We start from the raw sequence: 142,086 nt of genomic DNA, 5'->3' as shown, positions 1-142,086 counted from the left end.
CATACTGCTTGTAACTTACTAACAATTTTTTTTGTTCAGAAGCAATTCAGTCTTTATACTAAGTAGTTTAGCAGTGTAAAATCTGTAGTTTATCACAGTTTAGGAAAAACACGAAAGTAGCAAAAAATATTTTCTTACGCAGTTATCTGTTCCTTTACAGCCAGTTGAAGATGCGTACATACCAGTTGTCAAGTTTGAGTTTGGCTTTGAGGAAAGCGTTTTGCTTTTTTTTTTAAGTGAGAAATATTTTTTTTTCTTCCTTTGGAATAGGAGAATTTCTCCAGGGACCTGTGACCATGCTATTTTACAAGGTTATTGGTACTTTATTTAGGAAACTGTAATTAAACGGCCTGACCACAGCCTATCCCAGGAGAAGACGCTGCAGTAAAATGGGAGCTTACAGGAAAATAAGCCCCCAGGCAGCCTGGCAGGCATGGGAACGTCAGGGACACCCCTTTCTAAACCTGTGCTGTGGAGCAGGGTAGCCTGCTGGAACAGCACTTATCTCACAAGGACTGTGCAGAGGGGCAGTAAAGGCAGTGCCCTTGCTGACTCCTCCCAGCTCTGACCAGCTGGCTTTCTACAGAGGGATGGGTATGGGGTAGTTCACGGTGTGAATCATGTCAGCAGACTAAATGCCTTGTTGCAAACCAAAAATGAAGTGGGCATGAGACAAGCAATCTGGAAAATGGCAAGTAAAAGTACTCATGTGACTCCTGCCTGGGGTTGTCAGCTGCAGGAATCCTTGTATCTGAACACATCTTGTACAGTGACTGCAGACCTGCGTGCTGTAGTACCTAAGCAACTCACTGCTTGGTACCACTCTCATGAAGTCATTTGTTCCGTGACCTTCTTGTGGCCTTTGTCTGGTGCAGACATTCACAGAATAACTTTCTTGCCTCAGACTGTGCTATGAACCAGACACTTCAGGATCAAAAGGGCTTACTGCATAGAGAAAGTGCTCTCTCCTTTGCTGAAGTGTAGCTGAGGTGGCTGAACTTACGTCTTAATTTTATGATTAATTTTAAGCTCCCTTTTAATGGAAATTCTAAGTTTAAAGTACTCTTTTTCAACATAAAAAACCCTTCCTTTCCCTAGCTTAAAAAAAGGGGGGGGATACAATGAAGGGTTTTGTAAATAAAATATCGAACTTCTAGCAATTTTCTTGAGTTTTTTGGCAAATAAATCTCTTGGGACATTTATCTATAGTCACATAGTTCTAAATACAAATGTTAACCACTCTTTTTAGACTTGACTAATTGTCCCCCACTACTGTGCTGTTCACAAACAGTGCAGCATTCTAACTCACCGTTGGCACTTTTTTTCCTCTTAAGATTGATCTGGTGTTTGCAAGACCATCAGTACAAACTGTTTCTGATTATCTTGATCTCGGAGATGACTGGCAGCTGAGAAGCCTGGATAGGAGATGTATACTGAGCTTAAATGAGTAATATTTACACATCTTTAAAAAGAAAGTGTTACTGAAGTTGGTCTAGAAAGCACATGACACAACTCCAGTTTCTGTACAAGGTGTATAAACTTATCTCCTGTGTACTTGAGATCTGAGGAGGTGGCGAGTGGGCTTAAATTTAGATGTTTCAAGGAGCTGTGTGTTTAGATAGACCTGTATTTCATGTTTCTTGGATCAGGGTGTGTGCATTGTTCCAGTTTGCCACAGAGACTGCTTCAGGTGAATAGGCAGAGCACTTGATAGGGAAGACTGTGTGGTAGTTCATAAAAAAATAAAGATGTTTAAAATACCCAAAGCCTAAATTGCTCACTGTTTAACAGTGACTGGTTTAATTGTTCCTGGCTGTCAAAAGAAACCTGGCTGTCAGAATCCTCTAGAAAGGCCTTATTAAAAATGGTTGGCGATAGTCTATAAACTGTGACAAAGCTGTTGAGGGCACCAGTTACCTGGAGGGATACGGAATGTTATGTGTAATCTGTAATTTTAACGTACTACAAAGCGAGTAATCCAAACTTGTTTTCATAGATTTGAACGATAAACTGTAAGCTATTGATCCAGCGTAGCATAAAACAGACCTGTACCTGTTACTAGGAACTTCTGTCCTTCAACTTTTTCCTTAGAGTTACCGATGAAATGCTACATCTAGTGCCAAGTGAGGAGAACTTCTGGCTCAGCTCCGTGTGTGGGCAAAACGTGAGTAAGGTGGTTGTTTGTAATCTTTAAGCTTTCCAGAGGCACCTCATGCTGAAGAGATAAGACCATTAGAAGTACTTCAGCCATGGATAGCCATTTCAATGACAGTTTTCAAACAAAACCTGTTTTTTAGTTTAGATTCAAGGTCTGTCCATGGGATAGAGTGGGTGTGTTTTTTAATGGGAGTAGAGTGAGGAGAGGAGGGGAGTGCCTGCAAGACAAGGTGCTTTACTGCTTATCAGGAACCTGACTACAGATGGTAAAAAAGCCAAGTCAAGTATAAAAGCTTGATCCATGAGGAATAAGAAAGTATTGTTTGTGCATGTGGCTAGAGCAAGTGCTAGAAGAATGGCAGAATGTTTTTCTTAAGGGAAGTTGGAGTGAAGCAGTAGCTGTAGCAGTGCAGGCAAATTTCAGAGTAGCAGTATTTTGGGAAGTGGTGTGGTAATGATCCTTTTTCTCATCACTGTTAAGGACCAACAGTTTTGGCCTCATCGCACTGCAATAACAACTGACTTTGAGGCTGAAGTGTACTGAGTATTTTATAGTTTGTGAAGTTGATGCTGCAAATTTGAAGGAATATCCTTGGGTATTGAAAGACTGCAGGCTAACTGCAGTGTATCCGCTCTAGGACATGGCATTTACTCCAACCTGCTGGGATTTCTTGGTGGGGTTTGCTGGGCAATGCTGGTAGCAAGAACATGTCCACTCTGTCCAAATGTTTTGGCTTCTGCTCTTGTGAACAAGTTCTTCTTTTTTTTTTTTTTTTTTTTTTCAAAATTATAAGAGCTATTGTTTCTTTTAATTTGCAGAAAGAAGTAACACTTCTGGAGGTAGTTCTTCATATAAGATTTACGTCAACAACATTCAGTCCTACCCTGAATTACATGGCAGAGTTTTAGATGGACAGTTACTGGCTTTTCTTGTATAGGGAATGGCCAAATCCTGCACTGCTGAAACAACCCAAAGACAGCAATCTTGATTTACCACTGTAGGACCCTAGGGTGTGTAAACATTGAATTCAGAAGCCTTTAAACTTTTTTCTAACCTAAGTTGATGCTAAGCACAATTGTTTTAACATCCCAGGTGAACCCCTCAGACCAGTACCATGTAATGGGGATCCTCGCCCCAGGCTCTCCACAGCAGAACTCTGCACACAAGGGATCTGCATCAACGTCAGCGGTAACGGGAGAGGAGTTCAAACATGGTAAAGTCCTTCCCGTGCTTGTTAACTGGTTAAAAAGTGTAATTCTTGCTATATGAAACCACATTATCTGAGTTGGTACCTAAGCACAACTCACAAGTGAAACGATCCTGTCAGCAGAGCGCTTTTTGCCATCAAAATACTTGATCAGCAACAGTTCAGTGTTTCAAACAAGAGGACATCAGAGCAATTAAAAAGTGAAGAGGGAACAGGTATCTTGAAAGGCAATGCCTGCAGAGGCAGTTAATTTGGAGGAAGGAGAGATTGGAAGAGATCTCCAGGCCCATCAGAAGGTGACTGAACCCCATAGTAAGCAATAAGGGGTTGGCTGGTTGCTTCCTCCTTTCTTTCTTTCCCTTGGAAGGCTCTTGCAGAACCCAAATCTTCTAAGCACTGAAGTTTTCTTCCAGTTTGCAGCTTAAAGTTACTCCGGGCCAGGCAGCACACACTTTTTCTGGTGCCCACACCCTTCAGTCTTAGTAACTGTTCTCCCTAAGTGTTATTTCCCTCTTCTGCATTTACAGCAGTCACCCCACTCTTCTCCCACTTGCTTACCTAGCCCAAGCAAATCCCGCACTCCTGACGTCAGCACGCGTGTCCATCTCCCATGTCCCAGCGATCCCCGCAGCTCTCCTCGCCAGTTCTTCCAGGGGCAGTTCATCTTTCGGTACGTGAAGGACCAGCAGGGCCACCACGTCAGACGAGCTGTGCTCTCGTCAGTGGCATTAACTCTCCTCTTGCATTTTAACTGTATGCACTGTAAGCAGTAAAGTTCAAGTAAGGGATATCCAGCACTTGACCAATGAGAATTATGCTCTTACTACTTCTCCTGTGTATCTGCAACAGAGAGACCACAATAAAACAAAATTCGTCTGTGAAAGAAATTTCTTCATGGTGTGAAGGCAGTGACAGACTACAGTCCAAGAGACTTCACAGAACAGCAAACTTCAAACCAGGTTGAAGGAGATGTGCATAGTAAAGATATCGCCATACCTATCAATCACATCACACTTCACAAGTATGATCAGCTGCAAACAGAAACACACATAGTCCTTTTCTTTTCCCCCCTGAAAAAAGTAAATGTGATTTCAGCTAATGAGACCTGTGTGAGGACAGTATCCATTCAGTAACCCAGCCTAAGTTCAGTTTTACAGAAAAGGGCTGCACACTTAAAATATAAATATGCATTGAAAAATAAAGGGAGAACAGCTCTAACTATGATCTATTTCGTACTTTATATTCACTTTTCACAGTTAGGTTACACAGCTGCCTACTGTCCTTTTGGGCATGCAGCAGCAGAAGGGTTCACTTCTGCAACTAGTGATGAAACTAGCTGGAGAAATGGATGGAGGAACCTCCAACTGCATGGAAGACGGAATTCACAGGAGGAAAGCAAAACAATCCCCTTTAAATCTGAGTAAAGATTGTTTATTTAAGAGGACTTAAATGGTTAAAAATGTCCCAGTTAAGCAGTTGTATCGCTTAAACTAAACAGAATAAACGTTACTAACCATTATTTATAGCTGCTTGCCTTTCCAACTGAATTCATTCTACGGAAGCATTTCTTGTGACCTTTAGCCACTGTCTTAACACCTCTCATTGCAATTGGCAGAGCAATTTTCTGGTTGCTACTGTGTAAGCTAGACAAAGCGCTAGCCTGGAGCACTTTCTGACCTTGAACTGCCATATTAATATCTATAATTGGAATTGAAAGGCCATTTAGGCTGAGTATCACCCCAACAAAGCAATCTGAACAATTAGGATTATCTCATTAAAGCCACGGACCACATAACTCCCTTGAGAAAGGGGACAAGAGAAAGGGGTCTGAAGATTAGTTCCATTAAGCTGTTTTTCCCAACTTTACTTTGGCAGTTCTAACAAAGACAACTATCCCAATTGCTGTTGTTTGAAAAACTGAATTAAGGAATGTATGAACTAAATGTCTCATTCAAGTGATTTCTAAGTTCATGCCTCAGAATTCCAATGATCAGTGTCTGTAATAAATTAGATTATTCAGAATCATGAACCATTGAACTCAATTTTCAAACCTGTAACACCAAAGTCTGTTACAGCAGCACAGCCTTGTTGCACTGACATTTTGTTTTAAGAAGTTTCATCTGGGATATGTAGTAAAACCACCTCCTACTCTGTAAGGACATGAAAGAACCTCGGAAAAAAGAAAATATTTCAGAACTTTCTGAGCTGCCAAATGCTTGTCTGAGTCCTGTGCCTCCCTTAATACATCCTATGTTTGAATACAGCAGCTTTATCTATAATACACCGCCATAGCAACGCTGGTGACACTGGTTTTGCTACCTCAGAAGCATGAGTTACACCTGTGCCAGACGAAAGTGCTTGATCTCTCAGAAGAAATAAAGATGGTCAGCTGCTTATCAGTAATTACAGACTACACTTGACCACTGTGTTCCCTGCACTTAGCCATTTTCTTTATATGTATACACGGATGAGAGAATATTACTCTTTTTTAAAAATATATAGTTCTGTACTGCACATAGCTTTTATTTTTATTTTGGTTCTCTAGGTGTGCTTTATCTAGGCTCCTTGTACTTTTCAGCTAGATGGGATGGACTTTGGACAAAGTCTCCCATGCTGAAACAACTCCAAGAAACCTTCTGAGAGGGGCTATAGCACCTGAGCTTGAGTTCACTGCCTTGGCTCTCAGAAGGTTCACACGCTAATTGAGCAAGTGGACATGCAAGCACAGCTGTCCACAGCTCTTAGGTAACTGCTTTGTGCCTCCATGTTTTCCATATGCTTTTGGAAAGTGTCCAGTACATAGCACGATTTGTGGCTTGTGAGGTCTTAATAACCTACACAGCTTCAGGCACTTGCTGTTACGAAGATTCACTTCTCCTGAAGAGGTCTGCTGTCTTCAAGCCTACCTACAGCAGCACACTTGCTCTTCTTCCGCTCATATACTGCATGAGCACTGGAGGAATGGGAGTCAGAGCAGACCATCCAGCTTTTTACAGAATCACAGAGTTTTACAGGATTCTTTACTATATCCGAACCACATATCCACTTCCACTGAGTGGACTATTAAGATACTTTTTTTTTTTTTCTTCCCTTTTGGTCTGTGAACTACCATTCACTTCTTCTAGCATGTTGTCATTCTGCAGATTTGACAGAAATCTCAGGAAGAGATTAACATGCAGGAACAGAGCTGACTCCATTTACAACTACAGCTGCCTCAGATCACATCATATGATGTTCCCTCCAGCACTGCTGACATTTTTAAAGCTCCCTAGGAGGTAAGAAGTATAAGATTGGATTCAGATAAAACAGGTCACCAGGGACATCACACAGTATCATCTAACATATCCACTACTCCCTGTTCTGGGAAGTCATCAAAGAGGTATGGATACGCACTTGTTCTACCCAAAGGTTATTTCCTTGGTGTTCAGGCTTGGGGCAAGGCAGCTCCATTGTTTAAAGATTAGATCCAAAAGAAAGGGAGCAGAAAGCAAGAAAACAGGCAGGAGCTGGGAAGGAGTAAGGGCAGGGACCAATGCAGGCACAGGACCCAGCACAGGAGACGGAATAGAGAGGTGGAATAAACACTAATACTAGAGCAGAAGCATGAACGAAGTCAGGTGTGGGGACTACCGTAGGCAGCTGTCAGCAGCAGGGAAGACACGCTCAAGATAAAAGCTAGAGAGTCAGATCTAAATGGAGGGAATAAAATCAAACCAAAACCAAACTACCAGCATAAGCCACGGTTAAGTTTTTAATAGTAGTGTGCTGCAGCCCAGACTCTGGTTAAATACCCTCAGGAGTTTCCACCAATTCCCCTGTCAGTATCTGTCCAGTGTGATTGCCGTAGTAACACGCTGCTGAGAGTTCAACTGCGGTTCATACCCTGTGAGATTTAACTTCAGAAAAATCTGGTGCTTTTACAGTCTTGAAGAAAACAGGAAAGAAAAAAAAAGAACAAATCCCATGTTTCTTCATGTCCTTGCAAGCACATTATACCAAGACTTAAACTGATCTCAAATAGCTCGGAGGAGTTCCTGTGTCTAGTTATCACATGCAGGGCTTTGTTAGTAAACTTGGGCTTCTTGTAGTGGTTTCGTCATAGATTCATCTTTAGCAGCACTCTTAATTTTCAGAAGCGCGAAAGGAATTATGTATGTTGTACAATAAAATAATTTCTAGCTCTTAATGGCAGTGTGATTAATTCAGCCAGAGGAGGTGCTACAAGTCGCCATTATTATTTTAAAGTGTAGATTACCAAGTTACAAGCAAAGTCCAAGGTTATTGCAGGTTCAAGGCTGAATAGGCATTGAAATTCAAACAAATCCTGAAACTGCTGTGAGCCTGGCAGCATGTAACCCTGTTTTAGCAGTGCAGAACCACTTCACTTACATGGGTTTGGACTGCAGCCGGAGAGCTGGCTGACAGGATTGTAAGTGAGAAAGTGAGTGGAACATCTCTGAATTGACTAAGAGTGATGTCTTACAGACTTGCAGTAATTGGGTCTTTCCAGAGTGTTTGGATTGTTTCCATGTCTGAAACTAGCTGCATAGCCACACCCACAGTGAATTTTCGATCAGAGGAAATCCTTTTGCAGTCATCACAGCTAAACACCTCCCATTAGATCTATCGCGTTGCTCATGAGGCCAGCGGGAAAGGAGTGGAAGCTTTAATTCTGATTAGTAACTTGAAAACTTATATGGTAACCAATAAAGACTGATGCAGCTCTTAAATCTCTAAATCTTAAAGAAAAACCAAAATGCAGAAGACAAAGCTTATACGGGATGATGAATCTCTGCCTTTCTCTCAGGATGATAACACAACTTTATAGGCAGCTGCTCTCTTAACTAGAGGTTTCAACAATTTTGATGTTAATGTTGGCACGAGACAATTTTTGGATTTTCACTTCCACAAGTGTTTATGAAAACGGAATTTTATTTCTATCAGCCTCCAAACTAGGAAATACACTTCATAACTGGATACATAGTTTTAAAAGAAAGTATATTCACACAAACCCAAACAGTTTTCATGCTAGAAAGACTTTTTGCCCGTCACAAGCTTGAGACTTCATCTTGCTGTGCCTAGCCTGAAACCCCCTGGATGATCAATGTACATCACTACTATGACTGTTTTAGACAGTAATCAGAACAGTTTGCGACCAATCAAGCAGTTTCTCTCTCTTTCCAGTGTCATTAATATCAACTGAGAAATGAGACAGCAATAAATTTAAGTATGAAAAAATATGCTGAATTTACCATTTGCTTTACACACTCTCTAAAGTCAATAGATTTACACCAGAGGGGAATTTGGGTCACCTCATATTTCAGAAATCACTTTTGGTGAAAGAAGACAACATTAAATGTGTTTAATTCCTCTCTTTTTCCAGACATCTTGGTGGGACTTTCCTTTTTTAACATAAACATAGGTAACTTTATACACCAAATCAAACTCTTTTTTCGCAGTGCAAAATTTTATCTCTAAAGCAAAAATGTGCCTAATGTTGACCGCACTGAACTTGTTCTTTTCCCCCTTCTTAGTTCCATGCCCTGAATTTATGGCAAAAATTTCCCAACTCAAGAGCACACTAAAGTTCGTTTTCATGATATTTAATATTCGTGGGTGGTATCACTTTAAACACCATTAAGTAATAGATCAGAGAGAATAAAAACATTTTCCATCCCCCTCAAGCTTTTAACCTTTAGGGCTTCCTTGAGGGGAAAATGATTCAAATGCCAAAGTCACAATTCTGCCTTCACTACGCAGAAAAGATGGCCAGGCGTTTACACACAGAAACTATGCAATACATTAAAGTTACATTAAGGTCCTTCGTTTTCCGGTTCACTAATTTCCCTTCTTATAGCTCCCACAGACACACTCACAGCCTTTCCCAGGCTCAGCAATCACATTATCTTCCCCAAAGGCACGTTCATCAGCAGACTAAGCTTCCAAGCCGTCAGTAATGTGGTTGCCCTATAGCTTCAGCGTGGAAAGTAGGGAGAAGATTGATAAGTGATCAACAAGTACAGAACAACGCAGGGTTAGTAGTCAGCTCTCCACCAAGGCAGAGGTTAGAATGTACTCTGCCTTATGATTCAAAGAGGATTTATTTTTTCTGTTTTTAAAGGAGGAGGTGATAGAAAGTCTTACTGGTAAGAAAAATGATCCACTGCATGGAAAGCTTAAACAAGACGGGGGGGGGGGGGGTGGGGTGGGGGGGGCAGGGTGTGTGTCAGCAACAGTCTGCTGAAAAAAAGTTTCCATTTCTCTACTAAATGCAGAGGAAAGGCTTTTCTTTGAGCCCCCCTTGAGGGGTCAGGCTCCCCTTTGGTTTTAGCTGCTACAGCAAGAGCTCTTTATCCCGTTTTACCTTAACCCACACACCAGCTATTTGAACACGTATACCCTTTGACAGATAAATGCATGTGGAAAAAATAGAATGAAACATCACTGACCTAGACAGAATTCTTTACCATTGCATTAAAAACCTGCATTGAGTCATTGTGCAGGGAATGAGCATAACTTAAATGTTCACACTGAAAACCTCACATCAGAGGATACAAAAAAGTGGTTGGAATACAGTTGGATTTATTGCCAAGTACCATTTTTGACTTAACAGAGTAAATGAAAAATTTTCTCCAGTACTGCTTATGCCATTGAGAACTCTGCCCTTAACTACTGGTTCCTTTTTCTCTCCAGCAGTTACTATTTTGCAATTAATAACTTCAAGGCAATATGGATCTTTATTACCCTGAGTAAATATCAAGGACTTTATTGTCAGGAAGAAAGAATATGAAACCATTCAAGCCACACTACTGTGTCTTCCTGTCTTCAAAGCAGCAGGTAACTCAAGGGGTTTAATCTAGCATTTGTTCATATTTTTCTTTCTTACCTACTTACAAAGACTAAGCTCTCATATTCTATGACACTAAGAAGTAGGCAGATTTAAAAATACCATATAAAAAGAGTAATATTTTAAGATTATTTTATTACCAAGAGTGAAAAACTTGATATATTAATCTTTACCCCAGACAAGTCATTCACCCCCACACAAGTGAATGAGTTGATTAATTGTAAAACAAGTATCATTTCCCTGCAGGAAGGTTATACCATAAAAGAGGTTTCATCTGCATCTGAATTACTAGTGCATCACTTAGCACCTCTCTAGTGTCTGGACCAGGTGGCTTCAACTGACAGCTGATGAAACCAGTAATTGTCCTCTTGCATTAGTCATTGGTTCTGTTGTTGCTCAGATTCTTGATGGCAGAAGGAGAAACAACCTCCCTATAATGGCCTTGATAATGCATGCTAAAATTAAGCAGAAGAGAAAACCCCCTCCTAGCTGTTATTACAGCTGGCCTAGAGATAGGAAAGCACACGTTGACGTGGCTGCTAAAACTGAACTGCAGTCCAAAATTATTATTCACTTTTTATGAAAAATGGAATCACATTTATTCATGCAAATGTCTGGGAAAATTTTATGTCAGGTGGATTTATACAAGGAATTCTCACTCTCTGTCAACAGAAGAGATACCTGTGCTAATTAACTAATGGCATATAATGAACATTGAATTATTAACTGTCGTCATGAATAACAGAGCTCAGACACAGCCAAAACTAAGAAACCATAATATCTGGGGTTTTATAGTCTCTGGCTTGAGAACTTCCTGCCACCCAACACACATATTTTACAAACAGCAAACTGAGGTACCAAGATTCAACTAGTATTACCATAAGTAATACAGAACTTCTGCAAATTAACTCTTTGAAAAATAAGGCATCAAACCTATGAACTGTAAAGCCACAGTCCAGGGCCCCTCTGTGTAAATAACCCATGTATGTATTTAATAGATTTACTGTGAACGTTCCAAAATAGGTAGGCAGAGTCTGTCTAAGCAACTCTAAATTCTATTCCTGAATTACCCATCAATACCAAAGATGTGACTAAATCCTATACAGTAATCAAGTTCCAGTTTACTAATCCAGCACCAATTCATTTTAACAGAAAGAAAACAAATCTTGTATATTTACACATTTGTAAAGATGAAGTATTTTTAAATAGCTGCTTCTCTATTTGTTAAAAAAAAGCACTCAGTTCAAGTCAGTTCAACTCAAAGCTGGCTTTTTTTTTAATGTATGCTGCTTTACAGAGGCCTAAATTCCCCATTTTTCCCTTAGAACAGGTTCCTGATGAGCCTACAACTGTTGTATGTACACCCTCCTTTAGGATGAAAGGGGATTGCTCTGTTATGGGAGACACAGCCTCACAAAGAAGCTAAGATAAAAATAGACCTGAATAGACATCGTAACAGAAAACTCAGTTTACTGTGAAACTGCTTAACTGATGCAGACCAGATACATTGAGCCTACTTCCTCCAACATCTGGAAGTGGCAGTATAAAGAATATGAAATTGAGGGAGTAGAGTATCTTGCTTCTAAACCGCCCTTCTTACTTCCCTTTCTCAGTCCAGTTACCTACTAAATACAGTAGTTTCAGGATTTCCTCACATGGAGGTTGCAGCCCCATCATTATCATTACTGAAAGTCATAACAGAATCTGACTAGCCTATATAAATTTAGATTTGTTATATAAATTTGGATTTGTATTGTACCTTTCTTAATCTATTAAACTTTCAGCTTGCATAGTTTCATGTGGCTAGGAGTTTCTCATTGCACTGATAGATTGAAAAAACCCTGCTCAAAATACTCTGCTGTCTCCTCTGACAGAAAGAGTGCTAAGTTTTGTAGACTTCTCACAGAAAGAAAAACATACATTTTCTAAAAACTATAGTAGAGTCTTTATAAATATTCTAAAGAAAAGTTCACAGACATTTCTACACGGAAGTTACTTTCCAAAAAAAAAAAAAAAAAAAAGAAACACAAATATTTGAAAGCATTTCATGACTTTGCTACTGGGATCATTGAACTTCACCTTCAGATTTGGACACCTTGTTCTGTTCCTTGCAGGAAACTCATAAAAAACCCAAACCCACGCTTTCTACAAATCCTCTCTACAGGACACCACTATACCTACGTGATGCACTACCCTGTAGACAAGACGGGATAGCTGCAAGCTGCTAGGGCCTATCTGTAGCGAAGCAAGCCTTAAGAGGTGATGGACTTATGGTTTTCTCTAAAAAAATACAACCTCAGCTGCTCAAAGCTGGTCACAAGAGCATTCTAGCAAACATAACAGGATTGTGCAGCCTGTCTGACCCGATTGTATACAACCAATTTAAGTCAGTTTGTAAAGAAGAGCTTTTAAGATAGGTCTTCACCAAGTGATCCACGGGTAAATTGCAGGTTTTTTAATGCTGATTACTGCATTAGCCAGACCAAACACTCGGGGGCCTAAAAAAATAGCTCAGCCTCCGAAGACCTTTCAAATGTGCATCTGTGGCCACATTTTCTAACAAGTTTTTTTTACTAGCAGTAATTTACAGTCATTGAATTTATGACACAGACCTCTTTGCTCAAACTGGTGTGAGACCACCTGCTACTTTCACATTTGTCACAATTCAAAATAGCCAAACACCCTTTGGAAGTGCATTTTAGCAAAAAACATCTTTCAAGACAGTCCTGCACGTTTCCTTCCATGTCATGAGTACTTAAACATTCAGGAGCAAGATACAAAAATAATGAGTACATCAACTATCAGATTAACAGGTTCCTTGTATTCTGCCAGTCATGTATTGTGTGATCTGTGTTCCCTGCTGATACCCTGATTTTAGCAAGTTATAGTTGAACCTTTCCACATGTGAGTATAAGCAAATTCTCCTGCACTGTCTACCTTGCATAGTTTGACAAGATCATCCTCTTAATTTCTGTTATTCTTCTGCTGCTTCTTTGCTCCCCTTTCTTTTTTTGCACAGCTTTCTAAAACACTCTTCTGAATGTCTCAGGTAGGAGAAGCATGTCAGGTTCTGCAGGGAAGGAGCATTTCTGTCTTCTGTCAAATGGCATTTTCTAATGGTCAATCACTGGACATCTCCCTGGGGGCTCAATGATGCTGCAACCAGTAAAAACTAACCTGTTCTGCCCCTTATAACATGCATGTTGCATATATCTACACCACCACAGTAGGACAGGACAGCTACTAAGCATTGTCACTTCAGCTTTTACTTTCTAAATGGAGCATGTTATAAATTGAGACCACAATGGACTATAATTCACTCTTTATTAATTATAGCAAGTAGAATATGAGCAAAGACAGCGCTGGACGGCAGGGGAGTCTGCGCTCCGCCAACTGCCGTGCTGAGTAGTTCAAACAGTCCCCTTTTTATACATCTTTACTTCCCTGCTCATGAGGTAGTGGAGGTACTCCGCGCATGCTTCAGTTGTTGTTAGGGGGGTCGTTTCCTGCCTCCTGGTATTTGTTGAGGCTGAAGTAAGAAGTCTTCCCTCTTTGTCTCATAGTTGATCTTTCACTCATATATCCTTATATGGGCTGTCTTGTCCTGTTTCTTGTCGCTTTCCTGGAAATCTGGTGTTTATCTTGCATGAGCAGTATCTGGTTCAGTTTGTGTGAGCGATTACAGTTATCTTATCTCACACAGGCGGCGTCCAGTGGTTGTTTGCATGAGTGGTTTCTGTCGTCTAACTTTACCTTGAGCTTAACATAAATCTTAATAAACAATACCTTAGTCCATAGTTTCTCACAATCCCCCCTTTTTCTTTTTATCCTATTGTTTATTAGGTGCTACTTTCATCTTCATTCTTGTAAACAATTTCTTTTTCACAATTTTGACATTTATTATAGCACTCACAATAATGATTTTCGCGTGGCATAATACATTCACAATAATTTTCATCTTCATTATTAGATACACTTTCATATTCTACTCTCGAGGTTAAAATAAGCAATTTAGCTGTGTCAAACCGTTCTTTAATAAAATGAAAAATATAGCGTAATATACAAGGCCCAAATATAAGTCCCAGGATCAACATAATAAGCAGTCCTGCTAAAGCCGACAACAAAGTGGTTAGCCAAGGTGAAACATTAAACCAGTTTTCATACCATGACCTGCCCGCTTCACGATCCTTTCTACGTTGGTCTAACCTTTTCCGAAGTTCGGACATGGTGTCTTGGACAACTCCCGTATGGTCAGCAAAAGAACAACATTCTTCATTGAGAGCTACACATAACCCTCCTTCCTTCAAAAATAATAGGTCTAATCCTCTTCTATTTTGTAGTACTACTTCTGATAAAGACTTTACTGAAGTGGCTAAATTTTGGATAGATTGTTCTATTTTCGCTAAATCCTCATCTACAGCCATTTGCAAACCTTGTAATTCCTGACCTTGTACTAGAGAGGCTATACCTGTGCCTGCTCCAACTCCACCCGCTATCAGTAGTGTAGCTAGGGTTACCGCTGTAATTGGTTCTCGTTTTTGTCTATTCCGGTCTCCCTCAAAGTGATGCAATATTTCTTCCGAGGTGTGATAGATTAGACGAGGAACAATAATTACCTGCACGCAAAACTGAGATTGATCAAACACATTTAGAGATAGACAAGGCGTTATTCCGATGTCTGAACAAACCCATTTAGCTCCTGGTGTCGGGATAGCCCATTTGTCCTTTTGATTTTTGTGTTTCTCTATATTGGTATTAGTGACTGTTCGGTTGCATAAAGGCTGATACTTTTCGGGCACTGTACCTATACATTTTCCTTGACCCGTTACTAATTGAATAGTAATTCCTTGCGTATGATTCCTCCGGCCATCCCATGGACATTCTCGTGGGTTTGAACCGTTAGACCATCGAATCCTTCCTGGTTTTCCAATTGCCTCAAAATATGGTGGTCTAATATTATAACATAACCAGCATTCTTCAGTTAAATTTGGTTTGCTTTCATTAAGGGTACGATAAGAGGCTTGCATTAGATTCCATAAAGGATCTTTGGATTCTAACAACTTTAAATCCCTGGATAAGGAGAATTCAGTCATGGTACCATTAGCTGTTTTCAAGAAGGAGTCTGGGGAAGGGGTTGCGATGTTCACGGGGACAACTTTTTTTTAGAGAAAGTGGGTGGATTCAGGACCGGATTTGGTCCTACTGGTAAAGGATCGTGGGGTATCCTTTCTTTTATTATTTTGAAAAAGCTTCCTCTATCTGCTCCAGGTTCCCAATATCTAATTCCCCAGGTACGGCCAATTAACCATGTGTCATCTTCTGGTTGTTTAACTTCAATTTCTATTCTGTCGCATTCTGATGGAGATGATTTCACCCCCCTTACAGATCCCCAGACCCCGGAGCCGTCAGATCCATGTTGTGGTGGAATGCAACCTGGAGGTCCCCAAGTGATACTTATATATTTGTCTCCTTTTGTTGGCCAGTCTGAGGCTATTGTCTCGCAACCCCAATAACCGCAATAAAAATGGCCTGGATAGTTGCAATAACTCTTTCCAGGATTGGAAGCTGGACACACATAGAAGGCTTTGGAGTTGGCTTCCGTCGCCTCCCAGCCTCTCTGGATATCGACCGGAATCATTGAGACTAATTGGACAGTAAAATTCCAATTTCCCGGAGAGGTCTGATTTTGTATTAGTCTAGATTCCTGTAAGTTATATAGTTTCCAGAGCATTGGTTCATGGGGGTTTCCATTTGCTTGGGTTATTATCAGTAACAAAACTAGCGGTATACCAGAAAAAAAGGTGTCTGTCAATTTTGCCAATTTAAGTATATTTTTATCATCCCTGGGGAAGTTTGGCCATTGTTGCTTTTGTGTCCCATTGTTCTGATTCTTTTCTCCACAGTTTGTTCCTCCTCTGCCTCGCCCGTCGACTCGGTTGCTTCGAGCCACGGGGTGTACCATCTTCTCGGCAGCAAGGGAATTCTTCAGGAGAACAGCTGTTTTGGGCTTTCTGCCTGTTTATATAGGCTCCCCACTTTACAGCTTTAACTAATGGGATGAGGCAAGGCACAGTTGGTACTTCCCTTCTTACACTTTATAGCCAAGATTTCAGTTACAAAGGGGATTGGTTCATTGGAATAGTAACAATAATATTGGGGGTTTATTCCTTTGGTAAAAATTTCCCACCACTCATGGGATTCTTAAATAATTTCTTGTTTAGATTCTGATTGCTTTGATTTTCACTCAGTGAGAGTTCTTTGGATTTTCCAACACTGTGTGCAAACCCCTATTGAAGGGTATCCACATTCACAGTGAGTCCACCATTTATCCTGGCATACCATACACTTGGAACAAGCAAACGGATAACAATTGCGGTTCAAATTATTATACTTAATTCGTATATCTAGAGTGTTTATATCAACATATTTTCTATATTCAATATTGTGTGGTTGCATGAGTTTAACAATTTCCTTTAGTACATTTTGTATGCTTCCATATATAATATACGAAGAGAGAAATAATTATTGCGAATATAAACAACAATACACACTTTATACCAAAAGGTAATGCGACAAAATAATCAAGCAAAGTTTTTATCATTACTTTATCTTTTCAGGGTTATCTTGGTGTCACCTGGAGTACTGATTACTTTCCAGTGGGGTCTTGTCACTGGGCCTTTAACGCGACTGGCATGAGTCCATCCACGCTCAGCAGTCCGGACAGCTGTTTCTGTTGTAAGCAAAATAAGATAAGGTCCCTCCCAATTGGGTTTTAGGGTTTCTTCTTTCCATGTTTTAACTAATATCCAGTCCCCCGGTTTGAAAGTGTGAATTTTTAAGTCCAATGGAGGTCGTTGCACAATCAGCCCATGTTCCCAAAGTTTGTTACGATGCTCTGCTAATTGTGAAACATATTCATTAATTACATGATCTCGAATTAAAACATTTGTTTGTGGACTTTCAATTCTATAGGACATTCCATATACCATCTCAAACGCTGATATTCCTATATCTGCTCGGGGTCTGGTTCTGAGTATTAATAGTGCCATGGGTAGGCACTTGATCCATGATAGTTTGGTTTCTATCATTAATTTAGTCAAAATAGTTTTGATTTCTCCATTCATCCTTTCAACTTTTCCCGAACTTTGTGGATGCCATGGCGTATGGTATTCCCACTTAATTCCCAGGTTTTCTGCTAGATCTCTAACAATTTTTGACACAAAATGTGTTCCTCTGTCTGAGTCGATTACATCAGGTACTCCATATCTAGGTATAATGTGTTCAAGTAATACCTTAGTAACCTGGTTAGCAGTTGCCTTGGAGGTAGGAAAAGCCTCAACATAATGTGTTAAATGATCCACCATTACTAATAAATATTTGTAACGCCCTACTCTGGGTAGTTCAGTAAAATCCACTTGTATGTGTGAGAAAGGTCTGTATGCTGGGGAACGTCCTCCAAGAGGTTTTTGTCTCGTGTTGTTTCGATTAACCTTTTGACAGGTCTCGCAGGCTGCTGTGACTGTCTTTGCTATATTATATACGCCTATACAGGCAAACTGTTGATTGAAATGATCAACTAACGCCTGGGTTCCCCAGTGGGTTTTACTGTGTATTTTTGAAAATATTTCGAGTGCTATGCCCTTCGGCAAGACTTCTCTCCCATCTGGTAATATGTACTTACTATCCCGTTCCTTAGCTCCCATTTGTTCTAGTTTTTCCTTTTCTGCAGACTCAAAACTCAAATTTTTACTAACAGGTACTGGTTGTATAGTCAAAATCGTATTATAATTGCCTGCCACTCGTTTTGCTTCTATATCAGCTGCGTTATTTCCCCTGACTTGATAATTTGTACCTCGCTGGTGTCCCTTTATATGTACAACTGCTATTTTATTCGGCACTTTCAATGCCCCCAGAACTCGCCGAATTAATTCCGGGTGTATCAATTCTTTTCCTTGTGAGTTAATAAATCCTCTTTCCTCCCATATTTTTCCAAAGGTATGTACCACTCCAAACGCATAGCGTGAGTCTGTATATATAGTTCCATCCTTTCCCTTCAGTGACACTAATGCTTTCCACAATGCATACAGCTCACAGGCTTGAGCTGACCAGCTGGCACTCAGGGGGCCTGATTCTATTGTCTTAAATTCTCCTTTTTCCAACTTAACGATGGCATATCCGGACAATCGTTTACCTTCCACTATTCGTGATGACCCATCTATAAATAATACTTCCCCACATTGTAGTTCTTCTTCTTCTAAGTCTGGCCTAATGCGTGTCTGTTGTTCAATTGTTTGAAAACAATTGTGTAATAGTTCATTACCTTCTCCTGGGTACAAAAATTCAGCGGGGTTAACTGCTCCAATAGTTTTTAAAGAAAATTTAGGGGATTCTATGAGTATTCCTTCATACTTCAATAGTCGGTTATCTGTAAGCCATTTTTCCGCTTTTTGTTGTAACACTCCCCTGATGTTATGAGGTGCATATAAGACAACTTCTCCATTAAAGGTAATGCGATTCGTTTCCTCAAGTAATAAGGCAGCAGCGACAATGATTTGTAAACAACTTGGCCAACCCCTGCTCACAGGATCCAACAGCTTCGATAAGTATGCCACCGGCTTCTTTTGTCCGGCCCATTCCTGAGTTAATACTCCGAATGCCGTTCCTTCATGTATGTTAACGAATAAGTGGAATGGCCGCTTTAAATCTGGGAGGCTTAAAACCGGTGCTTGACTTAGCTCCCTTTTGAGATTAGCAAACTGCTCTTGATCCCGAGGGGTCCACTTGAGTATTTTGTCTTTAGACAATTGTTCGTATAAAAATTTAACTTTAAAGCTGTAGTTCTCTATCCATTGTCTACAATACCCAAATAGCCCTAATGCCTGCCGAATTTGCCTCTTAGTGACAGGCATAGGTAATTCTAGAATTCCTTTAATGCGCTCTGGGTCCAATATTTTTTTGCCATTAAACAAATAATGTCCCAAATATTTCACTTTTTCCTCCACAAATTGTAACTTTTCTTGTGATACCCGTAGTCCCTTTTGTGCAAGAAAGTTTAGGAGTCGAATGCTTTCTTTTCTTACATCCTCCTTATTGTTCCCTGCTATGAGCAGATCATCTACATACTGTAACAGCACGTTTCCCGTTTGTACCTGGTATTCTTTTAAGAGTTCTTCCAGGGCCTGTCCAAACAGATTAGGGGACTCAGTGAACCCTTGGGGGAGCACGGTCCATCTCAATTGCTGTCTTCGGCCTGTCTCTATGTCTTCCCATTCAAAGGCAAAATAATCACGGCATTCTTCTGCCAATGGACAGGCCCAAAAAGCATCTTTTAAATCAGCCACACTATACCAGGAGTTATGGGGTCCTAGCTTGCTTAACAGTGTGTATGGATTTGCTACTACAGGGAACCGGGTGATAGTTCTTTTGTTTATTTCCCTTAAGTCATGTACAAGCCGATATTTTCCATTTGGCTTCCTTACAGGCAAAATAGGAGTGTTAAAGGGTGACATACAAGGTTCTAAGATTCCTTGTGTTAACAATCGATCAATTTCTGGTTTTAATCCCCTCCGTCCTTCTAAGGATATAGGATATTGCTTTACCCTTACAGGTATGTGGGGTTCGGAAATTTGAATTTTAATCGGTGGGATTTTTAATTTACTTATTGTATCCGGAGAGTACCAGACATCGGGGTTGATTTGGTTTTGATCATCCATGGTCAAGGGATAAGCAGACACCGTTAGCTCTTGATTTTCTACTTTGATTTCTAATTGTAGTTCAACAATTAAATCCCGTCCCAACAGATTAAATTCTGCTTCAGGGACGAGCAAGAGTTCACCCATTCCAAATTTATTTTCAGTTTCGAATATCACATTTTTGATTTTGCTTACTTTAAAGGGTTCTCCTTTTGCCCCTATTACTTGTACTTTTTCAGGGGAAGCTTTACATCCCTCAGGTATTTGCCTAATAGTCGATTTCTCAGCCCCTGTGTCTACTAAAAAGGTGAACTCTTGTTTATGGGGACCTATTTTTAACTTTATCAAGGGCTCATGATGACTCCGGTCCCCTAAAATATAGAGCCCCTGACTCTCCTATTCTGCTTTCAATATTTCCTCATCTCTGATCCTTTCTCTGCAATTCTTCTTTATGTGTCCCTTCTTTCCACAGTAAAAACAACATCTCTGTTCCTTCTTTACTACTGCGTTCCCTTGTTTTATTCCAGCAGATCTGTGTTCACCAGTCCGCCCGTTGCGATCCTCTCTGACAGCTGCTACCATCATTTTTACTTGTCGCTTGCTGCTCTCTTCTTCCCGCCTTACGTAGACTTTCTGAGCTTCCCTCAATAATTCATCCAACCCTCTATTTTGCCAGTCTTCTAGTTTTTCAATCTTTTTTCTGATATCTTCCCATGATTTTGCTACAAACTGAGTTTTTAGGAGCGCTTGCCCTAAAGGGTCGTCTGGATTTACCCCAGAGTACAGTTGAAGGACTTTCCTCAGTCGTTCCAGCCACTCAGTAGGGCTCTCATCTTTCTTTTGCATTTCATTAAATGCTTTATTGATATTCTGGCCACGGGGTACTGCTTCTCTAATCCCCTGAATTACTATAGTTCTCAGATCTTGCATATGAGTTCTATGCACCGGATCCTGATTATCCCAGTTAGGTCTTTGGAGTGGCCATTTGATATCTGCTTGGGGTCCCTGGGCATGCTGAACATCCCACAGTCTCATTCCTGCTCGTCTAATCATATCTCTTTCCTCGGTAGTAAATAATTGACCAAGGATAGATTGCATCTCATCCCAAGTATAAAGGTTTGGTCCCAAAAATTGATCTAATCTTTCTGCCACTCCAAGTGGGTCCTCAATCAAGTTTCCCATCTCGGTTCTTTTAAAATCTCGTAGGTCAGCCGAGTTTAGGGGTACAGAAATATATCCAATCATAGGCTGAGGTCCCCCCATGGGCATTTCCCTTAGAGGATACATCTGAGCTGCCCCTTTTTGACTTCTAGTCATGCGTCTAGGAGGAGGGGAAGACCCTTGTTCCGACTCCGGTGGGGGAGTGGGAGCTCTGGGGACCTCGGGAGGGGCTACGGGAGCAGGAGGAGGAATGTAAGGAGGGGGGGTTAGAAGGGTTTCGTCTAACTCTTCCTGCTTTTTCTTTTGTTTAGTTTTTACTTCATTCAGTGGGTAAAGTTTAGCTCCCGGTCTTTTTATCCATACTTCCGCATACTGACTCTCCTCCGGGTTAAGGGGTTTTTTATTATTGACCCAGAGGTTTAATTGCTGTCTTACCCAATCTTCTTCTGACCCATAGACTGGCCAAAAGGTATTTTTAGAAATCTTCTTCCCTCCCCATATCTTAGTACAGTATTCTATCATTTTCTGCTTATCTTTCCCTAGGGTTCCAGGGAAATACCTCCAATTGTCTAAGACATATGCCAAAGGGGTATTTTTAGGTACAGTGTGTACCCTTCCCATGGGAGTCGAAGGCTTGCTGCCCTTCGCCCCCATCTTCTGGAATATCCACAAACATACACTCACTCACTCCCCTTGTTCCTGGCCCAATCCCTCGCGGGAGATGGGAAACGCAGTACTTAAGAGTCCACACTCGCTTGGTTCAGTATATCGAACCTCTCATTCGTTATATTCCAGGAAACCCAGTCCCGCCCGAACGGCAAACCTGCGAGCAAATTCGCAATATACTTACGCGTCCTGCGTCTTCGTCCGGACTCCCGTGCACAGAATTTTTATGGGATTTTACCGGTTTTCTCCTTTGCTCACTATTCTAGAATTTAGGTTCGTCGGTAAGGTTGAGGTAGGCTGTCAGTCGCGGGGCCGCGGATTGCCGCGGGGCGCCTCCCCGGAGGACAGAAGCCCACCGTTCCTTATCCGAGTCACGGCACCAGGAATTGTTATAAATTGAGACCACAATGGACTATAATTCACTCTTTATTAATTATAGCAAGTAGAATATGAGCAAAGACAGCGCTGGACGGCAGGGGAGTCTGCGCTCCGCCAACTGCCGTGCTGAGTAGTTCAAACAGTCCCCTTTTTATACATCTTTACTTCCCTGCTCATGAGGTAGTGGAGGTACTCCGCGCATGCTTCAGTTGTTGTTAGGGGGGTCGTTTCCTGCCTCCTGGTATTTGTTGAGGCTGAAGTAAGAAGTCTTCCCTCTTTGTCTCATAGTTGATCTTTCACTCATATATCCTTATATGGGCTGTCTTGTCCTGTTTCTTGTCGCTTTCCTGGAAATCTGGTGTTTATCTTGCATGAGCAGTATCTGGTTCAGTTTGTGTGAGCGATTACAGTTATCTTATCTCACACAGGCGGCGTCCAGTGGTTGTTTGCATGAGTGGTTTCTGTCATCTAACTTTACCTTGAGCTTAACATAAATCTTAATAAACAATACCTTAGTCCATAGTTTCTCACAGAGCACATTCCTCCTTTCGACATCAACAGTATTACTGGAAGTCACAGTTTGTTTTGCATACTTTTGGAAAAAAAGTAATCTTTTCATTTATTTGCATTAACTATAAGCACTGTCATACATACATTAGGTCCATACAAAGCTGTGTTCTCTCTTTCAAACTCATCTACTTTGTTGACAAAAATGTAGCAGTGTAACAGTGATCAAATATCATCCAAAATTTAAAGCTGCTTACAGATCCCAAATAATCTATTCCTTGGGTATTCTCAGACTCATAATTATTGCCTGTTGTTCTCTTCAGTAAACTCTGACTGCTTTTCATTTCTTTTGGCTAACAGACAGCAGTTTGAAACTTAGATTATTATCCTCAACACCATCAATTAGGTTCTTAAATAAATTCTAAGCCAGAGTCTTTATTGCATAGATGACCAAAAAAGGAGGCTTGATCAAAACTTGTCTGAATTTTGGAAGCTTTCAAATGAGACCTCAAACACTGCAGTTAAGGTAAATCTATTCCTGTGTAATCCTGTCCTTTGTTCCCATTTCCAGATCACTAAGCCCTACATTGACTTTCTAACAAGTCCCATCTATGATGCAGCTCATTTCCACTCTGCGTTGGCAATTCTTACTACATTTGTACATGTAAGACAATATAAATCTGTTAACATAACTATATGCTATAGAAAGATGGAAAATGGCCTCTGCTGGAATAGTTTGGCCTGGTTAGGAACAGTCCTGCATAACTGTATTTTTTATAACATTGAAAGGGCTCAAACCAATGAATTTCTGATTAAGACTAAACTGGGATGCATGAAAGTTTTGCTTGTGTTTGTTTCCCAAGGACTCCTCAACTGTTTTCCCGAGGCCTCTTTGTCTGTCCAGACAAAAGTAAAACGCTCCCTGTATAACTCACTGATAGCAGACTCAAAGCCTTCAATGGGCTCTTAGGCAAACCAAGATATGGGGAACTCGAACAAAAGGACACAGAGATACCATCTAGGGAGGATGATTCTGCTGATTTAGGGAGAAGGCACCTGGACTTTACTTCACAGCCACGCTCTGGAAAGAAAGTCAGCTAGCGAACACTGTGAAGAAGACCACTTACTTCTTCCCTCGACCACCGAAGACCCTCACCCTATTTTTACTACGCATGCTGGGACTATGTAAATGAATTCCGGGAACTCATTATAAGACACCCCTTTCTAGGCAATCTAATGAATAGATATAATTTGTGTGTATGTAAGCTGATGTCCCTTGCTAGTTCGGGGGAGCCCTTATGGTGGAGAATCCCCGGAGCAACCCCAACGCTGCTAATAAAGAATTCCTGCTGAACAGTTATATTGGATTCTGACTGTTGAGTGAATCTCTTTGTTTCAACATCAACAGATACCTTCCTTCTTAGCACCACTCCACTGAATACAATTTGTCTGGAATAGTTTGTCCTCATCTATGTTATACCATAACCTCTTGTTTTCGTTTTGTATTTTTGCATTGCAGACAAGTCATTCACTCCAAGGATCTCTGAATGCCAGATTAACAAAACCTGTAACTTCTCCTAACTCTACTGTCTTGTACAAAAAAATAACAGGAACCATATGGAATTCATAAATACCCACAATAGATTATTTTGTTCTTCCCTTTTAAATGAAAGTATATTACTTATTTTCTAAGTTTCATTAACTAGGGCACATATATTCTCTGCACATATAGTACTGAGAAAGAAAAAGCCACAATACATAGAATTGAGCAAGTTGGGTCTATGGTTCTACTCAGAACTTCACTGTGGAGTCTGGGTGGGCAGAGATAGGAAATTTATTCATAATATTTCCATATTTTCCTGTCCCACTGATCAATTAAACTAGTTTATAACCTCAGACTGTGGTTTTCTTCTGTAAATAATTTGTTTACTTTTATTAACTATGCTCTGTAGGGAACATTTCATAGAAGTGTTTTCATTTCATTAAGAAATTCTTAATTTTATAAGAAAGATGGCAAAATTAACTTCTGAAATTATAAATTATGACATTGTGTCTTTTGCTTCTTCTAGAGATATTTCAAAAATAAGTAAAAAGCTATGAACAATGAGGGATTTTTTTCAGTTTAAAAGATCATGTGAAACTTAGAAAAATGGTTCCAATTTTATGTACAGTTTACTAAGGAAGCAGAAGGGCTTAGGAAAAGAACATTCCTACAGTATTCCCTACCACTAGCATTTCTCAACAGGAGAGATGAGAAGGAATGTTTTGTTCTTTAGTGAGAGTGACAGAAGTTTTTGTATTTTCTTTTAACTTCCATATTTACTATCTCATAAGTGACTGACAATTTGCAAAGTGGATGACGGGAAGATAAGCACCTAGACCCAACAAATGATTGCACATACAATTTCAGGACTCCATTCAGTCTTCTGTGCATTTAATTATTTGGTCTTTTGGGTGGAATCTAAAATCTAGTGTTCAATGACAAACACTATTCAAACAGCCATCTTGAAAATTTTTTCATGTGCCAGGACTGGATCTAAACCATCCTTTGCCTGAGAAGGAGCCTCTAGACTGCTAGCCTAGTCGCTGGAGGCAGCTATAGAGGAGGCTGGGGGGAGACCCTGCCCCTACCCACACAGCCTACACAGCTCTGAGTCAGAGACACAAAAGCCCTTTTAATACTCTGTAAATGGAGGTAATTATATCACTTTCTTTAAAACCCAGAGTCCAATTCAGTCTTACCTCAAAATGATGCTAGAAGTAAAAGCAGAAGATCCAGATCACTTATTTGAAAAGCTGACCATATTCCTAAATACCAAGAATCATGTTTAGCCATCAGGCTATGAGACTTTCTGGTTGAATAGGACGATGCACAATCCCTTCTCTTCCAGGAATAAAATGTTCTGTGTTGCGATGTTTTATATTAGTTCTGTGTGTTACATTGACTAGCAATGAAATACCTACGTAAGGAGATCAGGATGTTCTCCTCCCCAGACAAGGACCACTGAATTTGAATCATCTAGTTTTACATTGTATCAAGATGTAGATATAAGCAATTTTTTTTTTTCCACAGAGGAAAATCAGTTTGCAACAGGTAAAAAATTAATCTGTTCAAATGCTACAGCAGCTTGCACTAAAGATAAGATAAAGGAAAGGTATCTGAGATAAGGGGCTTAGTGAGCAAGCATAGAGTTATGCAATATGCTATAAACATGTCATTATGCTTACCTGTTTGTTGTAAGTAAGAAGTGAGGTACCTGCTAATAAGGGAATAATTCGAAAAGGTGGTTAAAAAGCTGGTTAAAACTAGCTTTGCGGTTTGAGCCACAGCCTGAAACCTACTGAGACTGCACAGAAGACAAAGGTAAAAAGTTCAGAAGCGAGGAAGAAGAGGTGCTTCATCCCCAAGACCCCATCTGAGACCACCAGACAGCACTGCGCAGACTCAAATAGGAGGAGTTAAAGGAGGAGTGTATGGAAATGATTTCTTGGGACTTATTATAATAGAACCTGCCTTTTCTTGGAAAAATTATGAATATGTAACACTTTACTGTATAAAGCTTCGGGAAATTCCACCCTGCGGCGCGCATGTTTGGAGGAATGATCCCCCATGCGCCCCAGCACTGAATAAACATACCTACTCCAAAACCTTTTAGGCTTTGGAGTTTTGATTCCGCGAGTCACCCCCACCTGCCAGGCTCCCTGGGGGCTTATTTTCCTATAAGCTTCCATTTTACTGCAGCGTCTTCTCCTGGGATAGGCTGTGGTCGGGCCGTTTAATTACAGCTTCCTAAATACACTCTAAGGTACAAATAACCTTGTAAAACTGCATGGTCACAACTCCCTGGAGGAGTTCTCCTGTTCCAAAGGAAGAACAAAAGCAAAACGCTTACCTCAAAGCCATCGAACTCAAACGTGACAACTGGTACGTACGCATCTTCAACTGCCTGTAAAGGAGCGGATGACTGTAAGAAAATATTTTTTGCTACTTTCATGTTCTTCCTAAACTGTGATAAACTACAGATTTTACACTGCTAAACTACTTAGTATAAAGACTGAATTGCTTCTGAACAAAAAAAATTGTTAGTAAGTTACAAGCAGTATGGCACTAATACGGTCTAATATTGGCTTTAAAGAGTTCCTTAGCCAAGAGATTCAGAGGCTGATCCTGTGCTGTAATGAACCAGCGGTGCACAACGAGCCATCAGTGCTGGTAAGGCATTTCCCTTGGCCGTGAGGAAGAAAAGTAAGAGATTTCTGTCGCTATCTTACCACTGGTTAACATCCAGAGAAATCGAAAAAGTTCTGTCCACATCTGAGAGCGGGCACTACCCTTCCTTATTTTGATTTTCTACCGTGCCTGAGGGGCTGTCAGATACCTTATGGGACACTTCAGTGCTGCAGACCCCTTGTCAGAACGGTGCCGCAGCCCACTGAGAGTCTGGTCTCAGGTGACAGTCATTTCAGCAAAGGCTCATTCGCTGTGCACATGAAGTCTGTGCAAATGTCTGCACGAGGAAGACCAGGCTAAGAGGAACACTTCTCAGGAGCTTAGTTTCACACACGAGGTGCACAATAGATGCACCTGGGGGTGATTTTACAAAGCAGTCTGCACGTTCACAGCGCAGCCCCTACTCACTTGATGTCAAGCTGACAGCGTGCGTCCCTTCCGCAACGTCTGGGGCTGAGTGGCCAGAGAGGAACAGGACCAGGGCAGAATGAACTAGAGGTTCTAAAGCACATCCAGAGGGACACCACGGCAAAGGCGCTGACAGAAGCCTTTCCACATCCCCTTCAACTGCCTTAGCTTTCAGGCTGCCCCTTCCTCTTCCTGCCCCTTACCAGACCTAAGATTAAGGCAAGGCTCCTAGGGACAACCTTGCTTTCTGATACAGCTGACTCATTCTCAAACCACGGGCAGGGGAGAAGTGTACTGATACAAGGAAATGATCACCTGCTTTGCACCTTATTTACTTATAGCAACTTATAATGATTTCTGAATATTGCTTAATAATCCTGCTTGCCTGACTGTTCTGTGGAAACCTAGCAAGAACTACAATGTTGAGCAAAACTAAGAGACATGTCCTTGCAAAGCAGATGTGTTCTAATAAGTTTAGTCTTTGTAGTGGATAGATAGCCATGTATGGATGGTAGAAACTAATATACTGGTGCTTTTAGATATGATAGAGGTGATAAACCAGCGGGAACCACTCTTGTTGTTCAAGAAATTGGCTAAGAGAATCTGCACATGCTCCGAGGAAAAGTACAAGGTGAGGACTATGAGCCTTCCTCCAACAGCCCCCCAGAGACGCCCCCCAGGAGGCAATGGGCAGGTGCAAAGAGAACATAAACTGCTGACACCAGCCTCTAGAGCTAACCCAGCCTCACTTATGCATATGGATATTTGTGTTATGCAATCCAATGAATATGTATATCCACACTCGATAAGTTTCTGGTAAAATGTGCTGTTGGGGTGAAAGCTTTGTGGAGAAATCCCCTTGCACCCTGGCGCCAGACTGGTGCTTTATAAATCTCTGCGAGTTGTAGAGTCTGTTTCCGCGAATCAGGTCAAACAGAAATTCTGGGGTAAAACTGGGGGATTTGGTGGTCAAACATCGATCTGGGGACCAAGGGCCATTTTGGGGTGAAAAGGGGGGGTTTGGGATCGGGGGGACTCACCCCGCAGCACCCAGGTGAGGGTGGCCCCGGTGATGGTGGAGGCGCCGTCCCCCACCCCCACGGCGTCCCAGCACTGGTACATGGGCATTTGAAGGTGGAGATGAAAATGTGATGGATCAGGAGAGGCAGCAGGACCACTGGCAGTGAAAGAGTTGTCAGGTGTTCAGTGTCACAGGAGAAGCAGCTGAGAGGATTCAGAATGGTGATCTGTTTGAAGAGGGGTCACACAGGGTCACCAGGACATCTTGAAGTTTCATTTTGTGTTATAAAGAGATATTCCAGTCTAAACCTCAGGCCAGTAGCAGTTATTTCTTGGTATTTTAAAAGCAGTTAGAATTTCCTCTACTACTTCTGTCATTCCCAGGTGTTGAATTGGCACCTGACAACCCCAGTGGTCTCGCTTCTGTCTCACCATCTTCCACCTCACACCAGCTGTTCCTGTGTGGTTCGGCCGTGTGCATTGCTGAAGTGCCTGCACACATCCCTCTCTATCCCATTGTTTCCCACGGGCAAAATGGAATTGGGAACAGTTGCGCTTTGGGGATTCCATCCTGGGCAGGCAATGGGATGTGCCTGAAACTGTAGTTTGACTGTGTAGGGAATTATTGCAGAACCAGAGTGTAGGGTTGGGAAGTCAAAATGTTTCAGCAGCAATGAAGAGAGAAGTATGGGAAGGTTTCAGCTGCCAGCCTGCACACACTGGGTGTGCATGTACTCGAATGCACGGCTGCATTGCCCCAGGCTGCAGAGGTCATTGTGTAGAAAAGCCCTTGGTTACTGGAATAATTCTCTGTTGGAATAAATCTGCCTCTGGGCAGTGGAATGGGATATTTACCTTGTGACACAGAGGTACCTCTAAGGCAAAGCCAAATACTAAGAGATTTTTTTTATGAATGTTCATTTTCGTTCTGATTTCATGCTGCCTGAACTGTTTTGTCCAATCCTGACTGTTCTCCCCAGCTGTCCATCACCCACTCTCATGTTTTGATGGCTCTTGTCACAGACAGCCTGGTAAAAAGATCTTGGTTATTTTCTCTTTCCTTTTTTTCCCCTTTGAGAAGTCTCCTGAACTTTTTGCAGCTGTCCTGACTCTCCTCCCCTGTCCTCCCTGGCAGCAGTGTGGCAGTTAGAGCTGCCCCCCCCGGGAGGAGGTGTGCTCTGCTGGCTGTTAAAGAGTTGGCAGCGCTGTGCTCTGTGCTCATCTCCAAAGCTTCTCTGTTCCCCCTGGGCAGTGGATTTTAGTGTTCTGCCATTCCGAGTACAGTAACATCTGTACAGATACAGAACCTCTAGTTCATGGATTGGGTTCACGAAGCCCTGATTCTTTTAATCTCCTTGGGAAGCTCTATTGCCCCACATTTTCTCTCTCCCCTCTTCTCTGTCAGACTGTTTCACAGCTGGCCTTCTTCCCCAGGCCTTGCCTCGTCCCCTGGTCAGACTCGAGCTGTTCAGTTCCTGCAGGCCCAGCGGCTGTTGGGGGATCTGAGCTGCTCAGAGACAGCAGGGCCTGATCTCTAAAGGAAGCAGATTTTGTGGTCTGACTCTGATCTTGCTGAAGCTGCTTTTGTCACCCTTTCAGAAACCAACCGAAGGCTGAATCAGAGCTGGCGGTTTGCTGAAGGTACCAAAGAATAGGGGGGTTAGAAGCCAATGCCTAATCCTGTGGACAACCTTAATGCTGTTTGTTTGGTAACTTGTCAGAGGTATTTTATTGTGGGTTTTGTGTAAGGTGCTATAAAGCAATCCCATGCAGCTGGAAGCCAGAGGCTTTGAAGATCTCTACTCCTGGGACAGCTGTCTCGCTGCTGCAGTGTTGGGTTTTATTTTGCTTTGGAAAAACTGAACAAAAATTTTCATTCCATTTCCTTTTCCCTGAGGTGGGAGAATTCCTGGAAGTCTCCAAATTGAGTTAAGGGGTGTCTTCATCTTTTTTCCCTGCGCTGGGCTGAGTGCAGCTCCCAGAAGGCCGGGGTTTGGAAGGCTGGGAGCGCTGACCCGACCAGTCCGAGAGGATCCTGACAAGCAGGGCTGGGCTGCAGGTGTGGCTGCAGGTACTGCGGGGAGATGCTGGGTGTCTGGGTGGGCTGACCTGGCTGGTTTGGTGGTTTTGAGGGCGCTGTACTCTCTGCACCAGCTGCTAATAAGGTGTTTTCTGTGGGCAGGGCTGGTGGCCCATCAGTCTGTGTTCTCAGAGATGAGCCCACAGGAGTCCCTCGCTGGGGCTTGGCTGCAGAGAGCTCTGTGGTGTCTTGACAGTGTTTGACATTTCCCAGACACTGCTTAAACCTGCCAGTTGATGCTGTTTAACACTCTCCTCTGTAAGAGCCTTCCAGCGGGGATGCCTATCAACTCTGGCTTTCCTTTCAAAGAACTGTTCCCAAAAGCTGCTGTATCTTTGTCACTTGCCAAATGCCACCAATGAATCTCTACTTTTGTTGCTTTGGGCTTTTACATGTTGCCTTTAATTAGGATGTGTGCTCGTCTGTCCAGGGGCTGATGGGCAGCTCTCTGGTGACCCTACCAGGTGGGCAGCTCTCTGGTGACCAAATCCCAGAGAAAAGAAGGGGGTTTACTGTATTACCTCTTGTACTTGAAGGAACAATCGTTTAGCCCAGGTGTCTTTGAACGTGTCTTTTGGGAGGGGGATACCAGGCCTCCAAACCCAGCAGTTTGTCAGTTTATTCTTTGTCCTGTTTCTGTTTCGCTTCTGGCCCTTAATCTGCAGCGGCAGATTGGGGCTGCGTGATGCACAGAGGTTCAGGGCAGGGTCACCTGTTCCTCCAGGACAGGATCTGCTGATTCAGCTCAGTATTTTAAGCAAGATGGAGCCGAATGAATCCCACTTCTAGCAAGAGCTGGTAGCCAGGATGGATGAGCAGTTCATTCACAGTTACTGAAACACTGAAGGAAATTCGATTTGTACATTTAAAATGGCTTTCTTAACCAGTGTTTAGCATCTTGGGGTCTCAAGGGTTAAAATACCTCTGGCAACTTGGATCAATCTATGGGGATTTAAAAGTGCTCTAGATTAAGCAGGGAAATGAGTTAAACTGCATTTAGCTGATTCCCTGGCTGTGAATAATCCAGCCAACCCTGTGCTGAAGACATCTGGGGCTCATCTGCTGTTTGCAGTGGAGGTTTCGGACCCTTTCTCAAAGATGTCACCGGTCTGTAAGTTATGGCTTTACCGACCAGAAGGTAGGAGGCACTTTGGGAGACGCTCCTTGTGATGGAGACTGGAGACCTCTGCTCTTCTGTCCTGGATGTCAGGCAGTGGCTTTCACAAGTGGTCCCATCTCTCAGCTCAGCTCTGCTTTCTGTCATTAGGATACAGCTTTGATTTGCCGGGGCTGAGTGAACTGGGACATCCCCTACTGCAGATCTGCATGAGACATACCCCTCTAGCAAGGTATAGGACAACCTTACAGATACAGAAAGCTAAACCTCTCACTAATTACGCAATGGGAATGCAGCAGGCAGAGCTTTTTGTCTAGATTGCATCCGTGCTGCTGTTAGCTTCAGGAACCCAGTGCTTCCAGCCCTGCATCTTCCTCCCCTTCTCCCCATGCCCTGGGCAGATCTCTGTTTCAGGGCTGGCCCTGTGTTTTCATGAGCTGTGCCCTCTAGGCGTGGTTATCAAGTGTGAGGACAGACTTTGGGTTTTGCGCTGTGTTATTGCAGTGGTTGTGTCAGTCAGATGTGGACAAGTCCTAAGTGCAGATGTGTGGTGTAGCACCAAAAATGAAACTCTTCCTCCCGAGAGCCAGTTCAGCCAGAATCACTGACATGCTGCCCTCTCCTCTTCTGGCTGGCACAAGTCTGGCAGCCTGTGTCTCCAAGGGCTTCTTACTGAAAGGGCCCCGGGGCAGACGTTAGCACTTTAAAGTACTTGGAGCAGACACAAGTCTGCACCAATTCGTTGCAATCACCCATATTTAAAGGCAAGTGGTACCTTTTATTTCCATGGGATTATTGGTCCATGGCACATCTGGCACTCCTGTACACAAGGTCGATGACCCCCCTGCCTTTCTGCTGTACGCTGGCTTTGGCTTTTATCTTTGGTAGGAGGCAACTGGCATTTTGGTCTCAGCAGATGGCTGCTTAAAAAACCACCCAAACCAGGAGACTTTCTCTTCTTTTCCAGGAGCCAAGGACTTTGAAGGCACGTGCTGAGGTTGACGTCCAGAACGAAGGCTGCAGGGTCACAACACACAGTATCTCTTGGAGCCTGTGCTGTAGCTGAGGACAAACGTCTGGTAACTTAAAAGGCAGGTAAAAGTTTATTGTGATCCAGAGAGGTGGGGAATCTCCATCCTGGGAGATATTTCACACTGCTGGATGCATCCCTGCACAATCTGTTTGAACTTTGAAATTGTCTGTTTTGTGCAGAGGGGTTGGACCAGAGACATGCAAAGTCTCTTCCTCCTAAATTTTTCCATGTTTCTGTGCCTGATCCTGCTGATGACCCATGCAGTCTGCTTTATGAGGAGTGAAGGGAAGAGAAAAAAGCATTAGAAAACATGAAGAAATGTATCAGTATTGCTGTCTGCTGCAAGCTCTGCCAGGGAGCAGACGCTAGCTGCCTTTTCTCTTCTAGATGAATTTATTTGACTGGAAAGACAGCTGCTGTTGCTGTGAAGTTGCCAGATGAACCTGTACATAGACCTGGGGCAAGTGGGAATGTCGAGGGGAGAATTTGTGAGGGCAGGGAGCCCATGCTGGCAGCAGCCCCTGCCCTGCCCGGGGACCAAGCAGGGCTCTGGGAGCGATGTGCTGGGGAGGAGCTCCTTGTACTGCTTCTTTCCTCAAGAGCAGCTGTTTCAGGCTTACCTGCATTATGACCATAATGAGAGAGGGTTTCTTGTTGGGCGTACATCCCCAGGAGGGGTTGCACTTGATATCTGACCTTTGTTTTCATTTCATACCAGGTGTTTCTAGGCCTCGAAATTTTTCTGTGGGCTCAAGGGGACAGTTAAGTCAAGGAGGAGGAGCGTAGGGAGACAGGCTGTGTGCAAGGGTTGTGCTTTTGTGTCGTAGCTTTTGTGGGAGACAGACAAGCTTTGTGGGCCAAGAACAGCAGGACTGATGATGGGCATTTCTAGAGGTTTGTGTGCCTTCAGAGCTCTCGGCAAACGTCAGCCAGTTTGTCTGCTGCCCTGCAAATGCCGCTCGCTGGGAAGGAGAAATCCGACTGTCCCAAGTGAATGCTTCTCCCCAGCTGCTTTTCAGCTCGCTTTGCCAGAGAGACTAAAAAAAGGACTGACCTTATGTGCAGGGACTGTGGCTTGCACAGAGATACAGCCCAGCAAGCTTGAAAGCGTGGAGGGGCCAGTCCGACCTCCCCAGGGCCCTCTCCCGAGTTCAGGGCAGGGAGGGACCAGTGTGTCCAACAAGGCAGAAAAGCCCTCTGAGCTGTGGAGAGGAAGGAAGCTAAGCCCAGGGATGGAAGCTGCCATTATAGACTCGGATGTCCCGTCTGAAGGGAGGTTGGCTACCTCTTCTGCTGCCTCTGCCTGGGGAGGGGGGGCTTGCAAACCAGCGGAGGAGGGAGCTGTGTTGTGCCAGCAGCTGGAGCCTCCCAGAGTCAGCCTGCAAAGCTGTCACTGCTCTTGCTCATGGAGAAGAAGTGTTACTCACAAGGAGGCTTCCTGAGCAGTCTCCTTGCTGGGCTGGTTACCCAGATCTGCTCCATAAGGAGGTTCATCAGCTCCCCTGCAGCCCAGCTATTCCTTGGGAAGGTTTGATGTAGCTGGCTTGGTTAATACCAGATGTATTTTTATGAGATATCATTTGTAAAAGGAGTTCCCAGTGCTGGTGAGACCAGACAGGGAAAAAAAAAGTTTCCAAACAGGTTTGGAAACCTCTGTCTTCTAGTCATAGGAAAATTAAACAGAAGCCATCTTTCTGTGTTCAGCCCAGCGAGGTACTGTGAACCTGTCTGGGAGAAATCAGCATCCAGTTCCTGATTAAAAAGGTGGGAGCAGCAGCCAAGGAGGGTTAAAAGAAGGTATGTGCCTTGAGGCTGTGCTAAAGGGAAACCCTAGATAATTTTTTTAATGTGGCTACTGTCTTGTCTTCTAAAATCCCAGCTGTTTAAAATGATATCAGTGGCTTGGCAGATTCATTCTTTCAGGCCTTTGGTGCTCCCTGCACAGACCGATCAGTGTTTCTGATCATCCGCTCTGATTTCACAAGTGGCTCCACTCCTGCTTTGTGTTTTGAAGGGTTTTCCCCTCTTCTTTTGAGGCTGTGTACTTATTACAAAGCTGTTTTTTCACGAGTGGGAAGGTTTCTCTCAAGGCGAATCTACAGGAGATGTTTGAGGTTGGTTTTGTTGCTGGCTCTTTGATTCATGGTAGTTCCTGGGATGTGTGAAGGATGGGAAGAGGTTCAAAGGAAGAACCCGAGGAGCTGGTTTAACAGTTCAGCTTGGACAATCTCTGTGTGGAAAATGAAAACCTGCCCTTCTGCTCCCACTACCAAAATGTGATGTGCTGGGAGTCAGCGTGGAGACCTCGATCACGTCAAAGCTGTGGAGTCTGACAGTACTTCCACGGCAGAGGGCAGAGGCTCTTTGAAGGGATGCACTAGGTGCCCTGTTTAAAAATCATAAAGCCCTGGCTCAGGTTCCAGCCCAGGACGGCCTCTGTGTGGCTGTTCTTTAACAAAACGCCCAGTTTTTTTGGCAAAAGACTTTCGGATACAAATGCAGCCAAATATTTGACTAATCCAGCAATTGCTTTGGGATTTTGCTTGAGTTCAAACTCAGCAATTGTGGCTGTTGTGTGGTTGTATTAAGCCTGTGAAGGCAACTGCCCAGAGTAGGTAAAGCCACATTCCACTTTGCCTTTTTTCTTGATGCCATTTCACATTGTAACTTCCTCGCCCAGCAGAGCTGGTGCCTTCAGGCTGCCCCAGCACCTCTTGGCACAGCCCGTGTGCTGCAGGGAGCTGCACCCGCTGGCCTGGCAGTGGCGAGGAGACCAGCTTGTCCCTTCAGTGCTTCACAAGGCATAAATGAAGCAAGCTGCGCAGCTTTCCCAGCACTGCTTCTGAGCACGCTGTGGTGCTTTGTAGCTGCCGTGACTGTGCCTGGGGCTCCTGTGGGCTGAGGCTGGAATGCATGTCACGGGCTGGGTTTGTCCCTTCCCTGTGTCCCATTTACAGCTCTTGTTTTTTCTAATCTTCCTCTCCTTTGCTTCAAATCACAGACCCAGATGTTGGTGTTTGAAAGTGCCCTGCAGGAGAGGTACTGGACCTGCTGGGGCTTTAGATGACCGATTTGCTGTGAAGCCAGGAGCCAAGGAGACCCGTCCCACTGCAAAAGGAGCTGCCAAGTGATGCCAGAAGCGGCAAATGCCAACCAAGCTGTTGTGGACCAGGTAAAGCACATGAGGTTCTTTTTTTCTTGGCCTGAAGAAGTTGGAGGGAAGGACCACTTGTGGCATTTAGCGTGGTCCTTGGAGCTGACCATGGGAGGATCTTGCTGGGCTGTGGGTGCTCAGGTATTGCCATGGTTTTAAATGTGTGAGATGCCCAGAAGTAGAGAGCTGCCATGTGCTTGGGCTCTGAAGGAGGCTCTGTGCCCTCCTTGGGTGGAGGAGAGGAGGGCCTGGTGCTCCCCAGCCTGTGGTGCCCCATGGCACTGGGTGGGATGGAGAGTGCCCTGGCAGGACCCTGCCAGCTGAGGAGAAGAGCTGGGTGTGGAGGAGGAGAGACTGACCCCTGCTCTGCCTCTGTGACTGTGAAAGGCCACTAAGCCCTGCTCCTACAGTGCGCTGGTACTGCAGCGTGTTTCTGCCCTCAATATGGTGGGGACTTAGGTGGTTTTTAGCTTCCAGAGGAAACACAAGGCCAGGAGAGTTAGGATTAAGGTAGAGTGAGCCCCAGAACTATCGAAGCATCCTGTAACTGTGTAGGTGATCGGTGCCCTTGAAAACTGTCCACTTTCTTGTTTAGGCTGAGATGCCTAAGGGCAGTACCCTGCTGGGTCAGGCCTGAACCTCCATCCAGAATGGACCCATCTTCCAGTCACAGCCTCACAGTTACTGCCTTGCTAACCTCCATGTCAGAGATTCCCTTTGAGCTGTGATTAACTTCTTGAGGCTTGTAAATTTTCTTCTGCATTTACACAAAGACAGCTGGCTGGATTGAATGGTTTCATAGTACTACAGAAAAAGAAAACCTAGGAGGCATTACATTTGTTGGGGCCAAGGACTTTGCTTTGTTTCAAAAAGCAGTGGTGAAAAAACAATTTACTCTTTTTGGATTTCATGGCTGCACCACTAATGTCAGGGTGTGCAAAATGTAGGCATTTGAGATACTGTCTTGATTTAGAAAAGGAGTAGAGAACCAGCTCAGGGTTTGGAAGTGGGATGTAAAATAAACAGGAAGTGAGGAAAAAAATTGATTCCGAACATGGGAATAAAAAAGGAGAAAGCAAACCCAGGGCTGTGTGTTGAGGTGTGTGCTACCAAAAAAAATCAATGTTCTCCCCTGCGATGTGGGATTGCACTGCTCAGAGGAAGGCAGGGGAAACATGGCTGAAAGGAGCCAACTTTATTTCCCTTCTTTCTCAGAAGAAAACAAGTACAAGCCCTGCTTGGATTAGAGAGGATTATGGGCTGCCCATTTGGGAATTCATGATTGGGACTTCATGATGATGCAGTTGGGTAAGTGATCTCACTGCAGTTATTTGGTAGGAAACCTTTTGATAGCATCTAAAAGGGTTTGAGTGTCGCAGTCAGTCCCTTCGTTGAGCGCTGGAGTTCTTCCTTCATGGGTTAAAAGAGGGGAAGGGAATGCTCCCATGGATGGTGTAAGCTGTCTGTGCCAGCACTGCCCTCCTCTCCCTGGGCCCTCACTGTCCCTGGGGCAGCCCTTGTCTTTGTCTTTGCTGCAGCTCCGTGTCCTCTGCAAGACACCAGCTGTGCCCAGTTATTCTGTGGATTTGATCTGGTGAGTGCAGCACTGATGCCAGGAAAGATGTTTCTGATGGGCCTGTGTCACCCCCCAGGGGCTCTGGTCCTGGTGTCCAGAGCTGGGCAGTGCCTGTGCTGGGGCTTTGTCTCGGAGCCTGCAGCAGGGCTGCGGGGGGATGCAGGCTGATGGTGCCCTGTGTCCTTCTGGCACTGCAGCAAGAGGGAGGTTAATAATGCCACACGCCTGCTGCTGCTCGTGTGTTTCTGCAGGAGGATGAGAGCTGTCAGCAGCATTTCCCAGGGCATGGATTTTCAGCCCTGTAGAGCGGTTCCCTGTATGAACCAACAGTTCCCTGTGCCTCTGAAGAGAGCAGGGCCAGCAGCCTGTTTCGGTCAGACCCTGCTAGGATGGAGGAGGGTGGCTTGTCTGAAGTGCTGAGGGGGCTGGCTTGCTTCTGTGCTGGGCTGTGTGCCAGTGTGATCCCCTCTCCACGCCCTGGGCTGCTCCACATGTGTCCTCTTGGAGTCAGAAACGCAGGCAGCCAGCTGAGAGCCAAGTGTGAGTTGGGAATGATGGCTCCAAGCTGAGCTTACTGGTGACAGCTGGATATTGTGCAGGAAAACAGAGGGGACCTCATGGGACAGAGAGAGTGTTGGCAAGGGAAGAGGGGCTTGTTGGTCCCTGAGGGAGCAGAGGTGGGTATGTCCAACCCCAGGAATGGAGAGGGGGCAGCGACATAAACCCCGTACCTCCTCTGACTCCATGGTCCTGAGCATCCATGGTGCTGTGAATTTCAGCTTCTGGGCTCTCTTTGTGAAAGCGTGGGTCTCCCCTGGGGACAGATGGCTGATGCTTCCTTTTGTGGCTGGCCTGCAAGCCTTCTTGGAACCGATAAGCCCGGTCATTGGGAAGAAGCCTGGAAGAGACTTGGTCCTCCCTCCACTTCCCTGTCTCAGCTGCACCCGGGTACCTGGGCAGGGAGCTCTGTGAGAGGGGGGGTCTGTCTGAGGAATTTTCCATCTCCAGGCATGGTGAGGGCCAGGACTGGGTCAGAGAGCGGAACGGGGTCAGCAAGGGACTGTCTGTAGCCGCTGCCCCGTGCCGGGGTAATGCACCCGGGGCTGTGGCTGTGCTGGAGCCGGGCGGGTGTGCTGGAGGCGGTTTCAGGCCCTGCTGGCTGTGCTCACTGGGGGCTTTGGGCACTGAGCATCCCTGTCCCCTCTGACCCCGTGTCCCGGAGCTGCTCCCCCCCCCCCCCCCGCCGCCACATCCCCGCCGTTGCCATGGCAGTGTTGGGGCTGGCCGGGATGCCCAGTTGCCCTGGCAATGGGGGAAACAGCCCGTCTGGCATCGGGGATCCTCCCGTGAGTGTGTCCGCACGGCCCGTGCAGAGAGGGAGAGGTGGGGGATGCTGGGGGGTAGTGTCTGCGTCCCCTCCCCGGCTGAAAGCCGGAGGGCAGCTCTGGCTGCCGGTGCTGCCAGGCGGCTCAGCCGCGGGCAGGGGGGGCTTGGGAGCGGGGCAGAGCAGGGACCGGGGCTGCGGGGGAGCTCGGGGGGGACAGTGGCACCCCCTGCCCCATGCCGCGGGGCTGGGGACATCCCTTGTGCGAGAGGGGGGTGCCTGGGGCAGGGGGGTGCCTGGGGCAGGGGGGCCTCGGTCCTGCCCAACCTCTGCTGGCCGCGGGCTGCGCTCGCCCTCCTGTGGGATCTGTGTCCCTGCACGGCAGCCGCTGGTCTGGGGAGGGTCTGAGGGGGGAGGTTGCCCCGGAGCACAGGGCGGGGGTCTCTTGTGCAGGGCGAGAGGCACCTGGAGGCTGCAGCACTTTCCTGTCCGGGGGCTGGGAGCTGGAGCCCCTTCTCCCCCCGAGCAGAGCCGGGCAGGGAGCAAGCTTTGCTGCCGGAGAGGGGACGTGCCGGCCTGTCTCCCTTTCTTCCCCGGGGGTGCGGCTGTGAGTGCACCCGGGCTGGGGGTGAAACGTGGAGGGGACGGGGGCTGCCTGCCTCGCTGCTGCTGGCCTTGCCCGCCTTGGTTTGCACAGGGCCTTTGGGCTGTTTTGGCCTGGAATCTCTTTTGCACGGTGTGTACCTGAGGGCTTAGCTTCTTCTTGCTCTGTCTATACAATGCTGTGGAGGCTGAGGATGAAAAATGCAGCAGGTGGCCTAGCTGGGAGGGACTGCAAAGCCAACTCCCCCTCCCTGTCCTTTCCCTGCATTTGAAATCCGTAGGTGATTTTCTGAGCAGCAGTTCCTGCGTACATCCAGGGAAAGGAGTGGTGGGCTTGGCAGTGCTAGGACTACAGCTGCACTCGATGATCTTAAAGGTCTTTTCCAGCCTAAACGATTCTATGAGATATGGTCCAGATGCCAGAAAAAGGGTAAATAAAAAGGGAGATGCAAAGTTGCCAATCCAGGATAGCAGAGATCGGATGCTGGGAAGGGGAAAATGGTGCTGTAAATACTTAAGGCAGGAGCCACAGCTGAATCTCCAGCAGACCCTTGAAGGGACCCTTGGTGCATCTCACTGTCAGCTGAGAGATGAAGTTCATTAAAAGAAATAGTTGTGGCTCTTTTACTGTACCCACAGCAAAAGGCTGTTTTGGCTCAGGGAATATTTTTACGGAGTTTTACTTCTATGAATCTTAACTCTGCCACTTAAATATGGTCTAATGATGAAACAGTGTGGGGCGGCCTTATGTTCTCCACTTAGGAAGGGTGCCACAGCCTGGAGACACAGGTGTATCCTTTGGGTCTGCTGTGAATGGGATTCTAGATTTTCAAAGTGTCACTGTTACACCTTCCAGGTTTGCCTAGTCATGGCCACTGGGAAGATTCATCGGTCCATGGGGTCCTCCAAAATGGCTGATGGACTCCAGAGTAAGGTGGCAGTACGTCGTTATCCGAAGCTGGTCAGAGAGGCAGAGCAGCGTGTGCCTGTAAGTACCTGCTGGGGGCCGGGTAGGAGCTGGGTTAAGGCTGGCAGCTGCCCCTGTCCCTCCTCTGCCTTCCCCTCCTGTTGTCAGGGTGCTGTGGAGCCAGGCACCACCTCCCCACCTCTTTGCTGCCATGCTTCTGTTGGAGGGGGCTGTCATGGTGCAGTGGGGGGTGGACTGTGTTGCTTCAGGGAAAGTCCAGGGTCTTTCCTGAACGTGCCAGTGGAGCCGAGATAAGGGAATGTACTGGGCATTGCACGGGAACAGCTGAAGCACAAACGTGCTTCCTTCCGTCCTCTTTGCTGTGTGGGCAGTAACATCTTCTGTCCCGTGGGCATACCTGCCAGTGCTGCTCTGGCCACACCGCTGGGCAGCTGGGCATGTGGTGGGCTGCTCAAACCGCCTGGAGTCTTGACAGGACACGGCTGTCCCAGATAGAACAGCTTCCAAAAGAGTTGTTTCATGGTGTCTCGTGTCCTGTGTGGAGCACAGATGCAGCCCTGCAAACAGCAGTGGATTCAGGGCGATTCCTCCTTCCCACCCACAACTGTCCCCTTTGCTGGCTGGAGCTCCCTTCACTGGAGGTGACCCAGTGCTGAGGCTCTGTCAAGGAGACATCTCTGTATCCTTCTGTGGAGGGGTCTGTGAGGCCAGAACAGAGGGAAGAGGAGTGCTAATGGAAAAGAAATAACGAAAACTTGGACCCATTCCTCTCCACCTCAGCCTTGGCACAACACTGCTTTTCTGCTTTCCTCTGACTCACCCAGCAGTGCCATCTCCACCTGCGTGTTGGTTGTGAGCACTGTGCAAGGGTGGAGTTAGGGGATCTCTGATAACTCCTCCCCGCTCTCTTCAAAGGTCTCTGGCTCAATCCAGCAAAACGCAAGAGGGAACAAATACCCGAAGAGCAGAAATCCCCCAACATGTCGCATCACCTCATGAAGGAGAAGCTAATGGGACAGAGCCACTTGCTTAGAGCGTGTGTATTCCGCTCTATATCATTAATTTACCGATGTTAAATATTTCAGCAGGTAATTTACGGGACTTCCAGGACTATCCTAGTGGCTGTGATCACAGATTACTCATCAGTGGCACTTGAACGAGAAAAGTCTTTCTGCAGAAAGGCATTTCTGTAGCTCTTGCTGGTGTTTTGCATTTCAGCTGACTCCCTCTGCCTTCCTGAAGGAGATGTCTCTTACCACCAAGCAGAGGCTGGCCAGCACCCGGGAGATGAGGCGGCCCCGGATTACGCAGCTTCTAGACATGGGTGAAACCTCCCATCACAAGGTAGCCTTTTCCTGCCCTTTTCCTTGCTGCTTGATGTGACATTTGAAGAGGGTGTGTGTTTGTGACAGGCGTGCCTCGGGCTCATCTGAATACCTCAGTGGCTAGGGCCTGTTGTCTTTTCAAACTGCTGGTGGTGGTGGAGTTCCTTCTGCTGGGAAAGGTAGAATGCTTTTCCCTGGTGAGAGGTTGGAAGTGCTGGTCTGCACTACGTCAATATAAATAACCTCTGCTGAAGTTGGTGGGTTTTGCTGGAGTTTAGCTGATACTGGGGAAGGCTGGGGCAGGCCACAAGGGCTCGAGCTTGCCATTTTCCATCCTCCTGGTGAAATAGCCACCTCGTGCTTTGGTGTAGTCACTGTCAAATGCTTGGGGTCATGGGACTCCCTCAACGGTGGCAGCATTGCCCCTTGAAGGCTGAGGGCCTATAGAAATTACTCAAGATTTAACAAAACCAGGTGCATTAATGTTTTGGGTTGGAACGATGTGTGGGACCTTTACAGGGTGTTAGATTTTGCAGGCTGCCAGATACACAGGGGAATCGCCCTGGGCGGAGGGGAGTGGAAGTGCGTTCTCTGGATCACTTAGATGTATGTTTAAGCTGCCTTTCTCACAGGACTGCTCACTGTAGCACACAGTCCAAACGGGTGGATCGCTGAGGTAGGCTGTGAGTGGAAAATTGCCAGCAAGAGACCTGTAACCAATTGGTTAAGGATTGCCCTAGGCAGCACAGGAGGCTGGGAACGCATCAGATGAGCGCACACGTAACTGGCAGCGTGCTGCAGGCACGAGCTGCCGTGTGAGCGTGGCTCCTGTGGAGCAGCAGGAGGCCTGCCTGGGTCTTTTGAGTGGGAACAGTGCAGCTGGGAGAGGGGAGACAAAGCAGGGAGGAATTTTCTCAAGTATTGCCTCTGCTCTGTGAACATTGGCTGTTTGTGTATAGTTTCAGACATGCTTCTGCAGTGGTATTAAATGAAATGGCAATAATGGAATACAATAAAGCATCTATTTAAAGCCTGTGGAAAAAGGAGATACCAAGTCCACTCTTACTGAAGTTGCCCAGTAATGCTGAGAAAAGAGCTAAACCTTACCACTCTCCAGCATTCACCTCCTTTGTCTTTTTCCCAACTACTGTATTACTTTCTTTTTAGCCTTACCTCCTCTGGTAGTGTTGTCTTCTAACTGGTTTCTAGGCTCTCTATCAAAAAAGATATTTAGGGATGTGTGGGACTCGGTCTCTCTGTCTCAGAGTAAAGATCATCCCAAAATTGTTTCCCGTGGAGTCTCGTGTAAATTCTTGGGTTTCGCTTGCTCCATGAGTGCTCGTGGCTCTTCCAGGAAGTGCTCTGGAGCTGTGTGACCACATCAGCACAGGGCTCTGCTGGCAGTAAGCGCTGCCTTGCATTCTGGAGAAGGAAACCTGGAGGAACACCCGCCAAAAGAGCTTCTTAGCTTGAGCCTTCTCAGTGTGGTCCAGAAACTTTTGATCAGCTCAGAACACAGGTGGGGGGCTGTTTCCTTGCGTGAGCCACGCGGACGTACTCACCAAGAGACTGTACTCCACTGGAGATCGGTGTAGGATTCTTTCATGAATCTTTCTCCCAGCAGCTGACCCTCCTCTCACCGCTCTGTCTTGCCTCTCCAGTTCTCAGCAGTTGACCTGGAACAGAGCTTGTTTCAGCCTTTTCCTTCAGAGGTGGTATTCCAGAACTACGTCCCCTTCGAGGCCTACGAAGTGCCACTGATTCTGAGGAACACTGACAAGGTAAGTGCTGGGATGCGGAGGTTTAACACTGTGCTGGAAGAGGAGAGCAGTGTAATTCCTGTGGTTTACAGCATAACAAGTTATCTGCTGCAGCACAGCACACCCAGAATAAAATGTCTCACCACCTTTATTCTGCAAGACGGTGGAAATCTTCCCCCCCTGATTTTGGCCACGCATTGGTGGTATCTAACGCAAAGGAGCTTTTCTAGTCGGCGTCCTTCCCCTTGAAAGCCCTGGATTGATGGGAACGTTGAGGGTTGTACAGTTCTTACCTGCTCTCCTGCTTTACCTCGAGTGTGCACCATGTGCTGGTGGCTCCCTGGTTAATCTCGGTTTCTGGCAGGGCACCTCTGCCTCTCACAGCCTGTTTAGCTGCCTCTGTGCAGCTCACTGTCAAGGCCCAGGGCTTGAGCCTTCTCCACTTCATGCTGGAGGGAGTTATGGTTAGTGGCATTAGCACTCCAGGAAGGGTGTTTTGAAACAGCAGGGGAAACGGACTGACTTAGCAGAAGCAGTGGGAGGCCTTTAGGTGCCACTTTAGGCTCCTGCTAAACTTAATGCAGTTCTGCTCAGGTTTTTCTAAGCAAGGTGGCTCTCTGCTTTCCCTTCGGAGAACCACAGCACATCCAGAGTAATGTTCTCTTGAAGGTCTCCACCTTTACTTGAAAAAATTGTGATCGTTTTGAGATTTCCCAGGAAAGTTGAGAAGGGAGAAGCTGAAAAATGCCAGCAATGTTGTTGCATTGTAAAGAGGAAAATTGAGACCTTTTGGATTTTGGCAGGGGAAACGTTTGCTTGAATGAGTCATGTGCCAAGAGCAGCTGGTGGGAAAAGGCAGGAGGGAGGAAAGGAGCTGAGTGGGAAAGTGCTCTGGGAGAGAACATTGTACGTGCAAGGGTTTCTCTTGACACGTAAGAGTAAGTGTGCTGGAAGCAGAGAATGTTCAGAAAAAGAATGGTGTAATTAAAGATACTGTTCTGTAATGAAGAGTAAGATGTGCACGTGAGAGGAGGGCAGGACGGGCAGAGGGAAGTGTCCGTGAGAGCACGTGAATTAACCCCCCCTCCAAATCTACCAGTCTTGTTGGAAAACAAACAAGCGGACAAAAAAAGCTGTCAGGGCATGTTGCAGGTGGGGGAAGAGCAAGAGAAGTCAGAGTATATTCTGAGGGAACAGGTTTTGACAGGGACATGGTTGAAAATGGAAGACCCTTTGGCAAAGACAGTTGCAGGGTGGTCCCTCATGTTTATAGACTATCTTGCCAAAATGATGCAAGTTAGGACAAATTAAATTTCAACTATTTATTTTAGCAAGCGGCAATAAGCAAAACAGCGCTGGGCGGCCGGGGAGTCCCTGCTCCACCAACGGCGCGCACTCACTTCCCGAGGGTCCGTCTTTTTTATATCCTCCGCCTTCCGTTATTGGGTCTCTCTGAGAGGTGTATCCTGCGTCTGCGCACTTTGCAGCTAGGGGGTCGCTCCATCCGGGTCTTCCTCACGTCACCAACTCCTCGTATTTCCTGCTTTCCTGAGAGTGGGTCACAAAGCTTTTGTTTATATCTTACAGAGTACAGACACTACCCCTTCTACCCCTTTGTCCTTCTCCCCTTTGTCTTTCTCCCCTTTGTCCTTTTCCCCTTCTCCCTCTTTTCAGTCTTTTGCACAATAGGAGTCCCTGCTTCAGCATTTCAACTTAGATAAGCACTTGCAGTCAGTCGTTACACAATGTAATAGTTAAGACTAAGCTTAGGCTTACATAGTTCATGGAATAACATGTCACGAGCTCCCGGTATCTTTAATGGAATTTGATGAACAAACAGTTTACTGTCTATCACAATTCCCCGTTTTTCTTTTTATCATTTTGTTCATCAAATCATTGCAATTCTTGTTGACTTAACAGGAGAGTTTTTTTCAATTTAAAGTCGTCATCTAATTGGTCGTTTTTGGCTTTAATGAGTATTGGACGGGTGACAGACATCAGATATGTTACCCGCTGCATCATTCTCCAAGTTATGACATATAATATTATTGACAAAGTCAAACTGATCAAAATTAATATCAAGAGAACCACGATGGGGTGACACAACTTATTCAAGATGCCTGTAGCAGTAGGTGACCATCCAAAAGGGTGTCCCACCAGTTATGTTCTGCATTCTTTTTTGCTCTTTCCAAGACTCGGTGTATTTCCTCCACATTGTGATGAACAGTTATTAGAGTTTTCTGTCCGTTTTCTCTAACTTTCTCTAAAATCTCAACTAAGTCGTTGTGTTGAAGTAACTGCTTAACCAAAGTGAGATTCATTCCAATGGGTGTAGGTTGTAAATTATGTATTAACCTATAATTGGATTGCAGGAGTTGGTGAGACATGACCGGGGCTAAATAGGAAAAGTCACATCTGATTATCTTTGTGAAATTGCAAACACAGAGATTTGAATAATTTTTAGTCTCTGCTATGACCTTGTCTACGGTTAAGAATTCACAAACCGTCCTCAAACATACACAACCTTTGCCGATATATATAAGTACTGTTTTAGGACTTTCATTGGGATGGACCTCAAAGTGGTAAATATTTTGTTCGGTATCTAAACAAATATCTTGTGCCTCAATTGCATTGCCTTCACAAATGAATCCTTGTTGTTCCCGTACAATGCAAGACTCCAGATTGACAGTTTGCCATTTTTCGTTTACCTTTCGGGCCCATAGTCTATGCTCAGAAGGATAGAGTATGGTCCCGTTGTGATTCAGCCCTAATGCAATGACAGGGTAAATTTGGTATACGGTGGCATTGTAAATAGTGAGTATAAAGGTAGTAGCTGTGTTTGTGATGGGGTCATAGGTAAAGTTTACCAGGTTCCACCAGGATTGGAGTCTCCTTTCAAAATCAGTGGCACTGTCCCAAATTATTCTCTGAATTTCAGTAGGAAGAATACCTTCTTCACCTTCTCTTATAATTGAGGCAACTATCGACTGCATCCATATTTGAGCCTGGATACAGCTGAGAGCCAAAGAGAGGTTATTTTGGAGCACACTGAGTGCATCTGTAATCAATTCATGATCCTTTATATTTACCTTTTCCCCTTTTGGTAATATATTTGACAACAGCCACTGGTTAGCCCCCAAAGCCAATAAGGAAGATCGCAAAGGCCATTGTATATTAGTTAAATCGCTAATTGAGGTAGCCAACTTGTTCATTATCACCTCCGAATCAATACTATTGAAAACTCCCAATCCTGTTCCCAAAGCACCGGTTAGGTCTCTCTGCATTCTTTTTGTGTGAGGAGTTCGTTTTTGCAGCCAGGTTGTCCATCCCTCGTAAGAAGTCTTTAGGAAAGGTGAACAGGCTGGCTGAATGTTTGAAACATTATTTTGCATCAGCAATTCAACTTGTTTGAGAGACCACGCTGGGTTAAACAGCATTTGTTGCTGACCTGTATTTCTAATTGCATATGGTCCAATTCCAAAGATTCTTGGGCTAAGCACGACCGTTGGTTGTGTTGGAACAGTATGAGCAGGAGTAGTTGTAGTTTCCTCCTGTATGTTCAATGGGAATCGGAAAGATATAGCTTGATCCCCTGACCTGGTCCCTCCCAAACAAACTATGGACACCGGTTGGGTTGCAGTAAATGCATACCAACAGGCCTCCGACTCACAATGGGTTTGAGCTATTTTAGATTCTGTCTTGTCTCTGATAACGATTTGAGTCAAAGGGGGTTGACTGACGGTTTGAATCAAAGGGTACCGACTTGTTATCACACTTACATTGAATACTCTGCAGCCTATCTGTATCTCATCTCCTTTTTTAGCTGTCCAGGTATGGGATGAATTCTCCCATTTATATGTTTGTAGTGTTAGGTTATTGCTTAGTATGGCGGTTGCTAACTCTGTCCCATACAAATCTGCACCCATACGTCCTGTATGTCCATAATAAGCGTCTGCCCAAGGCCATATAATTTGGTTAGTTAGGGTATGTTCAAAAGGTTGGTGGGATTGGTTAGTCGTTCTAGCCCACCCTGGTGGTGTATTCATTGTGGCTAATACACCTAGCCAGACTATCCAATAGCTCCAACAGAAGGCTGGCGGGATTCTATAGATTTGTGCGTAGTTTTTCTTAGTCTCTTTTGTATCAGGGTGTTTGGCACTCTCGTCTGGCCCTTCTCCCTCAGGGGCCCTTTTCTCCTCAGAGTAGGGCAGTAAAGTTTTTCCCACTTGGGTACGTCTCTGCCTCCTCTGCCTACTCTGTTGCTTAGAGCAGCAGGGTGTTCCATCTTCTCGGCAGCAGCCGTATTCTTCAGGGGTACGTTTGTCTCTACTCCGGGACACATAGGTCTCCCAGTTTTTAGCTTTGACCTCGAGTCCATGACAGGGGACCCAGGGGATCTGCTTTCTACAGATCACCCTTAGGATCTGTGGGTGATATTCAGTAGGCCAATTAGGGTGAGTGCACTCTATTTCGGGATTTATCCCTTTAGTAAATATTTTCCACCAAGTTTTAGAATCTTCAATTATTTTCCCGTTTTTACTCCAATTTTTAGGGACTGATTAGTTAATCTCCGTTCTCATTGATAACACTGATTACAACTAGACTGGAGATTTATTCCATGTGCATTATGAATCCCCCAGCCTTCTTTACATACATTACACTTTACACTTTATGCATATAAAAGGAAAACAAATACAAGTTTCAATTGGACAAAATATCAGGGTCTCACTCATCGAGTCCTTCGTAGGTTCTTATCTCACAATGTGTAGAGAGGTCTTTCAGGTTTTCCGAAGGGTGACTCGTAGATCCCCAGGAGGGTTGGTCACTTTCCAGGCCGAATCCTGTATAGGTCCCTTTACCCGGCTTGCGCGTGTCCACCCCTTCTCAGCAGTCCGAACAGCAGTTTCTGTAGTGACAAGAGCAACATAGGGTCCTTCCCAACGGGGGGTCAAAGAAGATTCTTTCCATGATTTGATCAGTACTTTATCTCCTGGTTGGATTTGATGCATGGCCACATCCAATGGAGGCCTTTGCACTACCATCCCCCGGGCCTGCAGTTGTTTTCCTCTTGCCATTAGCTGTATCAGGTAGGATTTTATCTTTAATTCTTCAAGTTGGGGGTGATCCGGTGGCATTTCTAAATCATAGGGCATCCCATATAGCATTTCAAAGGGAGAAATGCCTACATCGGTTCAGGGCTGAGTTCTGATATTTAACAATGCTAAAGGGAGACACTTTACCCATGACATTTTGGTTTCTAACATTAATTTGGTAAGTTGTTTTTTTTATTTCTCCGTTCATGTGTTCAACTTTCCCTGAGCTCTGCGGGTGCCACGGAGTGTGGTACTGCCACTGTGTACCCAGCGCAGCCAAAGTCTCTCTGGCTACTCTGGATACAAAGTGTGGACCTCTATCTGAGTCTATTGCTTCTATTGCTCCATACCGAGGTATAATTTCTTCAAGTAATATCCTTGTTACTGTGTGAGCTGTGGCCCGGGCTGTGGGAAAGGCTTCTACGAATTGGGTTAAATGATCTATAATTACTAATAAGTATTTATACCTCCCCACCTTTGGTAATTCGGTGAGGTCTATTTGTATTCTTGCGAAAGGTCTATGAGCCAATTCTCGCCCCCCCATATATTTGTTTTCTTATTTGGTGTTTATTTACTTTTTACAAACCATTCCCCTATCACTCGTTTGGCTATATCATATATCCCAATGCACATGTATTTAGTTGTAAATTGATCCACTAATGCCTGAGTTCCCCAATGAGTGTTTTTATGGAATTGCTGCATTATCTTGGTAGCTATGGGTTTTGGGAGAACTTCTCGGCCGTCCGGGAGTTCCCATGTTCCACTAGCTTTCTGTTTAATCCCCATTTGATTTAATTTTACTTGTTCTTGAACTGTAAAGCTTAAAATTTCATAGGGTTTTCCATGAAAAACAAACAAACAAACAAACCACCACTTAAACCCTGGTCTTTCACATATACATCCTATGCCGTCTACCCCGAAATCGTCCCAGCAAGCATAACAGGGGAGGTAATTATCTCCACAATTAACACACCGCTGTCTGTCCTCTATCGGATCATCCAAGTGCAGTGCTGATAGCGCTGCTCTTTTTGCCTCTTGATCAGCAAGGTTATTCCCCCGTACTAAAGGATTTAGCCCCCTCTGGTGTCCTTTTACGTGTACTACCGCAATTTCGCTGGGCCCCCGTATAGCTTGCAAAATTTGTGATATTAACTCCTGATGTACTAGGGCCTTCCCCCGAGAATTGATTAAGCCTCTCTCTTCCCATATTTTCCCAAAGGTATGTACTGCTCCGAAGGCATATCTAGAATCGGTGTATATAGTTCCCACTTTTCCTTTTAGTAATTGCAAAGCCTTTAATACTGCATATCATTCGCATGCCTGTGCTCACCAGCTGGGATTCAAGGGTCCTGATTCTATCACCTTAAAAGTTTTTCCATCAATTATGGCATACCCTGTTTTTCTTTTTCCTTCTACCACTCGAGAGGATCCATCTACAAATAATTTTTCTCCTTTCCCTAATTCCTCTTCTTCCAAATCTGGTCTTATCTTAGTCTGCTCCTCGATGTTACGGAGGCAATCATGAAAAAGATTTTGACTAGGTTCTCCATACAAAAATTGGGCTGGATTTTGTAACGATGTTGTTTCAAGGGTCAGGTGGGGGGACGTAATGAGGATTGCCTCATATTTTACCAGTCTAGCATCGGTTATCCTTTTTTCTGCTTTTTGCTGTAACACACCCCTGATATTATGGGGTGATAATACTCTCAATTCACTTCCAAAGGTTATTTTGTGTGTTTCCTCAATCAATAGAGCTGCTGCCACCACAACTTGTAGGCACGTAGGTCACCTCTGATTTGTTTTCCTCCCCAAACCTCCATACAATAATAAAGCATTTTTACTTTGTTTTTACCCCACCTAGAGGGGTAATCTTCCCAATGACTTATCATCAAGCCTAAAGGAATATCTGGTGGTATTTGGGGGTACCTCACCTTGGGTCCCACACCACCCATGGGATCAGAAGGCTTGCTCTTCTTCTGTCCCATCTTCCGGAGCGCCTTCACACACTCACACACTCCTTTTCCCCCTTTTCGTGACCCAGTCCCTCGCGGGATATGGGAACTGCACTACCGAGGGGTCCGCACTCGCTTCGCCCTGCTGGGCGTCTCACACACCACGCTCCGGGAAACCCAACCCCAACCGAACGGTAACCGGCCTATACTCACGCAACCCTGCGTCTTCGTCCGGGGCTTCGTGCACAAAGATTATGGGGTTACCGGTGTTCTTTTGCTTGTTGCCGAGTTTTGGAGTTCGTCGGTAGAGGGTGTGATGTGATAACACCCAGCCAGGGCCGCTGAATTCAGCGGGGCCGTGCCTCCCCGTATGGGGCTTCCCACCAGATTGCCTCTATCCGAGTCACGGCACCAATTTGTTATAGGTTAATTCCCAAATTGCCCAATATGGGAGTCAGAGCCAATCAAAATTTTAATTATTTATTTAGCAAGCGGCGACAAGCAAAACAGCGCTGGGCGGCCGCGGAGTGTAACTCCACCAACGGCGCGCGCCTACTTCCTGAAAGCTTTCCCTTTTATATCTTCCGTCTTCCGGTGTCTTTGTCTCTCTGAGGGGTGTGTTCTGCGTTTGTGCGCCTTGTGGTTTCTTCGTCCGGATGGGCTCTGGTAGGATTGTCAGGGCACGAGCTTTTTCCTATTGGGTCTTTTGAAAGTCTCATGATTTCATCTTTCGGCGGGCTTTTTATCAGCTCTAGGTGGGGTTGCTGAGAAGCGGTTACATCGTTCCAAGCAAACAGCACACTTTATAGTTTATCCGTATATATTCAAACATTCATTAATATTATTATAATATAGGTTATAGTGATCCAAATCATTTTGGATGCACACAGGGTATCATATTCTATTTTTCCAGTATTTCAGACAGCAAGATCTTATGGAATGACATCTCTATGAGATACTTCTATGCCTTATAGGGTGAGATTAAAGTTTAATAGATAGACAACGACTTTGTAATTTTACTTCCTCATACACCAAGGTTGATGAACAAACATGCTCCTCCTATTTATTACAAAGAATGAACCTCCATTTTTCCCAAGCCTCACGTGGGTTTGTTGTTTATCAGCGAAGCTGCCTGTCAGTCAAAATTGCCTGTTTTAGACTTTCTGAGATGAGTTTTGGTGCTCAGGGGTTGATATCAGTGTGCTAGAAAACACCTATTTGCTGTGTCTGTGCTTGTGGTATCCCAGAGGGCAGAAACTTGCAGCAAGGTGCCTGCCTGGACTCCTGGGTGTGGGGAGGAATGCCCAGAAATCTGCCTTGCCTGCACTGGCAGCTGCCTGGCTACAGACACCAGACAGCAAGAGCCTCCAGAGAGCCGAGAGTGGCTTTTAATAATGAAACCACACTGTGAGTCAGTGCTGGTCATGTATCTCAAGGCAGAAAATGCCTCTTAAGGCCATAATTGATAGGCCCAGCCTGGGGGGTTGTCTGGCTTTCCATCATTTTGGCAAGTTGACTGCTCTCATCTTCTGCATCAGCCTTTCCTTGTAGTGTATTGGGCTTCTCCCTTGCTTCTCTACAGCCCCCTTTAAATTCCCTTAGCCATCTCCTTGTTTCTTGTCTCTTTCCTATGTTCCTCCTTTTGCTCTTCAGGTTTCCTTTTATTCCCAGTAAGGCCACAGTGTCTGTGGTCTCCTTCTCTTGCTGCTCTGCCTGCATGACTGTAGCACTGCAGCTTGACTGCCCCACTCAAACCCAGTATGTTAGTAGTGAATTTCTTCCTCCCCCCAGTATAACAGGTACTGTTTTGCCTTCAGGTATTTCATCCCCCTCCAGAGTCATGACTGCTTGGGGGTGTGCAGGCAGAAGCCCGCAGGTTCTTTGGGCTGGTTGATGTGTGGATGACTTGATTCAGGTATTATCTCAGGCACTGCTGGTGTCTCACCTGCTCGGTGATTCCTTCACAGCAGGGCGGTGCCCTACTGCCTCTGGCCTAGGGCTATTTTGCCCTGGCAGAATGGATTCCATCCTGGTGTATTAGGTGCATGTACCTCTGTAAGGAACTGAAGGAATTGATGCCTCAAACATTCATCGACAGAGAAAACCTGCAGGACAAGCTGTGGCCTTTGTGATTAGTCTAAGGAATGTCACCCGAGGGAGCAGGAGTGTATGGAAGGCTGCACCCCCCACTCCCTTGCAGTTGTATTGACAAACTCCTTATGTGGGCCTCAGAGGGGGGAAACTGAGTGGAACCGACAGTTTCCCCTCAAGCACAAAGACCGCTAATCCCTGGCTGCACTGGGTAAGCCCGGTACTGTGTGGCTCTGTTGTGTAAGCCAGACACCATGCTTGCCTTGCTAACGACTTCGTGCCTTCACCGTTGAAGAGGTGACAAGGCCTGACCAGAGGTGAGCATTTCTGCCCCAGAAGCAGAAGTATGTTAATCAGCTGATAAGATGAACTGAAACTTTGCTGTGTGTGCACCCACCGCCCAAGATGGTTGGACCTGAGACAACGCTGGATCCAGGGGTGCTGATCCGGATTTCTTTGACTCTCTTTCTCACCTTTCTATTTCTTTCCTTTCTTTTCCTTTCTTTTCTTTTCTTTTCTTTTCTTTTCTTTTCTTTTCTTTTCTTTTCTTTTCTTTTCTTTTCTTTTCTTTTCTTTTCTTTTCTTTTCTTTTCTTTTCTTTTCTTTTCTTTTCTTTTCTTTTCTTTTCTTTTCTTTTCTTTTCTTTTCTTTTCTTTTCTTTTCTTTTCTTTTCTTTTCCCTTTCCCTTTCCCTTTCCCTTTCCCTTTCCCTTTCCCTTTCCCTTTCCCTTTCCCTTTCCCTTTCCCTTTCCCTTTCCCTTTCCCTTTCCCTTTCCCTTTCCCTTTCCCTTTCCCTTTCCCTTTCCTTTCCTACAGATTTATAAGAGATCACATTGCTTATTATCCTTCTCCAAGTTTAAATTGTTTTCTACCGCAAGTAAAACATTTTAACCGATCATTTGGTGTCGTTTCACCTTAATTTAACCCGAGGGGATCACCCTTGCGACTCTCTGGGCTTCCAGCCCAGGTTGTGACAACCTCAAGAGTTAGAAGTGCTTTGGAAAGGTGGTTAAGGCGGGATGTCCCCAGGGCATGGCCAGGTATTTTCTCCTCATGTTTCCATATGAGTGGCAAAATCATAGTTTCCTGTCTTTCCTGCAGGTTCCTCGGCTGGTGAAGGTTGTCTTGGAGACATCGCCTTACTTCAAGTTGACCAGCCCTGGTGGTGTGTGCTGTAAGGTAGCACCTGGCATGTGTTCAACTTTCCAAATCCAGTTCACCCCTGAGGAGAACAAGGTGAGACTGGAGGTCCGGAGAGGTTGGTGCCTTCAGTGGAAGCTGAACCTGCAGGGCTGGATTCATCTGGTGTGGGTTTTGAGGACTGTCCTGGTTCCAGTGGGGTTGCCCTGGATCTAGAACCGGGGGAAACTCTTTCCCCATGGTGAAGATTATGCTCTCATAGGCTGGAGTCTCTTATGTGTTTCAGACTATTTTTATCCTTCAGTGATGGAACATTTGATGTCGTGTCTGCTGGTTTCAGAGATAAGAGAGTCTGCCGTCTGTGGTGGGACGGCCTCCCAAGGTGTTGGTTTCTGGTATCAGTCCAGTGCTGTGTGATTATGGGTTTGCTCCACTCACGGTAGATACAGAGGCCTGTTTAAAAGTGACCTGTTATTTGGAAGACCCGCAGTGAGCCTGATCAGAGTGGGGACCGCCACCCTTGGAAACTGGAGTCACCTTAATGCCTAGCGTGTTGGACACAGTAGCGAGACAGCGGAACATTATGTCTGAAGTCATCGCGGTTTTTGCGCACTGGTTATAGCCCACAGCCTGCTGTGGGGTCTGCTCCAGGCTGTGGTCGGGCAGTCTGCAGCTGGTCCCCTCTTGGCACTGCAGGATGCTGTTAGCTGCTGCAGCAGGGACTGACGGGCTGTGCTTTCCCTCCCTGCGCTTCCTTGAGCGTTCGCGAGGGAAGATGCACGTGGAACAGTAGGAAAATGGCAGGGTGGGGTGTTGATAAGATGATTAGTCATCTCTCTACCCAATGGTAGGGGTTTAATTATTATGGAAAATACTAGAGGAACAAATAGATCCAGAGAGATTTTCTGTTTCCCATCGGGCAGCCACTTCCCTGCCTCACCCTGGACTGGAGCAAAGATGGTGCTTTTCCATGCCCTCTGTTTTCAAGCCTTGCAGCTGTGCTGTCCCTGAGGACACTTGTCTGTCTGCGATGCAGCTGCGAGGCTGGGGCAGAGGGAGGGCTGTGCAGGTGGCAGGGAGCCAGCCTGGCACAGGCACACTGAGCTCTAGATGTCCCTAACTCGGCAGGAGGTTGTTGGGCTGCAGGTGGCTTTGAGACATCTGCCCGAACGAGCACGTACGGGAATAAACGGGCAGGTACAAGCTGCGGGCAGACACGTTACCCAGAGCCTGCGGGGTAGCTGTGTCGTCATGCGTGTTACTGTCAGCTGGCACCTCTTCTCTTGAGAGAACCCTCAAGAACAGGATGTCCAATACTTTGTCCCTTGTCTTGCCCTTGAACTGGCGAGTGTATGGAGCAGGGAGCTCTGCCAGCGAGAGGTCCTCTGCACAGCTTCAGTGACACTCCGGTGGTTTCTGCTGCACTGGGGGTTGTGCAGGGCATGGGCAGAGGGATGCGTGCTGCTCAGCGAGGAGCACGTGGGGATTTATACAGCAGAGTCAGAATTTTGTACAAATCAAACATTTTGTCTCGTACTTGATGGAGTGTGGGCCAGCGAAGCACCAGAGTGCTGTAGCTCAGCTGGAAATGTGTCAATAGCGCAGTCAGGAGGTGCACGGCACCTTGAAAACCCCTTAGCAAAGAGGCTTTGGGAAACGGTTCTGTAGAGCCACCTGCGTTGGGCTTGCAGTGCCCTGCATGCAGAGTACCTGTGTGTTAGTTGTGGAAGGCTTACGAGTGCTGCCTTTGAACAGCCTCTGCCCCTCTGCTGCTCCATCATCTGCAGGGATGGTGGATCACCCAGTGAGCTGGGACGCAGGTACAAGCCCCTCTGCCAGGGCTGGGCAGTCCTCCTGCTGTGGAGTTGGTTTGAATCTGTTCTTGCCCGGGGTCAGTCTGACTTCAGCGAAGTCACTCCTGATTCAAGGGAGTAACATTGCGGCTAAGCCCTAAATCAAAGGACCGTGTGAGTTGTTAGCGGCTGAAATGCCATGTGCCATGGAGCGCTTGCTTGAAAAATGAGCAGTTTCCTATTGTCTTGCAGTCATTTGGGAATGTGCCACAGGATTGGACTGTCAGAAAGTAAATAAATAGCTGACGTGTCTCTGTTTATTGGCACTTGCCTTAGAAATAAGAAATGCCAATTTTTCTGTTGGGCAACGTTTCCAACTAGTTGCTCTTGCTGCTTCTGATGTACACATTTCTGTGTTAGGGTTTCAGCTGCACGGTGTGGGTGTTCTCGTGCCACCCTGTGTTCGGGTGTCCTTGCGTTATGGTCTGACAGTCTCTGCCTAATTGAAAACCATTGTGGAACTGACTGGCAATGGACAGGAATACATACCTTTGTGTGTGTCCTTTGGCTTATTAATAGATTATCTTAAAGGAAGAAGGAAGCAAGGAGCATATAAATACATAGCACAGCTTATTCTGTTTTGTCCTCTCGCTCTTTTCGCTGTAGCAATACGATATATTCAAGCAATACAAGTTCAGTCTGTAAGGTTTGCCAAATCCATTACTGATGCTCAGTGGAGACTGAATTAATGCTCATTAACATGAAATATGACAGGCCGGTGAGCTATTGCATTACTGAAATTAAAATTCAGTCGGGCACTGTTAGATGTTTGGTAGCACACAGAAGCTATTCCAAGTACACTTTTAAGATGACTTTTGCGGGGAGGAAAGGGGCAGAAAATCAAGGCAGATGGCCCTGTGCAAAATGAACCTGGAGCAAAGTGACCGATTTCAAAGCCTCCTGTGAGTTGGTGGCTGAGGAAGGCAGGAGAAGGGCCACCCCTTCTCATGGAAGCTGTCTTCACCCTCCAGTCTCTCCTCTCTTTTCATGGCCCTTATTTGCCAGCCTTTATGATACCCTGGTTCCAGCAGGGAGCTTTCCCTGCTTGACTTGCTACGTTACCTCATGCTACAAGGATCTCTTCTTCGCAGTTGTCTGCTGCAAGGAGTTCAGTGAAGTACTTAGGATTGGTTACGCAGCAAACCGACACCTCGTTTGCTGGTGTACTGGGCAGTTAGGGTTGCTGTCACTGTGACAGTAATTAATGTTAGCCTGAGTTTGCAGAGCCTGAAATGACACCTCTGAGACACAAGCAGTTCTTTAATTTCATTGGGTGTGAATTCAAATGCCAGTGGTGATACTTTGCAGGCCAGAGCTTGTAACTTATTGCTTCTGGAAGGTGAATAAGAGAAGAGGAACCATTGTACAGTGAGAGGTGTTTCCTTGAAACTGGGAGAGGAGTTGTAGGAAGGATGAAGTTGTATTTTCATGAAAATCTGTAGGCTGAACCTGGTGGGTCTAAAAAGAATCTTTAAAGCATGGAAGTGATGCAACCCCTCTCTCACCCAGGCATGCTTATTTAGAAACCTGGTTTGAAACCGTCTAAGGGTTTGCAGTTGCAGAGTAAAACAAGGCTGTAAACTGGTTCCGGCTGTAAACTGGTTCCAGCTGTACCCGCAGACTGTAAGCAAGTGCCTAGCAGAGCTGGTAACGCAGGGCAGTGCTGCAGTGGAGAACTGCAGCCTGTATCTCCTCCCGAGGGAGGTGATTCAGCTTGCAAAAGCTCACGGGACTGTGGGTTCACAGCAGCCTGAGCAGCCAGCTTCTGCCTGGCACCCCTCTTCCCTTGGCTTTCCCCCCGTTTGGCCCGAGGCTGCGTTCAGCTTGGTGCAAGGTTCCATTCTGGTGGGTCACAGAGTGTGGCTGGAGGGTCAGGGCACTCTGAAGAGCTGAGTCCAGCCTTGTACAGGATGCAGCGTCCCAGGGTGTCCCTGGAGAGGGGGCTCGGCACGCAACGTGCGTGTGCATGAATGGCGAGAGGCAACTTGCTCTCTCAAGGTCGTGGTTGTCTCTGTGGCCAAATCCTGGTTGCTTTAGCCTTGCCCTTGTGTACCTGGAGAAGTCCCTTTCCCGGGGCAGGCAGTCCCAGTGCCCCTCCCCGGCCCCAGAGCTGGGAAGGTGGCATGTGCTTGCTTCTGGGGGGGTTACACCTGGGGGAGGCATTTATTCCTTGGGCTCTTCTGTACATGGCTGTGGATCCACTTGGTCCTTAGCAATGACAGTGACTTGAAAATGGTTTCCTATTATTTCCCTTAAATAATTCCAACTGTTGAAGTTTCTTTTTTCTTTATCTCCCTGCTGATCTGAACTCCTCGCATCATCCTCTGTCAACCTGGCATCTGGGAGAGAGAAGTAAATATGGCATGCCAAGATTTAACAAGGCAGGCAGCTTTCAAGTGGATTTACAGTGCCTTTGTTACAGTAGTGTGGCCACAGTAACAACAACAACAAAGTAAATAGGATTCTTCATTTGCTAATGCAGTTTCTGAGGATCTAAACAGTCCAGGATGTGAAGTACCCAGATAGTAGGTGCTTTAAGTTCACATGGGCTGCCCGTACCTTTTATTTTAGATGGCTTAGGCTGCAGGATTGAGTACAAAATTGCTAATTCAGAAAGGCTTGCTGAAGATGAAGCGCTCTCCTGAAATGTGATATTCAGTTCTGTAGGTCGTTTGCTGCAGTTTCCTTCCTGGTATTTTACTTTCCAAATACGAGAAGCAAAAGCCCTTCTGCAAGGTCCAGTGTGAATATTTGATATGTCTAGAGAGAAAGATCTTTCTTTATTCTTTTTCACATCTTGGCTGTGACAGCATCTGTTACAGCAACCTTAAACCCCAGCTGGTGGGTAGCGCTGGGTGTTAGTTGTTGTGTTAAAGCAGTAGCTCTGTGTCTGTGCCTCCTCTGGCTGCCTTAGGGCCCTTCCAGGCTTGGAGGGGGCGGGTGTGGGAGAGCAAGAAATCCCAAGCACAGAGGAATCTGGATCTGTTCTGGTTAAGAGAGTTTGTTGTGTGCAATTCCTAAATCAAATTATCTGCTTGCTGCTTCAACAATGATAAAAATATCAGACGGCTTCAAAGCACCGAGGAAAAAAGATCAGGACAGCGAGTGATAAGATGCAGAGCTTCCATCAACTCATGGCTAAGAGAGCTGCTGGAGGTAATGGCTCCTGGGCCTGCTGCAACAGTTCTACCGGTGCTTTCAGCGGGGGCACGGGGATACTTGCAGCCCTGCGATGCCACACCGTCCATCTGGAGATGGATCTGCTCCTCCCTACAGTAAAATGATTTTGGTGATTTGATTTGCCTTCCTACTGCTGAAGGCCAGACAGCTGGGGGGACTGTCTGTCTCTTTTGTGAAGAAGCCAGTGCCGGGGAATAGCACAGCTGAGTTTGCTCTGGCAGGGCTGTCCCAGTGTCTCCCATCTGCAGCTCCTGCTACCACCTGCCTCAGGTAGGCATGCTAACAAGGCATCAGCCCTGCAGCAGAGAGGAAGCAAAGCTATTTCCCACGTCCCCTGAGGCTAGGTGAGCTGGAAAGGGAAACTGAGATTAGACACAGGAAGAACTCAGGTCTAGGGTAGAGCTGGAATAGGCTGCTGAGGGCAGGGGTGGAATTGTTAGTGCTTTTAAGTACTTGTCAGACATCTTGCAAGAAGAGTTTGGGTGTAGAGCTGAGCCAGTTCTGGGGTGGGGAGATAGATCAGATAGCTTTTCAAGGGTGTGTGTCCCCAGCCTTGTCCCTATAATGCTCTGGGAAGGGGTGGGAAATACACACTTACCCTGCACTCACCTGACATTAAAACAATTCCCGTGTCCAGCTTGTTAAATCTTTCACCGAAGAGTGAGTGTTGGTCGTGCATGTGTCAAAGTCCTTTTGAAAATGCACCTGAGCGTCCCCTGGCCAGCGTCAGTGAGGTCGCTGCGTTGCTGGGATTGGAGTTAGTGCTGTGGCACAACTGGGTGCTTAGTGGAGCCTTTGATCATCTGCGGTGGTGATCGAAGCGGGTTCTTGTTACTGCTGTAATCCCTTACATGAAATTGCTCTATTTTGGTGCCTCCAAATCAAAGTATCAGATAATTTTGTCTGGTTCTGCCAGCTTGCTGTGAAAGCAGGTGAATCAGTGGGATTGTTTCTTCTTTGCAAGTTAACAGCCCTGTTCAAGTCACGCTGCAGGAATGAAAGGTCACTAAGGTAAAAAGTCCTTTGACATTGCTGGATGCTACTGTTAGAGTCACAGAAAACAGCAGTTTTTCTTCTGCCATGGGATGGTACTGAATGCACTGTGCTGAGATTGTTTCTTTCCCTGCAGGATTATTTCTACCAGCTCACCTGCATCACAGAAAGGGAAAAGTTTATTGTGCCAATCCGAGCTATCGGTGCCCGAGCTATCCTGGACTTCCCTGACCAGCTGAACTTCTCCGTCTGTCCAGTCAAGTACAGCTCCCAGAAAACTCTGCTGGTTCGTAACATCGGGAACCGGGAGGCTCGCTACCGCATCAGCACTGAGAGGTAAAGGAGCTCGTCTTCTTTGTGCAAAACACTGTTGCATGATAACAGGGTTGGTAACAACACGGAACCAGAGCATCTGAGCTGCTGTATTGCAGCCGTAGCTGGAAACGGGCAGGACACGTGGGGTTTGCTGTTGCTTGTAGTGTTTAAGCGTGACGCAACCTTTGATAAAACTCTGCGTGCTGCAGTGAGGTTTTGTACTGCAGGGGTGTCTCCAACAGAGCGTCTCGCAAGACTGATTCTGTTAGATTGAAACGAAGGAAGGCAACCTGGCTGCCCGTGGGCTGTGTAAGATGCTGCGTGGCAGGCGACAGCTCTTAGGAGCTCGGTTCCTGTAGACCAAACGGGGTGTTAAGAAATGGGCAAGCTGTGAGCTGGTGAGAGAGACATTTAAGAATTTACCAGCAGCTGTGTCTTTATTTGCAAGTGCCTTTAGAGATCGTAGATCAAAGCAATTGGTATTGAGGCCCTGACAAGAACACTGTGTGGTCCAGGAACTTTGTTTTCCAGTAGGTTTGGTCTGGTCCCTGGGACCAAATATTAAGTAGAATGAGCTTTTAGGTGGAGCTGAGCAGACACTGGCTTCAAAACTGCACCACAGCCCCAAAGCAGCATGCTAATAAGGGCACAGGCAAAAGATGCAGCAAGTGTCTGGTGCATGGGTTGGGGGCCTTTTCTTCTAGAGCTTTATCTCTCCCAGATTTCCTGGAGAGTGCTCGAATCTGTAGGGATCCAGCTTGCAACCTCCTGATCCTGAGTATCTTCTGAAACGGTTACATACCAGCGTCGGCCAAAGACACCCACTGCACGTGAGAGGAGGAGGAGGATGATTAGTGGAGTAGAAGGGAGTGAGAGATCTGTCTAAGCTTAGATCCATCAGGTGACCTCTGTATCCTTTATTCTCTATCTAAACAATTTAAACTTCTGTTTTCTGGCCTGAGCATATTCAGGCTCTTGCCCATTCACAAGTCAGCTGCAGATGCCACCATTTCCTAGTCCATCGTGCTGCTCATATCATGTTTCCTTGCGGCTTTTCTCTGGATTTCCTTCTCTGTGGCACCAAGCATAACCTGTTTGCCTTCACCTTCAGTGCATTTCTCAGCCCATCTCCAATCCTAACCTTTCCCCTCAGTACTGAGAGCGCAGCTCTTGCATCTGGTCACTTCCTGATGACGTTCCCTGCCTGTTACTCATTTCTCTAAAGGCTTTGATGTTTTCTGTTGTGCATTTCCCTCCAGGGAAGAGCTCTTAAGTGAAGCCATGGGGCCAATTCAGCATCCTTCTGCTGTTCCTGTTCGGAGCTCTCCCTTGCCATGGTTTCTACCAGAAGCATGGCTGCATTTTGACCACTTTTTCTTGAAGGGAGAAAACCACCAAAGCCCTCCCCATTATGCAGTCTGGCTTTGTGCCTCTCCTCCCTCTGCATGTCCATACCCAGCTCTTAACTGCATAGCATGGTAATAAAAAATAATGACAGTAGAAATAGAGAAAGTCTCTTCCTGTTGTCGCATTGTTAAGGCAGGATAATGAGTTTCTGCTCCATGACATTCACAGAGATAAATGTCATTCCAGTACATTCCAGTTGAAAATGGTGTCTGGAAGCAGATCTCAGTGCAGCACTGCCTTTTCCTGACATTGCTGACGACGTGCTATGCCATGCTATGGGGCTAGAGGGGATCAGTCCGAGATAAGATCCATTTAGGAATGTCCCCACCAAGCTCTGAAAGCTCAGGAAATTATCCTGCGAGGCACAGTGCCTCGAGCCCCCTTGCATCCCTCCCTGTAGTCCCCATACGCTACCTGGAGGCGTGAGATTGGCCAGTTACCATAGGACGTGCAAAGACCATCCAAGGACGTGAAAATAGAGCCTAGGTGCAGTGAAAGAGGGAAATACAGAGCTTGCGAGATGCTGATCCACACAGGATTTCTCAGCACAGAGATGGAGTCTTGGATGCTTTGACTGTAGCAGGCTGCAAGGTGCCATTGGGAGATCTGGACTTGTGAAAGTTTAGATGTCGTACAACAAAGCAAACCTACAAATGGACATAGTTAAAAAGCACGTCAGAAGAAAACGAGCTATTAAAAAAACCTCCAAACCTTATCTTTTGTGTCTTTCAGGAGCAGTAGTGATTCATTAAAAGGGTAGATCTAACAGGATGAGAATTATCCTAAAGAGCAGCTCACACTTAATGGATAAAAAGCCAACGTCTATCCCGCTAGCGTCATCTCTCGGCAGTGGTTTTCATTTGGCTATGACAATGTGTCAGGGATGTCTCCTTAGCATCTCTTCTTATCTGTAGGCTGCAGACAACAGCTTAGTGACGGTGACTGAACTTCAGGGGAGTTCAGTTTAACCATGGAGCTTGCATCTTTGGGTCTTGGAGAACCAGGTCCATGTGAGGGATAACGAGCTCCTGCTACAGCAGTAAGAGAGTTGTCTTGTGGGTACAGCATGGGGTGGGATGTAGGACATGCAGTGTCTGATTTGTGCTCCATTTCTCAGTCCTGAGAACTGAGTCCTGAACTTGGTTGGATCCTCTTCTTCTGATAATTTGAAGAGATGAAGATATCTTCAGGAGTGTTATTCCCATCCCATCCCATCCCATCCATCTGAGGGCAGGAGTGTGTAGACATGGGGAAGGAGTAGGAAGGTGATGGGATGGGAGGTAGTGCTGAAGTGTTGCCCGGGATCCCCCTTAACTGGCAGCTTTTCTGTTCTGGCAACATTTCTGAAAAAAAAAAAAAGGGAAAAACCCCAAATCTCTGCCTTTCCCACACCAGGCAATGATCCCACCCAAGCCCTGGCAGAGACCTGCAGCAGTCCTGGCATAACCATCAGTGCGGATGCAGGGCCGTGTAGAACAGCCCAGTTCTGAGGCTGGTGGTGCCTTGTCTTCCCTCCTCTCTCTCCAGAGTCTCAGGTCCAGCACACAAACGTTGCAGGCCCCGTGCTTCGGTGGCAATGCTCTCGCTGGTTGTAATGGGAGCAGGTCAGGCCCCTAATTGCAGCGATATCTCCTTAATGAGCAGAAACTGCAGCAATTTCATCAGCTGTCACTACTCACATGAACAAAGTTCAGCTTGCGCATGGCTCCAGTTGTTCTCGGTATTTTTGTGTGTGTTGCGTTCTCTAATCATGGTAAAACTCTCCAGAACATGTTTTTAAGGTGACAAATTGACCACCAGCAAAGCACTAAAACCAATAACTTTTGTTTTCTAAGTGGGGCTGTAGAAGAGCCACGAAGCCCAGCTGCAGAAGCATGTTTCACCTGACTTGTCCCTTTGCATTAAAGCACTGAGTTTTGTGTCTGTCAGCCAAGAGCCATTTACCCGGTGACAAATCATAATTGCTCATATTAAATCCAAAGTACCCCAACACATTTTCATAATTATTTCCAGTGCATTGCACAGAATTTGCCTGGTGGGCCAAGCAAACAGTTATTGAGCTTGGATTACAACCCAGAGTCCCAGATTGCAGTGCTTGTGAGTACCCAGAAAACCTCCTGTTAAACTCGCCTTGACGTGCTCCTGGTAATGGCACTTCATGTAGCCGGGGGTTTAATGGTTCAGGCTGTGCATGGGATCCTCCTCCCGTGTCTTGTTTCCATGTTGTTGTATCGCTCTAATCTGCCTTTGCACTTATTGAGCTTTTTCTGATTGTTCCTTTTCTTAGAGCAGCTTTCATTGTACTGCCGATGAAACGTGCCCTTTCTTAGGCTAAACTAGGATGTTTTCAAGGTAAAAAAATGAATTCTGCACTTTAAACCATAATTATTCTGTGGTCTTCCAGAAAGACACTTATCCTCCCTGTCTGATTCCTAGGCTGGTGTCACTGGGACAGGTAATGCCCTGACATTTGCATCTCTTGAGGTGGAGTTTATAGGTGGCAGGGAAAGACAGATTCCTGAGGAAGTCAGTGTCAAGTTGTGCAGGCAGATAGCTCTCACCCTCTCTGTGCTCCTCAAAACCATCCTCTGGCTGTATTGCTAGCGGTCGGACTCCTGAGCCTCCCTGCAGAGAAGGGGATGCAGAGTATGGGGGAGCTGAGGTCGTTTGACACCACAGGATGTTCGGAGAGCTGGATCTCTTCAGAAGTGAGAGTCAGTAGAGCCATTTCTGACCCTCTATGTTCTGTTTTTTTCTGCTGACTGTGGCTTGTTTGCTTCTTGCTTGCACAAGTGAGCTGAAGTGGAGTAGACTGCAAAAGGAGTATAGTCCCCGAATCGCCCACAGTAGCCCTGACGTGTCTCTGTCTCTGCGTTGCAGCCCCTTCTCTGTGGATCCCTCCATCGGGACTCTTGGGATCGGTGATGCCATGCAAGTAACAGTGGAGTTTCACCCGCTGAAGACCGGGGATCATTCCAGTTCCCTGGTAGTTCGCTATGACACAGGTAAGCGCTGGGCACTGCGTGGTGCACGCTCTCTGCGTCCTTCAGAGCAGAGCCCTTTCTAAGCAGAATAATGTTAAACTTGCTTTGCAAACTACTTCTAAAAGCTTTTCTTTCAAAACCTCTGCACGTTTCAGTGCTTAGAAGGGAGCAGATAAGGGGCAAAGGCTGAGTCTGTTCTGTGTGTCCTGTGTGGCTGTGTGCTGGTCCATCCCTGGTGTCAGCACGGTGTTCTCCACCCAGCACGCCCCCGTGACAGTCATCTACCATCATTTCCCATTGCCGCAGCCACCTTAATTCCCTCTCCAGGTGTGCCTCCCCTGTCCTTTACCTCAGGGAAAAAGTGACTAATAGTTGGTGTTTAGGGGGTTGTTAAAGTGGATCCCCTCAAGCAGGAATGAGATTTTTGGCAGGCTGTTTTGCTGGGAGTTGCTGAGTGGAGGAAGGAGGAACCTTGCTTCTCCATTGCAGTGTGCACATGCAGGTGTGAAGTTTTATTCCTAGACAATGCTCTGTTTGAAGTGTAACGTGGGGAATGCATGTCTCTGTCGGACTCTCTCTAAATGCCCCTGGCTCTTACACACCTCTGTCCCCTGGACTGCTTCTCCGTTGTCTTGCCACAGACCCTTTTTTTATGTTGCCCTCTACCCACCTACATCCCACACTTCACAGCATCAGGACTGAAGCAGCCAGGACTTGAGGGCTCTTGGGGTTTGGCAGGGAGTGCTCGCTGCCTCCTGAGATAGGTATAAAATTTATACTAGGGTACGAGAAGCCAAGCTCAGGCCACAGAAATGCTGTCAGCTTTATAAGTGACTTTAAGAGTAAGTGGGAAAAACTCAAGAAAAAGGTGTGATGTTAAAATGCTTCTGTCTGCCTTGGTTCAGCAGAGGTATCTTGTGATGCTGGTCGAGACACTTCCTCAGTTGCCTGAATGCATTTGGTGTGCCTTTTCTCTTGCCTGAAAGAGAGGTTTGTTTTGTCCCTGTTCCTGAACTTCGGTCCTGGGAAGTGTGATGTCCTCACCTGGGTGCTGCTGTGATGCTTTAGCCCAGCAACGAGCATTTTATTGTCTTGAGTTTGTCGAAGTTCTAGAAATGCTCCTGTATCTTCCAAATGCTCTTTGTAGGCTTCTGAGTTATCACAGCTTTGTTTAATATTTTCCAGTCAATGACACATTCACAGAGAATGGTTTATGCTCACTCAGAAGCTCATTGGTTTGGGTAACACTTTCTTGACAGAACTACTGAAATTTCAGAGAACGACAAAAGGTGCCTCGTTTGTATGCATATAGGGAACCTATAGGATAAACTTCAGAGGGATAGATCTTTTTCTGGGTTAGATCAGGGCTAGAGGTTAGGGCTGTGGGGGTTTATACCATGTGAAATGAACAGTCCAAGTGAAGAATCCAGGGCCAGGATCTTCACAGCTTGCTTTGAAAACCTGAGTCTTGTTCTTACTGAAGCACCTGATTCCTCCATGGTTAATCTTTGCAAAAGTGATTTTCATGGATAGGCCACAGGGACCAAACTACCTGCTGGCTCTGGGATAGGCAACCTCCCCGGAACATGGTGCAGCCACCTGGGAGATGAAGCCAGGATTCGTTCCTGCCTGTCAGTACAGCGCTGCAGTTGTTTTTCAATAAACCACAGACTGAGGAGAACAAGGAATAATTAAGGGATTGTCTCTCAAACTTTGAAGCATACAAATAAGTAAAAGGCTGCTGAGATTAATTGCTGAAGTGAAACCGAAACATTTAACCAGTCTTAAAAGCTGCTTGTTGCAGGTGTAGTGCAGAGCAGCAGACAATGTTACCCAACCCGGCGGGGCGAGCCCTGGCTGATTTGTCCTGCACTAAGTCAGACTCCCTGTGACTCGTGTACAAAAAGCAGCTGGGTTGCTCTTTCAGAGCCACCAACAGACTGTCTCTTATGAAACAGAGGCACTAAGAGCAAAATATCAGTGTAGGGTGTTGGGAGGCATTTTCCTTGCTTTACTGTGTGTCTGTATTGACTTGCTCACAAGTGGCAGTAGTTCTCAGTGAATCACACTGTTGTTAGTGTGACTGACGCAGGATCAGGTGCATGTTGCGTGAGTTTAGTTTTTGCTGAACTTGAGTCAAATCTGTCCCTAGCATTGCTTAAGCAAACATGGAGCTCTTCCCTTTGCCTGCTATTTGGTTGATTAGAATTGTGTGTCCTTTAGACTGTCCTGGTTAGGAGCACAGGTGTTGTCCCCTGGATAGACTGTCTATGTGGTGGTAGTCGTGTTGCTACAAACTTTACAGGTGAGTGTGAAGAAAATGTCTTTGCTGCTAAGAGCATAATGATTTACAATGAAAATTTGACCTTCACTGCTTTACATGTCCAAACTCCTCCATTTCACCCATGCACATGGGTCTGGGTGTGAAAAACCCCAGCTCATACTCCAGCTGGGAATGCAAACGTGTCGGGATGCTGAATCCCTTTCTTCGGGTAAAATTGGTGCTGGGTTTGGCTGAACCGGCTTACTTTGGTAAATGAGGCCACCCATGCAAGGGCTTGGCGGTGTGTTAGTGGTCACTGTACACATGCAGGAAACTCATGAAATCCCAGCCCTGGTTGTTTACTGCTGTTTGGGGTTGAATAAGTAACTGTAGCGTGGACGTGCCAGCACCTCTGAACATCTCAGCTACCCAGAAGGATAAAGCATCCGAGAACAGCACTGCCTTGCTGTGATAGTCATCTGTGGTTCTGTGTAGGCTTTGGAGAAAACCACCACCTTTGTAGAGCTCTGTTCTCTTTCCTTTAAGAACCCCCTTTCGACCAAGGGTCTTGTCATCTGTCTTGCAAGGCTGGCATTGCAATCAGTGGCTTACAGGAACTTGTTTGAAAATGAAATGAAAATCCTATTGATGTAGTCTCTGGATCAAGCCTTTTCCTTTCTCTTTTTTCTCCTTTGTAAATCCACTGAGGCATGTGGACAGGCAGCAGGGTTTAACTGAGGTTTAGCCCTTGTTGTGCTACATTTTCCATTCCTGAGATCACTCCAACAAGTTGCTGAGTGTTCTCAGTTTGCACTGACTTCAGCCAGAACGGAGGAGGCTCAGTACTTGTCTGAGCAAACTCCCTACCTCGTTACATACTTGAGTCGTCTCTGTATTGTGCAGGATACCAGGGTGGGAATACCGAAAACATTTTCTCGTTTTAATCTTAGTCTTGTGCCAGTGTTTACAGGGGCTCTGATGTTGCCGTGAGCAGCGTTAAGTTACTGTTGAGCTAAATTCATGGCAACAGACCGTGAGCTTCTGACGGCCACCGCTGTGTGCCACTGCCACTCCAGTCCGCAGTTGTTCATCTTCATGCACTTCTCCATTCCTTCCACACCAGGCAGATTTATAGTAGCTGCTTACAAGTGCCAAGAGGTGGGGAAATCTTCCACTTCCTAAGCAGCAGCCCCTTTTGAATCCAAAGCTTCCCTGCAGTGCACTAACCGATGTAATTCTTTTTTATTTGTGTTTAGTGCTGGCAGATGGTTAGAAACTTACATTGTTCTGTGAGTTTTTAAAGAAGATCTTGTTTCCCGTGTTATCCCAAGGTGTAAGCCAGACTGGTGCTGTACAAGAGGCTTCTCTAGGTTTGCCTTGGGCTATCAGGCATTTAAAAACTTTACAAAGGGATTTTTCTTTCTACCTGTCGTAGGTGGTGAGTGTGCATGTTGTGCTTTTTTCCCTTCGCTTGTGAGAATTCCCGGCAGTGGGGCTGGTTTCTGTCAGACTTTTATGTTCATGCACATCTGCTTCAAAGTGAGTGGAGGGAGTCATATATTGTAGGCAAAAGAATTGTAAATAGGAGTTCGTGCTATTATATGTTGTCTTTGCATCTTAATAGTAGCAGCACTGCAACAGACCGAGGACTGGTAACTAATACTTTATACAACTGATTGGTTATATGCTTTCATAGTTCAAATCACTTAGATTGATGGGTGAGTCTAGTTGGTCTCCAAAGTGTTCGTTTCTGTCAAAACAGCTAATAGGTAACAACTGTTTCCTGTCTTTGTTCCCCTCTTCTAGAACTGCTTGTAATAATGAATTTTTCTTACACTGTTTTTGATAAGGCCGTTCTGCTCCTTGCAGAGTATGGCCCCTCTCCAGGGCCTTGTGTTTCAAGAGAGATGATCTGTCACTTTGAGGGTAGATGAAGGGAATTAAGTTTGTGCTTCATTTGCTTGAGGTTTCTTTGCACAGCTTTGTAGCTCCACAACTCCATAACACCCCTCCGATCAAAAACCCTGCTCAGCAACCCATGGAGTTGGCTGTGTGAGCACAGACTGGGGTGTATGTACTAGGAGGGTCACTTGGAAGTTGAAAATCTCCTTCTGGCTGTTTTGTTCATCCTCAGGCATTCACAGAAACAGACTTCTGCATGACGCTGCATACCCCATTTTTAGCACATGAAAGATTTCTGGAAGAATGTGGTTTTCATCTCTTTGCAGGTCACCCTTGACCGCAGCTTGTCTGCTCTCTCATCAGTGGAAATCACTGACATGTCCTGAAGTGTCATTACCGGGGGATGTGTTTCAGGGCAGAACTGACCATTCATTAGCCTCCTTTCCTTGTGGATCGATCAGCAACTGCTGAGAAGCAGAAGAGCAGCTTGAAGGGTCACTGATTTATTAGGTGGTCTATTGGGCATGTCTTTGCCAGGCAATCGGAATGGAAGTTCCTGCACTATTTTCCCCATGGCCAAAAGCAATGTTTCAGCCAGTCAGGTACCCCAGCGTATCGTTACTGTAGTAGCAATAAGGATTAAAAATAGCCCGCGGCATCCTGGGTATGTGGCAGTGGTCTTTCATCATCCAACGGTTTCATCGTCCTTTTCGATACATTCTGCGAAGCTCCTTCATGCTGGGCAGGACAAAGCCTCCGTGCTGGCTCCCAGATATTCCTGTGCCGGAGTATTTCATCCTGGAACGAGGCAAACAGTTCTTCCTAAGCACAGTGCAGAGGGGTGATGGGGAATGCTGTGGGTGCTCGGTCACAGAAGGATGCATGGCGAGAGCCTGACTGCAAGGAGATGACTTAACGTGCAGGAGAGCTGTCTGGAGAGCCTGCAGCCTGTCCTGTGGAGCACTGCTGGCTGGTCACTGCTTTCCACCTCCCTTTTCATCCCCATCTGTTGTCTTACGGCTCCTTGCAGGGCCTCTGGGGTAGAGACCCTCTTCTTGCACTGTGCTGCGTGGGCTCAGTGGGTGCTTTGCCGAGGCCGGGGCCACGCTGGGGACTCTGACCGTTACAGCAATACCTGTGGCCACAGTAATGACGAGGATGCTCTGAGCTTTGTTGTAGCCTGGGAATGGTTCTTCAGAAACACCTGTGTTAGCAGCAGCAGTGATTTAGTGGTGAGGTTTATAAACGAGGTCTGGAGTAAATAACGTGATGGTTTAATGATGTCTGAAGGCAGCTCCTGAACACCACCTCGGAGGAGCACTTACAAATGACTGTCGCTGCTCTGCGTTTTGCTCTAGGGCTGGAAATACAAGCGTGGGGACGGACAGACGGCCTTTCTCAGGCTGGCAGAGACTCGGTGCATCTTGTAGGTGAAGCCATTAGCTTCCCAACAGCGAAACAGCTCAGAGCAGTGCTCCTGACTCTGATCTAGTGGTAGCTCTGCGGGCGACGCAGCAAAAAGCACATGGTGGGGGGGCTGGATCAGGCTGTAGGTGACTTCTCCAGCTTTCCAGAGATCGCTTAGCCTGGTGAAGTGACTCGCTTCTCCGGCGGTGAAGTGGTAACAGAGACCTCTGCATGCTGTTTGAAAAACAAGGATATGCCAGCAGTGGAGGCAGCTGGGTATGATGGTAGCAGGAGCAAAAGAATCCCTTATCATAGGTCGATATGGGGGTACAGTAACATCCTTTTGAGTGAAGAGCTCTGCTTTCATTGCTTACTTGTATTTTCAGTGAAAAAGCGGCAGGACCTGTCTCTCTCCAGCTGCGTTCATAGAAGAGATGAGAGCAAGGCACTGTCTCCTGACAGACTGGGCAAATGAAATTACACTTGCTTTCCATGCTACCTAAATATTCCAAATTTGACTGTCATTCACTCCTAAAAAGATTTAAAATGCAAATTCAGCAGAGAGGGAGACACAGGGATAGAGGAAGAATATGTCTTGGTGAAGACAAAATGCATCAGGGTGCTGTTTTGTTTCTGTTCAGTCTAATCAATCTGGCTACCAGCTTCCTAATGTTAGAGCAGTAATCAATGAAGGAAAGTACCAGCTGTGAATACTAGGAAAGTGCTCTTCATAAAACCTGAGATTTGTTTTGAAATCTCGTGCAAAGGTTTGCTCATCCATTCATTGAGCTATACTTTCAGGCTAAACAAAATCTGTCTTTCTGTTTAAGAACAGTTTGTACCACTCTGAAAATTATTTCCCCTTGCACCAGGATGATCATGTAGTATTAGATGAATTCAGAAAGATGTTTTAGCTGTTCTGTAAATTCTTTCTTTGTCTGTTTCCCTGCACACCAGGAGCCCCACAGAGGATGACCCAATGCTAGATTTCTCACTTCAAGATAGTGAAAAGTTACCATGGCGTGCTCAGATACCTGTGTCCGTAGTCACGCAGATGGATGCTGGGATAAAACACAGGGGTGTTTCTGCTGTGTCAGAGAGCATCGCTCAGGAGTGCACAACCCAAAGCGTCTGCTCTACTGCTCTATAAAAAGTCTAGCTTTTAATTTCAAGTTCAGGCATTGCTTTGTTCAGGTTGCAGAGAAAAAGCTGTGTCCTGCCACCTGTAGGAAATGTATCAAAAACATGTAAGAATGAGAGAGTTGACAGCCTGTAATAAGCTCATGTTGTGTAAATAACGATAGGGCTGACACATCTAGATTCAGTGAATGTGCTTTCATGGCAGCCAGGCATCCCAAACCACACGCCATGGACATTACCCTGTCAAGTGAAATACCTAGTGCTACGTCACTGTTACAGTACAGAGGGGTTTTTTAAAAAACTTATCTATTAAACAGCCAAGAGTCTTAAATGAAATGTCACATCTAATTTGACACCAAGACACGCAGCCTGCAGCCGCCCGTGGCCGACCCTGGCAGGTCCGCTCTCTGTGTCAGCTCATCGGCCTGGCAGACAGATCCGTGGCTTCCTCCTGCCTCGCTGGCAGCTGTGCCCGCTCTCCTGGACCCAGAGATTTGTGGGTTTATGTATTCAGCACGATGCCGAATGCTCTCTGTGGTAGAAGGTGCTCCGGCAAACCCTCCAGCCTTCAGAAGAGTCCTGGGTGCCTGCAGCCAGGAACGCAGGGGTGGCTGCGTCCCCAGCTCCTCCCCGGGAGAGCAGCAATAGGGGATGTTTAGCCAATTGTGTGGAAACAGGCAGTGCATATGCTTTCTCCCTCGTGGGCTCTAGAGTTAGCATTTCTCTGTGCTGGGGGCTTTATTCTCATCGCTGCTTAATAGCTTCTGATGGTTTTATCTTCAAAGAATTTGTCCAGTTGCTCCCTGGATTTACAGCTGTTAGCCTCTACAGCCTCCTGTGGCAGTGTGTTCCAAAGGAAGGAATACTCCCTGGAAAAGTACTACCACTTTTGTGTAACTTCTGACTAATAACAGTATTTCAGGCCCTCAGGTTCCTGTTTTATGACAAATAGTGACCAATTTTTCCTTATTCACGTTTCCCAGGCCATTCATGCTTTTACAAGCCTCTCCCGTCTACCTCCCATATGATTTCTAGGATGAGGAGTCCTATTCAATCTTCTTATAAAAGCTGCTTCATACTTTCAATTGTTCCTTCTGCCCTTCTCTATTTAGCTTCAAATGCTTCAGCTTGTTTTTTGAGATCAGAACTATACCCAGTATTTCAGGACGCATGTGGCCATGGGTTTAGACAGTGAGACGATGATAGTTTTCGTGGTGTTTATTTTGCAGTAGTTTGTCATCTTGATCGTTGTAGAGCGCTGGCTCATGTTTCCATAAACCTGAGCTCGAAGCACTGTGCGTGTCTCCCATTTCTTGGCTCCTGGCTCCTTTGCTTGCCAATATATGCCAAGGACTCAGTGGAGGGAGAGGCAATGCTTATAAAGCATACCCGCCTCTGTAACCCTCCTGAACATCAGTTATTTCTGTATGCCAAGTTGTCCATTATAGAAAGCAGATTGTCCAGTCACTGTAAACATTGCTGCTGTCCTCGCAACGTAACTCGTCTCTGGCCACAAATCCCTACCACTCCAGACTCCCTTAAGAGCAGAGAAATCGAGGCTATACAGGCATGAAGGCTGGATTCTCCGTGTGTGGAGATGAGTGAATGACTCGAGAGATCTACTGTTTTAAGGGTGAGTCTTGCTTCATTCCCCAGTGCCCCCCCAAAAGAGGGGGCTCCTTTTTTTTTTTTTTCCCCTGGAATGAATGCGATTCTGCTGTGTCGTGTCTGGCTTAGGATTTCAGGAGTCCACCCAGCGCACATCCAGCTCTCTCCCTGTGTTGTTGCACGGTAGCCGTTTAAAGGCAGGTCCATTCTCTGGCTGCCTTGCTGTGACCTGTGCAGTGAGGAGGAGGCTCTGCCTTTGCAGAGGGATGCTCTCCAGGCTATGGTCGGGTTGCTGCACTTGTCCGTTGGGGCTGGCTCTGAGGCTTTAAGCACCACTCCACAGAAATGCCGTTTCTAGAGAGCATGTCTGATGTTTGCTGTTTGCATCTCACCTGGGAAACACTTGCCTGCAAGAGGAAGAGTGGGCTTGGTACTGAAGTTTGAGCTCATTTGACTCCCAGGAGTTACTTGGCTGGGAAGAAGGAAGGTTTGAAAGCTCTGGAGATGAGGGAGCCTGTGGTGGGAGTCTGTTTGGGAGGGTGACGTGCTGGCAGGTACTCCAGCAAGGCTCCAGTCGTTAGTCAGTTGATGTGCACAGCCCGGGACACTCCCCTCTTCAGCTGGGTCTGAGGTGGAAAGCAAAGATGCCCTCGCTCTGGTCGTTGGATGGCTTGGGAAGACGCAGCGTAGACTTGCAGACTCAGGCATAAGCAACAGGGTCCCGGCTGAGGAAATGGGCTTGCAGGACTGTAATGGGCAGGTTGGGGTGGGCCGTGCCCCACCAGTCTGGTTTTGACATGTCTTCACAAACCCACAGCAAGTGAGGGTGCTGCTTCTGCAGCACGGTGAAGCTCTCTTCTGTGTCCCATCCTGCCCTGGGCTGTCACTTGTTCCTCTGAACCTCCCTTTCCTGCCCACGTGCCCCCAGGCATCTGTGCTTGTCAGCAACAAGGGATCAGGAGAGACACAACACTGGGCAAGCCCTGACTGAGGTGGGACTCCTCAGAGTCACCCGAATGACTTGGATGCAGAATTCCCTGTGACTTGATTGGGATGGCAACCCAAAGGCCACCTGAGCACATCTGAAAAATCTCACTGTAAATACTGTGACCTTGGGGATAAATCTCTACAAACACACCCAGAAATAAGGTGCTGACGGTGGTGCCCAGGACATCCTCATTCTGTACACGGGCAGCTGTCAGGATGTGATAAATGTGCTGATCTGTGGAACTGCTAATACAGGTAAAAGCTGTAACAATTTCTTCTGTTACTGGTGGCTTGCTTTGTTCCTCGTACTTCCATCAGCAAGTGAGATGAGCAAAGACTCCCCTCTACTTTTTTCCAGGTGAAGATATTCACACAAGCCTTTATGGAGCAGCTGTAGATGTCAACATCGGGCTGGCCAGGAGCTCCCTGACAGTTGAGAAGACTTACCTCACGCTGTCAAACCACAGATCTGTGGTCATCCACAATCGGAGTGAAATCATAGTCCACTTCCAGTGGAAGGCTTTTGTTACTCAGGAAGAGGAAGATTATCAGAAGCTGAGGTTTGTTTGAAAGATTCATTTCAGTAAGATACACTGCCCAAGGGTAAAACTAACGTATGGCCTCAAGGGGTGTTGGTGCATTGAATGGTTTAGGACAAGTAAACCATCTACAGCATCAGGTTACGTGTCCCTAGAGCTCAGTGCCTCCCATTCCAGCTCCATCCGTACTCCAGCTGAGGATGGTGTTTTGGGGAGGAAAGGCTGATTGCAATGACTGGATTTCCTCAGAGAGCAAATTTGCTTTGTGGGAGCACCAAACCACTGAGGTCCAGAGACCCCTGGCTATGGAGGGTCCATGAGGCTGAGGAGAGTGTCAGCACTCGTTCCCTGGGACTGCACTGAGTAGCAGCACTTAACATAGCTGCAGGTAGCATAACTGTTACGATATTCACTGCAGCTTCTTCCACTCCAGCTTTGATAAGGTGGCAGGCTCCTTCTCCAGTAATGTGCAGGTCAAGTGCTTTGTTGGCCCAGCAAGTTGAGGCCATCCTGCTGTAGGATGTTGAATTGCCTTGCACTGTCCCGGGTTCCAGCACAACGAGGTATTTCTACCCTTCCTCAGAGACTGGGGAGAATTCGGAGGTGAAGCGTTCTGCAGGGAAGGTAGGGCAGCACAGGACAGAGTGCATTTGGGCTGCAGCAGCCTGTGTCTTCATGGTGCTGAGAGGTGGGGCAGGTTCTTCAAAGGGTGTCTGTGGTGAAGCTTTGAAACTCCCGTTTCAGGCAGCAGAGAAACACTTATAGCCCGGGGGGATGAACTGGAAATGACACTTAAAAGTTTGGGTGATTAAGGGAATCCTTGTGGGACTTTTCAGACTTGCATGGATGTAGGTGTATAGGAGTTAGCTCATAGCTGATCAGGAAACTGCCTTAAACTGGAGCACTTTTTAAGGGCTTCTGAGCCAATAAAGATCAACATAATTAGGTCAAAAATGCCTTGAAGGCCAAAACTAGTTTTCTACTGTTCCCTAATTTTAATTACACAGTGTGTGACTTCTGTGCAAGCTCGGTGTGTTAAAAGAAAATCTCATTACCTTCTCTGGGCACTTGCCTGGACCATTCCTTTACCGCTCTCCTCTCGCCTGCCTGTCTCAGATTGGACCCTCTTTCCCCTCAGAAGCAACCAGGTTTCCCCACAGTTCACTTCAACCTGATTCTTTTCCAATTACATTTGATCTCATGCCAGATTATGTCCTAGAGTCTGATCAGGATGTTTTTTTCCTCCTACTTGCAGTCTCAGGGATGGTCATAGCTCCAAGGCCACTGTCCTGCTGTCAGAGAAGCTTCTGAGATCTCAGAGCAGAGAGGACTTTTTCCATGAGAGGAGGCAGTGCAGGACCCTGCTCTGGGCTGTGACCCCAGAGGACCTGGATCATTAGAAGGTCTATCCAGGGGTTTGCTCTGTCTCCCTCCTGCAGGACTTTCTGGGATGTAATGGTGGAATTATTGTCTGTTGATGGAGGTTGAGTTGAGGGTTGCTCATCGGTGGCTGGAAGCCCTCCTCACGCGCAGCGCTGTAGGTCAGCCATGGAGAAACATTTCCCACTGCACTCCAGGGGGAGCGAACCAAAGCAAGTGGTTTTGGCGCTGGTGCCAGCCTTGGCCCGAGGCTCTGGCTGTGTACAGCTGGTAACGTCCATGACCGTATTTCCTTTTGAACTGTATTTGAATTCAGCTGGGTGATGATTGCTATCCTGTTTATACTACATTGCCTCGATCTGCTGGATGGAGCCTTCCACTCATCCCCCCAGAGTTGTCACCTGCTGGTTCTTCATGGCCAGGGACTGGAGCGTGCAGAGGGGACAGCGATATGCCAGCTAGGAAGCAACTGCTCTGTAGCCGTGCTCCCTTATCTCTTGGTTGTGATCTTTAAACACTAGAATAATTTCTGCTACAGCTACCAAGTAAGGGAGAGATTAACTGCGTCAAAGCCCTACAGAGATGGCCAAAAAGAGGAAAAAGATAAGGTGGTTCAAGGGGTTTGGATTCAGAGATGCTGGTCCAGACTTCTTTAGTGGGTGATGCGAGGCAAAGTCCCTTCCCCTCTCAGGGCCTCTGTTTCCATGCATATAAAGCCATTGGTTTCACCAAAGGGATGCGGTGCCTGAATTCATTGGTTTGCTTTTACAGTGCTCTGGGATCCTCTGGTGGAAGGCGGTACAGGGCACAGAGAGCACATTTAGCTTGCTTATCCCTGCAGGTCCAAAGGGGAAGAAAATTGAGTGATGCCAGTAGCCTGCAGCTGAAACCCAGCTGCGTCTCCCCTTGCCAGTGAAGCCCTGCAGTGAGTGCTCCTTCATCTCAATCTGCCTCCCCCAAGCAGCTCTGTGGTAGGAAAAGCCAGTTGGGGTTGTTGGTGGATTCTCCATCAGCTGTGGCAGAGACTTTGAGCCGGGAGGCTCTCGAGGGCTGCTGGCTTTCAGAAACCTCTTCTGAGCTTGTAAGTGTGGAGTAAAACTACGTGCTGTGCCAGCGAACAGCAAGTGATAATCTGATCTGTGTGGACCCCGCGGCTTGGGGTCAGCCCCTTGCTGAGCTGCTGCTGTTCCTCCCCGAGCGCTTTGCTGCCCCTGTGCTCACACGAGTCTCTGCAAATATGTTGCTCATTAAATGATCTGTTTGGTTTGTCTCTCCCCGTGGCTGCAGGCTGCAGAGGCAGAAAGGGGACGAGATGGATCGTTGTCTGAGGGAGTGCAAGGTGGACCCCACTCTCCGAGAACGCCGTTCCCTTCTCTCCCGCCCCTCCCAGGACCAGCGGGCAAAGGCGCAAGGAGACTCCATGCTTTTCTCCGACGATGTGTTCACCCTTGAGCCGCTGGTAAGTGATAGCTGAGAACCTCCCTTCCTTCTCCTCCCTGGCTGAGGTCACTTGGCAGGTCCCTGCATCAGCTGGCTTGATGTGCCGAGAGAAAACACCAGGTTTCTAGTGAGGCTGCAGGTTTGTTGCAAAAAGTATTTCTGTGGGCTCCTGACAGAGCAAGAGGCTGCCTAAAGCTGAGCTCTGCTGCAAGGGCTATAAATTAAGGGCACTTCGTGAGTGTCCTTACACTGCTGAGAGCTATCGATAATTATGAGTAAGGGCACAGCTTACACGTAGCGTATGGGGATTAACAAAGGATATCAGAGCACTCTCAGTTCACATATTGACCTGAGAAATGAAATGGTCCTCTGTGGAAAGGAGGACAAATTCAACCCAAGTTTGATCACAGACATACCAATCTCTTCATATAACCTGGATGGATACCACGGCTGAATCTCCCTTCCAGTGTCATCTGTGAGCCTGGACACAAGGCTGGCAGGTTTAAACGGACTTTTTGAGTTTCATTGCACATAGGTACAGAAATTTTTTTGTTTTTTCTGTTTATGCAAGCAAAACCCCATATCCTTCAATCAGCCAGAGCCCTGGTTCTGAGTATTTGCATGGTCTGAGATGAAGAACGCCCACTGTCCAAGCAATGCAAAATCCCTTTTCATCTTGGAGTAAATCCTAGGATAATCTCAACATCTTCTTCCTTTTAAAATAGGTGAAACTATTTTTTTTTTTCAAGGAAGGGGATCATCTTGTCAGTTACTCCTATATCCCATATAAGGCTGAGAGCTACCAATGTTGGCACAGCTGCAGTTTCACACCACTATAGCTGACAGCAGCATGATGTGACCAAGAGGTTGTGTCAGAGTGGTGGGAATATTGTAGAGAGTGGGAGCTGATCAGCTGAGCATTAAGAGCACCCTGTGGTGTGTCAGAGCTGGTTTTGGAGTGTGTCCCAGGGCTCCTGCTGCTTTACAGTCGGACTGTGTCTCCACAACTAGCTTAGCCTGCTCTTGAGCTCCTGAAGTGTGTTAAGGTGAGGTCCAGAAGTCCGGCTGCCCACAGCGCCGAGTCCTGGTGCTCCATGTAGTGACATACGGACATAAAGTGTAGCCTGGCCTCAACTCTTGAGTGGAAACCTTTCCTGAATGGCTGTGTTAATGTTACAGAGTTTGCTCTAGGACTGAATATAAGTGGGCTACTGCGTGAGTCTCTCCCCTTCTGTATTGTCCAGCATTATCAACCTTTTGATTTCCATTAGTTCCATTATTTATGGAACAATCAGGTTCACATTCAGTTTTACTCGTGCCTGTCTTTCCCCCTGGCATATGGGTGTCTTTACATCAAATGGTAGTAAGTATTTTCTCCTCTTTATCAAATGTAGAATCTAAAACTCCACTGCTGCTGGCTTCCACAGCCTTCTCTCCGGTGACAGCCCTGTAACTTCTAGCTTGGGCAGACACCCTTCTTGCACTGCCATGTAAATCTGCTGGAGAGGCCCCCCAGAGATGGGACCTTGCTGCCTCAGACCTTCTGGCCAAAAGTGGCTGCTCTCTTCTTCCCACCTCTCACCCGTGATGTGTGGGAGCTCCCCACAGAAATAATGAAACCCTTGTAACAGGTGACTGGAGGAATAATTGCTTCCAGAGGTTAAGAAGCTGGTGGAGGGAGAGTAATCTTGGAAACGCTTTCTGGGTGGGATGGCTTTGCAGGGTTTGTGCAGAAGCTTTGCTGTGCCAGTGGACCATTAGCTGCCAGTATTTTCAGGTGCTGCAATCTGTAGAAGCTGCAGCAGGTCACTTCAGTCTGTATAGGGTTAACTTGCTGATGAAAATAATAACAAAAAAGAGGAGGCATGATTTTGGAATTACCATGTGACCGAGAACATTTTGAGCAGTCGTCCAAGCCTGTGGGAAACAAGCTGAAACACAGCTCTGACTTTCTGAGCACATCTCAAATTTGGTTTATTTTTGCATCTACACATGGTACGTCAGCAGAGGCAGCTGTGATAGAGGCCCTGGTGGCTGCCAAAGGACAAAGTCCTTGCTGTTTGCTGCATCCTCCCCGCCACAGCTCGGCTGTAAGTCACATTGCAGACCCGTGGGAGCTGACTCCTTGGAAATGGCAACCAGAGGAGAGGGAGGACGAGGACTTGTTACTGTTACACTGACCTTGACAAGTCATCGCTGTCCTGTCCTTGCCTGGTAGTGACTCCTCAGTGTCACGTGTGAACTCTGAGCTGATGGAGGTGGTCTTCAAGATGTCCAGGTTATGAAGGTGCTACTGTTGTTGATCCAGAGGTTGGGCCAGGAGGTAACAGTGTTGTTTGTTGCTGCAAATCTGCACCTCAGCTGGGGAACCAAGCTGTTCCCCATCCAGATGAGAGGCTACTGCAGAGCACTTTGGTTTTTGGCGGAAGGCACCATCTCCAGTGGGAGCCGTGGTCCATCGCACAGCTCCCTGTGCGTTCAGTTATTTATGGAAAGAGGCAGATGTTGGCTTTGGCACTGCCTTTCTCCTAAGTGCCCTGAGCTGACAGGGTGCACTTTGAGTGTCATTTTAGTACTTCTTTTTCCAGCTCTGCCTTTTGTTTCTTTGACTGCTTTGAGCAGTGATTTCCTTCCATTGCCTTCCCCCTCTGCAAAGCAAAGCGGGTGATTTGGCCAGCAGTTGGTGGTGCCCAGCTTTTCAAGACCAGCTTTTTCTTACTCAGACTGGTGGAGATGTAGCAGATTCTCATTATTCAGGGGCTGAGGGAGAAATAGGATCTGCATGTATTTACGGTTGGGCTCTTACAGAGAGACCACTTGTGTAGCTGTGAGTCACGGTGTGCCATCCCCTCCCGTATCACCTTGCTTTATGCTGTAGCAAAGCCAGGGTACGACAGCTGGAGTGGTTGTGCTGTACCATCATACATCCACCATCTGTATTTTATGCCACCTGCCAGTTGCAGCCTGTCTGAGGCCAGAAGTGTTTCAGCCAGAAGTGTTGCAATACCATGTTCACAGCACTGCATAGTTTTACATCTGTCCTGGTTACCATCCGTGGTGGTTCTCCATGCTCTGACTCAACTGCCATCCTATAGAGAACACGTAGCCCAGGCAGACCGCTGGCTCCTGAGGTGCTACTGGAGTGTGAGCCAGTTCGGTTGCTTCATTATAGCCCTAATTTAACAAAACGCCTCTACCAGATGCCAGTAAAGGTAAGAGACTTAGAAAGTTTTTTCGCAGCTCCTTCCAAACTCCCATAAGTTTTGTTGATAAGTGTTGCTTGTTCCCCGCTCTTCATTGATGCTCTAAACGAAGGCTACAGGGCTGTGGTTGAAAACAAGAAATGTGGCGTTTGAAGATAAATGGTTTGCTGTCTCCTTCTGTTTCAGGAGGGAGATATCTGGCCAAATTCCTCAGCTGAAATTAATGTGATCTTTAGACCCCGAGAAGCCAGAGTCTATCAACAAACAGTCTACTGCGACATCTCAGGTACGGCTCCTTTCTCCTGCTTCTGTTGCCCACAGTGGAGGCGCAAGTAGTCTTGCAGCCCACTCGGTTCTCGTGTAGTTGGTAGGAAGGGTCGGTGGTCAGCAGGGTGCTGGCACGCGCCCACTGTCCCTGCGGTTTCCAGGTGGTCTCCTGTCCAAGGCCAGCCCTCAGGATGTGTGGCTACAAGCCTGGATCACCGATCCCAGAACAGCCAAGGCAGTGAAGGGATAAGTTTTCATGCCGTGGGTTTGCCAGCATTTGCTCTGCTGCCAGGTGCCTGTAGAGGCCAAAGAGCTACAGTGGCCAGGATTCAGGCACTTGAGGCTGCTCCAGTGGGTCAGAGCATCCTTCAGACAAAGATCCCACACTGTCAGCTTAGCAGGCTTACGGAAGAAAATGAGCATCTTAGAGTTTAGCTGTAAGCCTTGCAGTCTCAGTTCCTTTGCAGCAAGGAGTGTGTGTATTAGCAGTATGTTTATGGCTTCTCTGACCTCAGCATTGAGGTTTTCCATAACTGTTCAGCGTGCTTCAGGTAAGGTGTCTTTACAAAGCTGAGCTCTCGGTATCATGGCGGGCACAGGTGAGAGCTTCTCTCTGGAGATCCCAAAGCCCTGTCTTATTTAGGTGCCGCTGCAGGAGGGGAGCCCCGGAGCCCCGGGCACGGAGCTGTGTGTCAGGCACGGGCAGTGGCTGAGCTGCTCTGCCTGCTGGAGGCAGCTCTCAGACGTGCATACCGCCGTTAGCAGGGAGCTTCGCCTTGCCTGGGCTCGTACTTCTCTGCTCCTGTGCTCTTGTCTCCGATTGCATCAGTATAGATGGCGTATTTTTATCTTCAGTTCTGTTTCATGAGCTTTGTGCCTTCACTGAATGGATTTCAGAGCTCATCTAAGCACATGGGAAGAAATTCAGAGATTGTGTTTTAAACTCAGCATCGCTTTTTCAGGGTGCAAACTGATGGCTAAATGAGAAACCAGCCTGAGGGGTTGGTTAGAAATTAGAAGCCAGCCCCAAGGCACGTCTCCTGAGGGAAGGGAAGAGTCCTGTATCTCCTCCTGGAGCACCTAGAGCTGGTCCCATCCAGCCCCGAGTCAGGGATTAGCACTGAGGCAGCCTGGACAGTCCAGGACAACAGAGGGAATTACTGTACTGAAGTGGAAATCTCTCCCCAGGCCGCGAGACCAGGCTGCCCCTGCGCATCAAAGGGGAAGGCATAGGGCCTCGGCTCCGCTTCAGCTTTGAGCAGCTGGACATCGGGAAGGTTTTTGTTGGATTAGAGCACAGCTATGAGGTGAGCAGTCAGGATTCTGAGGGGCTGGGGGGGATCCTGATGGCTCCCAGGGCAGCAGTGAGCCTCGTGGACCTGTGGGATTTCTGGCAACTCGGGTCGTTGTGAGCAGGGAGTATTTGACATACTAGTCAAATTCGGGGGCTTTCCCAGAATCTGGATACTTTTGACGGGATCTGAAAGGTGCATATGTTGTTTGTGAAGTCTTAATCCCTGCTTTTTGGCAACCTTCCTTGGAGATCAGCTGGGAGGCTTCATGTGAAAAAATACCCCCTTGACACATGAAAGCAACACTGGGACAAAAAGATAAATATTCAGAGGCTTTTGTTTCAGCCCTGGATGCAATGCACCTTTGTACCCGGGCTGTTAAAAAGCAGCTGGAACAAATTTACTGTGTTTGAACTCCAGTCCACTGCAGCCAGGTTTCGGTTAAGTGCGTGCTGCCGGTTCCTGGGAGTTGGAGGAAAGCTGTGCAAGCCTCTGGCTCAGAGCTGTGTCCTGCAACGGGACCGGGAGTGCTTTCCCTTGCTGACCGGTCTCTCGCCACTTTTCAGATTTGCTGCATCTCTATGAAGAGCAAAGCATTTCTGGAAATGAAGCAAAGGAATTTTCTACACATTTGCCTCCCCCTGCCAATGGTGTCAAGTCTTCTGCAAAAAAATAAGATAGGGCAACTGAAAGAGGTAGAAAATGAGGCAATACTTTCAAAAGCTTGACTGTGGCAGGGGAGGACACATTAGGGTGTTTTCTTACCAAATATTGTGCTCTCTATGCATCTGTAATGGTGATACTTTATTGATTATCGTTTTATTATTTTCATGACTTGAGAAAATGTGACTAAGTAGATGATACTGTTAGTGCTGTACTAAGCAGCTAGACTGGAGGTAAACCTCAGCTCAGCGTTGGAATTTGTAACTGAGGTGTAAAAGGTGTAAAAGACAAGAGAGGAGAGAGTAGTTTTCAGGTTACCCTTGCAGAGCTTGAATACGTGAATAAGTTTAACAGCAGCTGCAAAATTAAAAAATAAGGGACATCTCTCTGCTTCTGTCTCAGTTTTTCTACCAAGTTTTACAAGGACAAAAATTAGGGAAAAGAAATCCAAAGCAGATAGTTAAGTCCATGGAAATGGCAGGATTTCACCCTGCAGCAATCAGAACCTTTACCGCTTTGCTTCGGGGGGGTTGTTGGTGCCTGACAGCGTGCTGGTACTCGCAGCAGCTGTGGGCATTTCTCGCCCAACATGAGAAGAGCTGACTCTCAACAAGTGCTGCGGGATTGTGTCACTTGATTGAGGCAGTAGATCTCTCAAGTGTTCAACAAAATACGGCTTAGTTCTAAATTTGCAGTTTATTCTGATAATGGTAAAGTCTCAGATGGTGGCTGTGAATATTTAGGAAAGAGAAATTCTTTGGAATAGATGGAGCTGCTGTGCACCGCACGCTCATCCTTTCCTGACACGTCTGTTTGAGCAAAGACTAAGAAAGTATCCCATTAAAGAAAAATTAAGAAAACTAAATTACATACCATAGCAGAGTTGGGGAGTGCTTCTGAAGTTGGTTATAGTGCTGCCCTGAGGTTTCTTCTACATGCAGTAAACTTGTTGGCTGCAGCGTGTTCTGCCCTCGGCAGGATCGGACTCGTCGGGAGCAGAATCAGTTGTGTGATGATTCACTAGTAATGCTGCAACTGCCCTTCCTTGCTCTTAGGGACAGGTCTGCATCGACTTGGTGATGCTGAGCAGCTCCTCTGCACTGCAAGTGGAAGTGGGCTGCTCTGTGTCAGTGGAATAAACCCCGAGTGACTGTTTCTATGAAGCTGTCACTGCTTTGTATGAAAAACCCAAAGGCAGAACTTGTCCTGTTGCATTTTCTTTGGCTTCTGCCAAGCAGCAGCACACAGCATCTTCTGCTTTTTACAGACGTTAATTGCTTAATCAGAAGACAAATCAGCCTTCTGTAAGAAAGGAAGATTCCTTATGTATTTCCATTTTGCTTTCTTGCTGCTGCAGGTGGTCCTGTTTAACAAAGGAGCCATCGACGCTGTCTTCAACTTGGTCCCTCCAGCTACAGCTCTGGGCTCCTGCTTCACCTTCCTCCCCCAGGAGGGCATCATTTTGCCGGACGGGCTGCAAGTCATCCGGATCTCCTTCAGTTCCACCATCCTGGGGGAGTTCACAGAAGAATTCAGGTTCAGTGTGAATGGATCCCCTGAGCCTGTGACCTTGACTATCAGGTGAGGAGGGTTATAGGAGCTTGGTGGGCACATCTGTAGCTGTCTCTGGGTAATCATCTCCCACCTACCTCATTTTAGGATGGAACAGAGAAAAAAAGGTGTTGTCTAAGGTCTTAGTCTTGGCTCAGATCCTAGCATCCCCACATAAGAGCCAGGGCTTTTTAATCTTGACTTCAGTTTGAACCTTGCAGTTGCAGCAGCAAACGAAGTGTAATTGTCTGCGAGAGGAAATCATAGAATTGTAGAATAGTTTGTGTTGGAAGGGACCTTTAAAGGTCATTTAGCCCAACCCCTCTGCAATGCGCAGGGACGTCATCGACTCGATCAAGTTGTTCAGAGCCCCGTCCAACCTGGCCTTGGATGTTTCCAGGGATGGGGCATCTACCACTGCTCTGGGCAACCTGTGCCAGTGTCTTACCACCCTCACTGTAAAATATTTTTTCCTTTATAACTAGTCTGAATCTTCCCTCTTTAAGTTTAAAACCATTACCCCTTGTCTTATTATGACAGGTCCTACTAAAAATCCAGTTTAAATCTTTCTTATAAGCCCCCCTGAAGTGTTGAAAGGCCACAGTAAGGTCTCCCCGGAGCCTTCTCTTCTCCAGGCTGAAGAACCCCAACTCTCTCAGCCTGTCCTCACAGGAAAGGTGTTCCATCCCTCTGATCATTCTTGTGGCCTCCTCTGGACCCACTCCAACAGGTCCATGTCTTTCGTGTGCTGAGGACCCCAGAGCTAGACACAGCACTGCAGGGGGGGTCTCACCAGAGTGGAGTAGAGGGGCAGGATCAGCTCCCTCGACCTGCTGCCACCTGTGACCATGCCTCCTGTGCTCTCGATACCCAGTTTAACTTTCAAAGTCTTGGGTTCCTCTGGGAAGCAGCTTTGCCTTCATGGTTGAGGCGGGTGGCTCTGTGACTTTCCAGGACGCTGTTTGCACAGAATTTGGCAGCAGTAGGTTCTCACACGTCTCTGTGTGAGGGCCCCGGGACTTTAAGTGACTACCCATGCTGGAAAACAGTTTGACTGGAGGCGGTACAGGAAAGGTGTGGAGATGCCTGCTGCCCAGTCCGGGTACCCAGGAGCTGGAGTGACTCCTTCCTACAGGTAGCTCATTCCCCCTTGGGCCACGGCAGGCAGTGGGTTGGCATCAGCTTTGGGCGGTAGATGGCCTGGGCCACCCCCCCTGAACACACAGCAAGGCCAGCAGGGCTTTGGGGATGGGCCAGCCTGGGTGACTGCAGAGAGGCAGTGTTTTTAAAATCCTCTGTTAATAATCCATCCCAAATGGGTAGCAGCAGCCTCAGCATCACCTCTCATGCTCATGGGTTGGGACAAGCTGTCCTCTTGTGCAGCCAGCGCTGTGGTACCTCCTCTCTGCAGCCAGAGCAGTGCTGACGCGGGAGACGGGGAGCTCTGCGGCAGGTGCTGTCACACGGACTCGGGCATCATCCCGTGGGCTGGTGCCACGGCAAAAGATAATCCTCACCAAGCAAAGGGGAGAAGGAGAAAAAAAGCTGATGACAGGAGAGGCAAAGCTCACTTCTCAGGACTGCAGCAGCATGCAAACTTGTCCCAGCTGGTCTTTAACGACGGGCTGGTGGGATGACGTGGTGTAGGCAGGAAGGCTGGTGCTGGGTGCTCTGGAGCTGTGGGGCTGGCTGTGCCTCCTCAGCAACCAGCTTCCTGGGCTGCTGCTGCTGGGAGGCACTAGACAAAGGCAGTAAAGCAATGGGAGGAATCTGCGGTTGACTTTACCAATAAGGTGAGGGAAATGGATAAAAAAGAACAAAAAGGGTATTACTTTGCAAGAGAAGAGTGGTGAGTAGGTCTGTTGACCTCAGTAGAGAAACAATTACGTTGGCTTTGTGTTTGGAGGGAAAGTGCTGCTTTTTTTGGAAATCAAGAGGGAACATTTCACAATCAAATAATTTATTCTCCTCTGTCCCTCCCCCAAATTGGTCACGGGGTGTTATTGCATGAGCAGCTTTCTCCTTGAGCAAGGGCAGGTTTTGCTGGTAAGGCTGCACTTATCACAGGTAGAATACAGCACTGTTTGGACAGTGCCTGCTGCCTCTGCCCTGCAGTGCCCTTGCTCCTGGGGAAGGAAGGAAGGAGCTGTCGGAGGGATGGTTGTGTTTTGGCTTCCCCACAGCCAAATGAAGTGGTCCTTTTTTCCCCAGTGATGCCCTGGCTCCCAGTGCCCAGCACGCCCTCCCCTTCTCTGTGGCCACTCTCTGCCCTGTTTAGCCAGCACCCCCCTGGGCTCAGTGCAGACCTTCTGTCTCAGTGAAAGAGGATTGCTGGTCCTTTTTTATTTATTTCTTCCCCATCCTTGTACTCCTCCTCCCTGGATGGTGGCTCCTATGCAGCCCATCTGATGGCACCCCAGCACACCTGCTGCTCCCATGCAGCTGTCCCTCAGCAGCAATTCCCATTGCAGTCCTCTCCTCCCTGAGATGGCATCTGCCTCCTTGAGCTCTGTCTTGCCTTTTTCAAGGATCCCTCTCCAGCCCTTCTGTCATTCTCCAGCCCGACAGCTCAAGCTGTTTGTTTTCAAATGCCCTTGAGATGTCCACCCACCAGCTCCAGCTGAGCCTCCCTCTTCGGAAGCTTTTGTGCACTGGATTTCGTCCTCCATGGAGAAAAGCTTCTGGCTCTTTTGAACGGAGGCGAGCTGGCTGGTGGGACACTGGGCTGCAAAGGAAGGAACGGGGATAAGAGTTCAAGCCGTTCCTCTCCCGCCTTGTGTTGTCCTTCCTACTCTGCCAGGACCTTGATCTCCCTTCACGCATGCATTACTTAATGCTACTGTAAAACACAGTTGTTGCCAAAACCACTGCCTTTTCCCCTATTCTCTTGCAAGCTGTACTGTTATCAGCTCTGGGTTGGCTCCTTGGCTGAGCCTTCTGGGCAGTCATTCCAGTTTAACTTCCTAGAGCACAGATTCGGTGCACTCAGCAGAAATGGCAGTCATTTCCCCACTTGCCTGGCAAGGCTCAGCCTTGGCAGTTTCCTGGTGTCATCCCCAGTCGTGGCTGGTTTGGAGGTAGTTTTCCATCGTCTCCTGGCAAATGCTGTGACAGAAAGTGTGTCTGCTCCCTTTGCTCCGTCTAGAGTAAGCTGTTAGGGCTTGGGAGGTCAAGTCTGGTTATGTGAGGTCCCTGGAGAAGGAACTTCACCATCAGCAGGGATTTGGTACCTGGCTCATTCTTAGGAGCTGATTCAGCTGCAAGAATTGAGAAGTAGTGTTGGATTGAAACTCCTGAAAGTCAGTTGTTGAGTGCTCTTTGACTGTGCAGTCGGAAGGTGCCAAGACCATAGGTGATTATTCGTTACTTGGAAACCAACCTTACGAGGTGCTGGATGCTTGTTTCTTTGGTGTTTGGAAAGGGATGCTGGAAATGGGACAGCACGGATGGACGCAGGTCCCTCCTGCGGGATGCTGGGGTCTGTTCATGTGCAGAACATGTGGACAATGACAGTGGCAGTCCTGTGAATAAAATGAGAAGGCACTGTTCACTGCGGCCCTTGATTTTTAACTGAGGCAGAGCTGACATTGATTGTCATCAACCATGAAGTCAATTAATGAATGTTGCGCAGCTTCAAGTCCTGATTTCAGTGGATGTGAGTGAGTTTTGGAGTTTGGAGCCTGTCTGCTGAGTTTAAGGATGGGCGAGGTGGTGTGGTGGGTTCAGGACACCCGTGTTCGGCGGTTTAAGACTGTTGCTCTTGGATGTGTCAGCTGGTGCACTGGTGACAAGCTGATACTTCCCTCAGATTCAACTGTCCGCTGTGTAGAACTGTTGCTGCTCTTCTCAATGGATGTTTGGGGCTCCCCTGGATTCATGCCTCAAAGTCCTGCATGTGTAATGATTGTGTGGATCAGGTCTTCTGAGAAAGGTGTTCATATACGCCATGGAAACACCAGTTCCAGCTAAGAAATACCAAAGCAGGGAACCTGTGGCTGGGAAGGCTACTTACAATGAGTCCCCTTTTGTGTGGAACCCTCTGTCCATCACATTACGGGTGGGGAAACTGAGGCACAGAGCCATCACTTGTTCAGGGACCTTCATGGGGCCAGCAGCAGCGTGGGGGCACACCCTGACGTGGTGCCCTGAGCCTCAGCAGCAGCTGTTGGCTGCTGACCACTTTGCTTTGGCTGCCTGCTGTCCACATGGGTGCTGTGCCGAGCACAGGAGTGGCAGGTTGATTTGAAACCCACCGTGGTTCCGAGAGCAGCTTTTACCCACCCGAGCGGTAAGGAAAGCTGAACGCTTTGCCATTCTCTCTAACCGAGCCAACGCCTCCTCTGCCTGTCTTTGTCCTTGCAGGGGCTGTGTCATTGGACCGACTTTTCATTTCGACGTCCCTGCCCTCCACTTCGGTGATGTCTCCTTTGGTGAGTGTGCCCTGGGCTTGGGCCATGGGTTGAGAGCTCTGTGAATTACCAAAATGGAGCACTTTAACATAAGATCATCTGTCACTTGTGTTCCTCCATAGCAGCCTTCAGGGTGTTAAAGCCAGGGCTGCTGGTTGCTTAGGCGGTCTTGTGCCATCGTGAGATCAAATAGGACCGAAGGAATAGAAAGTCAGTAATTTCTGGTGTCCTCATAGTCTGTTCAGCCCCAATCTCCCAATCCTTGGCAGCAGAATGACTGTGAAAGTCCTTGTCCCAGAAGGGCCCAGGGGACGGGACTGCAGCAGAAGGGAGTTTAAGCCACATACTGGCCTGTAGCCGCTCTGGGTAAATGTTCCTGTTGCAAGGCAAGGATACCATTTACCTGCCTGACCTTTAGTGTGAGATGTTAATTAACGCTGTGGGGGCCCCTCGTCGTCACCCACCAGGTCACATGCCCAAGCAGTAGCTCTGAATCAGGCACTGATGTCCTCGGACCATGGGCTCCTCCTTCCCCACCACAAGCCCAGCTCTGCTGACAGAGCCGGGGGCTGAGCATCCAGAGCGTCTCCGTTGAATCGCAGATTCTGGTTCTCCATCTCAGTCTCACAAAAGGCTTTTTACTGAGATGATCTGCAGTTTAAATGTGAAATCAATTGTGGATTGATTGAAGGGCCATTATCATTCTGTGCCCAGGATGCCTCTGTGTTTTCAAGCTGTTCATGGACTTTTTAAGAAGACTCATTACCTTTCCTGAGCTGCTTCTCCCCTCCCTCCATCACCACTCTGCCACTTCTTTTTTTCTTTTGAATAAAACAACAAGAAACACACCAGGCAGAAATGTGGTTATGTAATAGGAGATTCATCCTCCTTAATCTCATTTCATTAATAAGACCTTTTCAGCTGAAGGCAGCTATTGTATTTTTGCTTCTTTTAACTGTGCTGCTGACTGTTGACCTGCATCTGGCGACTTTGGTCTCGTTTGGGACTGTGAACTCTGTGTTTGTCCTTTTTGTGCCCCTCCTGCCTCCCTGCTGGAGTAACTGCTGGAGGTGGGCAGTGGGCACTGGTGTTGGACATGGAGAAACTCCCTGCTGTGGCTGCAGTTGGTTTTCCTCCCCATCTGTATTCAAACGACGCTTGGTAAGCAGGCCACAGGAGATGTCTCCTTCTCACAGAGCTGGCCAGCCAAGCCAGATGTCCACGCCAGAGCAGGTCTCTGCAGAACACCCCACCAGGTGTGGTTGTGTCGCTGGTTTTCCATGAGGGAAGGCGAGTATCACAGCTAAAGTGATGTCGAGCTTTGCGGGCCAGTGTGCAGTGTGGAAGCCATGTCCCGTTCGTTAGGGAAGGTGGAACATGGCTCCTGCTGATTTCTGAGCAAGCATCAGGTTTGCCTCCAGTGCGGTGGGCTGGGAGTTGTCATGTGCTCAGGCTGGTAGCCCCAGACAGGAGATGCCTTAAGGATCCTGCCTAGAGAAACTGCGTTAGAGTGCTTTGCATCACGCTGTCGTTCCCAATTTCATCCTTCCTTTCTTTTACTGTAGCTTCTCCTCGATGACTTTATATACTGAAAACTGTAGGAGTGTTTGCAGAGTTCACAGGGCATTTTACGGGTTGAATTTTTAGAAGAAATGGTCTGTCTGGATGGACACTTGTAAGTGAGAACTAATTGGTGCTGATTTGGGGGCGGGTGAGAGAGCTCCTCACAGTTAGAGAGAGAGAAACTTGTGGTGTTCAGCATCACTAAGAGTGGGCGTTTCCAAGGAAGCAATCTCTGTCATCAGCGTAAAAGGGAACTTAAGTGAGAAGCTACGCAAGGAATTAATTGTCAGTTAGCTGTACTTCAGATTGAAAAGAGCTAAACTCCAAACCCAGTTTTATCATAACAGGCTATTCACACCAGGAATCACAGGACAGTTGGTGCATAAATTCATATTTGTGTCATTTTCCCAGGCTTTCCTCACACCTTGTCGTGTCGCCTCACTAACACCTCCTTGGTGCCCCTGACCTTCAGCCTTCGCATTCCTGGGGACGGCTTGGGAGAGCCCAGTGTCAGCAGTTCTGTTCAGATGTCAGACAACACTCGCCTACTCCGGAGAAAGGGAGCCCAACCTCGCCTTAGGCCAACCGAATTTACCATAAAGCCCCGCAGAGGGACCATCTGCCCCCTGGGATTCCTGGATATCCAGGTATGGGAAGAGTCCGGCCATACGTGCTCGGCAGGTGGAGCTGGAGCTTCTCTGAGGGATGAGAGGGCTTTAGCACCGCTAGCGTTGAGCATAACGCGGGTAAGATACCTGCACTAGTGTTAGGCTTTTGTTAGCTGCGTTACCCCGGGGCTTTTCTGAAGGACCACTGCTTTGTTTCCAAAATTGTAAGCTGAAGATCATGTATCATATGGTCAAGGACAGAAGCCATTCATATGTTTTTGAGAGCTGCTTTGAGCAGTTTCTTTGATTTAAAGTGGGCAGAGGAAGGATGAGGACAGAAGGTGGCTGTTAAAAAGAGAGATGTCATTGTATAAAGCAGTTCGCTTTTCTTCCCGGTCTTATTTCTCCTCTCCTGGTGAGCAGAATGAGTTGTATTCACTGCGGTGATCTCCAGTGGGGACTGGAGAAGCTCTGGCAGCCATGAACTGCACAGCACCTGCTGGGCTGCATTTTGCCCTCAGCTTCCCAGTGTAAAGCTGAATGTTGAAGTCAACAGATTGCCTCTGGATTTGTGCTGTTGTAGTTGAGATTAAAAATTAGTCCCTTAATTTTAATACAGTGGTGAGTAGAGCATTAATCTAATCGTGTTTACGTATGCCCTGGTAAGTGCAAGGTGTATTTAACAAAGCAGATTTGTCAGAAGACTTTTGTTACTCCCAGCAACTGTGCTCTGTACATGGACCAGCAGAAGAGTTAGGGCAAAATCCTCCCTTTCCTGCCCGTGGAACGAGAACCGGAGGACAGCACACGTGGACGATGGCTTTTGGGAGTGATGAAGTGTTTGATGCTCTTCTCTTCCCCCAGGTCACCCTGTGTTCCAACACTGTGAAGAGCTACAAGCTGGCACTGGTGGTGGACGTGTGCGGTGTTGGCAAGGCGGTGTCGGCGCTGCTCCTCACAGCCAGGTATCGGCGCTTTCCTTGCAGCTCGTCGTCTCTCCTCGTGCATCCAGCACCACGCTGCCTTGCACGTGGTTTGCTGGCTGCATCTCCAAATGACAAGTGTTGCTTAATGAGCTAGTTCTGCCCAGCTAGGTGTGAGACCGGCAGTGTTCTGAAAGCAGCACCTGTGCTCCACGGACAGGCATGGCCCTGAGCCTTTTTCTAAGGGGAACAGTAATTATATTCATTATGGGCCTGTTTTTTGGTGCTTGAGGTGTAATAAATTTCCAAAGGGCCATCATTCCTCCTTCCTGCAAGTGGTGGACTTGTGCTGGATTGCAACCAAACTACAACATTCATTTGGGCCGCAGTGAGCAGCCTGCTGAGAGCTGGTGTCTGGGTCAGTTAACGAAGGTGCATGCGAATGGGAAAGGGGCTTATGGCAGGACTGGTGAGGGAAAGCTCAAAGCACGATCTTATGAAGGGGAAAATAGTCCTTGATGTGGAAGGTGAGCTCAGGTTTCTCTGCTTCCCTCTGGTTCTTTTGAGCATTAATGTTCTCAGACTGAAGCCAAAAGTTGTTCTTGCTGCAGCCAGGTTCAATGCTGTTGTGCTGCAGTGGGTGTCGGTTTGATTACAAGAGGGGTGAGTTCACTGTGCTGTTCCCTCTCCCAGGCAGAGTCACCCAGTCAGTGCCTGGGCTGCAGTTTTGTAAAACAAGTGCAAGTGGGGATAGACAGTGCATGGAGCCGTGGGGGTGCAGGAACTGGGAGAGGGTGATCCCCCACTGCCTAAGGCAGGGGGTGGCTTGTGCCCTCCATCGCTGGGGCAAAGGGCTGAGTTCTCAGGCAGGGCAACAGCGGTGTGGGAGAGGAGGGAGTCGTTTTCACTGAGACACTGGATGGAGTCTTGTGCTCTTTGAGCTTTGGTGAGCGCTGGTCCTCGGTGGGAAGGCTCCCCCAGAGCTCACGCCTTGTTGGGACTGTTGGGAGGGTCCTTGCCAGCCTCCTGGGGCAAAGAGCGGGCAGAGCTGATCAGGCAGCTCTGGGACAGGGCACTGTGTGTTACCTGGGCACTTGGCGAGGCTGAGTCCCAGGGCTTTGCCCCACCTTTACAGGAGGTGGTTGAGTCAGAAGAAGTTAAAGGCGATTTATCGCTGTAGGGGTATTAAGTGTCTATTTGACAAATGTGTTATGCTCTATTTCACACTACTTGGGGAGTAAACGACCTCTACATTCTCTCAGTATCTCTAATTCCCTTTTGGTCATCTCTTCGCCTAGATGCATGGTTCCTCCGCTGCGAGTGCTCAACCCCGTCGTGATGTTTGGACGGTGCTTTCTAAAATTCCCTTATCAGCAGATGCTGACCCTTGTGAACGACAGCGATCTTCCAGGCTGCTACAGAGTTCTCCCTCAGGTTTGGCATTGCATCCGCCTCCTGTCCTCAGATGTTATCAAGGGGTTTATCAGGGAAAAAAAGGGTTTTGGATAAGACCTTGCTGGTTTATATTCAAACCTAAAGGTTGCTGAGAAGAGGAAGCTACCTGAATATAAACTTCAGGAAGCAGTTTAAACTCTTTAGGAAGCAGTTTATATTCTAGTCTTTGGGATGCTTTCATGCAGGAGAACGTAGAGGGTTGTGAAAAGCTGCTGCAAGGAGGCTGCCAGCACAGGAGTGGGTGTTTGTGGGTGCAGCAGCTTTTGGCCCCCCTGAGGACGCTAAGCCCATACAAGTCTTGCATCTTGCTTTGTACCTTTCTGCTTTCTCCTGGGGATTTTTGAAAATGTGTGTGAATTGCCATTGTGTAGATGTTGAGGAGTTCAAAGTTTCCTCAAAGGTCACTCCTGTGTGTTGCATTTGACTCTGTCCCTTACAGGAACACAAGGAGGACGCTGCTGTGTGGTACTCCAGCCCTGTGCCGTGGGGGATTGTCCAGCCTCGCGGCTCGGTGGAGGTCCCATTGACCCTGGAGGCCCAGGTGACGGGAGAGCAGGACACTGTTGCTCATGTTGCAGTGTTTGGGAGTGAAGGATCCCCTCTGGTGAGTTCCAGGGGACATGGGCCTTTGTGCGACTCATCTTGGTGAGGTGTGAAGCGTAAGGCAGGGTTGCTAATTCCGGGGATCCTTCCCGGGAAAACAAGAACTTGTAACATATGCTGGTGTGGACAAGGAAAGAAGGGGTTTGTGACATACGCAACAGCTAATGCCGGCGAAACAAAGGGCTTCACTCCACAGTCAGAACTGAGTATAACTGCTCAGCAGGGATTCTTTATTCGCAGCGCTGGGGATCGCTCCACCATGAGTGCCACGCTTACTAACAAAACTCTCTGACTAATATACACAAAAAGCATACATATGCATCAGGTTTCCTAGAAAAGACAGTCTTACGCTAATGGGTTCTCAGAATTCATTTACATAGTCTGAGCGTGCGTAGTAAAAATAGAGTGAGGGTCTTCTCCCCGCCTTGGTGGTCCACATTGTCTTCCTCACACTGTCTGCTAGCTGAACTTCAGGTTTCCCATGTCCGTACATGGTCATGGAGTGACCTCATCCCTCCTTCGGCTCCCGTTTGTTTTGAGGGGGTTGGTTTAAACCGGCTTCCAGTCGCTTTTCTTGACACTGGCGTCTTCTCAGGCGCTTGTCTTGCATTTTTAGGTCCCTGTTATCAGGGATGTACTCAGGGAGTTTGCCAGACTGTGCAAGGCCTGTTTTATCTCCACTAGGCAAGGAGTTACAGGTTTCAAGATGTTTTACAAGTGGGTAAGATGTCAGAGGGTAGGTAGGAAAAGAGTATAAATGAAATTATATACATTGCAGTAAAATATGGGAAAAATAAAAGCTAGTGAAACACAATCGATGGTTAATGTTAAAACTAAACGTCCTACTTTACTGGTTTCTATACATTAACAAGGTCAGGAGGTCTTGTAATTTCAAGTATACTTGCAGCCACTTCCCTTCACCTAGAGAAGAGGAAGGATGTATCATCCCAGGTGGTAATCTAAGTGTCTGACACAGCATTTAATTACGGTAGGTCAGACGGGATAAGAAGGCCAGTCTGAAGCCCAGAAGAACCCCTGGGTCTCGTACTCTGCTGTGCTATTAGATGAACAGCACTGGTGCTTCATTAGGCCTTTTGTTCAGAGCACGCAGGGACGTCCCTGAATCCTGCTAAAGCAAGCGCTGTGTGAGAGGCCATGCTGAAAGTCAGGCCCATCACGTCTGAGAAACATCCATCATATCTCTTTGCCAAGAGCCCCAGCCAAAGACTCGTGAGTCTCCACACCGCTTGCACCTGGAGCACAGAGACTTTTTTTTCTACTAAGTTTGGAAATGGATGAGGCAAAGCATTCCTGGACTAAAGCCTTCTGAAAGATGATGTTCACATTCAGGCATACACAACAGCAGCAATGACAACAAAATGTAGGCAAGAGAATGTTGTCTGTAGTGTCCTGGCTTCATCTAGCTGAAATCGAGAACAAATATAGTTAATTAAACTTTAATTTAAAATGATATCAACTTTTGAAGCAGCTGTTTTAAAACGTCTTCTCGTCTCTCTGGGCATGAAAGAGGATGTCAGAGGGTTCCTGGGAACCTTAAGCTTTCTGTAACAGAAAGAAAGGCTGACATTTTGAAAGTTGTTACAGGGATTTAAACTTTTAATAAAACAAGTGGAAATGATGCTGCTAGATCTCCTGAATGCCTCCTGAATGTTTTTAATGATGTGAGGAGGTGGTTTAGCCAAGGGATCCACATTCCTCCTCCAATAGTCTGTGCCAGTTCTGCAAGAACAGAATTTTTGGGTCTCAGACTGTCAAAAGAAAACAATACTGCTTGAATGATGTAATTAATAATTAATGCCCATTATCCACATAATACCAGGAATACACGTCTGTGCAAATCAGAGGCAACTGACTTGTGTGATCTCTACTCTAAAGGGCCTGCTTTGCTTCTGACTTGTGCTGGCTTTCACAGGTGTAGCTTTGGGACTAAAGTCACTGTCCAAGTGTGCTGTGCAGCAGCAGAAGTCAGGGAGGGTGGTCTGGGGCAAGACTGAGCAGTAAAAGGAGTGGGAGCAGGCACAAGGTAGAGGAGGGAGAGTTAACAGTGTGGAGGAGGTGTGAAAAAGCAAGCACGGGAAACAGGGTTTCTTTATCCCCTGATAACGGGAGCTTGTGGCTTTCAGATGGGATCAGTCCAGATCCCACACTTGCTCCAGGCCTTCTGTTTCGGTTTTACAACACTGAAAAAACTTCAAAGAGCCATAATTATCCCCCAGCCTAGGAGTACCCTTAAGAGCTGTCTAATCATTTTAAACTTTCTCTGTTGGTTTTTTTGATCTTTCCTACCCTCTTTCTGGAGCAGAAAATCCATTTAGTGAGCACTGGAGAAGGACCAGTTGTCTACGTGCATCCAAGTAAGATAAATTTTGGCAGTATCCAAGTTATACAAGATGCTTCCCGAACTCTCCACCTCTCCAATCAGAGTGTCATCCCTGCATCCTTCAGGGCAAAGATGGTAAGTATCTGTGGGGCTATTTTCTAACAAAAATGACTGACAAGCAACCTGTGACTTGATTTTTATACGCAACATTTGCATATCACTGTATGATTGAGAAAGCAACGTATTCCATCCCAGTGCAGCAAGAGGAGCCTGGCTCTGGGGGCAGTTTTAGCTGGGGGACCCCTCAGTAAAACAGAGAATTTGCATAGATGTTTGAGCAGAAATGAGTCTGGATCATTTTTGCAAGTTCTCCCTTTATTTTGTGGAAGGTATTTATCTCTAAGAGTCGTGTGTTTGGAGCTCTGAGACCAAGAGAACGCTGTGGCCCTTTGCTCCTGAAAGGGCATGGGTTTCCGCACGGTTTCCCTGTTAGATCTGCATTTGCTTTCTGTCGAACTGCTGTTAATGATAGAGACTAGGGCGTGAGGTCTGTCCTCAAACTGCTCGCAGTGAGGTGAGTTTCGCACCTACTGGGGGTCAAACCAGCTGGGTTGTTGCACAAGAATGTACGTGTAAGGGTCGTGTACCTATGGTGGACTCCGTCGCATTGCAGAGCACCTCTGGAGACTGGCTGCAGAAAAAGGCTCTTTAATTCATGGAGGCTGCGTAGTGTGAGAAGCTGCGTAGCCAAGGGAGGTTGGGTTGCTCCCTGGCAGGGGGAGCAGGGCTGATGCAGCCAGGACAGGCTCGTGTGCTGAGGCTGGGTGGGGTGTGCTCCCCACTGGAGGGGGGATCTGTGAGGGGCTTGAAAACGGGTTCAGAGGAGGTTTGTTCTTCTCCATGCTAGGTGGGTCAGACTTCTGGGGCTGGTTAGCCCAGACCTGGCACTGTGGACTTGGTGTTGTGGATGGAGCATCAGGCAGTGTGTGAGAGTACAGGGTCAGCCCCTGGGCCAAGGAGGGGGCTGAATTTCCCTCATGCTGCTTTTCCAGCTGTTTGGGGGATAAATGTAACCTCAAAGCGGGGGATTCCCAGGGCAGCTTGCTTTGATTCCACAATGAAAACCTGCTTTCCATCTCTGCAGAGAGCAAGCCACCTGGGGTGGGTGGTACTGGTGTATGAATGATGGGGTTTGCGTGCTCATACCAGGCACTGACCCGCAGAGCTGCTCAGGCACTGCTGTCCCGGTCCCTCCCTCCCCAGGCAGCTTGCGGTGTACCCGGGGGGCTCACAGGGTATATCGGCCTCTGCATTGCCTCATATCTTTAGTCCTTCCTTTTCCTGCACCCCACAAGAGACCAGGGTCCGTGGTTTCCATGCTAAGTTAGTGTTTGGCTTGTCTTACAGGCTGACAAATGCTCGCGCTGGAGGATTGAACCCAGTGAAGGAGTGATTCCCCCCGAGACAGAGGTGTCTGTGGCTGTCATAGCGAACTTGGATAACACGGAGAAATTCAAGGACGAGGTGAACCTGTTCATAGAGAACAGCCACACCTACGTTATCCCCGTCCGGGCTGTTGGCATTGGCACCACGATTGTCACCGACAAACCCTTTGCGCCGGAGCTCAACTTGGGACCCCACTTCAGGTAGGGGATCTCTCAGCGTCCGCTTCTGCCGTGGGCTCAGCAAGAAGGAGTTTTGCTGTAGTCCTTCAGGCTAGTTGTTCTTCAGCGCTCAAGGTCCTGGCTCTGTTCTCCTGAAGCCACAGGGCTTCCTTTAGAAACCTTCTATGGCCATTTCAAAGTTGTTAGATACCCTCAAAAGCCACCAAAATAGAAACCAGCTGTTAAATTGTCACTGACTTGTCTTTAGCTATAATACATATATTTCCTCACTTTTTCAAATAAAAATTTGGAGGAAAACAGAGCAGGTCCTGGAAGCCTCTGGGTGGAAAATGCTACATTACAAGTATAAACATATTTCCCTTTGCGATAATGTTGCTTGTTTTTCCCTTCACTATGGAGTATCATCTCGCAACAGTGGAAAACCTTGGTGGTAGCTTGTTAGCAGGTCCTTGACTAAATTAATGGTGCTGTTTTGTTTGCCCTCTGCCCGCAGTCCTGGAGGAGCAGCAGAATTTCTTTGCCCCGTACCATCCCTCAGTTTGCTCGCCTTCCCCGTCTCCCCTGCCAGGCTGCTCTTTATTAGACGCAGTCGCTCTTTCCTCGTTTCTCCCACCGGCTTTCCTCGGTGTCACCGCCGCAGCGGCAGCCTGAGGCGTGGGCAGGAGAGGGTGGCTGCAGGACCAGCTCTGAAAGGGAGAGGAGGAGAAGTCCACTGAGTTTGGGCGGGATAAATGGAAAGTGTTATTTAAAGAGCTTAGCTCAAAGGAGGGGATTCACTGGTCCTAAGGCCTGTGTCTGAAACCAGGCATGTTCCTGTAAATGGGAGAAAAATAAGCCTTTTCAAAGTGCTGCCTGCCTTGTGTGGGAGACCTCTTGGGACAGGAAGAATAGTCTTCTCGAGGTGCCTGTTCCTTTCCCTGGCTGCAGAGAGGGTCCACGGTGGTCCAATACCTAAATTTTGGGGTAGAAAGAGCAGGTTGATCCTACTCTTAGGATAGACTTTGGGGGTTTAAATATGCATGCACAAGCCACACACATAAGCAGGGACATTGCAGGGAGGTTGACGCTTGTCCAGCGTGTCCTGTGCTCTGTGCAGCCACAAATTGGCTACCCAACGGAGCGGACAATGTCAGTGTGATTTGTGTCATCGTCCTCTGCCCCCCTTCACGTCTTGGTCTGCAGACTCTGGAGTTGTTGCCATTGCTGCCGGCTGCAGAGCTGCCGCCAGGTGAGCTGAGATGGGACCCAGGTAACATCTCAGATGAGTTGGGCTTTCCCAGAGCCACAAATTCTGCATCCACCCAGAGCTTCTCCAGGCTTTCATCTGTGCTGTCCGCCACATAAACCATTTCACACTAAGCTTGTATGCATCATGTTTTGACAGTCTGTTTCAAAGACTGGTTAGTTCTACACTCTCAGGTCTGTATTTAGCTGCTTGTGGCAGACATGCATTTTGTAAGCCGTGTATTCTGTCCTTTTCAAAAAACCAGTAACTGTTCCAGGAACAATTCATGTCCTGGTCATGCTCAGGTTTATAGAGGGTAAAATAATTACTCCAGACTAGCCTGCAGTTAGTGTTTCTTTACATGAAGAAATCAATTTCCATTGAATATTCATCTTGGTTTATATCTAGCTCTCGTTATTCATCTCTCGTTGTTGCTCTGTCCCCTCAGCAGCCAGACCTGGTCTTGCTGCCATGTTTGTATTGGGGAAACTTCTGTTGATCCTATGTTCTCACAGTGCATTTATCTTCCTAAACCACAAAACCAGCGGCACTGTTCAGACAAAGGATGACATGTTGGGGGTGATGAGGGTTGGATGCTCCCTAAGGGATGGGGGGTGAGGGGATAACGTGGGTGCCAGGGCAGGGGCCCCGCCAGCGAGGCAAGGGGTGCCCAGGTCACCGGAGGGTCTCTAGGCTGGTGATGCTCTGCCTGCAGCAGCTGAGATGATGATCTCATGCAGCTCTTCCTTGCTGTACGCAAACAGAGCAGCTGCTGGATGCTGATAAACTTAGGGGCAACCAAGGTCTGGCTTTTGCTGAAGCTTTGAGCTAGGTCAGCCTGTTTGGAGGTGCTTTTATCGCTGAGTGTGCAGTCAGATAACGCCACCAGGGTGCTGAAGCTGGGTGACCGCTGGGAGATAGCAGCTCCCATGACATTTTCCATCTCTTTTTCTCTTCCAGCCTGGATCCCTGCTGTTACCACTTCAAGATAACAAACAAAGGACGGCGCACCCATCGGCTCTACTGGTCAACAGAAGGTTTTGGCCCGTTTCACCAGCGCGATCGTGTCCCTGCTGTCAGCACCACCAAGGGCCAAGGTTCCTCCCAGAGCCCCAGACCTGCGTGCCCTGTGTTTAAGGTTCAACCGCAGAGGGTGGAGCTGATGCCGGGCAAGACTATGGAGATGGTGCTGGAAGGCTTCTCCAGCACTCCCCAGGTGAGGTCCCCCCTCCGAGGGCTGAGCCTTCCCAATCAGGAGCAAGTGCTTTCAAGAGCCACAAGTTACCATGGCAGAACCAGCTGCTTTCCTCGCTGGCCACCATCAGCTCCTAAGGCTTTTTCATGTTTCCATGGCTACCGTAAACCCAACCTGCTGATACCAAAACACGGGCTGAAGGAAATATTGCTACTTCAGGGGCAAATGACAGGTTACAAGGTGTCATGTGCTGAGGCAGAAAGGAAGGGCAGAGAAAGTAAGTTACGCTTAGATTAGGAGCACAGGCAGAAAGTAAATAAAAAAGTGCAAAGTAATGTATTTGGGGGAAGCAGTGAGTAAAACAAAACACCTGTGAAGGGAGGGAGTGTCTGGGAGTAGCATCATTTTTCCTCTGTAGACAAACATGGACAGAGGGCTTGTCTAGGACTGAGTCCTGGAGCAGAAAAATGAACAGTGTGTCAGCTGTAGTGATCGGGGTGATGTTCATCCATGTGGGAAACTGTTCGCAGGGATCATTATAATTGACAGCTTGGCCTTTGTCAGTATTTCCATAACAGCTCACCCCAGTCTCTCAGCCAGTCCTGGGATCCCAAGGGCAGGCAGGTCTCGCAGCACCCTTGGATGGCAGCTCAGAGGGGGAGATTTCAGCAGGATCACTGGGTGTTCTCCTCCCTGGACCCTTCTTTCCAGGGAAATCCAACTCTGCAGAGAAGCTGCCAACTAACCCTGGTGTACATTCCCTTTCTCCAAGACCGCTGACCACAGATATTTAGGTGAATGTGGAATAAATCTGCACCAAGCTCCTGCTGATACTTGTGTTTTGAAAGGTGTTTTAAAGGATTGCCTTGGTGGTAGCCTGAGGAATACTCGATTACTCACCTAGTTGACTGCGATGGGACTGTCCCTGTGCAGTTCGGAGCCCAAAGGTTTTGCTGAAACAGGGAAAAGGTACCAGAAAGGAAATAAAGTGATCAGGGTGCAGGTGAGGCTGTCTTGCCTGGAAAGTCGAAAGGGGATCTGTGAGCTGAGCTGTGGCTACCTGCCTCCTGCAGTCAAAGCCAAGACCCTGGGAGTGGGCTTTCCACCTTCCTCGGGTCTTGAGAACTTAATACTCTTGAGGTTGGTCAGAAGCCCAACTCCCTGCATTGCACACACGACACGGATGATTTTGAGTCTGTAGACTCTGAGGAGGAATTGGATTGTGGTGTTGTATCAGAGGGAAGAGTGAGAAATGAAGGGAGGAATTTGGGGAACTGAAACCATGAGAAATCAGGAAAAAGTCTTAAGTGTAAGAGCATCCAGCTTAAGCAGAGGGTTTTCATGTGAACTGCAAGACATCTCTTTCCTGGGGAGGTTTCTTTTAAAACCAGCTCTAGGAGGACACAGTACCTGCTAGGAATGAGTGGCCCCCTCTTTACCTGAAGGCAGTCTGGCTATTTGGGTTTTTCCCATGGATCCTGTCCACTAAGCTTCCAAGGGAGGGTTTGCTAGCATTGGCCCTTCTATCACCTGTTTTCCTTAATATAGTTGTATTATTATTTTTTTTTAAAATCAGTTCCTACAGCTTTCTGTAAGTATTATGCTTGGCAGTCGTACAAATCAAAACAGTAATCATTTGGGGCAGGGACTATTACAATTGTAGGCAGCACATGACTCACGAGGGTTTTTTGTGGATAGTGGGGTGTAGCATTACGGACGTTTGAGAGCAGAATAAATGAGATGCAGCATAAAAAGAAAAGGAGACTGCTGAGGAGCCCAGTGGCTGTAACTTGATGGCGGTAATACGGTCTGTGGCTGGGTGGGTAGCAAATGCAGTGCATTTTCGGGACGCCCTGCTGGCCCCCGCTGGGTGACGGGTGACTCCTCCGTGCAGGTGGTGAAGGAGCGGCTGCTGTGCCACGCCGTCGTGGGGAGCAAGGCAGGGAAGGCACAGATGATGCAAGTGGATGTCACGTGCGAGTTCATTGCTCCCGTCCTGCAAATGTCCTCCAGAGAAATCACTTTCCGGGTGGAGAAGGTAAGTCTCTGGATTTCATCCTGGCATTGAAGAGCATGGCTGATGACTGAAAGCCTGGTGGGGGGGTGTGCTTGTGTTCAAAGGAGGAAGTTAAATGGCTTCTCCAAGTCTGTGGGACTTTGACTGTTGAGCTGAGCTGGACCAAGATTTTGCCATTAACACTGAGATCAGTATTTCGCTCCTCTGGGATTGGGAGCAGTCCCACCAGCTGTATTCTGCCTTCATGATGTGGAGACAGAATTGAGCTGCTGAGCCAAGGGCACAGGGCGAGATGTGTGGGACCCACGAGAACAGCGTGGGCTTTGCACAGCCACCTCGTGTGCTGGGGCTGCAGGTGGGCGAGCAGAGTGCTGCAGCTGAGCGATGCTAAACCCCCTCCTCACCCGTCCTGAGGTGCTTCGTAAAGTAAGTGAGGATTTTTTTAGAGATGGGACTGATTTTTAACTTCACTCAAGTAAAACTGAGATAACAGCTGCTCTGCTGAGGGGGATCGTGGCTACTTCTAGAGAGACACCAGTTCCTGTACTCGGTGTGAAGGGAGGTTTTTGGGGATCCTCCAAGGCACAGTGATGTCTGAACACCGATCCTGTAGGGAAGCTGAGAAGAACTGAGATTCCTGTCAACTCCTCAGGCTGATGAGAAAAACCTGTCATCTCTTGTCTCTCTCTGCCTTCTCTCCTGTTGGTATGGATGCTAGCTCTTTGCAATTCCCCAAGCTTCACCTTCTTCAAAGGACCCGCAGACATCCTTCAGCTGCAGTGATGATAACACCAGCGCAAAGCAGATGCCCTTTAGTCTCTGGATCCTGACTGCTGCATCACCTTTCCCTCTCCTGCGAGGTGTCTGAAAAAGAGAAGATATTTCATTATTTAGTTTCTGTGTTTTCAGGTCTCTCCTCTGGTTCCCAGGCTTCCAGAGAAGCACAGAATCCTGTGAGCAGGCAGTTCGGGTTCAATTAGAAGCTTTTCAGCTATCCCTGATGTCTGCCTGTGGTCTGCTTGATGCCATGCGCTCTGATTTATCGAGTGTTACGACGCTGCAGCTGTTTGATAACGATACATCCAGAACCAGCTTCCCAAACACTGTCTAGTTGATATAAACCATGCAGGAAGCCCAGAGCAATGCATAAACAGGAAGAAATAGCTTAGGCAGAGCTGAGCTTTGAGGCTACAGACAGCTTGTCACTGGAGCAGGGGCAGCAGGACACCCGTTGCAGCCCGACTGTTGAGGTTTCTACCTGGCTGTATGTGCCTGTAGGTGTTCAAAGCTAACCTTAGGCTGCTGCAGGCTCTCCACTATGGGCCAAATCCTGCTCACTTTTCTCCTCTGACCAGCATCACTGCTTTTATGAGGCTACTAGAGCTGATAAGGTTGTAAGAAATTACTGTATGTGCGTGAAAATCATCTTGTGCCATTCTTCTCGAGAGAGGATACAGAACTGGAGACAAGTGGTCTGGGTTCACTTTCTGCTATTGATCTTGTTCATGCAGCTGCCTCCTCTCGGGGTCCTATTCCCTCCTCTGTATGCAGGAGTGTTTCCCTGTCCCTGGGGGATGCTGTGGTTTCTAAACATGAAAGGCATCAGATATACTTAGAGAAAAACCACCTAGAAGGGTAGAAACTAATAAAAATAGTAAATAGAGGTGTATGCCCTTTGGGGTTGATAAACTTGAAATGCATCAGGAAGGGAAGGAGTTCCATGGCCACTTCACGTTGTTTTTTTCCCTTGTGTCCTGTTTCTGTAGCAACCCAGTGATGTCCTAACTCTGCAGTACCAGCCTCTTTCTTTAAGAAACGCCTCCTCCCTGCCACTCAGCATTGTCCTGGCCTTAGAGCAGCCCTTCTTAATCTGCGGTGCAGACCGGCAGCCCCTCTCTGCAGACGTTCAGGTGAGCAGCCGTGGGCCTTCCTGCTGGTGGGGTTTGAAGAGGGGGGAGTGTGGTGGTACGTTTCTGTTGGGAGGTCCTCTAGTAGAGAAGTTTATTCTTTAGACTCAGTGGTGGACTGAGTTTTGAAAACGAGCTGCTGAAGGAAATGAAATATCATCTGAACTGGGGAAATACATCCTGGCTCTAAGACGCGAGGAGAGGGGAGCAGGCAGCTAGGTCTGGGCAAGCCGTGTAGTAAAGGTGTCTCTTGGAAGCCATCGAGCTCTCCAGCAGCCATTCTCAGATAACCTCAAGAGCAGCTTGCTTTCTTCAAGGGCAGCCCTGCTTTCAGGAAGGCTGAGGAACCTCCTCCAGCCGCTGCCTGGCCCCTGCCCTGTTGTTGATGAAGGTGTTGGACATGGGCTCTGCTAAACACTTGTTGTAGGCCTGGCCACCACTTCTGTGCTGTGCCAGTGACTAGCCCCTGCAAGGCTGAGGCTGCAGTGCCATGCTGCTTGTGCTGTGAGGGTAAAGGAGTTCCTCTAGAGCTGGGGCAAAAGGCCCTGGTGTGCCAGAGTGCTGATTTAGTTGTGTATTTAGCACGGAGCTTCTGTGGGTCACAAATTCAGTGAAGAATATTTATTTTCCTCGTGTATTGATGCAGAGCACAGTGAGATGAGCCTGAGATAGTCTCAGACAAGAGCATGGTGGGGCTTGCAGTCAGGTGCACACTGTGAAGGAAACGCAGGATGAACTGAGAAGCCTACGCTGGGTCACACGTTGAACACTTACATGTTTCGTGCTGCCAGACCTTGGGACTTCATCACACTGGTGATTAATACTCTTCATTTCCTTGCAGCCCGTGAAGCTGGAGATAGGGGAGGAACTTCATCTCTCCATCAGATTTAACCCTGCTTATGAAGAGGATTTGTGTACCCGGGTAGTAGAGAAGGTTCTGAAGATACGATTTCTTGAGCACCCTCATGAGGAGCGGGTCACGGTTCGGGGAGAAGTCTACTTTCCGAATCTCCATATCCAGCCCACGGCCCTGGACTTTGGCTGCATCTTGAACGACACTGAAGGTGTGCGTTACATCGAGATGACCAACTGCAGCCCACTTCTTGTCCAGTACCACTGGGTGTTCCTGATGGACAGCCACGTGAGCCAGATGAGGTATGTGCCCCTTTGCTCTCTCCTTACAGCTCTTCTCCTTCCTCGTGTCCTGTTTGTGCTTTGCAAAGACCAAGGCTGTTTGCCTGTGATCTGACAAATTGCTTTCAACTTTCCCTGTGGGAGCAACACCTACCAGCCGTGGTCAGGCTTAGGTGCTCAGGGAATAAGTGATCTCCACCAGTTTGACGCTGGGAAGGAGACAACGTTCTCCAGCCAAGCTGGGGCTGTGAGATGCTACCAACACTTTTTGCATCGTCCATAGCCTAGAGTCCTGCTTTATTTCTGGAGCTACAAACCTATACTTGGGCACTGGGACAAGCAGATATATGATTTTTCTTTCCTGCCAACCCTACGTGTTGTCATTTTACACTAAGAACCTACACAGGCACTGCCACCAGAATGATGTGCTGCTGCCCCAGTCTCTTGCTGCTGCTTTGCTGTAGCCCCCATACTGGTTCCCCTGGGAAGGAAGGCTGCTATTGGAAAGCTGCTTTCTCAGACCTTTGTGGCCTGAGGCAAACACCACACTGGTGAAGTGAATTTTCATCTGTTAAACTGCTCATCACATTCCCCAAACAGCTATTTAGTGTTTTACAGGGAAAGGGCAGGTTCTGCTGCAGCTTTGGGTACAGCTGTAGGTGTTGGTGGGAGCACTTGTCTGAACGTCCCTGGGAAGCGGGGCCATCCAGCACTGGGCTGTGGTTTCCAAGCCCGAGAGCAATCTTGCAGTCGTGCTGGAGCACATTTATAAACACATTTCCAGCAGTTCCTCCCGCTGTGGCCTCTCTGCATAGCACAAAAGTCTAGTCTGGGCAGTTTTAATTACAGTAGCAAGTGGTTTTTCCATAATGCCCTAGGAAACCGAGCAAAGTTAACCATTGTGCGTTGAAGTGCTGCCATTACAAATAATAGAGATCATCAATAAACAGGTTTGTTTAGAGAACTGGGATCTGGCTCAGAGGACACAACCTACTGGGAACTGGAGATTAGCTATGGCTATGAGGAGAGCTTGGGGGAGAAGACCTGGGCACTGGGGTAGCCTGTTCACAGCCGGATCTAACCAGTCTTTAGTGTGGCCCTTCTTGATGCACGACACCTTCAAGAACAGACCCTAAAATGCAGAGGAAAGCCCACAAAAGCAGGTGGAGGGAGGTGGGCAGGGAAGGAGGAGCAGAGCTGTAAGCTCTGCTTGGAGGCCCCGTCATCTCCTGGTAAATTAGATTAGGGTTTATTTGCAAGCTAGAGGGAAAATCTAATTTTGATGATAGAACAATGCATATGTTTTATAATAACAGAGAAGCAAGCACGTTACAGCAAAGCCTGTGTGGAATTAATTTCTTCTGGGGCCACTTGCTGGCCAGTTGCCTGTCTATTCTTTACTCTTTCCTTTTTTTAGAACCAATTTAGGTTTTTGGAAATGTGAATGCCGAATCAGTTTTCAGCTTTTAATTACCCTGTCTCCACCTAAACTGGCTTAGGACCCGAGCCTGCAGGTGCTTGTTCTTCCAGGGGATGCTGAGTCACCCAACTCTGCTGAGTCGGTAGCAGTTGAGGGTCCTGAGCATCTGGCAGGATAGCAGCCTCTGCTCCGAAGGGTTTGGCATAGCCCCTTCACTGGCTCGTTAGCACTGGGGGCGTTGTGGCAGCTCCCTTTCCTGCTCTGTATGTTAATTAAGCAGAAATGTAGTTTCTGTGGGTCCCTCAGCAGACACCATGTGATTCTCCGTGGCAGAGCTGGAAATGAAGATGGTCTCCAAGCTATTAAGACCTCAAGTTGCTCATTAAGAGCCTGGCAGAAGGGCAGCATGTCAGATATTATTTCTGGTCCACATTAAGCACTGTTAGTATTCTAAATTATCAGGTCAAACTCACCCAGTCTGACATCGAGGGAATCAAACATCAGGTCTCATGAAGGTGAGATCAATAGAGTTTAACCATCCATCCATCTGACCTTGCTGGAGCCGATCATCAGAGACTCCCACCATCAATGAGACACACACGTTTATTTTGGCCAGGAGAGAAAAATGTTCTTCCTCTGCCTGGACAAGACTGTGTGCTTAGATCTTTTTTTTTCTAATTGTTCAACCTGTTTTTCCTACTTACCCTTTAATCACTGCTGCTACTTTGAGCAGAGCAATCATATAAGCAACACAGTCCAACCATTGCTGTGTGGTTGGACGTGCCCAACTCCCGCCAACCCATGTCCCTTCTCTGGCACTGCTGAGCCATAAATCTCTCATGGTTACTCTTCTTCTAGACCTCTACGTGGTTAGAGACAGACTGAGAATACGTTCTCCTCACCCTTTGGGCCTTTGATAGCTCAAAGCTGAGTTAAGCCTTTGCACCAAGATGTTTTCTGCAGCGTTGGAATGGGTCACCAGAGTCACCCAGCAGGAGACAGTAGGTCTGGACTCAAATTCGGACATTTTATCATGTTTCTTACCTTAAAGGTTTCTTCCTGAAAGACTGATTTGTCCCCCTTTCTAAGGGCAGTATCCAGCTCCTCAGCTTTGTTTGGGTTTCCCATCAAAAGGAAGACATTAAATCCCAAAGGATATACAAGGATTTTTTTTGAGACCTGTGACAAAGGCTGCCAAAGGCTCATCCCCAAACTTCGCTGTTCTCTAGAGTTTTCATCCTCTGTTAAGGACCTGTGCCTTGTCATTTACTTTGAGCATTGCTGTTCCTGCATCACCTCTTTGTCCCCTTCACGCGAGACACGTTTCCTCCCTGGGACAGAGCTGACACACACCAATCAGTCCGTGTGCCGCGATGGATCAGCAGGGAGCTCTGCACCTCTGTGGCACATGTCAGACCCCCTCTGTGTATTGACCTGGCGTGTCTGGAGAGTGGGAACTTCGTAGCTACAAATCCAGCATAATGCATTGCCAGTAGATTCTTTGGGGAAAGGCTTTGTTGAGCTAAACATGTAGAAAATGACGCTTTCCTTTCCATCCAGGATTTTCTCGGCAAATGTGTTTTGAACCAACCAGGAGGCTTTCTCCTCCCAAGTGGGTCTTCCTACAGCATTAGTAACTTCTCATTCCTCCGCCCTCTCTCCTTCCATGTCCCCTGGCAGGTTGCAGTGCAGGGACCCTGCGAGCCAGATCGCAGCCTTGTTACTGACCAGAAAACCCCCCAACTCTCTGTTATATTTGATGGGGTTTCTGCTTTGTTGTTTTTGTAACAAGGAAGAAATGGAAAGTGCAGGCAGTGAAAAACAGTGCAAGGCAAAAATCTGACAGCAGTCCTCTGTCAGCCACCGGAGGGGAGAGGTAGCAACAGCAGCAGTGAGCATGTACATCCGAAATACACCCATCCACCGTGCCCCTGGTGCTGGGGAGTCTCAGGTGGGTGACAGTAGACCATACCCCCTCCTCATCCCCCCAGTGCCATCAGCTCCTCGGGGCAGTACGTTTTGGGCTTTGGTAGCCCCATGGGTGCTGCTTTCCCTGCTTAAATCCTGTGGGTAAGTTAGAAAAGGGCTGAGTCGTGATGGAAACATGCTGCTGAATGCGGCCTTCAGCTCCGTGTGGTTTGGCAGCAGCAGAGAAGCGTTTTGCTTGGTGTAAGGGAGAAGTGGCCTCTTATTTCTCAGAGATGGAGTGTCTTGGACCAAGGACTGGTGCCAGGCAGGCTTCACCTCTGGGGTGGCAGTGCAGCTGCTGTGAACAGCTGATGGAGAGGCTCTGTGCTTGTGGACAGAGACACTGGGGAGCTGGAGCAAGGGAGACCTGGAAATTTGCTGCCTGTTGCACCCAGAGAGAATGAAAAGTAAATAAAATGATTGCCAGGGAGGGGTTTGGAGCCAGGCGTAAGCGAGCATATGCTGTTACCAAGTCTATCTTAGAGACATAAACCTGCATACTAGGTGTGGTACAGTGATGCTTTGTCGGGACAAAGGTTGGGGGGGTGATGATTTTCTATTTGCAACATGTCTGTAAGCTTCTTTCTTCTCTGCTATCACCATGCCCCCTCCATCTCCGTGCGTTTTCCAGCACGGTGCTGCTCTTTTCCCAGCTCACGTGCTGGCGAGTCAGCCAGCCTGCCCCAGGCCTGGGCATGGCACCTTCTGGTTGCGCTCCTGGGAGCCTGACTGCAGGTTTGAGACAGCTTCTGCTGCCCCAGGGCTTCTGACCGCCCATTACGCTGTCGCACACCTGGAGGACTTTCACCTGGGCCATTGCAGTGGAGGTTGGAGCCCAGAACAGCTGCGTGAGAATTGCTTTAACTATTCCTCTTGGGTTTTCTGAGGCTCAGCCTCCTCCTTTGCACAGGGTGACAGACCCTGAGAGCTGTCCTTTGCCTCGGGGACTGGGGAGCAGCCCCAGGCTGTTGGAGGAGCAGATTGAGGGTAGGGAAGGCAAAGGAGAAAGCATTGGTTAGGTGAAAAGTGCTGCACGTCCTACCCGAGGTGCTGTCGGGCAGCTGACTGTCTCAGGACAAAGTGTGGGAGGTGTCCCTGTGTCACCCACACCCCGAGCAGGCTGCGGTGGGATGGGGGTTGCCTTCTGGTTTTGTAGCCAGTCAGCAAAGGCTGTCTGGAAGGTGACAACGTCTTGCTCTGTCAGCGATGTTCAGCTAGCAAACCTGGGGAGCAGCTGACTTCTGTCTTTGCTTTCTGGACATCTTCATTACCCGGGGCACGCAGCAGGAACCCGAGGTACGTTTGCACTGCAAACAGCATCCTTCTCCCTATAAATGATGTTACGCCTGTGCGGCCTGGATGACTCCTCCTTTAATTCCCTCTGGGCAGGAGGCTGCTGCTCAAGGCCGGTCTCTGCAGAGCTTCAGTGTTTATGAAACAAAATGTTGATTTTTTTTTTTTTTTAATTTTTCTGTTGTTCATGGGAACGGCTTGCTGTCATAGCCTGGATGAGGCAGAGCGAGAGCATCGATTCAGGGACTGCTGCTGTTGCTTCCCCGTCATCCCTCTGGCAGAGCACTGAGTAGTGAAGCCACCAGATGAAATCTGGGGGGCAGGATGGGCTATTTATAGTCCTCTTTATTTGCTGACCTGCTGTCACTACGTGTGGCAATGAGGAGTACGGTGACAAAATTTTCCAGACCTTGTTTCTCGTAATTTCTCCAACTGTTTCTCACCCTTGACTCTTTTCCTGCTTCCAGCAAGCTGTGCATCAAACAGCTTTCCTTAAGGGAAAGTCCCTCTGAACGCACTGGCGTCGCTCTGCCCAAGAGTGCCGTCTCTAGTATCGCTGTGCTCTTTCCTGGTGCATCCCTGTCTTCAGAGGGTAGGTGAGAAATCTTTAAACTCTTAGGAGAAGAGGCTCAAGCCAAATTTGAATCCAGGTGCCAAATCTTCACATCTTTTTGGGTGTAAGTCTGCACAGGGGATTTTTGTGCTGATTCCTTCTAGTCCAAGGTGCTGCCTAGTGCAGAGGTGATGGAGAGCCCAGCTTCCCTGCTGGTCCCATCATCAGCCCTGAGCTGGCTGCTGCCGAGACAGGGATTGGCAGCAAAAACCCTTCCAGAGAATGGGGATTTTGTCCTGCGTGAGGGTGGACACTCACAAGACAGTGAAACTGGTGCTAATCCTTCTGTACAGCCACTCTTTCCCCTCGAGAGGCTGATATTGGGATGGTGGATGGGCAGGATGGGTTTTGGGTGGGTTTCAGATCTCTTGCTGCTGACTGGCTGGTTTAAGGCAGACGAGGAGAATACCAGTCAGGGAGATCATTTCCCAAAACACCATCCTGTATTTCTTTTTCAGAAAGAGTGGGATCTGCCTGGCATGTGCCAGTGCTCTGTTTGCCTCTTGTATCACCGAGGAGACAGGAGACTGTCCCGGCATGGAGCAGAAGCAATGCTTGCTGTTCCTCTAAAAGCCAGAGCCAGTGTTTTGGTCCCACAATGGTTTCTTTGCCAATGTTTTCTTTGGCCACAGCCACCAGCTCCATGTGCTCTAAGTGAGGAGCCACTCCATGCTGTGATAGACTCTGTTAAATGAGCCTGTTATAAAAAAATCTTCTCTTATCCACCTGGTCCATCTCTTCATCCCTGAAAACAGCCACAGTGGGAAGACCTGCTGTTACTACTGCCCTTGTAGCTGTGCAGGAGCATTGATCCATAGAATATCTCAAGTTGGAAGGGACCCATAAGGATCATCAAGTCCAACTCCCTGGTCCTCGCAGGACCACATAGAACGAAATCATATGACTAAGAGCATTGTCCAGGTGATCCTTGAACTCTGACAGATTGCCACGCTGCTTGCAGAAGCAGGTGGTTTGTCTTTGCCAACTCAGAGAACAAGTAGCAATTGTGTTAAGGCAGTATGGACCCCGTGTTCACACAGCCCAGGTGAGGACTTTGGGATGTATCACCATAACTCTGTGTCTCCTGACTTGGAGAGGGAGGCAGCCAGGGGCAAAGAGGGGGGAAACCTTCAGCTCTCTACAGCACAGCAGCCTGGGGAGGACTTCAGGTCCCAGGGAGATTTAATGGGGCTCTGCAAAGAGCGGGGCAGCCCAAAGAGGTGCCCACCCCAGAGTTAATGGTGTAGGCTGGTGCGAGAAGGATTGGTTTATTTCCCACCGTCTGCTTCCTGGAGCAGGAGGCAGGAGTCCCAGGGGGTTGGGCACCCCAAGGGTCCTTCTGGGCCAGCTGGTTTGTCATGCATTTTGAGAGTGCCTAACTCAATTAATGCCGCCTTTTCAGCTGCTCTGCCCTCGGGAGAGTGAGTCATCTTTCTCCTCTGTGTGAAACCCTTCCAACTGTGAGCTTGCTTTGCTTGCTTCCTCTTCGGTGGTACCTGTCACCTCTCCCTCACCCACTTGCCTCCATCACCCCACAGCCATCCCCAGCTGTCCCCGGTGTCACCTGGACCAGGCCAATCCTGTCTGCTCGTCCCTTGCCCCGGCCCCAGGAGCTCAGTGGGGCCATTGGACTGTGAGCATGTTTCCTGGGAGTATTTGCCTTGCTCTTGGTAAAGCAGGGGGTAATTATGTTGTGCTATGGGAGTGACCTTTAATAATAACTCAGCAGTGATGTTAACTCGCCTTTTACACAGGGTGAAAGCCACGCACAGCCTTAAATCTGTGATTTCTGCTGGTGCCACAAACCCTGCTCCTTCTGGACAGGGGGTGGATGGTGGTGCTGGTGTACTCAGCGGGGTGGAGCTTCAGTGTCTGTCTGGGTGATCTGGGGATGTGACCCTAGGAAGTATATGAAACTGGAGCTTGTTTTGGTTTGTTTCTCCTTCTGCGTTAGTTATCGTTGCTGCTTTACCTTCTCCTGTCTTTCCCTGCGGTGACCCGCTGCAGAGCCCCGTTGGGAGGGTGCGCTGTGGCATCGCTGCCCGCCCTGGGCATGCTGGGCAGCCTGCACCAGTGCGGGCTGGTGGAGACACCTCCTGGGGTTCAGCAGATACTGTCAAGACGAGCAGGGACGTTTCCTTCTAGGTGAGGACTTCAGGACATGTGCCGTCATTGCATCTCCTTCCTTTTCCTCGCTCTGCTCTTGGCACCGTGCAGGGACAGTGATGTGAGCTGGTGGGCAGAGGGGCTGTGGTTGGCTTTTCCTGTGATGCAGCTGTGAGCCCCTGTGCTCTGGAGGTTGCTTGGCCAGGGGTTGCGAGGTCTTTACATGCTGCCATGCGCTCTGGGTGCCTGGGCAGAGCCCAGGTACTTGCTGGTCCTCAATCCCCCGGATGCCCCAGCTCAGGCTTGAGCTGCTTTTTGGCTTCCTTTAGGGTGAAACTGGCCTGCCAAGCCCGCCCAGCCTGGTCCCTACCAACTCAGACTGTCCTGTTCATCCCTTTCACAAACTTGTTGAGATCCAGCTTTGGCCTCCTGCAGCCTTTCCCTAAGGAGAAGAGATTGAGAATCTCTCTCTTCCCAGGGCTGGAGCCTCCTGCTTGCCTTTCTAATCCCCCAGGAGCAGCCTGCTGCTCTCAGCTGGTTATGCTCAACCAATTCTTCTGCTCCCCCCTGCTTTCTAGTATTCTTCACCCTTGCAGCCACACCCTTTGTGTTTCCAAGCTCTAGCACTTGTCCCCATGAAGGCATCCTGAAATGGTGAGTGTCCAGACCCCTGCCACAAAGACAGCTGGAGCACATCTCTCCTCCTTTGCTATCGGTCACGGGAGTCAATACAGTCGTCTGTTGGCAGAGCTGGTTTTTGAAGCAGCTGGTACAATTGTAATTGGTGCCGATTACTTTAAATAGCATCTGCAAAATACAGCTGTCAGGGCTTGTTTAATTTTGAACAAAGACTGTAATTGTATTTATTGTTAGAGCTACTGATTTGATCGGAGGGACCTCTGGGCAGAGTTGGATTGAGAAGCATTTTTCTATCTGATATAGAGAATCAGGAGCTCACCTGATGCTTATAAATCGCCTGGCTGATGTGCAAAGCACGAGGAAGGAGAGGACTTACTGGGTCATGTTTTGCCATCTGTAAAAGCAGTGCAAGTCAGAATAACTCCAGTAAAGTCAGTGGAGACTTCGTCCAGGGCTGTGACCTGTCAAGAGAGGGAAGTACTGCTGCCGAAGGATGATCTCCACAAAGAGCCGCTGTGCCTGCAGTGCCAGTGGTGGCTGGCCCTGGTCCAGCTTCAGTTGAACCAAAGTGCCTGAGGAGCTTTAGTGCCTGTACCCTGCAAAACTGGACCAGCCACATCCCGTGGAAATACTCTGGGAGAGGCATGAGCCCTGTCAGATGGAGCTTGAGGGGCCTCAGACCCTCCTCTGACTCTTCTCGTCGAAAATGATGGGATGGTCAAGGTCTATGGGCTTCAGCAGGAGCCAAGGAATCTTGTGCACCCAAAAATCAAGTCCTGTGGCTCCTGCTTAAAGGTGCTGGCGAGCTTTGGTTGCTGCCCCAGGAACATGAGACACTTCACTTCTGCTGCATCCATTCCCACACAATTTCTGCTTTCAAACAAGAAATCAAAATTCTCCCTCATCTCTCAAAATTGACATTTTTTTGACTTGGATAAGTAAGTGGCTGTTGAAATTGCGTATGAACTTCGAGTTAATGAATACTTGGTCACAGTGGGACTGCTCGCTGCATTTAGATGAATGCCAAATCCAGCTTAATCCCTTCCAGTGTGTGCAAGACAGGAGTTGGAGGTGTCAGATCTCACCGCAGCAATGTTGCTTCTCTTCTCTGTCTCTCCGCTGCCTCGTCTGAATTTCAGTGGGTGGTTCAGTGAATACACAAACCTTAGCTCAGCAGGGGAATTTATCCAAGCAAAGAAATAGGCTTCAGGGCCATTTGCATGAAATGCTGTTCAATAGTTGCTCTTGATGAGGGCAAACCCTCGCCACTGCCTTCCTCAGCTGCTGGCCAGGTGGCCCAGCTCAAGCCCAGTGTTCCCACACCGTGCACTGGGAAGGCTTTTGGTTGCGCCTGTATTATATTATTTTGTTTTCAGCTGCAAACACCCTTGAGCTGTCTGTAGCTGGCTCCAAAGTGCCTTTTTAATATGCATCTGATGGCCGGAAGGAGAAATAAAAGTGCACTGCAGGGGCCTGTAGCCTGTTCAGGTTCCTCATGGGCGTGCGGTCTCTGGTGCTTTTCCCTGTGATGACCTGAGAAGAGCTCGTGCTTTGCTGGGAGGCTCATTTTAACCCAGTGCCATGGCTAGTGGGGGCACCAGCGGGTGGTCCTTGGGAGCCTGGGCAAGGATGCTCCATACGTGGGTGCCATGCACTAGGGAAGCAGTCTCAGCACTGTTAAAACTCTGGCATTTAATGTGAAGAAGGGGTGGTGGCTTCTGGCTCATGTCCCTGGTGCTGGCCGGGGCTGTGGGGAGCTGGGGCACTCCTCTTGCAGCGCTGCAGGGTTGAGGGGACAGTCCTCATGTTGCTGGCTCTCGCACAGCCTCAGCCGGCCGGGTCACATCATCCTGTGTGAATCTTCACATGTAGTTTGCAGAAGCGGTGTGATTTCTAGCTCCTCTATTCTGGGAGGCGGCTGTGGGAAGCTGTGAGAAGCTGTGGCCCTAGCAGGCTCAGAAACCAAGAGACAGGCTGAGATACTTTTAACAGGAGGTTGGGGACAGTGGGTGACACAAGGTTGTCCTGGCCTTAGCAGGAAGGACTCCTCTCCCCCTGGTGTCAATCCGCCTGTACTCCCATTAAATCCCCACTGTTAATTCCTGGATGCATTTTGTCTCACCTGAGGGGTGGCCAGATTGGGTGAGATGGATCTGGAGGGCTTAACCCCTTGCTTTCAGCCCCTCCAGCTCCAGGCTGACCTGCTTATGTCAAGGAGGCTCCGTCTCTCAGCTCCACGGTGCTGGTGGAGGCACGTCCACAGCCCTTCGGCCCCTCTGGTTTGGGATGGGTCCTCTCTGCAGGTGGAAGAGCTGCTCTCTGCTCCTTGCCTTCCTCCCTGCATTCACAGCCTTGGCCAGAAGGTGCAGGAGGGGAAGAGCTGCCTAAAGCTTGGGCTGGTGCTGAGCATCTTGTTATCTTCCCCTTTCTTCTCCTTTTTGAAGACAACCCCCTTTTCTTCAGCACCAGGAAGATTTCTTGTCCCAGGGGTCAGCTTTCTATTGACACCTTGGGTTCCTCTCTCCCTTCCTTTTCATGTTACATTTCTTGTTGTTCATTCTGGTTTCCCTCACTGGAAAAAGTCCCTCACCATGCTTTGTGCTTCTCCACAGCAGGACTCACTAATCACATCATCTCCCAGCACCAGGTCCCAGAGGCTTCTGCTTTAGAGAGAAAAATATTGTTGTCTAGGCACCACGATCCCATGAAGTTTCCTCAAGCCATTCTATAAAACTAAGGGTAATTTCATAAGTGATTATGGATTTTGCATCTCGGCAGTTTACCTCTCCTCAGGAGCTGTTATTGACCTACAGTATTTATCACGAGCAGCTCTGAGAGCCGCGCTTTCATTTCCTGGCTAGGATGGTGTCCTGGTTTAACCAGGATAGGGTTAAGTTTCCCCAGCAGTGGGGGGGAGCTCTAGCCGGGTTATTCAGATACCATGCGGATGTCACATCCTGGCAGGTCACATTTTCCTGGCGCGGAGCGCGGTGCACTCGTGGTTTTGTACATCGTGCTTCAAACTGCTGTATTTGGTAGCTATTTTGCTCTGTTCATTGCTATCACTATTACTGTAATTGTTATTGTTGTTGTTGGTTGTGTTGCTGTTGCATTGTTTTATTAAACCTTTCCTTATTTCAGTCTTGGGGCTTTGTATTTCACTCCCTTTGTGGGGGAGGGGCAGCGGCCGCGTGGTCTCAGACCCCGGCGGGGGCTAAACCACCACAGATGGGTCACAGCTAGCAGTTTTGGGAGAATCACCATGACAATGGCCAGACCCGTGCATGGACCTGTGTGTAGCTGCAGGGCTTCGAGGTGTTCCTGGCCCTGGATGTGTCTGCCCCTGTGCTGCGGGCATCTCCCTATCACCAGGGACAGGCAGCGTTCAGCTGCAGGCTGCCCGGAGGCACCGTTGTTGCAGATGAGCTGGATTTATTTCATCCTGAGGCAGATGCCCAAGTTAGCGGCTGCTGGAGGTGTTGAGCAGGTGGGTCACCCCTCAGGGCACCCCAATACTTGTTAAGGTGCCTCAGCTGAGAGGAGCAAAGGTTGCACTGGTGGGACTGGAGATGGGCGATTTTCTGCAGGGGCAAGCGCACGCCCTCCAGTTCTGCTTTGCTCTTCCACATGGACGGTGCTGAAGTCACCTTTGGTGTCCCCCATGTGGTCCCAGTAGCAGGCAGAGGGGGGGCTGGGGAGGGGTGACAGTGCTGCTGCTCATCGGTCCCTGCTTGGGGCAGCTCGCCTGGGCAGAGCCTTGTTCTTGCATGTGGTTGCAGGAAGGACAAGTCAGGTGGGATCTCTTGGGGGTTGTGAGGCACAGAGCCTCTAATCCAGAAATGGAAACCAGCCTTAAATGATGAGCTGCAAAGCTAGAGACAAATACTCATTTGGGAGCACGTCGCTAAAGGCACTGAGTTCCCGGCTGGGAAGGAAGCACCCACATTGCTGTAAAAGATGGGCCTCGTTTGCCCTCGGGAACACGTGCAGATAGGCGTGGTGACAGGCAGGCATGGTTCCAGTGTGTCCCTCCATGGGGCATCAGAAGGGTGAACAGAGTTACTGTGAGCACCTGCTGCAGTTTGAAACAGGGAATGTAGTCTGAGTCACTGGGAATGTTTGAAAGTGTTAAACCGAACACTTTTTACTGACACGTGTTGGTCAAACTATCAACTCCGTCCTGTCAGTAAGATGAGCTGTTGAACTGCTTTGCTGAATCATTTGCCAAATTGACCCTCAAATGGTTTGTGTTTAGAAGCTGCTGGGGAGGTGATCGTGCCGTTGGTAAGTGCCACATCGGTTATAGCCTTGTTTCAGCAGAGCTGCTGCCCTTTCAGCGCGAGGTGCGGTTGGAGCCGTTGTTTCACAACCAGGGAATACCGGGGGCACAGCAGGAGCTGAACCTTGTCATCGGCGTTTGCTGTGTATTGATTAAAAATGACCAAAGCTTCCTTCCCCAGAGCACCAGTCGCTGCTGCTTCGGTGCTTCTCAGGGATCAACGGGCTGTTCAGCTGTGAGTCTCTGCCTGGAGTTGCTCAGCGTGTCTTTCCACGCTGCCCCGCGTGTGTGTGGGTGTCCCGTGCCGGGCTCCGTGGGTGCCCCCGCACGGTGCTGGGCTCTGTCGGGGTTCGGGCACAGCAGGCTCTGGGCTCCATCCCTGCTCCTGCCTTATGGTGCTTGGAGAGAGCCTCGGGCATTGCTGCTTGCTTGTGCTGACCTGCAGCTGCGGGTGGGTGTCAGGGGAAATATTCCGGATTAGCACCTGGTAGAGCTGCAGAAGTTCTGACTTTGGCCCTCTGGGTGGGGGAGGCACAGTCTGCAGCTGTGGGTGCTTTCGGGAGGGCACTGGTGGGTCTGCACTGGCTTGTTGCTGTCCGGATCTGCCCCTTTGTGTCTCAGGCTCACCTTTTTGCACAGTTCGTGTGTTTCTTCCTTTCCTGCTGTGCTTTTTACCTCCCTACAAGGCTTTCACCTGTGTCCTCTTCCGTTCCTCCTTGCAGCCAGTTGCCAGCTGCCTGCGCCGCCGCTATACCAGCGTCATCCCTAGGCAGCCCCATATGCTGACCTGCTCCATCCTGGTTTCGGAGCTGCTGGGTCAGACCCGTTACTGAGTTCACAGCACCAGTGCCCAGCCGGGGGCCGCATCCTGCTGAGGAGCTGTTCGTGCAGGCTTCCCTCCCTCCCACTGCAGGTCCACAATCAAAGTTATGTTATTTTCCAGGTTCAGCCCTCCAGTACCTAAATTTTTCATCAAACCCCAACCACCAAAGGAGGAGGGAGCCTGGTCCAAGCGCTTGGTGTCTGCAGGGAGCAGCTGCAGGGATGGAGGTGTGGAGGAACCAGCCAAAGCCCTGGGAGCCGCAGGGGATCCTGCCCAAGAGCCAGCAGATGCAGATGACTCCCTGGAAGCAAAGGTAGATTTTCTTGTACACCTACCGCTTGCGTTGCCTCCCCCAGCTTGCCACCAAAAAGCCATGCTTGTGCCAATCCCCCTTTTTGCTGACCTGCTGTCATGTGCCCTGAGGGCGGGCTGGGCAGCAGGGCCAGTGGCTGGACACGGGGTTTCTGGGGAGGGAGAAATCGGATAGTTTTGCTTGGAGAAGCCCACTCAGATCCTACGGACCTATGCTGAGTTTGGGGTTTTTTGGCTTGTTTTTACACTGCATCATGATGTGAAGGCTTCCAGTTTCCTTCCTGTATCAAGCTGTGCCAAGTACTGTGATCTCCATGTACCACCTTCTCAACCCCAGCTGGAGCCACCTGCTTTTATGTCTCTGCCTTCACCCGAGACCTGCAGTATTGCAGGGATGGCCACAGAGCTGTCTTTGATAAAATGAGACTTTGAAAGTCATTGTCTCTTCCTCCTGGCATGGAAAATGGCCTTTGGTCTGCTGACCTTCCTGGTGAACCTCGGTGCTTTGGAGCTTGACGTCTGTGCTAGTGGGAACTGGCGCCTTGTTCTGCATTGTGTGGGACAGAGGCTGCTCCTGGGGCAATAGAAAAGGATGCAGGAAAGCATGGGAAGTTCTGAAAGCACTGGCGTTGGCGTTAAGTTCAAGGAGAGGGGTTGCATCTGCTCACATCCAAATATCAGTCATTTTAACATTATAACTGCACATTTTTTCTGAATCAGGAGAAATGATACCCTGTAGACATAAAGAATGGTGTGGCTGAATGTTTTCAGATTGAAGGGTGGAATCATCTTTATTTCCTGCTTTGTTGCCATGTATGCAGAAATAAACCGAAGAAATTCAAGTAGATATGGCTAAGTAGGATCCAAAAGTGCTTCAAAGGATATGTCTGGATTGCAGCTTCATCTTCCGCTTGTGTCACTGTACACATTACCTCCCTGGGGAGGTGGGAGACCATAGGCCTAGGAAAGATGCGGGTTAGAATCTTTGGGAACAGGCGCTTGGCAAAGCTTTGCTAGGCTTGAAAATGTGAAGACGAGAGAAAGAGCATTGAATCTTCTGATTCTGAGCTTCATCTACCGGGGAGATGTAGCCTCTGATTAGGTGTAAAGATGTCCCATAAATATTCTTGCAGATTCTGCTGATGTCAAGGCCCCAGCACAAAGCACTTCTTCATGTTACTGAAGAAGCAGGTATTACTACATTTCAAAAGCACTCACAAAGCCCTCGCTTATTAAATTAGGAAAATCTTTTGAAAGATGGCACCTCTGAGGTCAAACACCAGCTCTCAGCTGCTGCAAGACAGAAGAACACCTTGGCTGCCTTCTTCAGGAAGGTGTCATTCAAGAGAATGACCTGGTGGAGATCCTCAGCTCTCCAGCACTGATGGGTGCACGAGATGAAACCTAAGCACTCTCTGAAATGGGATAGTTGTGCCAAGTCCTTATTTTCCTGGTTTTGATACTTCTCACTTGCAGCTGTGTTCCTGTTTTTGTCATGAAGAACCTAACCTGTCGAGGCATGGGGTTCTGGGCACATTCCTTGGGCAGGAGTGAGTGAAGCTGGGCTGGCACAAGGGTGAAAAATGCCCTTGAGGTCTCTGCCAGGACTGAGGGCTGGGTGCACTCAGCTTCCCCATGCAAGCTGGTGTGTAGGAAGTGCAGATGGAGCCCGTGTCTCACCTGTGGGTGGGCTTGGACCCACACTCAACGGATGGCACGGACATACCCGTACTTGATTTGCACCCAGGTCCCATCTCAGCTGCTCCTGGCTGGATGAGGTGGTGGAGCCTGCTCACTGCAGCCCATGGTGCTTGTTTTCCAGCTGCTGCCATCCACTGCTGCGGAGCTGGAAGGTGCTGTGGAGACTCAGAGGCTGGTGGGGATCAACAAACTGATGCAGTTTGTGGAGGCAGAGCCCGTCACCTTGGGAATGGAGGAGGTAAGTGGGAATCCATCTTGTGCCACGTTTCCAGTGTGGCAAGCAGTTATGTAGCTCCCCCCCCTCCCACTGGTGGCCCTCGATGCTGCTCGCAGAGTGGCCTCACGTCCCTCCAAGCCCATCGCACAGCGCTGCTGAAGCAACTGGTCACTGGAGAGGCCACGCAGGACATGTCGTAGGGTTGACCTGTGCAGCAGCTATGGAGGGCATTATTCATCTTGTTGCTAATCAGAGGGTCAACAGGAAATTTCTGCAGTAGCTTTTGCTGTAGCATCTTTAGAGAGCGCAGCATGCAAATCGGAGAGAGCGAAAAGCATCAGGAGTCAGATGAGCTGGGCTGGAGTCCTCCCCCCCAGCTCCAAGGGCTTTCACCTCCAAATACTGTGTTTTTCTTAAGGCAGTAAAAGGTGCTTTTAAAGGCAAGTTCTGCAGTGAAGAGAATTTCTTGCTGCCAGGAGACAGCCCAAATTACTTTAATATGTAGTGTATTAATTAATGCATTAATGAGTGAGTATGGGAGAAGATTTTTCCCGTGCCCCTCCACTGGTAAGTGGAATGGATACAGGATGAGATTAGGGTGATTTTGCTGTGTTTGAGGAAGAGCCCCCTCCAGCCACGTCTGTACTTCACTCCAAGCCGTGGCTGCTCTTCTGCATCAATTTCCATGCTCGACATCTTGATCTCGCCTACCTCCAGGTTTTCGATGTCCTGCCGCACTACGGTGTGCTGCAGCCAGGCGAGAGCCAGCGGGTCATGTTCACCTTCTTTGGCCACACAAATATCGTCGCCCACGTCATGGCACTGTGCAGGGTGGAGGGAGGCCCAACCTACGAGATCGCGCTGAGTGGGGAGGCTTCGCTCATCAACTACCTCCTAGACGTCACGGAGATCGACTGCGGGCTGCAGGTACCGCACGCTTCTCTTGGCAGAGGTCCTTGTCGTGAAACCATCACCGGCGGGTTGCCACCCACCTAGGGCTAGGGCTCTCTCCCCAACTGCTGTGTTGGCTCTATGGCTTGGAAGTACAACCTTGGAGTGATATGTCCTGCATTCAAGCTGTTTTTAATGGCCATCTCCACCCCCCTCCAGCTGGGAATTCCTCCTCCTCAAGGTAACTAACACCGCCTCCTGGGGCAGGCAGGGTCCCAGTGGTGATTCCAGAGGGACGTGCCCCAAGACATCCATCTGCTGATCCGCTCCTAAAGCCTGAGGTCCAAGGAGGTGCTCTCTTTTGATGTTCTTGATTAATTAGCAAAATAAACCAGGGAGGAAGTTAACTTGGGCTTCCCAGTCACTGTAGCTGGAAAGAATGTCCTAGAATAATCCCCACTTTACTTCTTTTTGGTTAAAAACCCCACAGACATTTCCAGCTGTTGCCCTGTCTCCCATTTTGCTGTCACTGCAGGTGCTTTTTCTTCTGCAATATCTTGATGCCACCTCCTTTGTTCCAGCTGGGTGTGAGATGACACCATGAGGTGCAGAGAGCTTGTCTCCTCCTTGGTTTCCTTATGACTGATCTCTGTGGTTGGCACTGCCCCTCTGCGTGCCGCCATCAGTATCTGTTCCTGTGTAGGGCTAAGGGGTGCCCTGTGGCGGTGGCTTCCCCAGGTTAACCTGGGAGACTCAAGTGCCCGTACCTCCTCTGCCTCTGCTTTTCTCCTGTGTTGAGTTCATTTGCTCACATCCCAATGAAAGCAGAAGAAGGTTCCCAGTATCAGGCCTGTGCCTTCAGCTTCCCACTCCTCTGTCCTCTCTTCAGCTGTTTAACAAAGTCACCGAAGCAGAGGTCACCCTGCAGAACAGCGGGAAGATGGGATTCACCTACGTGGTGCTCAGGCCCAGCGCGGGCACCGCAGACAGCCCTCTGCCCGGCGTGCCCCTGGTCCTGCCCAGCACGGTGAGTACGGAGGTGGCGCGAGTGATTGACCCTGGCTCTGGGTCAGGCTACCCAGGAGGGGGTTGTAGGGGAAAAAAACAAAATTAAAAAAAAACAACCCACAAAAGCAGACAGGAGAGGCAGGGCTGTAAGCAGCTGCTGCTGGGGGGTAGGGAGGGTCAAGCAAGCACGGTGCTAATGGACGCCCTTCACGGCCTTTGCCGGCGGGTGACCCTGCTGTCACACAGCAGCCACCGGCCGGAGGCACCAGCGCTCTGGGGACCCCAACTGCTGAGTGCTCCGGCTGTGCGGGCACTGGGGCCGCACTGTGCCGGCTCTCCTGAGAGTCACCTTGCCCAGGGTGTGTGATTGGACAGGGCTTACTCCTTGTCCCTGCCTGTAGCCCACCCTGCCAGCCCCCTGCCAGCACTGAGCAGGACTTAAATGCTCTCACTTGGGCATGAAGCTGCTTTGCCAGAAATTGTAGCAGCCCCTGTACCGGTCCCCCACTCCCCCAGCTTTGCTGCTCCGCAGCAGCTTTGTGGGGCAGTGAGGGCGCCAGGCAGGAACAGGGCTGGAACAGTGAGGAGAGGAGTTTGCAGCATCCCACCATCCCAACTTCTCAGTCCTGTGTGGCTGTCTTTGGGTTGGAGCAGCATTCCTGTCTAGTCCCTTTTTGCAGTGGGAAGAGGAAGCCAAAGGCGTTCACATTTCCTCATGCCTGTTTCCTACAAGGGGTGACACACTGATGCCCTCTTGCTGCGAGCTTCCAAAGACCCAGCTCTGCTCGGACCCGCGCAGTCAGTTGCTGTGACAGCCCCATCGGCGCTGGCAGCTTGGCAGGGCTGGCTTTTGCTACAGCTGTGTTCTGCGCTGCACCAGGGGCTCAGGGCACCAAGTGGCAGGATCTGTCCCACTCAGCAGCTTCTCCCTGCAGCGTGAAGGGGAGCGGGGAGCCGAGGGTCTAGCCCAGTGTGCAGAGGGCGAGCCGAGGAAAGCTGTGGCTGTGTCCCTCACCCAGGGCTCTGTTGCTGTCTGCTTGCATTTGCTCTCAGCCTGGCTGACGGGAGCCTAGCTTGGGGCTCGGGCAGCCTTTCTGGAAGCCCGGAGAGGAGGTGCCCTTCCTGGCAACACCTTTCCTAGATCTCATCCTAGTCTCTGCTCCTGCCTTTCCAGAGATGTATGTTTGCAGGTCACTGTGAGCCTGGATAGGCTCACGCACCCCCGGTGTACCTGCACAGGCAGGAGGTGTTTGGCTGGGATCATTATAAGGGGTCAGGCCCTTCAACACCAGCCTGGGAACCGCTGATGTGCTGTGGCAGGAGCTGCTGGCCATGCTGAGAGTGTGGGCACTTCACTTATTTTGCATAGTGGCCGGTAAAAGAGCTTTTATTTCTTCAGTCTGGCTCTTGCTAGCAGAGGGTAAACACCGCTAGGGGCAGAGCTGTGCTCATGCTGAGCAAGGGGCGGTCTGTGGGTCTGTCCTGGGGGAGTGCATCCCTACGAGCCCTCTGAAGGACCTGGTGTAGGAGACTTCAGCTTCTGGGTACAAGAAAGCTAGAAGGCGATGTTGTCTGATACTTTCTCGTGTATGAGAACCTGCCTTCTCTTCTCAGCGTGTCTGTCGTCTGAGCCATCCCTCCACCAAACCCTCTTTGGTTCATTCCCTCCCTCTTCTCCCACACCCTGCAGGGTTACGTTGAACCTGGCCAGGAGCAAGTCCTGAAAGTCTATTACCTGCCAGGAGTGCCTGGAGCCTTCTGCAGGACTTTCCAGATCCAAGTGGGTCACCTAGAACCAGAAGAAATCTCCCTGAAAGGAGAGGGGAGCTTTCCCAGGATCTACTTGGACCTGCCCAGGAACATCAAAGGTGAGCACGGCCTGTCTGCTCCCCAGGAGGGTCCCCTGTTTCTCCCCCATGTCAGATGCCCGTAGGGCAGCTCACACCTGCCTCCACGAAGCCTGGAGGTTTCAGGGCTGTCAGACCAACACTCAACCCCCCGGCTGCTTCCTGAGGCTCTGGCAGATGAGCCCGTGTGGGCTTTGCCCCAGGAACCATCCTGCAGAGCTTGCCAGCATGTGTCAGAGTCCTGGGAAGGTGGTGGCTGGACAGAAATGCTCGGGAAAGCTGAGCACAGGCTGGCAGGGATTTTGGCAGGGTTGGATTTGTGTCACATTGCAGGGGATGAGATGCTCCTATGTGGGGAGGAAGATGGGTGGGAATGAACATCAGGGTTGATAGAGGAAAAGCAGCATCTACTTTCCAGACATTGCTTGAGGAGGGTGTTTCTGGGAGAGGCCAGAGTCGGGGAAGTGGGGCTTCCCAGCTTAAATGGGAATGGCGCTGTGCCACGCTTCTATTTGTGGATGTTTTCTTCCTTCAGGAAATGAAAAATACGAGAAGCTCCTCAAGGAGGTGATAGAAAAGATGGAAGACAGCCAGAGAGAGGAAGCAGTTGTTCTGGGGGAGGCTGTGGCCACGGAGCCACCCCCAGATCCCTTGGATGCCGTGGTGAGAATGGCTGCTGCCCCGTTTGACACGTGCCACCCTCCCCCGGTGTCATTTGGTCTCCTGCTGCCCGCAGCAGGCTTCCCGGTGCCCTGCTGGCACTTGGGACCTCCCTGCCCAACCTCCCCATGATCCCAGGGAGAGATCCTGAAGACCCTGCTCAAGTGATTGAATTTATGGTACTTTGGGATGGAGATGTAGGTCATCACTGGGGTATTTGCTGCTCACCACCCAAGCCCTGCCAGGTTACAGAGCTTAATAGCAGCAGCCTGACTGTGCCCTGGGACTGTGCTGCCAGGGCTGATCTCTAAGAGACAGCAGTGTTATCGTGGCTCCCTTTACAAGAGAGCTTTTGTCCGAGCTGCTTTGGCACTGGCTGGGGGCAGGCAAAGACTTGGAGCTCTGGAAGGTTCCTGGCTTGTCTGTCTGTCTGTCTGGCCAGGTCAGCTTTTGTAACAGTGACTGGGCAGGCGAAGATACTGGAGTTCATTGCCCTTGAGATGAGGCCCAGGCTAAGAGAGCAGGAGGTGTCACAGACACTGAGGCCGAGACAGAAGGATCCCATCACCCCTCTCAACACGAGCAGGGGGGAGCCTTGAGAAGGACCATTGCTAACCAGCCGCTGCCTTTCCTTCCCTCAGCTGGACCCTCGGCTGCAGATGCAGATGGAGCAGATGCTGATGGAGGAACATGCCCTGGAGCAGCAGAAAGCTCTCACCTCTGGTCCCCCAGAGGCCACTGCCTTTGACCAGCACGCTCGTCGGAGGCTTCTCGAGTTAGTAGGGCCTCCTGTACCCTATCTCCAGGTGCCCCAAGGGTAACACCCAGCAGTGCACCCCTGCTCCTGAGAGCATCTTGTGTCTGCAGAGCTGGGGATAGTGGGGACTTCAGAAAGGGCCTGATCCTGGTAGCTTTGACATGCTCCCTGTGAGCAGCTGAGTGTCCTCACTTCCACAGAGCCACCCTGAGCTTTGGAGGTGCTCAGCTCCCCACAGGCGCTGGGTCCTGCTCTTAGGGCTGAGGGGGTCCAGTGCAGAGCATCAAGCCCTTCCAGAGAGCACCAACACCATCCCTGCTGACCAGCTCTGAAAGAGGCAACTCAAAGCTGGCATCTTTGTTCCAGCTAACAGACCACACTGAGCAAAAAGAGTAGGGAACTGCAGAGGTTGACACACCCTTGACAAACCCTAAATCAGGTGGCTTGGATGCTGGTGGGACTGCAGGGCTTACCTCGGTAACTTCCCTCTGCTCCTTCATGAGGAGGCACGGGCACGGTAGGCTCCAGTTCAGGAAGATGCTCTCCAAAACAGATCACATATGTGCTTTCCCAAGTGTGATTGCTCTGGAAAAGGACCCTCCCGTGAATCTTGTAGGTGATGATTGCTGCATTTGTCAGTGCTGCTTTGGGGACAGATCTGGTTGCAGAGCAGTGAAGATTTCCTGTGCAGGTGAATCTTATGACAAGGTCCTGAAGCCGTTTCAGGCTGGGGCTGTACACCAGGCTTAGCAGTTTCATTGAGACCAGTGGAGGTCCACTGGACTTATCTACAGTGGCTTTCTATAGCAGAGGAGCTATGACCAGTATTCATTTTAAACTAGTTTTATTTTAAGGTCCCACTGGTAGCTGATAAAACCTAGGTCCTGTGCTCCTCGTGACTTACCAAAGTCTTATTACCAGGTGGTCAGACCTTGGGTTTCATGGGCTTGAGCTGAGTTTTTACAGCAGTGAATCCAGAAATACTCACTCTATTTGCATCTTCCATGCTCTTGGAAATGTAGCCAGGCTGTGGTTTAAGGACTGTCCTTACTCCTCCTTTCAGAGCTGAGCTGCCCGAGTACCTCCTGGACTTTGGGTACGTGATTCTCGGTAACACCCCCACGCACGTCGTGAGGATCACCAACACTGGGCAGTTCCCTGTGTCCTTCCACGCTGATAGACGGGTCCTGCGTGACACAGGTAACCAGTGCTGGAGAGACTTCACGTGGGCTTGAAGGAGCTGTCTCTGACAGATTAGCTTAAGCCACTGGACATGGGGAGTTTTTTTGAGTGCTTGTGTGTATAACTTTTTCCTCCTTGGGACCCTCTGCCTGGTGCTTTAGAGCCTGAGTTCTCCTGGCCAGCAGTGCTCAGAGACCCGGCCTGCCCGTGCCTGCCCTAACACTTCCCTGCAGGGGCTGGATGGGCTGATCACCTTGGTCACCTCTCAGCATCTTCTGCTCTTGGCTACCATGAGCATCACCTGATGGGCACTCCATGGGCTTGTGTTGCAAACAGATGGACGCTTTGTGGTTTGGAAGTGCTTTGTTTAAAGTTCATAATGCCATAGCACTTCTGTTCAGCCTCTATAGAGAAGACAGCCTGTGAGGCCCTCTGTTGTATCAAAACAGGCTTTCAAAACAGGCCTTGACGTAAGGCTGCAGTACCAGCAAACGGTGACTCGCCGTGTCTGAAGGGTGATCAGGTGCCTCCTCTAAATTGTTTTTCAGGGAGCACCATGGCATGGGGGAATCTTAGTTGGAAATTCTCCTTTGGAGAGGTCTGTGCATCCTTCCCTGGGATGCCTAGTGAAGGAATGGTTGGAGCTCCTCAACTGAGATGTTTCCTTTTTACCACGTGGGTCTTGGATTCTGGCTGTGAAAGCCCTTTCTCCTTGTGTGGTGACAAGGGAGAAGGAGTAGCAGTCTTCTCCACAGGTACAAAGGGGTCCTTCGCAGAGCTGCCAGCCAGGACATATGGCCCCAACGTGCTTGTGACACGTTCATGTCGATTGTGTATCTCAGCTGCTTTATTTTCATCCGTTCAAGGTTTCAGTGTGGATCTGGACCACGTGAAGCACCTGCTCTGCTGCGAGACCAAGGTGTTTGAAGTGCACTTCGACCCACAGAGCGCCAGCCTGCCACTGGGAGAGGTGGACGTGCTCCTGCCCATCAAGGTACCTATGGCGTGCTTCCTCACCCTGCTGTGCCCGTGCACCTCTCGGGGCAGGTGGAGAGTCGGTGACAGCAGCAGATGTCACCGGGGCTCTCAGCTGGATGATCTGTCCTTCCCTAGGTAGCAGAAGGCCCCACGTTCCACGTCCGCCTCCATGCCAGCGTGGCCATGCCATCCCTCTGCATCTCCAGGGACAGACTGGAGTTCTCCACTCTCCAGTGTGGGCAGTGCCAGGAAGAAACTGTCCAGCTCCACAATCAGCTCCAGGTCCCCTGTAACTGGCTCATCACTATCAATGAGCCTGTTAAGAAGGTAAAGCACAGACAATGTGTAACACGTAACTTCTCGGTTGGGTTTTCTTTGCCTCTCTTGCCCTTTCTGCCCCTGTGGCTGCGTGAGCACTTGGGCTACAGCTCATCTGAGGAAGCTTTGGAGGGTACAGAGCAAGGCTGGCTCACGTGGACCTGTGCATTAGCTGGTGCTTCACTTCTCTGCCACCTTCCCCCGTTCCTCCTCTTCTGAGGATGGTGCCTCCCCATCTGCCTGCCCTGCCTGTTTTCCCTCCAGTTCTAGGCCAGAGGTGGCCTCGGCTGGTTTGGCTGTGGGTGCCCTCAGCACCATGACGGTGTCTCAGAGCACTGCAGGAACCGAGGGTCTGTCCTCACAGACCAAGGAGACCTCACACAATTGGTTTTTTGTTCTCAGGTGGACAGACATTGGCCAGCGAGGAGGCGTCAGAAGGTGCCCCAGAAGTTGAAGGCCCAGCCCTGTGTCTTCGAGGCGCTGCCCTCGGCTGGAGCCCTCGCTCCAGGACAGCGCTGCAACGTGCAAGTCAGGTTTTCACCCACAGAAGAGGTGAGATCAGCGAGTGTCACCCCCAAGAGGTCTGGCAGGGCAGTGTGGTAACGAGAGCCCAGCACAGGGAGGAGGAGACGGCGTCTGCCTCCACAGAGAGCTTTCTGCCAGCCCCGTGCCCACTGTGCCTCAGTTTCCCCTGCAGCACACTCTTCTGAGAGGGGCTTTGAAATCCCCTGGGGAGCTTGCTCAGCATCAGGGCATGGTGGGGTGGCTGCCTCTCGGCGCATGGGGGGAAATCTGCCTGTTTGCCCTCATCTCCCCCTTGCACGGGCCTGTTTGAGGCTGCAACGCCCTGGTGCAGAGCAGCTGGTGCGCTTGCAGGGGATAACCCTGGAAGGGCCAATCTAGGCAAGTCCTGCTGCTGGTACCAGCAGACAAAACAGCCACCACGCACCTTCCTGGGCACGGCAGGACAGTCGCCTGGAGTGGTGTGCTGCCAGCAGTCCCTGTGGCTCTGGCCCAGCCTGCCTGCACGTTCCCAGGCAGTCTGGGAGTCAGCTGAAATGATGGGGCGTTCCCAAAGGCAGTTTGCCTGTGGCCACCGTGACTTGGAAACTGGCAGTGGGTAACAGGATGGACACAAGTGCTTCCGTGCCTGGGAACAGTCCCAGGGATGTTTTAATTGCTGTAGAGGTGTAACCATCTTGTGTCTGGCTTTGACCAGAGCTAAACACTGAGCAGAGAAGACGACCCTTATTTCTAGCCAGTGCGAGCTCATCTGCCTCATTCATCGAGCTGATGTTTGCCTGATGCAGCAGTGCCAGGACTGTGTCTGGGCAACATAACCCTGAGGACCTTTCTCATGAGCATCACACTCCCTCGTGACTAGGTGAAAACATCTGATAGTGCATTTTAGATTCGTCTGACACCAGTTACACTTCACACCAGGATTCATCCCAGTTACTCAGAGCCAGCATGCAGATGCTGTAGCCCCTGCTGGAAGTAAATATCTGTTTTCCATTCCCCTTAGAGGTACTGGTGACACCCCTGCCTTGGGGCAAGAGTTGAATTTGAGGCCCTGTCACCTGGGACTTCATGGAGGAGTTTTCTGTGCTTCTCTCTTTTCAGAAGTCCTACAGAAGTGAGCTGAAGATTAACATTTTCCAGAGCAGCCAGCACCTCCAGCTGCAGCTCTCGGGGCGTGGGCTGGAGCCACAGCTGGAGTTCAGCCCCCCAGTGCTCGAGCTGGGACCGTTGCTGCCATACAGCTGTGAAGCAGAGGGGACGGTGGTGGTGAAGAACCCATGCGAGTTCCCCATCGAGTTTTACTCGCTGGAGTTTGACCAGCAGTACCTTGCTGAGGAGCAGGTGAGAGGGAAGGTCTGGTCCCCATGTGCACGCTCCCGTAGCTTCAGAGTGCTCCAGCATTCCCGGGTTTGTGCCAGGGAGATGGAGACAGTCCCCAGGGCAAAGTCTGGTGGCATTTCAGGGTTAGCCAGCTCTGCTGGCAGACTGTGGAGGGGCTTGGATAGTCCGTGTTGTTAGAAACACGTCCTGCATATGGCTTCTCTTCCCTACGTGCACAGATCCTGCAGACGCTTAAAGACTATGACTGCCGCAACACCTTATTGCTGCCTCCGCGTGCCCCGGGTGAGAAGCTGCCCCCTGAGGTGCTGGAATATTATCAGGACCAGAAGAGGCTGCAGGATGAGCAGACGAAGTCCAAGACTGGGGAACCAGCAGGCCAGGACAACGGTGAGGGTTTGGCATTGGCTGTCCTGAGTGTGGACACAGCGGGGAGTCCAGCCCACACGCCCCGAGCTCTCCACGGGAAGCCCAGGCTTTTAGCAGCCACCCATTCCCCAGCTGGGTGGAGGAATTCCAGCGTGAAGGTCTGTGGCTTGTAACACGCATCCCCTACCAGCCTTGAGTGCAGCCAAAGCAAGCTCATATCTGCCTGCCATGGACCGGGGAAATAATCATGTTGTCCTCTTGTGTCCCCTAACCACAAAAAATAGGATTGGATGAGTTCTTCAGCCAGCAGGACCAGGTCTAATACCACCAGCTATCTTATATTTGCTCCTTCCCAGCACCAAAAGCACAAACTCAAAATCCCCCCGAGGGCAGAGACAGCTTGGACAGACTTCTCCTTGGGAAACTTTGCACGTGGCCATGCAAAGTGGCAAATGGCAAAGAGCAGATTGCCTGGCCATGTCCACCCTCTTCTTCCCTCCCCATGTCCTTCCTCCTCAGCAAACTTTGAAGAAGTCCAGTCTCTGTCAGATCAAGGAAGAAAGTCCTCTGCTGGGGTCATTCACACTGTCTCATCCCAGAACTCATTCATTTTTCCCTCCGTGTTTGATGAAAGCCAGTCCAACAAGGTGGACTCTAAATCTGAATGTGGAGGAGGAGGAAGGTGTTGAGAAAAGACAGGGGATGGGTAATGTTGCAGACAGGGCAGGGACAAGTGAGAGGCCAGAGAGGTTCTCCCCAGTTTTGCCAAATGAGCACCTTTTCCCCCAGGAGCTGCTGGGATCAGGATGATGCTGTTCCCTTTCCTAGGCAGGGCAGCGCGCTCTCTGTCCTGCGTGACACTGCAAGCCGAGATGGCTTTTGGTGACCTCCTAAGGGCAGAGGTGGGAGCTCTTTGCAAATGCTGTTATGGTGAATTCAGAGCCCAGCTACATCTCCTGGTATAATACTCCTAAAGCATCCAGCTTTTGGATAATCGCTTGATCCGTAAATGGAGCCTCTCCCTTGGGACAGTGTAAAATGCCTGGTTCTGCCTGTCCCCCCCTTACTCAGCAGGACCTGGGACCAAACTCCCATGAGGACCATGTTGACAGGGCATGGGAGATTTGGCCCAGTCCTTTTAGGTGTTGCCAAATGCTTGCTCTTTCCTCTTTCTGCCACCCCATTTCCTATACTCTGAACAGGCACCTTGACCACCATCTAGGGCAGACCCTGATCTGCACAAGCCTAAAGGAGGGGCATGGTGAGACCTCGGTGTGGTGTTAGTTTCAGCAAAGTCTTCTCTCCCAGAATCTGAGGGGATGGGGAGGATGATCAGGATCATAGGTAGGCAGGAGGCTGACTGTTCTATCTGGTTCTGCACAGCAGAGCATCGGCAGAGCATCGCCAGCAGCAAGGCGGCCGCGGGAGAACTGGCCGACAGCCCTGTCTATAGGGCCATCGCCCGCCACCTTGGCATCGATATCTCTGCAGAGGGGCGCGCGGCCCGAAACCGCAGAGGGATCGTCGTCATCATCCATGGGGCACCCCTGACAGGTAGGTGAGCTGCAGCCTGTGGCTGCAAGGAGGGGGGAAGCAGGAGAGACACATCCTGGAGGGCCGTGGTGCTTGGTTGACCAGTTGAAGCGAAGCGAGGTAAGCCGCAGCTCTGCTGGTACATGAAATGGTCCCAGGCCTTCACCAGCTGGGGCAAGGGCTGTGGCTCACCCTGTGTCCACACAGCTAGGCTATCGTTCCCCCACACAGGGTGGCCATGTCCCCGTTGCTTCGTGGGAGCACAGTGCCTAGTGCCCCTGTAGCCTCATGGGAGCAGTCCCTCGCCCACGCTGACCCCCAGACCGTGCCCAGATGTTGCCTGAGGCAGCGCCGGCCAGCACAGGCTGGCGAACGCTCTGAGTGGTGGCGGGACAGGGCTCGAAACAATGTTCTGGCCCAGGGTTGAGGTCACCACGAGGGACAAAGTGCTCAGCTGGATGTGAGGTGGAGGTGATCCTCCTGGCTCTAGAGGACAACGCTTCTAGCCATGCTCAGCTACCTCCCTCACGGTCTCCCCTAAAGGGGCACTTGATTTCCGACTGTCCTTGAAACTTTGAAATCCTGTCTGGGGACTTTCTAGAGCCTGTCCCTGAAAATGCTTCACGTGTAAGTGTCACCAAGCAGTCTTCCTCTCTCTCAAGGAAAGACAGCGGCAGCGGTTGCTCTGTCCAAATATTACGGCGCTGCCTGCTTGTCCATCGACACCGTGGTGAGAGAAGCCATCTCGGACAGGAGCAGCTCGGCAGGGCTGCGCGCCCGGGAGCTGTGCATCAGGGCTGCCATCGAGCAGAGCTGCAAGGAGGCAGAGGGTGCTGGTAAGGAGAAACGCTGGACCCAGAGCAGCGCTTCAGAAACCCACCATGACCATCCACTTCTGCTTGCTCCAGAGAGGAACTCTGACAGCCCTTGGGTCTCCTAGGGAACGTGGGTGCAGCATGTAGCAAAGCCATTTCATAAAGCATCTCATGTTATTAAAAAAAATAATCTCTGTTTTAAGGGCTCAGACAGGGGCACTTTTACTGCCTCTGGGCTTCTCAGCACATACTCCTTTTCCTAAGAGTGGTGAAGCACACCTGTATTTTTCTCAGGGTTTTTTTATATTTCCTTAAAGCTGAATCCAGCTGGCTCCTCGTGGCCATCAGGCAGAACTGCTGCCCACTTTAACAACCAAGAAGCCCTCTGAAGCTGCTCATTAAGCACTAGACAACTGACTTTGAGTGTGGCTTCAGAAACATGAGAGGAAGGGAAGAACAACCTCCCAGAGTTTCAGATGAGACATGCTGCAGATGAGCTCTTTTCTCCAGAGGTTCTCCTATACACACTGTCAGGTCACGCAGCTCGTGCATGTGGTGCTGTTCTCCACCTGAGACCAGAGACTTTTAGAAAACCTGGTTGGGCAGTTGGTGCCCCGTGCTCTGCAGGGTGAGGCCAGACCCTGGTTCTGGTGGGGGAAGTTTTGCATTGCTCAGCTTTGAACCTGGTTGGGTTGGGAGCTGGTGGAAGGAAGAAGGGTCTGGGCCCTGGGTGGGGTTATCCCATGAGGAGGATTTAGCTCCAGTGGAGATGGGGGATGCAGCTGGGGCAGGGCTGCATGTTACCGTCTCCATGTGAGAATGCAGGATGGGTGCAAGGTACAGAAATGATGCTCCTGGAGGGTGGAGCCTTGGCTTGATCCATAGGGGAGCTACTGTGCAGTGTCACCTGCGTGCACATTTGTGAGGAGGGACGCAGAGCTGTGCCTTAAAAACTCTCTGGCTTTAAAATCCAGTATCAGGTGGTGTGCTTTACCATGCTAATAAGAGAAGCAGGGCAGGAGCTGCTTCTGGAGATGGGTGCTGCTAGTGCCCAGCAGGCTGGGGAACAATGGCTGTGTCCCTGCCAGGGCGCAGGGCTGTGCCCGTTGGGGTGGAAGGTGCCTGCTTGCTCCCCACTGAGCGTCTGTCCCCTCCACAGGTCACAACGCAGATGCGTCCCTCAGCCTGCAGTTCGGCACCAAGGCCAAGCGCAGCCTAGACATGAGCCGGTCCAGCTCTGTGGACAAACTCAGCCGGCGGTCCGTCAGGTCCCGAGGCCAGGTGAGCGCTGTGGCGGGCAAGAAGAAGACAGATGGCCCCACCCCGCAATCCCAGAAACAGCATCTGATGGATCTGACAGGCTCCCAGGTGAAGCACGATGTGCACTGGTTAATGCCTGGGACCTTTCTGTTGCCTCTGAGAAGTGAAGGGGCCGCTTCCAGTGGAGGCTCTGCGTCACCCAGAGCCTGGTGCGGGGGTCTGTAGTGCAGAGAGCCAGCTGGGCAGGCTGGGCATGGCTCAGGGTGGGAATGAAACCCTGTGCTCTGGCAGAGAAACTCTGCGGCATCTTAACAGATTGTTGGCAAAGTGCAGTCCTGGCTAACGTGGCTGCAGCGGTGGGCAAAGCTGCGGGATGCTGCGCTGGGGGCTTGCAAGCTTGGGTCTCTGCTGGCCACGGATGCACCCTCCAGCGTGGTCCCTTGGAGCTGCTGGCCTGCAGTTTTGTTCTAGTCTCCTGCTAGTGAGAAACCCCAGCTCCAAGCCCAGCAGTTGGAATTGTTTTGGGGGTTTCCAAAGTGGTTGATTTTTCTTGTGGTGTTCAACATTGCAGGGCTCATCAAGTTCTCACCTCTCTCCCCTTCCCTGCGTTCCTGCGCAGCGAGAGCTGAGCATCAGTGGCAGCACATCAGGAGAGCTGGGCTTTAGGAGCTGCGTGCTGCCCGAGGAGCTGCTGGTGGCCATCCTCTCTGAAAGGCTGCAGGTACGTGGGGTGGGGGCAAATGGTACATTCTTGCTACAGAGAGACAGGCAGCGAGGTACAATTCCGAGAGGAGGAGGGCTGTGCCTGCTCTTGGAGGAGTCCTGGGCTGCGTGCAGGGATCCGTGGGTGAAGCTGCAGATGCCATAAGTTGGCAGAGCGTGGGGAAAGATCAGAGCTTGTCTGAACTGCTGCACTTGGAACTGTGATGGCTGGTGATCTCTGACATCAGGCTTTAGTGACTAGCTGAGAGCCCAATGCGTGCGACAGCTGACTTTCTCTTCCTTTTTGACTTTATCTGCAGCTGAGTGACTGCTACCAGGGAGTGGTGTTTGATGGCCTGGAGACCCCCTTTGCACACAACACGGCGTCTGCTCTCCTCTGCCTGCTCAAAGCTGTCAGAAATCGGCCTCACATCTATTTTGTGAACCTGTTCCAGGATTATGCTTCTTTGAAAGCCAGGGAGATGGCCGCAAAAGAGCAGGAAGGTGAGACTCTTCGTCTTCGTAACTCTGAAATCTTCTCTCTCAAGCCCTCAGCCTTACCCGTGTGTATCTGGGTTACCAGCAGAACTTGTAAGAGATGTTTTTATTAATCCTTCCACCTTCTGCCTCGGTGTAGCCAGCACTCAGCTCACAGTTGCTTAAAATACAGCAATGCTGAGGCTGACCTCAGTCTCTAACATTAAAGACTGGGCACAAGTGCAAGCTGTTGTGGCTCAATAACTAATCACTGGCCAGCTGTCCACAGTGCTGGTGCATGTGAGCCAGGCAAGGCATGGGAACTCACTGACCAGCCATAGTTTGGGGCTTATCTGAATTCTGAAGCAGGGATGTGAGCTCGCCAGTATCTCCTGGCAGGATGATAGGCTGGGTCAGGACACAGTTGTGAATCCTGGCAGCTCACCCAGAGCAGCAAGCTCTGCTTGCAGGCACTAATGGTTTCTTCTCTGGTCTGTGCTGAAGGACGGGAGCGGGAAGAAGCTGCCAGGAGGGAGAAAGCACGTCTCTGGGAGATGGAAGAGGACGAGTATGATGCCCTCACCGAGGAGGAGAAAATTCACTTTGATAACAGTATACTGCAAGTCCAGCGTGAGAGGAAGAAAAGGTCTGTAAGCCTTCTATGGGTGCCTCCCCAGGATAGTGTCTCCAAAGGGTTTCCCTGCTCCATAGACCTTGGTTGTGCTCAGAGGGGTTACCAAGGCCAAAAGCATTAATTACCAGCAGCACAAGGATTGCCAGTTCCACCTCCCTGGTTCCCAGCAGAGGAGGGACCTTCCTCCGGTGAGATGAGAACATCTTCTCTCCGTTTTAGTGGTGAGCCCTTCGGCTTCGACACTGGCTGCAGGGAGCTGGGCTTTGTGCTTCCCTTGCCACTGTGCTTACCAGTGTCTCTAAGTTAATTATGTTCATTCTCATCTTCATCGCCCTTCTTCACCAAACCAGAGGGGTTGTGGTGTGGGTTGGTGTGAGGCGCAGCTGTGCTGGCTTGGTTTGGATCCCAGTCCTGCCGTAGGTGAGGCCCTTGCACTGCTGAGCTCCCAGGGTTTTCCTTACTGAGTGACACCAGCCCCAAAAGCTGGTGTCTCTTAGGCTCACCTTCAGCTGCAGCAGCAGGTGAGCCTGGAGAAACTCTGATCCAGCAAAGCAGCCCTGTTCAAGAGCATACACAGGATAAGCTTAAGCCTCTATTAACCCCTGCCTGAAACTTGGGGAGGGACTTGCTTAAAGCGAGCCTGTGTTTCAGCACTTCTTTCAGCCCCAGCTGAAGTTTGTTTCCCTGGGAGGAGATCACTAGGGCTGCTTCAAACTGTGATTTCCAGGACAGGCAGCCCAAGTTTCCCATGGTCCCAGCTGGGTTCCAGCAGGAAACCTGGTTGGTTGGAGCCTGTTTTGCAGGAGGGCAGTTACTGCAGCCTTTGCTTTCTGATTGGTATGGCTAGTCTCACTAAGGAGCAGGCTGTGCCCAGGGAGAAGGGCTGGATAAGCCAAGTATTGGTGCAGGGATAAGCAGGTGTTAGTGATTTGTGAGCTGGATATTGAGAACTTCAGGCTCCAGTGTGGAGCAATGGTGGATCAGTCTTTGGCAGCATGCTGGAGGTGTCCAGGTGGACCTTATTGGAGAAGTAGTGCAATTTAGACCTTGTGACAGCAAAGCCTAGATTTGGCAGGCCCGGGAGGTCCCCTCCCACTTCCCTCACTTTGGATGTCCCAGCCTCCCCAGGTTGAGGGAAGTCCACAGAGCTGGTCTAACAGTTGTGCCTGGCCTTAGGGTCAGTGAATGAAGTGCGGGACCAGCTAGGATTGCAGCGAGCCCAGATTTCTGGTGGTGACTCTCGGGGATGTTTTCTGTTTGTATTGCTGAAGGGAGATGGAGCGGCTGGCTCGAGAGCTTGAGGAAAAGCACCGGTGGGAGCTAGAACGCTTGAGGGAGGAAGAATTGCTGAAGATGTTGTCTAAGTGGGCCAAGAGAAAGCTTGGAAAAGACAAAGAAAATGCTTCAAGGAAGAAAAGCCAGCCTGGAGTCAGGCAGGTGGGTGGTTGTGTTTATAGAGATGAGTGAAAGCCCTGGGGACCCTCCTGCTGAGCCGTACCATTCCTGGCAAAGCCAGCAGCCCCCCGCAGTGCTGGGGGTGGGTACCTGGCTGTCAGCAACACACGGGGCTGTGCTGGGAAACAGCAGCTGGTGTTTGATCGTGCTGCTGCTTCACCAGGGGTATTTTCACATGGGTTTGTTGGGTAGAGCTGTTCTTCTAGGGTCATGCTGCCTTTGAGTCATAGCTTCACGTAACTCCAAGCCCTAGATAGTTTTAGTCCAGCATTTCTCCCCGTTCTGCATGTGACTTACACCTCTGAGCCATGACCCGCCTGGGATGTGGTGTCTTTTGCTACCTGTCTGGCAGGAGATACCACCAGGCCCTTTAGGAATTCATTAGCAGCCAGACTTCCCAAAGTGTCAGCCAGACACAGGGATGGATGCTCAGCACACCAGAAACGTGCCCGGAGGACTGCACAAGAGTAAGGGGGTGTCTTAAGTTCCCTGTTTGGGTTGGGGAAGCTGTTCTGTTTCTCAGCTGGTTTGCAGGACTCCTCATCAGTCTGACACTGGGGAGTTTAGTTTCAGTTGAGCTCAACTGGGTACCAGCTGCGTTCTGAATTGGGATTTGTAGAGCACCTAGCACAGGTCTCAGATGAGGCGTGGGGTGCTATTGCAAAGATCGCCGCTGTCCTACAGCATTTGAGTTGGTGCTTTGAAATGCTCACCGCTTTGTCCTGCTCCTCCTGCCCAGAACACGAACGCATCCACTAGCAACACCAGCGCATCCACCGGCAACCTGTCCAATGTCACCGAGGGGGGAGAGAAGAAGGGATCTGCAGAGGAGCACCCAGACTCTCTTGCAAGTGACAAGGAAGATGAGAAGAAGCAGAGCAAGGCTCCCCCAACAGAGGCCTGCCCCCTGGAGGTTGTGCAACCTGCAGACCCAGAACAGGGGGAAACCAAAACCGAGGCGCAGAGTGACAGCGAGAAGAACTTGGCCCTGAGGTTTAAGAGCTACGAGGCATCGCAGAGGGATGTCACACATATTTTGTCATCCTGGGACAGGGCTCAGGGTATCCTGCTGTCCCCTCTGAACCAAGAGGTGGTGCAGCACCAAGTACAAGGCCAGCGCCAGCATTTATCCAGGCGGAGGAGCCGAAAGGACAGAGAGAAGGAGCATCTGGAAAAACTGAAGGCTCTTGAGGACTCCAAGTTATCTGGGCTGGAAGGGGAAGGTGCAGAAGGGTCAGCCAAAGGCCAGGACGTCGGGGTGCCCTGCTTGGACATCCAGGTGCTGAGCTCTGCAGATGTGACTAGGGCAATCCTGGAGAGCGGCAAGCTGCCAGCGGCAGAGCAGGTAAAGCCCTTGTGAGGCTCAGATGCTGAGCCTGCCGTGGTCTGGGCCCTGGTGCATTGTGTCCCACCAGGTGACAACAGCACAGAGCCTTGTCCAGGCCACTGATGATGTTCCGCGATGGCTTCACAGCAGCCACGTGGCTGGGGAAGTTCTTGCCATCCCCCAGATGGATGGAAAGAGGGAGGGCTCTCTGTTGGAACATCCTCTCTTGTTTGGAGAGTTTCCCAGTCTGGAAATCATTAAAAATGGTCCCAGGGCAGGGCAACTCCTGGTCATTGTTTCCTTCAGCTGAGTCCCTCAGAGTTGAGATTTCTCTCTAGCTCCCACTTGTAGGTCCTGGCACTGCTCTGGAGCCTGCCCACCCCACTGGGCATAAAAAAGCACTGTGCTCCATCTAAATAAAAAAACCCATTGCCAAAAGCTCGGTGCCTTTCAGGAAGTGTGAGGATGAAGGCGACGGGACTATAAACAGGGTTTTCTCTTATGCTTTAGATCCTGGATGACCTGGGACTGGGTCCCTCGGGGCCTCCCATTCCACCTACTGCTTTTTACTCTGTGATCCGCTACCCGGAGAAGCGGATGGTCCCTGCAGCAGGAGAAGCCCTCGAGCACTTCACCTTTGTGGTGCCAGGAGGCGCCACTGCAGAAGAAGGAAAGAAGAAAACCAGAAGTTTGTTGGATGTCCCCGTTGTGCCTGCAGTGAAGGTGCCAGGGCAGGGGCCAGGCTGGATGGGGCCATGGGGGGAGGTGGGATGGAAAAGGATCACTGTGGAAGGGCAGTGAAGACATGACGGGGCCCCGTGTCTGCAGGCATCCCTCCTCTCTGTTTAAAAGAGACAGCTCTGCTTGAGACATCGGGCAGTTCTGTGAGATGAGAGAAAAAAAAATCAGCTAAAACCTTCAACTTCCCTTGAGGAGAGGGTCCTGGGCAAGGAGGGGTGTTGTAGGCGAAACAAAGTCCCGTAAGGAAGACCAAATCCATGGGCAGAGGGGGTTGGTGGTTTATTCTCTCTCCTGTCTGTTACCAAACCTGCGGCTTTCTCTCCAGGATGGGGGTGTCTCGGGGCAGGTCTCACCTCTCTCCCTTTCCTCTCTCCCTTGGTGTGAAGGTGTCAGAGGAGCAGGTCACGCCAAGCAGGGGCCGGTCGGGGAAGGAGAAAGCCGCGGGCAGGCGGGAGGCTGTGAGGCAGAAGCGGAGCTCCAGCCGGGGCAGGAGAGGTCTCCAGGCGCCGGGCACGGGAGCACCCACGCGGCCCCCCGAGGGGCACCAAAGCGACGTGGACAGGGTCCCATCCCGGGGGAAATACGTCAGGTGAGCTGTGAGGGAGGAGGTGATCCCTCTGCTTCACGTCCATCTTGCCAAACGGGCTCCATCATCCCCAGCCCCGCAGGGACCCTCTGCCGGTGCCTCCACGGGATGGCGAGTCCATGAGCCTCCTCCTTCTCTCGTTTGCTCGTTAGCAATGTCTGAAGCCTCCTCTTTAATTGCCAGGCTGAGCAGCTGCCGGTGGATAGTGCCTGCCCACGGGGAGGTGGAACTGAAGGTCCAGTTCAGCTCCACGGTGCCGGGGCAGTTTGACCAGACGCTGCATTTTGAGGTCCTGGGGACAAAGCGACAGTACCAGGTGCACTGCAGGGGTACCTGCCTGTATCCCACCGTCAGCCAGGACCCACGGTAAGGCTGGGGCGTGGGAGCCTCCCCCACTGCTCCCCCCTGAGCTCGGAGCCAGGGCTGCCCCTTGTGCCCCAGTGACCTTCTGGCTTGGGCAGAGCATGCGGCCTGAGCCGCCCAGCATCTCTTCCGTGCTTGGAGCTGGGAACCAGTACTGGTACTATGGGAGACCTCGGCTGGTCCGAGGGATCAGAATGTAAGTTTGATATTGACCTTGAGCAGATAACCACGTACCCTTCAGAGGCTGGAACGTCCTGAGAGGAGCTGCGTGAACAAGAGTAAGGAACTGCCAGACTGGAACTGCCTGACCGCAAGGAGAGGAAGGGTATCGGGGTTGCAGCAGAGAAGAGCTCATCCAACCATGAACTGTTAGTCTGTAATTAAACCAATCAGATATGGACACATACTCTTCATAAAGTTATAAAAAGGCTTGTTAGAACAATAAAGTAGCCACTTTTGCACAATTCAGTGTTTGTCGTGTCCGTCTCAACAATGACAGTGGGGGGCACTGGGATGGTTACTGGGACGTACTGCAGGGCACTGGGACATACTGGGATATATTGGGGAGCACTAGAAGAGTCACTGGCACATAGTGGGGTGCACTGGGCAGGTCCCTGAGATGTGCTGGGGGGCACTGGGACATACTGGGGCACACTGGGAGGGTTACTGGGACATACTGGGATATATTGGGGAGCGCTAGAATCACTGGCACATAGCGGGGGGCACTGGGAGGGTCTCTGATATGTACTGGGGGCACTGAGACATACTGGGGCACACTGAGGGGGTTACTGGGATGTATTGCAGGACACTGGGACATACTGGGATAATTGGGGAGTGCTAGGAGAGTTATTGGGATATACTGGGGGCCACTGGGATGGTTACTGGGACATAGTGCAGGGCACTGGCACATACTGGGATATATTGGGGAGTGGTAGGATAGTCACTGGGACATACTGGGGGCATTGGGAGTGTTACTGGGATGTAGGGCACTGGGACATACTGGCACGCACTGGGGTGGTTACTGGGACGTACTGGGAGTGCTAAGAGGGTCATTGGGACATACTGGGGGGCACTGGGACATACTGGGATATATTGGGGAGCACTAAGAGGGTCACTGGTACATAGTGGGGGCACTGGGTGTCACGGTTGATAGTATTGACGCGGTGATGGTTTAGCAGGAAATCTGGATTTATTAATAACTAACAGCAATTTATCATTACAAAATAATTCCGAGATGCTGAAAGAAGGAAAAGCGACTGATTCACAGACTCTGAACTGCCCAGATTCACACTCCCTCCCTCACCGGTGCCTTCACTGACCCATCGATCCCTGCGCATCCACCAACGGACAGACACCCGGAAACGAGGGTCCGTCCCCCCATGAGCAGAGACCGAGCGGGTGACAGAGCAGCGAGCTCAGAGAGCATCTCCCTCCTCTCGAGGGCAGAGCCAATCCTCCCGAGGCCTCGGCATTCCCCCGCGGGCCATCCCTGAGCCCCGAGCGGGGGCACCTCGCCCCGGCCTGCCCTCAGCTCTGGCAGCAGACGACACCTCCAGGGTCTGGTCCCGGCGAGGCTCCAGCTCAGGGGAGATGCTGGTCACAGGCCGCTGGGATCCAGGGGAGCTCCAAGGGTCTCCCTGGGGGGCGCAGTTTAGAGGGTCCAAGATCATTGACTTTTGTCAGGTCCCTTCTGGTGCCGCCCAGCAGCTGCACAAGAACTTGATGAAGGTGCAGCTCTGTTCTTGTTCCCATCTGGCCCCATCCCAGGCCCAGGTGTGCCCGGCCCTGAGGAGATGAGGGGCCGTTAGAGCCGATCCCCAGCAGGCGGGAGGGCAGGAGCCAGGCTCGGTGACGTTCTCAGTCCTTATCTCCACAGATGGGGCACAGCTGGGGGAGGTGGGGGGAATCACACCCAGCACCAAGCACCCGACCAGGAGGGGCGGGGAGGGATGAGAATTGCACCCCCACACCCAGTTATCCCAGTTGTTGAGACAGGAGACAGCAACAATCAGTCACAAACGAGCTGCCGGAGCGTCACAGGAGCTCATGGCACTGGCACCAAGTCCAAGTGCGCTCTCTGCCAGCCCTGTGCCCTGTCCCTGCGCCAGCCCCCCGCTGCAGAG

General features: G+C 48.8%; 1 protein-coding gene across 1 annotated transcript; it reads left to right on the top strand.

The window, feature by feature from the left end:
• The first annotated feature begins 40,030 nt into the window (after window positions 1–40,030).
• Window positions 40,031–140,250, top strand: LOC141915926 (hydrocephalus-inducing protein homolog). The gene is given in 50 exon segments (XM_074807861.1): window positions 40,031–40,150; window positions 41,309–41,434; window positions 43,077–43,196; window positions 53,412–53,546; window positions 59,613–59,812; window positions 64,079–64,203; window positions 73,848–74,049; window positions 75,523–75,534; window positions 76,696–76,867; window positions 80,238–80,337; window positions 81,507–81,625; window positions 83,631–83,854; window positions 88,187–88,254; window positions 90,208–90,443; window positions 91,269–91,369; window positions 92,626–92,761; window positions 93,222–93,386; window positions 95,709–95,861; window positions 97,134–97,372; window positions 99,537–99,792; window positions 101,666–101,809; window positions 103,555–103,698; window positions 104,537–104,850; window positions 118,091–118,283; window positions 120,105–120,221; window positions 120,918–121,127; window positions 121,981–122,118; window positions 123,790–123,967; window positions 124,482–124,609; window positions 125,248–125,381; window positions 126,427–126,563; window positions 127,412–127,539; window positions 127,659–127,850; window positions 128,244–128,393; window positions 129,465–129,704; window positions 129,923–130,091; window positions 130,590–130,740; window positions 130,742–130,776; window positions 131,454–131,624; window positions 132,266–132,439; window positions 133,578–133,786; window positions 134,250–134,399; window positions 134,701–134,884; window positions 135,362–135,503; window positions 136,763–136,928; window positions 137,686–138,291; window positions 138,784–138,996; window positions 139,401–139,603; window positions 139,784–139,966; window positions 140,186–140,250. Coding segments are annotated over 50 exon segments (8,316 nt in total). The 3' UTR covers window positions 140,190–140,250.
• Window positions 140,251–142,086: the final 1,836 nt, after the last annotated feature.

Source organism: Strix aluco, chromosome 27, assembly GCF_031877795.1.
Source record: "Strix aluco isolate bStrAlu1 chromosome 27, bStrAlu1.hap1, whole genome shotgun sequence".
NCBI lineage: Eukaryota > Metazoa > Chordata > Aves > Strigiformes > Strigidae > Strix > Strix aluco.
The sequence above is the reverse complement of the archived record's forward strand: the minus strand, read 5'-3'. Positions and strand labels throughout refer to the sequence as shown.